Source organism: Suncus etruscus, chromosome 16 (assembly GCF_024139225.1).
Source record: "Suncus etruscus isolate mSunEtr1 chromosome 16, mSunEtr1.pri.cur, whole genome shotgun sequence".
NCBI classification, from domain to species: Eukaryota; Metazoa; Chordata; class Mammalia; order Eulipotyphla; family Soricidae; genus Suncus; species Suncus etruscus.
This window is the reverse complement of record NC_064863.1, coordinates 68,314,262-68,458,440: the sequence shown is the minus strand read 5'-3', so window position 1 is coordinate 68,458,440 and position 144,179 is coordinate 68,314,262. Positions and strand designations below refer to the sequence as shown.

Here is a 144,179-nt window from a genome sequence, read left to right as displayed (position 1 = left end):
TCTCATTGCAATGGTAGTGGAAGGAAGGGGAAGGGGTGAAATATTGTTAAGACCATCATGTTAGAAAATAACTGAACAGGACTTATGAATACAGTGTAACTGTTATTCATTGAAATAGGGATTTAAGTGCACACTAAGAGAGAGGCTAAAGCAATTGAAGATTTAAAGTATAATTGTTTTGTAAAGACATAAGGTTAAAAATCAAAAATCTTAATAAGGTCCCCCGAGCCTGCCAAGAGTGATTTCTGAGCATAGAGCCAGGAATAACTCCTGAGCGCTACCAGGTGTGACACCCCCCCCCAAAAAAAAAGAATCTTGATAAAAACATAAATGTTATACTAACCTACAAATCTTAGTGTTATTAGACTAAAGAAAGTAGTAAATTGAACACATAGGTTAAATATATATATATAGTTTAAATATTAAACTATAGTACTAGTAAACTCATATCAATAAGCTCAAGTTCACAACTTTAAGCTTATCTTTTGTCTTTGCTTGGGAAAAGGAGTAAACCAGCAATTTATGTACAGGAGAAAAATAATAACCCAAAGTCTTTGAGATCTATCACACATTTTCTTCATTATGTAGTAATAGGATAATTGTATTATATTATTATATTACAAGATTAAAGAGAGGGTATAGATATACTTTTAAAATTAATCCAGCCTCTTTTAAGTTAAATGGCTAAGAATCGCACTTATATACATTACATAATAGTCATCAACAGCCTTATATATGTGTGTATACATACGCATGTATATATATTATTAAAAAAGAAAGAAAGTTCTAGATTTTTGGAGGATACACAAGAGTAACATGATAAAGCAATTCTCAACTGTTTGCATCTAGTACAAATTCTAATCAGTAGAGGGCTCCCTCGTCTGTACAAGACCCATATTACAAATGCAATTTGTATATAGTTCTACAGACATACACACACTTACAACATGTAGATTAATAAAATTATCATTTTTCATTGTTTTCAAAACACCTTTAATATCAGCTGATTTTAAAGCTTAGAAAATGTATGCATAGGCAGCACTGTTGACAATATGTTAGAACATTTTCTACCTAAAAATACTGATAGGTGTTTACAAGTTTCCTTCATTTCACTGTGACATTCCTCAGCTCTGATGTGCATTTGGCTGCTTTCCTCAATTCACACATCTCTATGTTTTGCTCAAGTGCTTGTGCATTTTGCAAAAGTGTCACTAACCAAGTTTTGCAAACTAAATCTTCTAAGTGATGCTTTGAAGGCTGCCTTTATTATACCCTTTAGAGTCCAAAAAAATAAATCCAACTAGTGATGGTTGCTTTTGATACAAGTCAGTGAGCCCAGCTGTATTTTTCTGCCACTGAAAAATAGATGAAGACATTCTCATTGGCTTCACTTTTTTTTTTGAGAGAGAGAGCTTTTTCCCTCTTTTGGCTTGTAGGCTACCTGATCCATAACAAAAGTGCCAAAACTATGAAAACCCACTGGTGCAGAAATTTGTAACAAAAAGGCAAACCTGATTGTGCAAAAGTAGGACTGAAATCTTTCTGGCTATTCTCTGAGGCCAATTTTCATGATAGAGTTAAAAATCTACAAGGCTGCCAAAAGAATCCACTCTTTAAAGATCTTTCTGATTGTTCTAGTAACCAAACAGATGCTTCAAAATCATTTTTAATGGACCCTGTTTGGATCCTATATTCAACAGAATCTTTTTATTTATCTATTTAACAACCTGATCCCATAATTTTTGTGGAGACTCAAAAACAACTTTTCTTATGCATTTTTGATTTTAGGTAAAATCAGTTGTTCATCCCTCTATTATGTCACAGCTAATCTCTTTATACACTTATGTCATAATTTTATTTGCTCCTTTTGATATTCTAGGCTTTTATTGGCCACTCTATTGTGTAGATACCCTATCTAGACTTTTGCCAATGTAGAACATTTCAAATGTCTCCTCTAATCGCACACATATTTCTGGTCATTTTCTAGAAGACATCTGGTTTGCACGCAGGAACAAGGGAGTTGACACTCAGATGGTAATTTCCGGTCAGAATAGCCAATTGGATCAGGCTAGGAAGTTCAATAATGACTCTGATCTGAATCTTGGTTGGCAATCCAAAGTTTGCCAATGCTATTAATATTTCTCTCCAAATCTCTAAATTTACAAACTAAAGTGTATAGAAAAAAGTTGATCAAACTTGTCAGTTGTCCTAGTCTCAGAACCTTTGTAATATTATCCTTATGAAAAAAAACTAAGGTCCAAAGAGAATTAACAATAAAAAAAAATCTTGGTTAACTAAATAGTCCCAGATTCTGCACCTAAGGTCCTTCTAACTTCATCCAAATCCTGTGTTTGTTTTGCAGAAGTGAAAAATTAAAGATGAGAAATGTACTTTGTATTGCAAGGACTTAATTTATGATAAACAAAACTACGAAAGATGAGGCTGGAATGCTGCATAAATTGAGTTGAGATCAATCTCAATAATACATAATGCTCAACAAAACCCAACTAGCTAGTTTTGCATTCAAAATCATATTCGCTTTGTGTTTATAAATAGCCCGAGTGCAGATGCCTATTTTTGGATGCATGTTTTTCTGCTGAATAAAGCATATTTAGCCTTTATCTCAGTCTTATATTCACTTATGATTACTTTTCCTTGTCCAAATGATGCACTCGTGCCACAGACTGGGTACTGAAGAACTTTCTCTACTTTCCTCAGGCTATCTCTATTTTCCTTGGACTGTGATTGGTATAGCTTTCTCACTTTGTGTTTCTATATGCCTTCAATTATTTCAGTTTACAAATGCATATGCCATGTTTATTTGACAGAATAGTAATTTATTGAGATCACAGTTGTCTTCACTGCATATGTAGATATTAAGAGAGCTTATTCATATCAGATATATGCCACACAGCCTCATTGTAACAGATGGCTTCCACTGTGCTTACAGGTAAATTATTCTTCCCTATCTCAAAATTACTCAAACTCCTAAAAAAAGTAGTATAAGCCTTCATTTCATGTTTAAATCATAAGTCATAAAAATTTTTTCTAAAAATTTAAAACAATAAAAAACAAAAAAATTTTTCTCTAAAAATTTATCTTAAAACAAATAAATAATGAGACTAAAATAGAACATACTACGGTGGTACCTCAGTGCTCAGTCACACTACTCATACTCATGCTCAGGCACCATACTCAGCTTGAATCATGAATATGGCTGGATAAAACTCTTTAATATATGCTTTATCTCTAGATTATGCCTTCCTTTAGGACCTGAAGCACATGACCAGCCAGATCACTGAAGTAACAACCGTGACCTACAGACTTTTACTACAGGGCCTAAGCATTGAACACGTTCAAGCAAACTAACAGGCCCTTGCTCTTGTACCCTCTATTCTCATTACTTTGTATTTTGTTGTTGTTGTTGTTTGATTGTTGGCTTGTTTTGTTTTGTTTTTCCTTCTCTTACTTCTTGTCTCCCTCTTCTTCCACCTTCTCCTCCTAACTATCATCAATTGAATCTATGTCAAATAAAAACCACACGGTTACCTCCTCTATAGGAAAGAAAAGCTGACTTATAGGGTGCTGTGGACAATACTGCAAAGGGTAACACCTATATAGATAGACCTCACTAACACAATGCTTAGTTACTCGAGACACGAAACCTATACATATCCAAAAGTTGATCTTTTAGTTTCCTTTCCTTACAAGTACTATACTTACTTATCTTTCTGTACTCAGCGTACCTCTTGCCCTCCCAACCTCTCTACATTAATATACACCTAAGCTAACTTCTATATGTTTATATGTGGGCAGGAGCACACAGAGATAGGAATCCTCCTTAAGGGACAAACCTAAGCCACAAACAACCCATACCTATACCCCATATAATCCCTCCTATATATTATTTCCTCCCCCTCCTCCAGAAATCCGACTATCCCTTCACCCCTCAATCCCACGTCCGATATCCCCACCACATTGTAACTCTTCACCCTCAGTTCTTAATCCATTAGGCATCAAGACCGATCTCCTACCCCAACGAACCAGTACCCACTACCCAAGTGAAGAGATACCCACTCAAGCTCTCACCTCATTCCCGGCAAGAAAATACAACCAACACTCTGACTGACTCATGCAGTGTGGCCCTCCTAATCACTTCTCCCTAACGGGGACTGTGGCTTGATACCCAACTAGCTCCAAAGGACCCCCACTGCAAGAACTCTACCCAAGACCTCCCTGCCTGGTCCGCACACCTCACAAGGAAATCTCAAAAGGCAATGGGGAAGCCTATACTTTCATCATAAGTATAAACCTATATAACACTACTTCTTACCCTGTTTCTCCCCAAATGTAAAATAATCTCCTGTTTCACTTCCTCCCTTTTTGTTTTTGTTCTTTCTTTTTTTTTCTTTTTTATTCTTGTCCATTTTTTTTGTTTTGTTTAGTTTTTTTTTATTTATTTTTGTTTCTTTTGGGTAACTCCTGGCAACATTCAGAGGGTGCTCCTGGCTGTTTGGAGATTGCCCCTGGTGGTCACGGGGAACTATGTGGAAAGCCGTGATTTGAGCTACCGTCCTTCTGCAGGAAGGACAGATGCCGTGTCTCCATGCTATCTCTCCTGGACCCACTTTATTCCTTTAATTACATCTTTTATTTAATCTTTTTTTAAAAGAAAAAAGAAACTTCTTTTTTTCTTTAGATATGTGTTTTTGGCATGTGTCTGTTTTCTTCTCTCTCCACCCCCAAAAATCCACCAGCAATATAATGTAGCACCACCTCTTCCTGCAAAGACATATTAAACAAAGGGGAAATTTTACGTGTAAAAACAAGCTCTTGTCTACTAGGGATAAGAACTCGTACTTCTTTACAACACAGAGACATCTCCCACCCTGAACGTATATCATGTGGAACCAACTTAGACTCCAGGGAACTAGACACCTACCTTTCAGCCTTGACTCCTGGATCCTAGACATAGAAATGACAGAGTTCTCCACAACAGCCCCAGGAACCAAATCCCCTCCAGGGCATTCATAATGCTGCTCTGATGCCAACATGCACCAGTTCTAAATTTATAACCTGACAACGAGGAAATAGGAACAACTTGATCTAAGAGCATCATCAGCCAATGATAAGACAAAATCAGAAAACCCTTTGACTTGAGCAAAAGCCAAGATCGCTATATACAGATGACTGGTTGTTACAACCAGGACTCAACAGTACGCATCCCCGGGACCAACAACAACAACAACAACAACAACAACAACAACAACAACGACGACGAAAAGCTCTAGCCTAGCTTTTGGTCTACGATCTGTTCAACAAACATGAACTCCAACTCCAGAGGTCTGACTGAGACAACTGCAACTGAACGAGTCTTCCAGAAACATAACGAAAGACTTTATCCTAAGCTCCATCCTAGGAGCAACATAATGATCAAGACCACCAATTACAGAAGATGGATTAAAACGACTGAAGAAGCAGAACTCCTAGAACCACAAAGAAAAACTCCATCATAAGCTCCATTCCTTGAGCTGCACAGTAACCAAGATCTCTAGATACTGAGGTCTGATTTTACCATCCAAGATGAAGCAGAAGTCTTCTATACACCATAAAAGCACCGAGGGGAGAGTAAATGATCATGCGAGGAGTCTACAGTTAATCCCATGACAGTATACTTCAGGGGTGGAGAAACCCTGTAACTCCTAGGCCAAGGGAATTCCCTCTATAAGATCCCCAATACTTAATGTGCCTATGCAGAGGGGAAAAAGAAAAAAAAACACAAAATAAACATCTTTTTACACATTTATTTATTGGTTGATCGATTTTTTGACATCTTTATTTTGGTGTAGATATTGAAGTTGATATCTCCAATTTTATTTTATTTTATTTTATCTTATCTTTCTCTTTCATTTTGCACTCTGCCATGATTTGATTTCAGAACCACGACTATTGTGTGGTGCTTGTCTTTATTGCTATAGTGCTCACTGGATATTTAATTTGATATTTCTTTCTGTATTGTTGTGGTGTTTCAATTACCCTTTTCATGTACTCTCTCAAACTGAGGTTGAAAGCCCATTTTCAAAGCATTTGACTTCTTTTTTTATTTTTTTATTTTTTCTTATTTTGTACCCCATTCTATTGCTTTTCTTTCCTTCAAACAAAACCACATAACTCAATTTATCTAGCTCCGCCTTTTAAATAGAAGGGGAAACAAGAGAGGGTACCAGGACCAAACAGATATATGACCACTAATAATAAGCTGGACAAAGAGGGGTCTACCTACTCTAGCATCCTGGGGGGTGATGGTGGGGTATATGGGTTGCAGAAAGGGAACTGGGATGGGGGGGAAGACAAATTTGGTGATGGGTATTCCCCTGATTCAATGTTAATATGTACCTAAAATACTACTGTGAAAGATATGTAAGCCATTATGAACACAATAAAAGTTTAAAAAGAAATTTAAATCAATAAAAAAAATTTCTCTAGGGCCGGAGAGATAACATGGAGATAAGATGTTTGCCTTTCATGCAGGAGGTCATCGGTTTGAATCCTGGCATCCCATATGGTCCCCCGTACCTGCCAGGAGCAATTTCTGAGCCTGGAGCCAGGAATTACCCCTGAGCACTGCCAAGTGTGACCTAAACACCACAAAAAATTTTTTTTCTCTAAAAATTTATCTTAAAACAAATGACTAATGAGAATAAAATAGATAGCTTTTGAAATTTTAGATATTTTACAATCTTCAAACAATGCTAAAATGATAAAACTTTGTAAACTCTTGAAATGTAAAATTATTTCATTTTGCTCACAAGAAATAAAACATATTAAGTTTGGGTAAATTTCCAATAGAAAAGATAGCACCCATCTTAATTGACAACCCAAGGAATATTAAAATCATAAACATTATACATAATCTTACTACATATAACATAATCTTAATATTCTTTGATTCTATGTAGTTATATATAGATAAATATTAATTTTTAAAATCATTAGTAAAATCATAAATACTAAAATATATTGCATTGTATGATAATACTAGACAGAATAGCAGCCAGAAAATTAGCCAGAATTTTCAAAACAACTTTAAAAATTTCTCTTGTACAAACCAGAAAAATACTAAAGTGGGCAAGGCACAAACTAATCCATGAGTACAGAACTAAAGATAAGCCCTGAGCACAACTGGAGTCTGGAACCCAAACAACAAAATAAAAGATTCCATTTGAAGTAATCACTTTTTTTTTTTGGTTTTTGCTTTTTGGGCAACACCTGGTATTGCTCAGGGATTACTCCTGGCTATGAGCTCAGAAATTGCTCCTGGCTTGGGGGAACCATATGGGAAGCCAGGGGATCAAACAGCAGTCTGTCCTAGGCTAGCAAGGGCTAGCACCTTACGGCTTGCACCATCTCTCCAGTCCCTGAAGTAATCATTTTTATAGGAGTTTTGCCCACCAGTTCTGGTTTTGTGGGGTAGGGTTACTTATAACCATGAATTCTGGTTTAGTGCTCTACCAGGTGGCACATAGAGACCTCTCTAGCCACACTCTGAGGTGGTGTTATGTGGTGGTAGGATCAAACTTAAGGCCTTACACACGCTAGGTATATGATCTAGCACTGAAGTTATTTTCTAGAGTTATTTTAAATTATTTCAATAACTTAGAGAATATGGATTAAATTATATTAAGTATATATAAGGGAAAATGAAAAAAATGTTATTCTAAGATTGATAGTAAATGACTTCATCTCATATTAAAATATGATTTGTTATCAGTAGCTGTATAGACTCCAGGGCACTATATTGAAAAGGATACTGGGGCTAGGTACTGTTATGTAAAACTATAAGGATAGTTTCTATAATATGTTTATTATATGTTAGAATTATCTTATAGTCCCATTGTTGAGATAGCCCTACTTTTGTTTCTTTTTTGGAGATACAGAAAGAATTCAGCTCATAAATATTAAACTTCATGGTAATATACTATAAAACTATGAAGTAAAGAGATCCAAAAACTCAGTGTTTGTAGGTATGCTTGTAGTGAGACATAAGAATATTAATTTATTATAGGAAATGTGACTAAACAAGTCTGAGAAGGGAAAATGACTTATATTTATGGTTTTCATGTTATAACTAGTTTTACCATGACTTATTTCAAGTTATCAATTTGAACCCCTTAAATTCAGTCTTTTTTGGTAAAATATAAGTATTGTTAAAAGTAAAATTAAGAGATTAAGCATACTAACCTACACAAATATGACACAAAACAAATTTAAAAAAGACACCATGAAATAAAAAAAAAAAAGCTCTTCTGGATTGGGAGGATTACCATCATTAAAGTGACAACACTTTACAAACTATTGTACAAACTTAATGCAATCTCTATATGAATACCCAGGATATTTTTCAAAGAAATATATAAACCACTCCTGATTCATATAGAACAATAAACCTCCACCAATAGCTAAAGCAATCCTTGGGTAAAAGAAGAAGGGAGGTATCGCTTTCCCTAACTGCAAACTGTACTATAAAGTGATAGCCATTAAAACATTATGGTATTGGAATAAAGACAGATCCTTAGATCAATAAAATAAAATTAAATATTCTGAGTCTGACCCTTAGTTATATGATCAATTAATTTTTATAAAGGAGCAAGAAATACTAAGAGAAGCAAAAAAGCCTCTTCAACAATAGATGTTTGGAAAACTGTTCAGCTATATGCAAAAACATGAACTCAGACTTCTCTTTAATGCCATGCACCAAAATTAAATCAAACTGGATTAAAGACCTTGACATTAGACTTTAGACCATGAAGTACATAAAGAAAAATGTAAGCGAAATACTTTATAATTTTGAAGCTAAAGATGTCTTTAAGAATAAAGTACAAATAACCAATCAAGAGTATTCAAAATTAAGAAAATGAAGCTACTTTGAACTAAGAAGCTTCTGTACTACAAAGAAAAAGGGTAAACAAAATACAAACATTGCCCATGGAATAGAAAAAACTATTTACCCAATACTTACTTGATTAATAGTTAATATCTAAATATCTAAAACACTGATGAATCAATGTAAAAATATGTAACCCTATTGTCATCCTGTAAAATTATAAAACCTTATGTAAAAAAAAATCTTTTTTCTTTTTCCTTTTACCTTTTCTGAGTTAATTAAAATAAGTACCCTTAATTACATAGTTCCTTCCCATCACATGACTTATGTTAAATTCTGGCAAATAAAAGGGGCAGAGAAAGCAGCAGAGAGCAGAGAGCTAACAGCTTGGCTGGCTCAATAAGATCCTAGAGACTGCTCAACCCCTCAGGCCAAAATGCAGTTTCTCCCTAAACTCCCATCTGGTTTCTTGTATAATGCCCCTGCTACTGACCTTTCCATTCCAGAATTAGCAAGAACACAAACACAATGAATACTGCAAGCTGAAGGCTGCCGTGAGTCATCCCAAGGAAATCAACCAGTTGAGGAGGTCCCCACAAAAACCCATTCAAAAATGAGAAGAAGCGATGAATAGAAACTTTCTTGAATAAGAAATACAGATGGTCAAAAGGCATATAAGAAAATGCTGCACATCTTTAATCATCAGCGAGATGCATATCAAAAGAAGAATGAGATAGCATCTTACACCACAGAGATCAGCACACATCACAAAGAAAAAGAAAAATCTGCTGGCTCAGATATGTGGAGAAAGGGTTTCTCATTCATTGCTGGTGATCATGTTCATCCTTTTGGGAAAACATATAGACATACTTCAAAACTCTAGAGATTGTGCTCCATATGACCCAGCAATATTATTACAAGGTATATAACAGAGGAGCCTAAATACAATGCCAAAAATCCCCCTGCTCTCCTATGTTCATTACAGCTCTATTCACAATAGCCAGTATCTGGAAACAATCCAAGTTCCCAAGAACAGATAAGTGGTTAAAGAAACTATGGTACAGCTACACAGTGGAATACTATGCAGCTGTTACAAAGATAAAATCATGAAATTTGCTTCTACATAGATGGATTTGGAGAGCATTATGCTAAGCAAAATGAGTCAAAGGGATAGGACTAGACATTAAACAATTGTACTAATTTCTGGGATATATACAAATATAGCAAGGTAATAATTTCCAAAGACATTATTGAATATAAATAATTTATAATAATTATATTTAAACATAATTTTATTTAAATATTATATTTAATATAATGGACCATTTTTTGGTAGGAATCTTGTCATAAGCCAAGAGGAGTTCAGTTAAGTAGAGAAGGGACCGTTATAATAATGATAGTTGGAAATGTTCACTCTGGACAAGAACTAGGTGCTTAAAGAAGATGACATGTTATGAATGATATCCTTAAGTAACAATATTTATTACAAAGCACAATGTCTTAAAGAAAAGAAGGAAAAGAGAGAAGAAAAATGTCTGCCATTGAAGTAGGAAAGGGGAAAGGTACGGGGAAGGGAAGGAGGGAAACTGGGGACACTTATGACTGAAATATGCACTGGTGAAGAATTTTGTAAATCGTTTGACTGAAACTCAATCATGAGATACATTGTAATGTTAAACATACGTAAAACAATTTTTCCAAATAAAGAATCCAACCAAACAAAAAACCCATATATTTACTTTATCAACTGGTATAACTTCCAAATGTTCTAGAGCCCTATGCTAACACAGCACCCTAGTACATAAAAGAACTTTTCTTCTGTAGTCAAATGTTACAAACTTAAGATTAGTTCTGCCATATAAGTTCACAAATCTAGAGTAAGTTACCTAACCTCTTTGTGTCTTGAATAACTTATCTGTAAATACTGGGTATTAAGAGTTTATTTTATGGCGTCATATTTAAGGTTAAATTAGTAACTGTAAAGTGTATAGAATAACTGTTTTTTTATGCCCTACAAGTGTTACATATTTCTAAGTATTTTAGTTGGAAGCATTCATCAAACATCATTAGCAAATATAAATTGCTTTTGAATTGAATGTACAACAACAGGATAGCTGAGATAAAAATATTTTTGGGTAATTGATTAATTTTGCACCTGTAAGCATTTTATATCATTCCAATATTTGGGAAAGATAACTGAAAATAATAGTTATAATAATAAATACACAACATTCAAAGTTCTATTTTATAGTTCTTTCTATGTTATGCAAAATTTAATATTGAAAACAAAATTTATTTTTCAGCCATAAAATATTCACTTAAAATTGTGAGTTGGAATGTCATTTTACATTAGATTATTAATAATCTCTGTAATATCAGAAATACATTTTTAAATCGAAGTATATTATAATTGAAGAAAGAAAAAAACTCCTATTTTCACAGGTAAACTCAAAAAATAAAAATTTGATACCCATAAAATTCATTATGTTACCATGATCCTATTTGCCTAAACCCCTAGTTTTCTAAATTCTAAGTCACTATACATTCCATATTTAGTCAAATTTTAACTAAAACAAGTTAAAACGAAGGAGAAAGAACCTTTCCTGCCAGTTCTATTCAGTAGCTTGTTAATCAGTTTGCAGTAATAAGTATGAAACAATGCATGCAATTAGCAGTGGTTAATTTGAAACTACTTCATGTCAGTTTCTTTCAGAGCAATACGTTAGTAGAGTAATTATTTATTACCCTGAGGACATGATCAATGATATCTCTCCATAATAATGTCTGTAAAAAAAGAGTAGCATCCTCATCTGCATATAAAGGAGGATATAGAGCTGGGTTTTTTTCTAAAGGAGAAAATGGTTCCTAAACTGTACCCAACTATTTCATTAATAATAATAGATAAGCAATTAATTAATTTCATTTCAATATTTTATGGTAGCAATCATGGGAAAGCATCATTAGTAAATTAAATACACAAAACATATATTTATTGAGAAGAAAAAAATACACATTTCTAAATGTCATTACAGTCATCAATGTGTATATGTTAGGTCTTTCCACAGACACAATAATTTACTAGGCCCTAGCTGGATGAAGCTTGGGGATAGAATTTATGAGAAGCCCTGAGTGATAACACATGGTCTACACAGCTGAGCCAGGGTTGTCCAAAGGCAAGGAAGAGATGCCAGGTTAACCAGGTGGTAGCAATTAGATGGTGCATTTGAATAATTGAGAAGGTTGTATTAGCGGCTACCATATTGGCTTTCTGAGTTTACTGCATATTGGACAAGAATCCTTTATTTCTTCATATACAATTAACATGATTTATTATAAAAATATTTGCCATTATGAAGAAAAACAAGAACAAAATGATTTTAAACATAATCTAGAAAGTAGAAGGGAGGGTACTGTAGAATTAGTAGAATGAAAGGACAATGACAGAATTTGGACCAAGCAAAAATGTTTAGGATGAATCATATTCCTGAAGTGGGGTCCTTTACATTATACATTGCAGATGCCTTTGTGCATTGGGACCTTGGCATCTCCAGGTGTTGGGAAGACAACAGCCTCCATAGCACAACCTGAGATGATTTGGGAGGAGTAAAACTTTCTGTAGATGTATCAGGACAGCTGAAGAGGTAGTTAAGTCTATAGAGTAAGAACATTGGCTTATTTTGGAATTCACATTAGAAAGTGTCTATAGAAAATCGTTTGACTTCAGCAGTTAGCCATCTATATAGATTGAGCATGAGTCTCAGAGGGTCAAAGGTATGGCAGACTAATATAATTAATTTTTTTTGTGGTTTTTTGGGTCACACCCGGCAGTGCTCAGGGGTTATTTCTGGCTCCAGGCTCAGAAATTGCTCCTGGCAGGCACAGGGGACCATATGGGACGCCGGGATTCGAACCGATGACCTCCTGCATGAAAGGCAAACGCCTTACCTCCATGCTATCTCTCCGGCCCTAATATAATTAATTTTAAAATTTATTTTCCCTAGTTTTGTGTACCATAATTTCCAATACTGTTACTGATAGCTTCAGCATATATTCTTTTGACAGTCTGCTTCCACCACCAGAATGCCTGCTTCCCTTTATCAGTGTTCAAAGGCCCCCAAAATAAGCCCCTTATCAATATTAACGTTCTTGTAACCAAGTTACATAACTAAAATTAGTGGTAGCATCACAGCTAAGCATACAATCATTGCTATATGATGCTCCAAACTCAACATTCACTACAATCAAATGTATGTACATCACAAAAAAAGTCTCAACAAAGAGAAGACCTAGAAGAAAATAAATCAAAAAGCTATGCATTAAAAAATTTGAAATCATACTAGCTAATCTCTAGAAATGAGCATTGCAATTCTATGCTTTCTATAATGTATAGAAGAAGAGCACAGGAGCTAGAAAGCACCAGAGTTAAGTGAACTGGAGGGTAGGATTGTATGCAGGAGGTCTGGGTTCAATTTCTTGTATTCTCAATCTCCTGAGCAACCCTGAGATCAACCCGAGGCCACTGAGTAAACTGCTGGAGGTGATCTAAAAACAAATAAAATGCACATAGTCCCTTTTCAAATATAAACATCTAAATAGAAGTATTTAATAACAGAAAAATATTTACTTTTAAGATTAAATTTTAGATTTGAATTGAGTAGGTGGTAAACTTCTCAGTACTAATTACCCGGTATTTTTCTTTCTCTGGGAACAACAGGCCCTTCTAAAGAATGGTTCTCTTCATAGTCGAGATTTTATTTTATTTTATTTTTTATTTTTGGTTTTTGGGTCACACCCGGCAGCGCTCAGGGGCTACTCCTGGCTCTATGCTCAGAAATCGCCCCCGGCAAGCTCAGGGAACCATATGGGATGCCGGGATTTGAACCACTGTCCTTCTGCATGCAAGGCAAATGCCTTACCTCCATGCTATCTCTCTGGCTCTATAGTCGAGATTTTAATTCTGCTGTGTATTATTATACTCACATAACTTTGGGCTACTTAATTACACCTGATAGTTATGAGTTTAGAAGCTACTGGATTATTTGGCTATTTTGAGTTACTGTGATATTCTGTATTCAAATAAGAGAGTACAGTAACTTTTAAGTTACTATCCTTGAAACATGGAACTATAAAGCAGTCAGTAGCTTTTTTTTTCCTCACCAGATGGAAGAAGTTAGTCTGTGGTAAGACAGAACACCTAGTGCTTAGGGATGATAGAGAGGGCCAGATGACATTCAGGTCTCTAATTTTATTATTACCTAGACCCAGTTAAATTTTTGCTCTTCCCATGGTCAGCCCTTTCTCAGTGTCAATACACTATTCATATTTCTTCTGATGAATCCCTACTTGTTTTAGTTTTGGTTTTAAGTGGGCCTTTGATTAATCAGAATCTAATATATGTGGTTTATCATAAAATCTTTTTTGGTTTTTGGATCACACCCAGCAGCACTCAGGGGTTACTTTCGACTCTGTGCTCAGAAATCACCCCTGTCAGACTCGAGGGACCATATGGGATACCAGGAATAGAACCAACCATCCTGGATTTGCCACGTGCAAGACAAATGCCCTACCACTACCGCTGTACTACCTCTCCGTTCCCCTATAAAATTTTTGTTTTAATTGCAGGGGAGATGGAGCAAAGACATAGCTGGTTGAGCATTTGCCTTGTATGTGGCCAACACCGGTTCTATCCTGGCAACCCTTATGGGAGGGGACTGTAAAAAAGGCAACTTATGAACACAAAATGCTAGAGTTGATTTTTTTCTGGATAAGTGCTTAATTAACTTTATTTGTTTCAATTATATTATTTTTATCTTTACAGTTTTATTCATTAAAGTAAGGGAATATATGTTATATATGCCACTATTTCTATCAACTTCTATTATAGTTCCATATTAAAAATAGTAATTCACATAATAATGAGATAGTTCTTGTCTAGCATGTAGCTGCTGAAGTAGTGGCCCTAGTTCAGATAACCAGCACTAAATATGATCTCCTGAACATCACTGACACCTTAGTACAAAGCCAGAAGTAGTTTCTGAACACTGACCGTGTGACCCCTCCTCCCAAATTGTAATACAAAAATTTAGTTCAGTGATTAAATAATTTTTTGATCCTGTGCTTCTTTTTTATCTCTTGAGTTACCGTATTTTCCAGCGTGTAAGACGACTTTTGAAACAAAAAATAAGTCAACCGAAAAAGGGGTTGTCTTATATGCTGAGTATATCCCGAAAAATGTTTCAATATGCCGCTAAACGAAAATTGTCTGAATATTGCCACAAAACGAATTTTCCAACTCGATCCTGCAACAATCACCAGGTTGCTGGACCGCCTCTCTAACTCCGCCAATCCAAGCAGGCTTTTGATGCATGCAAATTAGACAACATTTGACCCGAATCTACACTGTAAAAAGCCTGCTCAGAGTCAGAGAGGAAGCCTATTACAGTATAACCTTTGAACCTTTGCTTGTGATTGGCTCACTGTGGTACATGAGCACAGGAACACATGCAGCACATGCAGCACAGGAACGTTCTGTCTGATACAGTGAATATAGGCCTAAACCTATGTTTTAACTGCAAAATTAGGGGGTCGTCTTATACGCCCAGTCGTCTTATACACTGGCATATATACTGTGTATATATATATATATATATACTGTATCTAATTTAAGGCACTAATTTACAACTTCCTAATAATGTTGCAATGAGAAGCAAAATCTACAGTACCTCTAGTGAGTCACTACCATTTTTTTTTCATCATATAGGAGCCAGAACTGAATGATTTTGCTAGAATTGCTTTACTTTAATATAACCTGGAATATAAAGTGGATTGTTTGGCATTTTCATGTTTTTTTATCAGTCAACTGACTTAGTAAAGTTGAGTTAATAATCTAATATCAGACTTCTAAGCAAAGCTGTGCTAAAGGCCAAGTTGAAATCTTTTAGATTTCCTGTCTAGTAATGGAATCTGTATATTTCGTAGCAATAGAGAAATGTTTCCTATTTTATTTTATTAACTGATTGATATGAATTAATGCATTAGGATATTTGATTGTGTCATAAAATGTGTATATGAGCATCATGATTCAATTTAATGTACCTATTACTGGTTGATGTGCCATTATATTAGGCTAAATTAAAAGAATTTTATGGAAAAATTACAATTAAAGACTCGAAATTGATTGCATTCATAACATAAAAGGAGAAATTCTGTTCCATTAATATTTTGAGTAATTACAATAATATCTGAGAAAAAAATGTGTGAAAACCAAGAAGTAGACAAAGTGAAGCATAAATGGATTTAAAGAACCCAAATTCAAATTCACTATCTATGTTAAACTGAACATTTTTTTTCTTTAGTCCAAGTATTTAAAATCTGTCAGAAAAAGAAAAGTCACATAGTTAGCAACTTATTTCAGCAAGTGAGTTTTAGGTCAGATTGTCATAAAAAAGATTAATTGTCCTAATCTCATCTAAATTACAAAATAAATTATTTCCAAATAGAGCATTTTCATTTTTAAATGATGTTTTCATAGATAATAAGGGGCCACTTTGAACAGACCTAGCCAATTCTCATAATTTACTAAGTGAGTAATACTATCCTAAATTATTCTAAGAGGTTTCTGGGGGCATCGGATATTCAGTGATTAAAAGAAGCCAAAATTCTCAGAAAACTATTTTTCTCCAACATGCAAATTGTTAGCCTAAAGAGTAAATTTAAGCATTTGCAGGTTGATTTAGGAGTGGTTATTTACCTCTAAGACTGGGGCAGTTCTTTCTTTTTCTTTGAATAGATTAAGAATGATTCTAAGTACAACTGTCCTCAATCTTTGTTCCAGGTCATTTCATTGTAATATTATGAGCTCCAAAAATGCTTCCTAGGATCGCTTCATTATTTTTCATGTTCACATGCACCAACTTGGGTTTTTTTCCAATTACTCTTGTTTCCTCTGACTTTCCAAAGAGTGTGGGTAAGTGTGGGTATACAAAAGTGTGCTCTGTGTGGACTGGCATCACTTAATACACTGAACTGCAGGGACAGATGCTCAGGATTCTGAAAAGAGTTAAAAGGAGTTGGAAGATGAATGAGTGGATACAAATGACCGTTTAGTATTGAAAGTGTTCCAGGTCTTTATTTATAAATTTGCTGATATTTCTGTGAGTAGAATATGATGTGGAAACAATCATCAACGGTCTTAATTAGCCTACTATCAAAATGAGTTTGTGTACTTATACTTCAACGTCATAGTTCTAAGAACCTAAAACAATATTAAGTTTGGACTTGCCTTAGATTAAGTCTGACCCCTGTAGTAATTTTTAAAGTTTTTTAAAAAGATGTTTTATTTTTCTGACTTGTAAGGAACTGAAACATTTCTTTTTAATTAGAAGAGTTCTGCTTAAAGCCAGAGCTATGTCACACAGAGCGGTAAAGTTTCTGCCTTGCCCACTAGCCTAGAGTGGACTGCAGTTCGATCCCCATGATGTCCCATATGGTCCCCCAAGCCAGAAACGATTTCTGAATGCATAGCCAGGAATAACCCCAGATGGTCACCGGATGTGCCCCCCCTCAATAAAAACAAAAACAAAAACAAAAACAAAAAGAAGAAAGATGTCTGCTCTTCTGACTGTGAGGGTTGCTCAGACACCAACCACAATAGAATTGCCAAGGAACTGGTTTGAAGATTCTTATCACAAAACTGAATTTAGAAACCACTTTATTAAAATAATTTTGTGCTAATTTATATGCAAAAAATTTCTGAAAAGCAATGCCCTGAACTCTTCCAAGAATTGCTTAAATAGGGTATAATTTATTTCTCTGTATTTATCTACTTTATAGAAATTCCTGTGTAGTCAACTACAAAGCTAATACAATAATATTACTTAGCTGCAATTAAAGTGGAATTTGTATTCATTTGACCAGTATTAAATGGATCACTTTACCCTACCAATTCTGCCCCTATTTAAAAAGAATTCTTTAAGAAAGACAGTGAAGATAACAAGTTCATGTAACATTAATTTTTCCATAAAGCAATGGATGGTGACTACAAATTTAAAAGGTCTAGCTAGAGGAGGAACTTTGCTTAGCAGCTTTTTTCCCATAGGCAATTTAAACTAGCAAAAGAAGATGTTACAGGAGATTAATAGTATGTACACAATTTTTCCTATTAGACTGATTTGTTCATTTTGTTAATCATCTTTACAACATCTTGTCTAATATTTCAGGCTTTATTTTTCATTCTTACATATTAAACCACAAAAATTAATATGGCTCTTACAAACCATTTTCCTTTAGGGGATTAGGGAAATATATACATGTAATACTCATGGCTTACTACTCTGCACCCAGGGATAGCTTCTGGAATTTGTATGACCATATGGGATGCCAGGTAATCAACCTCTCATTGGCTGTGTGGGAGACCTAATCACTTTATTATTGTTCCAACCCCTAAACCATGTTCATTTAGGTCTAGAAATTTTTGCTTGGAATTCTTAGAAAACGTATGCTTATCCTTCAAATGTCACTTTAAATACTATGTCTGTAGGTTGTCTCTGTTCTTTGTGCAAATTTCTCCACCAGCTTTAAATAACTCCTGTATAACTCATTTTGTATTTGAACATGGTAGGCTTTGCACATGGACATTGGGTCTTGTAGGGAAGGTTATCATTGAAATTTTACTGTTAAACTCAGATGAGGAATTATTGGATGTCTGTTTAATACATGAATAAAAATTGAATAAATATCATAAGAATAGACATTGGGAATGGACATTTCGAAGTTTCCACTATGCTTATTTCAATGGATTCACCCTCAGGGAAAATCAGATGTAATAAAAGATATAGTTATATGTGACAAAAATATTGAGCTAGCACTATTATTCGGTACATATGACAATAAAAAAGCAGATTCATATTTTTTTATTTTTTTACTGAGACTTTATATTTTATAATACTGTTAATGCTGTAATGATGGCCTCTCACGTACATAATTCCAACACTACATTGTCACCAGTGTACTCACTTTTGTCCTCCATGTACTTCAATGTCCTTTCTTCAAACCTCACAACCACAATTCAATTATGTGGATCAGTTCTTCTGTTGATACATTTTACTTTTGATTCTGGAGTGAAAATAAAGATACTTCTTGAACTTTTAAAAAAATTTATTGTAGAGGCCACTGAGGTGATGCTAGAGGTAAGGTGTCTGCCTTGCAAGCGTTAGCCAAGGAAGTACCGGGGTTCGATCCCCCGGCGTCCCATATGGTTCCCATCAAGCCAGGCGCAATTTCTGAGCATTTAGCCAGGAGTAACCCCTGAGCATCAAACAGGCGTGGCCTGAAAAACCAAAAAAAAAATGATTGTTTAAAGATTCACTCCAGTTCTGTCATTAATCAATGATTTCTTTTAATTTTTTCTAATATGAATGAGTAATAATATGGCACCACTGATTGTCTTTATCATTACATTATAAGATATGCAAATAGTCCTCTAATGTGTTACCATTGAGGTAGTGGAAGACTAGAGCTGAATATTTGTTGACACTAGCAAAAATATTATTTTATATTTATAGTTACAGGGCCCAGAGACATAGAACAATGGGTAGGGTAATAGCCTTGCAGTTGGCCAATCTTAGTTCAAACTCCTTCACTCCATAGTGTCCCCTGAGCCCTATTAGGATTGATTTATGAGTGCAGAGCCAGGAAAGAAACTCTGTGTATTGCCAGATGTGGTTCCCAAAGAAATAAAAAATAGTATAAAATATTCAAGTTATATGTTTCATGGATGAAGAATAAAAATTAGCTCTGTATTATACATTTGAAGAGGATAACTGGTAAATAAAATTTTATTATGTTTTAATTTTTATTTATTTTTTAATTTAGTGGGGATCCTATATTGTTCTCAGGAGCCCCAACCTATGGACACTGCCTATTGAAACAGGAAGGCAGGTATTTAGGGAGACAGAAACCCCCAACTCTCCACTCCCCCTCCTCCAGCAAAGAATTCTTGCTGATGTAATCTTGAGATGTAATAAAACTAAAATTTATTTTGGGATTTGGAGGAGTGACTTTATCACCTAGCTCCACTACAGGCCAAGAGAAGACTGGACCCCCTACAGAAAAGAATCAGCAGGAAAAAAAAGACCAGGAAAAGGAAATATCTAAGAAGGCCATCAACAACCACAACCCTTCCCTCTGGCAACCAACCTAGTAACAAGGTTCTTGTCTAGGCAGCAAGACCCATGTGGGACAGATTGGGAAACCCTATAATAGTCAACTTAGAACAAAGGAGCGGTGTATATGTATTGCCTTGTGCCCAAACAAATGAAGACTGCATTTCACTTTGTGATACGTGGACATTAATACTTTCATGTTGGGTTTTTTACCAGGGTTCTCTCTGCCTTTGGAGAAGTCTGTGCTCACTCTTGAGAGCATTACTCTATACACTCTCTTCACTCTCTTCCTTATCCTCTCTCTTTCCTCAGTACCTCAAAATACAACCTGTTTTTTATTTCACAACTTGTCTTCCCCTGAGATTATTTTCTGTGAGGGAAGACAATAAACCTGAAAGGCCTGTAGGTGTTAGGATTGACTTTGCTTTCCTTGCCAGAGTAAGGCTCTGGGTCTTAGATTGACTTTGCTTTCCTTGCCAGAGTAAGGCTCATGGTCTTAGATCTTTCTAGCCACTTCCCAAAGTTGTAGAGGTGAAGAATGAGAGAGAAAGAGCATATTCATTTCTTGGGGTTGACATTTCTCTTCCCAATTTCACGAAGTCATCTGGAGCCTCCTGGGCATAAATGTGATTCCAGAGATTCAATTAAGGTTGGTTACATTCAAGGCATGCACCATAACTTGTACTGTCTCCCTTCAGTCCTTATTTTGTGTTTAAATAGACAATCTCTTCAGCCACTGTTTCAAGCTTAAATAGATATTATTCCATTGTATCTTTAAATATGAAATAGGAGATGAAGAGAGAAACATTACAAGTGTTTTGGTGCATGTCTTGTTGCATGTAGCCAACACAATGGAATAATACACAGCTGTTAGGGAAAAAAGAGTAATGAAATTGTCTATATGTGGATGCACGTGGAGACTATTATGCTGAGTGAAATGAGTCAAAGGGAGAGAGATAAATATAGAATAGTCTATTATCTGTGAATTTAATATTATCTTTGAATTTAAGAGAATGAAAGACAGTATAGTAATAATACCTAAAAACAATTGTGATGCGGGCCAGAAGGACCAGCCAGTGAATGATATGAAGCTTATTACAAAGAGTGTTGAGTGCAGTTAGAGAAATAACTGCACTAACAACAACCATAGCAATAATAGTGTGAGAGAATCAGAAATAGAATGCCTGTCCTGAAAACAAGCAACAGGTGGGAGAGGTGGGAAATGATGAACATTAGAGGCGGGAAAGTTAAGCTGGTGAAGTGTGGTTTACATTCAATGACTGAAAACCAACTATAAAAATTTTTGTAATGGTAGTAAAATAAAAATTATTTAAATAAATAGACATTATTCTTGGAACTAACACTTCAATAGTTTAATTATTATTATCAAGTAGTTCCAAATTTTTATAACAATACATGAGCTAAAAATAATGTGTACAAAGTAGATATGGTCCATGAATCAACTATTTATAACTTATACTGTAAAGTCATTTTTCTGTTAGACTGAATTTAGACTGTACTGTTTTCGACAATTACAGGTGTTCTTGCCAGATGCAGTGTGAACCTGAACAGGTCCATTTAAGGTGCACTTTTCTAGGACATATGTAAAAATATTATAAAGAGGGGCCAGAGCGGTGATGCAGGCAGTAGGGTGTTGCCTTACACACACTAACCTAGAATGAACCGGGGTTTGATCCCCTGGCGCCCCATATGGTCCCCCTAGCCAGGGGCGATTTCTGAGCTCAGAGCCAGGAGTAACCCCTGAGTGTCACCGGATGTGGTCCAAAAACCAAAATAAAAAATCACAAACATTCTGTAAAGGATCTAGGTAAGACCGTACAAAGAGAACTGGAATGTTAGTATGACACACATGGGAATAGCATGATTCATGTGGTTAGTAGTTATATATATAAATAACACCCCACTTCTTCTCCAGTACAATGTTCCCACCACCAATGTTCTCCATCTAACTCCTTCCCCACACCTTGCCTGTATAAAAGACAAGCATACTATTTCTCTCACTTACTACCATTTCATGGTAGTTGTAAGTATAATTATTTCTCTAACTTACTCACCACTCTTTGTAGAAAGCTTCATGTTGTGAGCCATACCTTCCATCCCTCATCTCTATTGTCTCTGTATTACTACAATGTGTTTTCTTTTTTTAAAAAAACCATAGATGAATGAGACTATTCTGTGTCTATCTCTCTCCCTCTGACATATTTCACTCAGCATAATAGTTTCCATGTCCATGTATAGGAAAATTTCATGACTTTATTTTTCTGACAGCTGCATAATATTCCATTGTGTATAAGTGCCACAGTTTCTTTTGTCACTCATCTGTTGTCGGGCATCTTGGTTGTTTCCAGATTTGGGCTATTGTAAATAGCACTACATTGAATATAGGTATGCAGAAGGCATTTTTGTGTTGTGATTTTGTGTTCCTATGGTATATCCCTAGGAGTGGTATAGCTGGATTATATGGGAGATCAATTTCCACTTTTTTCCATAAAGGCTGAAAAGATGGCATTCTCACCAGCAGGAAATGAGAGTTTCTTTTCCCCCACATCCCTACCAGCACTGATCATGTTCTTTGTGATGTGTGCCAGTCTCTGAGGTGTGATATGGTACCCCATTGTTGTTTTGATTTGCATCTCCTTGATGATTAATTATGTGGAACATTTCTTCATGTGTCTTTTGGACATTTGTAGTTCTTCTTTGAGGAATTATCTGTTCATTTCTACTATCCATTTTTTGATAGGGTTAGATGTTTTTCTTCTTGTTAAGTTTTGTCAGTACTTTTTATATCTTAGGTATTAACCCCATATCTGATGGGTATTGGGTGAATAAATTCTTCCATTCTGTTGGTGGCCTTTGTATCCTAGTCACAATTTTTTTTGAGGTGCAAAATCTTCTGAGCTTACTAAAGTCCCATTTTAATTACCTCTGCTCCCACTTGTTTGGATAATGCTGTTTCCTCCTTAAAAAACCTTTGGTTGAAGGTCATGGAATGTTTTACCTAAGTGTTCTGCTATTTAACTTATGGTTGCAGGTCTAATATCAAAGTCTTTAATCCATTTGGATTTGATCTTTTTGATCTTTATGCACAGTGTTAGTTGGAGGTCTGAGTTTGCTTTTTTGCATGTGGCTGACCAGTTGTACCAACACCACTTGTTGAAAAGGCTTTCCTTGAATACCCCCCCCTTTTCATTTCTAATCTGGTTTATTAAGTTTATCTCTCTCCCTTTCTTTTATAATTTGCTAATAATTTATAAATCTTTATTTTTTGAAAGAACCAACTTTTGCTTTAGTTGATCCTTAGATTATTTTTTGGTTCCTGCTCTAAGTTTGATTTCTGCTTTGTTATTTCATTCTGCTTACATACTTTGGGTTCATTTTGCTGATTTTATAATTTTATAATTAAGAAATTTGTGTAGTCCCCTCTTCCTTCCTGATGTGTTCTTGCAATGCTATAAATTTTTCTATTAGAAACACTTTTTTTGTATCCCATAAATTCTAATAATATGTGTCTTCATTGGCATTTGTTTTCAGGAATCTTTTGATTTCCTCTCTAATTTCAACTCTGACCCAATGGTTGTTCAGTAGTGAGCTGTTTACTTTCCAGGTTTTATATTTTTTCTTCTCTGTCTCTTTGTAGTTCACTTCTAATTTCAGTGGACTGTGATTCGAGAAGGTAGCTGATATAATTTCTATCCTCTTGATTTTATGTAGGTACGTTTTGTGGGACAGCATGTGGTCTATCCTGGAGAATGACCCATATGCATTGGAAAAGAATGTGTATCCAGTTTTCTGGGGATGAAGTGACATATATACATCATGTATGACACACACATATATAATTTATATATATATTAGTCCACTTTCTTCCATTTCTATTTTGATAGCTATTATGTTCTTGTTAGGTTTCATATTGATTCACCTATTAAGTGGTGACAGAGTGATGTTGAGGTCTCCCCCTATTATTGAGTTGCTATTCATGTCTTCTTTCAGATTTGACAATAATTGTATTAAATTTTTGCTGGTCCCTCATTGGATGCATATGTTTATGAGTGTGAATTCTTCCTGTTATACATATACCTTTGATTATTACAAAATGTCCATCTTTGTTGCTTATAACTTCTGAGTCTAAAGTTTGTGTCATCTGATGCTAATTTGGCCATTCTAACTTTTCTAATGAGTTGTTTCCTTGGCTGTTTGTCCTCCAACCTTTGATTTTGAGTCTATATTTGTTTTGACTATTCAAATGTGTTTCTTGTAGGCAGCAAAATGTTGATTAAGCTTTTTGATCCATTTGCCACCCTGTGCCTCTTAACTGGTGCATTTAGTCCATTGATGTTGAGAGAGATAATTGTCATAGGATTTAGTGTCATATTTGTGTAGAAGTTTTGTTTGTTTGTTGCTCTATCTTGTCTCAAAAACAAAGCATTCATTTATTGACTTTTATCATTAGATCCCATAACTGCCTTCTGGCCTTGAGAGTTTCTTGTGACAGGTCTGCTTTAAATATTAAGAATGCTCTTTTGTATGTAATTTCCCTGTTTAATCTTGCTGTTTTTAGTAATCTATCCCTTTCTGTGGGATTTGTCGTTTTGACTAGAATGTGTCTTGGGGTGCTTTTTTTCAAGTCTGTTTTAGCTCGTCCTCTTTGGACATGCAGGACTTGGTTGCATCCAGTTTTCAGCTTTGAGAGTTTCTCTGTAATGATGTCCTTAACAGGGGATTGATTGATTCTTCCTGGGGATTTTCTTCCTAGGTCTTTGGAACTCCAATGATTCTTACGTTGTTTTTGTTGAGTTTATCAAAGAATTCTATTTTTTCTGTTTAATTTCTTTGAGTAATTTTTTGTTGTTGTTGTCTGATAATTTGCTTTTAGGCTCTTTTCTGTTCTCTTCTATTGTACAGATCTGTTATTCATCTCATCTTCCAGCTCACTGATTCTGTCCTCAGCTTCTGTTACTTTGTTGAAGAGGCTTCTATTGAGGTTTTCATTTTATCTATCGAGTTTTTCAGTCCTGTTATTTCAGTTTGGAGTTTTCTGATTTCTATTTTTATATCTTCTTGATTCTTTTTTTTTTTTTTTTTTGGTCTGTTTAGCTTCACCTATGTCTGAGTTCTTTAAACATCCTCCATATTTCTTCTCTAAATTCCTTATCTGAGAGGCTAAAGGGGTGGTTGGCACTTTTCTTGTTAGCAGTGCTGCCATCTTCATTCTCTATGCATGCTGTTAGCTTGTGTTGTTTCCTCATTGTCCTGCTTCTAGTGTGGTTTTTTTCTTCATGTGGTGAGGTTCATTGACTAGAGTACGCAAACTGCCACAAAGTTAAATGGAGTGGCCTTGCTCCTCTAGTTCCACTCTTCCTGGTTGAAGTAGCCTTTCTTGATGACATGCCCTAAGAAGAAATTTTTCACTGGCATCTTTCTCGACTGCCTCACAGAAGAAAGCAGGGAATAGGAAAGCAAGCAGAGAGCAAACATTGGCCATTAAAAATGCCTCCTTTGTGCCAAAGCACACTGTTTCATCGTGTCATCATTATCAGTATGATTGTTTTTTTTCTAAAGAAAAAATGTAGTTTCTTTAAATGTGATCACATGTAATTGGTGAAGTGTTTTTGCATCTCATTTCATATAAGTGGCCTGGTATCTTTGAAAAGTATAACTAGTATACTTTGTGCAATTGGAAGTTAAAAGATACATGCATCAAGCTTTGGAAATTAAACTCAGAGAACAGCATTTTCTCGGAGAGTTTTAGCAATGAAGATATGTGAAAAACTACTGTACTTAGCCATGGGAATTTATAAAAAGTAGCTGCGGCAAAGTCAGCAGCATAATAATATATATCAACAAGGTTAAAGAATCCAAGAGAATGAACTCCTGTGAAAACTCTTCTGGGAGTATTACAACCCATATCATTTGTAGTAAGATGAATAGTCTAATTTATGGGAATTATGTATTCAGAAATTAATTTAGATTTATGTCAAAGTCATGTGTATATAAAAGGAATTTTACCTTATTCTTCTAGGCTTGTAGAGCATATAGTATTATACTATTCAACATAAATATTTAAACTTATAAACATTTAAATTCATAAATAGTACTATACATTTTGTGAAAACTCAATAATTTTATGAAATAGCAAACCTCAGCATTTACTCATAGTATTAGACTAAAAATAGGTAGTAATATTGGGTTCATGAAAAGAGCACAAAGTGGCGGAATATATCCTGGTGTGTGGCACACATTAGACTTTAATCCTTGACACTTAATGCATCCCTGAGAACTGTGCAATAAAGCCCAGGAACCAAATCACTAAGTGACACCGAGTGCAGGTATCATTGAAAGAGAACCCTAATCTCTCAAGAACCATTTAGGGAATACTTAATAAAGAAAAAAATAATTAAAGATTTATTATTCAGAATTTAAGTATAGAAGATAAAATAGAGTATTACCACACCCACCACCAGTGTCTGCTTCCCTCCACTGTTGTCTCAGGATAGACAACCTACCCTGTTGCCTTTGTACATTTGTGATTTTCTTCTGTTTCTTTATATTCCACATATGAGAAAGATGATTTTGTATCTGTCTCTCTTTCTCTGATTAATTTCCCTTAGAACAAGACTTTCTAGATACACCGACATGGTGGCAGATTGCTTTTTTCTATCTTTTCTTACCACCAAGTAATATTCCATTATTGTGTATGTATTAATGTTGTTCTTTCCACTTGTCTATTCTTGAACACTTAGATTGTTTCCAGATTTTGACTATAGTGAATCATGCTGTAATTAACATTGAAACTAAATCTGCATTTTGTGCTCTGTTTTATGAAAATACCAGCAAAATTATTTATAAGTATTTATTCATTTGATAGTTGATTGTTCATTTTCAGAACTTTAAGTGATCTCACTTTGAATGCTACTTTTTCAAAAATTCCTAATTCATTAAATAAATTATAAAAAATATATCTGTGATGCTAGAAGGCAAGCAGAACATTTTGACATTTATTTATCCAACATAGAATTGTTACTTGTTTCTGTTTCTGTTTGATTGATTTAGCTTAGATATTTAAGATAGAGGGAATCAAAAAGTCACCATGTATCACTCAGATTATTCAAATACTGACTGATTCTGCAAGACTCATATTTCCATAATGTGAGTCCAAAATCCAGAGTGCAAATTTTTCACACAACTTAAATATGTATTGTCTAATACAAAAAAAACTGATATTGTGCCACCTATTTTAAAGAACAATAAATCATCACTTAAAATTGCTCTATCTTCAATTTGAGTGGGATATGAAAATGTGTGATGTTCTTTCCATTCTAACAACCAGAAAAGACCAAGGTGACTTTGATGAGAAAAAAAGTGATACTATCATTATCAGTAATTAGCCACAGTTAGTAAGCTTCTATTAATCAAATCCACATCTGGAAAGACTTTAACTAATTCTCTATGATGAACAGTGTTTTTTGAATAATTTCAAGTATGGCAGTTACATCTTACATAACTTGGAGAAGTGACACAAAGGAAAGCAAAAAAGAAAATTTGTCATTAATACTTAGAAAAATGTATTAATAAAAACTGACATCTATAAAATTATACATAGCACCAGTATGCCACAACATAAGAAATTATCAAATTTATTATTTCCAAATTTTAGGATTCTAAAACTTTGGCATTTCTAGACAAAGGAAAATGACTACATATGATGAAAGAGTGGAATAAAAATATCACTCCTCCTTTAGGAAATAATAAATACCTCCTAATCTTCTAATATCTTCTAATGGAGAACAACATCTTCTAATGGAGAACTTCTCTATTCCTATGGCCATAATATTCTGGGGACATAAGCACCTTTGCTGGGACATGTAATTGGCTTGATTGTGTGCAACTTTCCAGTGATAAGGAATTGTTATTGGAAAATTAGAAATCTCACTTCAGGTCTAAAAAAGACTAAGACTGGCAGAAACATATAAGATATTTCAGAGATATTAATGTGTTAATAACAAATCTTGTAAAGAGAATTATCCAACATAATTATTATCCATTGGAATAAAGTAGTTATTTTGACTCGTCTTAATATTAAACTTCTTACACTGTCAATAAACTGAAAGAATTATGTTTATTACCCACACAACGTTTATAATCAACCTACATTAAGTTAATTTCATATTCTTTATATTATATTATCTTTATATTTTCTCCTTTTGGTTAGAAAATATTTTGTGCCATCTTATGGTTAAAACTATTTCTTATAAAGGCATAACTATAAAAATCAATCCTATTTTAATATCCTAAAACTAAGAAAACTATTTGCAAACAACCGTATTTTATTTTATTAAATTAATTTTTTTCAGTCATAAAAGGTACAAGCATGTTTCTAACCATGGTGCTCAAACAAATATATTATGAAAAATAAACTATAGCAATGAATTAATTAATTAACTTTTACTTGTATTTTTTTAAAAGTTCTTTTCTTTTTAGTCACTTAAGTGACAAAACCTGTAATACTTTTGTTTATTTATCCAATTTATATTATTTGTCAAAATCTGCAATAGAAGAGCAAAGCAGTTATTAATAAATTATAAAATTTCATTATGAAATGTTTTTACCAAAATGATGTTTTCACATTCATTTAAAAGACTATGAAGCTAGTAATGTTGTAAAAAGAAAAAAGAGGGGATAAATGTACTGTATTTTTTATCTTTAAACACCATGATTACAAACATGACTGTAGTTGGGTTTTACTCACAAAAAGAACACCCCCCCCCCATTACCAGTGCAACATTCCCACCACCAATTCACTCCATATCACTCAATCCACAACCACTGCCTGTATTCAACACAGGCATTCTACTTCTCTCACTCATTAATATTGTCATGGTAGCTGTTAGTGTTCTAACTGTACTAACTGCTCCTTGAGGTGAGCTTCATATCAAAAGCCAGTCCTTCTGGCCCTCATCTCTGGGCATTATTACAATAATATATTTTATTTTTCTTAAAACCCATAGATAAGTGAGGTTATTCTGTGTGTGTCTCTCTCCCTCTGACTTATTTCACTCAGCATAATAGTTTTCATGTCCATCCATGTGTAGGAAAATTTTATGACTTCATCTCTCCTGATGGCTGCCTAATATTCTATTGTGTATTTGTGTATTCTCTAGCCACTCATCTATTGAAGGGCATCTAGGTTGTTTCCAGAGTCTAGCTATTGTAAATAGTGCTGCGATGAATATAGGTGTGAGGAAGGGATTTTTGTATATTATTTTTGTGTTCCTAGGGTATATCCCTAGAAGTGGTATAGCTAGATCATATGGGAGCTCAATTTCCAGTATTTTGAGGAATCTCTACAATGCTTTCCATAAGGGCTAGACTAGGTGGCATTCCCACCACCAGTGAATGAGAGTTCCTTTCTCCCCACATCCCCACCAGCACTTAATGTTCTTGGTCTTTTTGATATATGCCAGTCTCTGTAGTGTGAATTGGTACCTCATTGTTGTTTTGATTTGCACATCCTTGATCATTAGTGATGTAGAGCAAAGTTTCATGTGCCTTTTGACCATTTATATTTCTTCTTTGAGAAATTGCCTGTTCATTTCCTCTCCCCATTTTTTGATGTGGTTAAATGTTTTCTTCTTGTTAAGTTCTGTCAATAACTTGTATATCTTAGATACTACTAGCCTTTTGTCTGACGGGTATTTGGTGAATAGTTGCTCCCAATCTGTGGGTGGCTTTTGTATCCTACGCACTATTTCCTTTGAGGTGCAGAAGCTTCTCAGCTTAATATAGTCCCATCTGTTTATATCTGTTTCCACTTCCAGGTGAGGAAGATGGAGAAGAAAAGTGAAGAACAGTTGAAAGAAAATGTACAATAAACCCAGAGTTAAGGTCATAATGACAAAATGTAAAACCTTCCCACTGCTATCACCTGATTTTAAGGCGAAATTGTCTACTTTCCTACTTTGATTCATATAATTTTGGGAGTCCTTATCATAGTAATCAGAAAAAAATATAGAAATCAAGAGGATCCTAATTGAAAAAAAGTTAAATTATCCATATCTGAAGCTGATATGAAATACATGACACATTAAAAATCTTAATGGCGTCACTAAAATATTTTTAAAAACAATAACCCTACTGCAAAGTAGCAAGATACAAAAATATATTAAATTTTATATACAAACAATGTATTCAAAGAGAAAGAAATAAAAACAATGCCATTAAAATAGTATCCCAAAACATTAAACACTTAGGAAGTGACTCAACAAGTATAGAAGGAAATCATTTTATTAAATAAAATTTCTATTATACATTGAAAACTGTAACAATTGAAAGAATGAAAGACAATGTCATAAAATAAAAATGCTCAATTTTTATAAATTTTAAGAATCCACATTGTCAAAATTACTTGCAATGATTTTTTCAAACCCATGTTTACCTTTGAATATGTATCTCAGTATTTTGTTTATTTCTCCTATGTAGAAACCTGTTTTATCTCTTGAACATCTATACTTCTTTCTTTTTCTTTCCTCACATGTTTCTAAATAAGAATTATTAAAACCTTTCTTGCTTCACAAAACCAAGACTTATTATACATCTTTTAATGCAAACCTCATCAAAATCATAACAACATTCTTCAAAGACTTAGAACAAATGCTACTAAAATTTATATAAAATTATAAAACTTGTTAAATATTTGAAGCAATTCTGAGAAAAAGTTTAGATGTTTCACGATTTCAAATTATACTATAAAGAAATAGTAATAAAATTTGTGTGTTATTTGATGAAAGATAAACTCAGACAAATGGAACTTAACTGAGAGACTAGAAATAAACCCTGAAATTGTTCTACCGTTAAATTTAGCTACAGTAAATCTATAATGAGACATATTCATAAAATAAAACAAGGGAAACCTCCTCAAGGATTATCACTTGATTGGTTAAGAGATGGATATATAACTTAACTTTTCAACTTTGTGTCTTACAGTGATTCAATTAAAATGATATTAATTAAAAACAACAAATATTTTACCTAGAAAATTGGATACTGTGCAAATACAAAGAAAGAAATTGGAATAATATCACATTATTTAGCAAATATTAAATTAAAGTGGATTAAAGACAGATAAAACATTCTATATTTACATAAAATATTTTTAGAAAAATAAGAGAAGAACTTCCTGAGATATACTGCAGAAGTTTCTTAAATGATTTGACTATATATGGAAAGAAAAAGTAAAAAACTCACAAAGGGACTGCATAAAACTAATCAAAACTAATCAAAAGTTCTGCATAGCAAAATAAACATGACTAAATTAAATTAAATATATAACTGGGAGAAAATATTTGTTTTCACTACATCAGATAAAGAGGTTAAGATCCAAGATATTCATTTATTTTATTTTTAACTTTATTAAAGAAAATGCATCATATAGTTGACATAGTTGACTAATAATTTGTCTCTATATAAATGAGAGAAGAGTTATTAAATATAGAAAGAAAATATAAAAAGAAAGGAAAGAAAAATTTGTAAATAAAAAGTGTAGAGTAGCAAGCATATTTGTAAATATTACTGTATCTCCAATAAAGTCAATAATGGAATGACAGAAAATTTAGGAAGCTGTTGTTGCTAGCTGTACATTCTATCAAATTGTGTGTTCCTATAGGGATGACAACATGAAGCTAATGAAGTTGTTTGGCAGTTCAAAGTACTGTTACTCATACAGTGGCTTTTATGGGGCATATTCTCAGCTGCCGTGTCTCCTGGAAGAAGGATGTAGGGGCGTTCCAGCTCTCGCTCCAAAAAACCGTAGTGACATTAGCCTCAAATTGGCATACCTGAAGCTTGGTCAGATTGGTGTCTTCGAAAGGAATCATTGTGAGGTGGTGAGGCAGAGTCATCATCGACAGTGATTATAGGTGATGGATATAGCTTGGCCTGCCCTCTCCTCCCAAGATTGCCAGCTTTCTGCTGCATGACTAATTGAGTGAGTGTACAAAGCTGGCCCATTGCAAACATGGCGACTACATTGGTAGGAGTGGTCACAGCTGCCATGCTTCCTGGAAGGATGATAAAGGGGGAGGGTGCCCTCTCTTGCTCCAAAACACCCTGGTGATATCAGTCTTCAAACTGGCATACCTGAAGTTTGGTCAGATCAGTGCCTTTGAAAAGAATCATGGAGGGGTGATGAGGTGGGACCATCTGTAAAATGGCGATTCTGAAATACGGATACAGCAGGTGTGGCTTTAGCTAGGGACAGGGGGACTTGGCCGGGCCCTCTCCTCCCAGGATTGCCAGCTTTCTGCTGGGTAGCGAGTGTACCCATAATTTTTCATGTCTTGGTTTACATCTCGCTTGAGAAAAGAGTGAGTCTATAGAGCTGGCCTGGTGCAAGCATCTATCCAGGATATTTAAAACACTCACAAAGCTCAATTTAATAACGACAACAAAATATCAAAAAGAAGGAAAGGAGATAAACAGATAATTTCCTGAAACTATACAGATAGCCAGTAGGCATATGAAAAGATCCTCATCACTTGTTATCAGGGAAATATATATATCGAAAATACAATGAAATAACACCAGTGAAAATGGTGTGTATTGAAATAGCCAGTTTCATCATATCTTCTTGCTTGCAAGCTGTGTTGTGAACCCCTTTGGGTGAGTCATCTAATTCAGCCTCTGTGGAAAGGAGTATTAAGATTTTTTTCCACAAAGTAAGAATAAAATTCTCAGATGATCCATTGATTTCACATTTTGTTATTTATCCTCCAAATATAAAACATTATCTTGAATCTATATATATACACATCTGTACTCATTGCAACATTTATTATAATAGTCAGCATATAGAAACAAGCAAGTACAATGAGAGGTAAATGGATAAAAAGTTGTGGTATATATACAAAATGCACTCTGATGGAAACTTCAAAAAAAGATTAAATCATATTTATGCCCAACAACACTGAACAATACAAAGCAGCCTGCAGATTATAAAGGCCATCTATTAAACAAGAAAAGATATTTATAGACTATGTGTATAATAAGTGACTAATCTGTCAAATATATAAAAATTATATAATTTAATAGCAAAGTGTTCTTTACATTAGGAATTTATTAGAAAAGAAGTAATGATATTAAAGAGGTTCATGAGAGATTGACATATAAGGAGTGGTAGAGGGCCTTGAATTCTGGTGGTGGTAGAATACTGTTATCGATACCATCAACCATAGTACATTGTAATCATGCTTTAATATTTAATTATTATATATAATTAATTATATGTAAATATAATATTTTAATATTAATAATTTTATTAAAATTACCAGAAAGAAAAAATACATTAAATATATTCAACAACCATATTCTCAATAAATGCAAGCCAAAACCACAATGACATATAGCTAAATATCTTTCAGATAATATCAAAATAATTGGTGACGCGAAGGAGAAATTAGGTTTCTTATATATTTTGAAAGGATGTAAAATTATGATGCTTCATTCTTATTCTCAAAATGACTAATTGTCCAAAAAATTAAAGTCAAACTATCAAAGAAGGAGATTTTATTATAAATCTATAATAAAAGCAAGAAAATTTCTAGTTACAAAGAAATAAGAAAAAAACATCAATTACCAATATCAGGAATAAAGTAAGCTTATAACTTCAAGCATGTCAAGCATTAAAGACATGATAAAATATAATAGATATAAACATAATGTATATGGATCAAATTATTTTTGGCATTTTGGGAATTAAGTACATCAATTTGCTCAGGAGCTAGTTTTGGCTCTGCACTCAATAATTACGCCTGGTAGTTCTCAGGTGATCATATGAGATGCCACGGATCAAATCCATCAAACCCAAACCCAGCTGCATGCTGGCTCAGAATGGATCAAAATTTACTGGTGACATATCTCACTTATGCTTTATTGTTACTCTGTAAGATATTGATACTCTATTTTTTCATTTTATTCACTGTATTCTATGTGTTTTTTAATCTATTAATGCCTTGTTATTTGTTCATATGTTTGTGATGTAGGTCTCACCTTTCTGTTTTATTAAATTGTGTTTCTGTGTTTTATAGTAGCTTATTGAATTTCTTTTTTTTTTTTTTTTTTTTTGGTTTTTGGGCCACACCCTGTGACGCTCAGGGGTTACTCCTGGCTATGCGCTCAGAAGTTGCTCCTGGCTTCTTGGGGGACCATATGGGACGCCGGGGGATCGAACCGAGGTCCGTCCTAGGCTAGCGCCGGTAAGGCAGGCACCTTACCTCCAGCGCCACCGCCCGGCCCCAGCTTATTGAATTTCTAAATTATTTCAAATGTGTTTTCTACCTTTTTACCCTGAAACACAACTTTGATTTTCACTCATGGAGAGAGATCTACCTTTGTGAAGATCAGTTCTGTGGAGACGTTCCAGTACAGCACAGTGCTGGAACCAAAATAATTCAAGATTAATTACATTGGGAAGATTAAGGGAAACTGGTTTATTTATATCCCCCAAAGAGGCACTAATCACTGCCAGAGAGACCCACTCATTCTATGATTTCTTGAAAGGAGGAAAATGAGAGCATGTGCATGGCCAGCTTTCAAGCTAAGTAAAATGCTTCCAAAGAGACCCATATTTTTTTCATGCCCAATCCAGAGTACTTAGGATTTGAACATTTTAATTTGCAAAAGTTGGTCAGACTTTCTACACATTATGAAGAAATGAAATGATTGTTCTTACAATCATATAATTGCTTAGTTTTAATAGAGAGATGAATTTACAGAAGCACTACCAAGACTCGTCATACTTGTATATTCTTACATTGCTACACTGTTGGATTCCGTTTTTATAAGTTAGGTAATGTTCACTGCAGATGGTACATCTGTTTTTAGAGCAGGTGTTATAACAGTCCTGGCCCATAGCATTCTGACGCTTATCAGCTGGATAGCTTCCAGTCACAGATTGGACTTTGAGTTGTTGAAGAGATTGTCAGAGAGATTGATAGTGTGAGCCATATTGGAATTATCTATAATAAATGACCCAATTTCCTCCAATCTTCCCCAAAGACAAGCTGAGAACCATAAGACTCTTCAATTCAACTTGATAACTCCTTCCATGCTGAAAATGACTAATATCACATTCACGTCCAGATTGGGTCACCTAAACCAATCAGAGTATCTCAACTCCATTGACTAATCAACAAACTGAGCACACTCCAAGATTTGTAGATCTAAAAGATATTTTGTGGTAAAATTCTTTCTGTGATTCAATTTGGCAACTGTTACCTATGTCATGCTTAACATTGTGCCAGATTTTTATTAGTGTAGGTAAGGCTGCCATAACAAATAATCTGAAACCTCAGCAGCTAAGTATAAGATCATTTCAATTTCTACTTATTTAGGAGTTCAATGAGATTGGTGAAGTGTAAAGCAAAAGCAGGAAATTCTGTTCTGAATAATCATTCAGAAACATGAAATTCTATCTTAATTTCTTTAAGTCTCCAAAATCACTGAGAAGACAGAGAATATATGAGATTTTTTATTGGACACATCTGGAAGTCTTCCATAAAATATTTATTATGATCATCATATTCCATATGCAAACTAAATTATCAGGTAAATATGGATAAAATTATTTCTCAAAATATAGCATAATACAGTAAAATATCCCAAATTTTATAGGACCAACTCAACTATAATAAAGAATAAGAAGTAATTTGCTAACTTAAGACCTTGAACTAGAAAATAAGGAAATCCCATTAAAAGATTTATTAAGAAAAAATAGTACATGATTAAATTCTCAGTATTCAAGACACCAAATTAATTATTTAATACTCATTGAATTATGGATAAATTATAAATAACATGAAGAAATACACAATAAGAAAAAATGTTCTAAATATCTTACCTCATTATACCTTTGCAGCTCAGGCCTCTGAAACTTAGGAGCATCAGTAAGGGTTTTTTGTTTCTTTGTTCGTTTTATTTTTATTTGATAGTAAAAATGACAAGATTGTTAATAACATAGTTCCAGGTATATATTCCTCCAGCACCTATTCCCATTACCAGAATGTCAGTGTACCTCATCAATGTGCCAATATCTCCTCCCACTTCCAAACCCACTCACTTGGCAAACACAGTTCTCTGCAAGCTAGCTCTCAGGATCTGTCACCATTATTATTCTGTTACCCTGTTAGCATTGTTACTAATATCATTTGTTATTCTCTTGTTACGTTTCTTCATATGTATTTCACATTTGAGACAAGTATCATCCTGTACTTGTGCTTCTCCCACCTTACAGAATTTAAACAGATGTATTTTTATGATCAGTGTATTAGGAAGCAAGAAGTACATGCTAATACCTCTGGAAATATTAGAAGAAATATTTGTCAAGGTAAATTGGGGCCCTGATAAGGACAGTAATGGTTGTAACCTTGAGTTTATTCACTGCAATTTTCTTATCTAAGGAACTTAATCTATCCAATAACCACGTTTGAAATTATAGCAAAGTAATTTACCTTGTTATTTTGATGGAGTGAAAGCCTGCTTTTCTTATTTTATCATAACTTAAAATATAATTTTATTGGGAAAAATAGATACTAAATATAAATAACATCAAGAAGTATATAAACCAGTGCTACTGCAGACTTAAATTTCTTATGTAAATTTAATCCTTAACTAGTGAAAGATTATTATGTTTTATTTGTCAATTGCTTTTTATTTACCAGGCAATATTTTAACTGCTTTGCATATGTGTCTCATGGTTTCTTACACCCTTTCCAGTGCTTCCTCTGCTCTTTAGTAGCGAAAGGTAGAAAATATACTTCCAAGCCATTCCTTTATGTAAATTGTCTTGTAGTTTGCAAATGGAAGAAAAAATTTCTGCAACTATATGTCAGGCTTCTTGATGAAATCCTTAACAAGCACACACTCTGTTGTTTGATATGGAGAAAATAGCAAATCTCCAAGTACTTATTTAAGAAGTAAAAGTTTTGGTGCTCTAGCCTTAGAACTGAAGTGGTAGTCCAGAAGTTCAAGACAACGTCCTTGACTTATAATAGCAGTTTAAAAACAAAACATCATACAGTTTCTACTTTGGTAGTAAACCTATTATGTCCAGATAACTATGATAACTAATTTGTTACAGAAAATATATATCCAGATAATACTAGTAATAAAAATTAACCATCAAATCATTCAATAATGCTTATAAAAGTTAACCATCAAAAAAGATATATTATACATCACCTATGGTGCTAGATGAAATAAAAATTTAAGTAGTGTTTGAATTGCATAATCAGATTTCAAACCAAACTATTGATCTCTAACTCTTTTTATTATAATGTTCTAGTCTTAGACAAGTTAGTGTCAAGAATAAAACAACTGGGGCAGAGAGAAAGCATTGAGGTAGGGCGTTTGCCTTTCATGCAGGCTTGGAGTGGTATGATGCCTACCTTGCTATCTCTATACTAGAACAGACCAAGGTTCAATCCCCGAGGTGTCCCATAAGCCCCAAGAGCTTTTTCTGAGTGCATAGCCAGGAGTAATCCCTGAGCTTCAACTGGGTGTGCCTCCCCTAAGAAAACCACCCCCCCCAAAAAAAAAAAAACAAGCAGACAAAAATAAAGTACAAAACAGTCCCCTCTTTCACTGCAGTTCTGCCATTGCCAGAAAGGGCTGGGAACCATGGGACAGGTGGGAGAAATCAGACCTTGCCCAGGGGACTTACAGAAGGGATTTGACCTCAGACTGCATGCAAGTGATGTCATCACTGCACCTCTGTCAATGCAGTTCTGCCATTGCCAGTAAGGGCAGGAAACCAGGAGACCTACAGGAGAGAGACAACCTTGAACTAGACAAGCAGCCCCTTCCACCACCAACACTGCAGCTCAGTCGCTGCAGGGGTAGAATCCCAGTTCTGTCATAGTTGGTAAGATGAACAGGGAGCAAACCCCTTCCCCCTTTGCAGGCTATCGTCATCTCACTTTTTTTTTCTTTTTCCCATCTTTCAGAAAATTCATTATTGAAGCATTTCTTGGACTTCTTAACTCTCTGGGCATTCTACTGCACCACTGTTGGTGTCATCAATGATGCTGTGAGGATGATGGCCATAAATGTTGCAACCTACCAACCTACCAACTCTCCTTAATGGTGCCAGCGAGTTCTCCGGCTAAAGGCCGGTGCCTCATCTGCAAGCTATGTTGACAATCGCATCAAAAGTGATATTGCCACTGTGTTTAATTTTTTTTTGCTTCTTCTTGTCTTAGGGAGGCTCCTTGAGGGCTTTGATGATGAGCGCAGAGGTAGAAGGCATCACTTCGATCTGGGCCTGTCAGTTCTGGATGGTCAGCTTGACTGTGATCCTTAAACTCTTCCAATATCCAGTGGCCTTTGGCGATATCATCACTGACCTTTTTCGAAGGCAAACCCAAGGGCCCAATCTTGGGGGCCAAGGCAGACATGGCCCCAACTTCCCCACTTCCCCACTGGTGCATCTCAAGTAGACGATTTTGACTTCGTTGGAATCAAATTTGGGCGGCACAACGGAAGAGGTTGGTGTTAGATGAACCCAGATTAGGGACTACCGAAGAAAGTTGCACCTTGCCCACCTCTAAGCCGAAAGCTCATTACTCCACCTTTGCAGACTCAGCCATCTACCTTTCAAAGTTCCACGCTTATCCTGATCAGGAGAAATCAGTGGGATCTGTATGTACCTACTCTGGTCATAATCTCGATACCCTAAAAAACTCTCTGATACTTAACTCTATATCAGACAATCCTAGGAAGAGTAGGCTCAACTATTTTGTACCTTAGAAAATATGTGGCCCCAAACCTAACTAACTAGACTCTAACATCTCTACTATACTTGGGTAAACTGGTGTACCTCAAATAAATAATCCCTAAAATAAATCTACCTCCAACCACTTCCTACACAAACATACCATAAAAAAAAACTAAAATTCTAGCACCCCAACCTACCCTATGCAAAGACAATAGGGAAACTAAGGAAGAAACCAGCATCTGGGGATATGGAGAGAAATCCTAATAGATTTTCAAGTTGTCCAAAACTCAAAAATTTCATAGATGAGGACCTAAAATCAGCATTTAATGTCCTAGCAATGGAATTCAAAGAATCACTAACTAAAAAATATTAAAAAAATCTGTAGACAAACAATTTATCCAACTTAAAGAATCTATCAAAAAATGAGAGTCCATAGAAATTAAAATAAGGGAACTAAAAAAACATGCTAGCAAGCCACACTAGCAGAATTACACACATAGAGAATCATATGGATGAAGTTGAGGACAAGATATAAGCCAGCAACAAAAAAAGTTAACAAAGAAATGAGAGACAAAACATTAGATACAAATGAAAGTTAATTAATGAACAAAGACAAAAGAAATAATCTACAACTTATAGAAATATCAGAATGGGAGGAAAATGGGAAAGGGGAAGAACAAGTAATGAGGAAAATAATAGCAGAGAATTTTCCCACCCTCTGGAAAGAGGCACCTGTACAAATCCAAAGGCAAAAGAGTTCTGAATAAAATAGACCCTAATAGATCAACACCAACACATAGTAATCCAAATGGAAAAAAAAAAAGAACTAGAGAGAGAAATGAACTCTTTTAAACATGAAGAAAAACAAATGGAGAAAAAAACCTCAAGTACAAAAGAAGTAACATAAGAATCAAACCAGATCTTCTGATCAAAATAATTCAGGCAAGAAGATTTGCATAAAGTCACAAATATAAGAATTATACCAAGCACCCTATAAGACCACATCACAACAGAGATCAAGATTTACTATAAAAATAAGATGTAAGGAAAATCTTACAGCTGGAGATTAAACAACATGCTGCTCAATAACAGCTAAATCAAAGGAAATAAAGGAAGAAATGAAAATATTTTTTGAGATGAATGACAATGAAGAAACAACTCTCAAAATCAATGGAACACAGCAAACTAAGTAATTAGGGGGAAACTCATAGCAATACATGCTTATGTCAGAAAAAAGAAAATGAAAAAATCAGCACCTTAAATGGACACCTCAAGGATCTGGAAAAACAGCAGCAAAAAATCCAATATGTAGAAGAAAAATAATAAAAATCAGAACAGAAATAAACAGCATAGCAATAAAAAAACAATACAAAGAATCAATGAGATCAGGAGATGTTTTTTGTTGTTGTTTGTTTTGTTTTTGAGGGGATCACACCCTGCAGCGCTCAGGGAACCATATGGGATGCTGAGATTCAAACCACCATCCTTCTGCACGCAAAGCAGATGCCTTACCTCCATGCTTTATCTTCGACCCCAGGAGATGAGTTTTTAAATTAATAAACATGATAGACAAACCACTGGCAAAAAAAAAAATCACAAAGAAAATAAGGGAAAACATCCAAATAAATAAGATAACAAATGAAAGGGGAGAGATTACAACAGAACCCTCAAAATACAAGATATCATGAAGCCTTATTATGAATAATTGTAATCAGTGAAGTGAGAGAACCCAGAAGAAATTGACAGATTCCTGAAAAAATATTATCTCTGGAGACTTAATAAGGAGGAAACAGAAAGCCTAAAGAGGCCAATCACATCTAAGAAAATTGAAGTAGTAATAAAGAAACTCATAAGAAAAAAGTCCAGGACCAGATGGTTTACAGGTGAATTCTAACAATCATTCAGAGGAAGCACTACCATTGATCCTCAAGGTCTTCCAAAACATTGAAAAAACAGGAATCCTCCCTAACTATTTTTATGAGGTTAACATCATGTTCATTCCCAAAGCTGGGCAAAGGTGCCACCAAGCCCAATCTCATTAATAAACATGGATGCAAAAATCCTCAACAACATCTTAGCAAACCGAACTCAACAATACATCAAAAGGATTATACACAATGACCAAATAGTTTCATCCCAGGGATCTAAGGATAGTTCATTATATGCAAATTAGTCAACATCATAGACCACATCAACTCAAAGAAGAAAAAAACCCGCATAATTATATTAATTGACTCAGAGAAGGCATTCGACAAATTCCAAAAACCCATTCATAATGAAAACACTCAGCAAAATGGGGTTGTAAGGAACCTTCCTCAAGATAGTGCCAGCTACCTATTAAAAGCCCACAGCTAATATAATCCTTAATGATAAAAACTGTAACTATTTCCACTAAGGTCAGTTACTAGGCAAGGCTGTCCATTGTCTCCTCTCTTATTCAACATAGAAGTCTTAGTAATAACAACCAGTCAAGAGAAGGGCATCAAAGGAATCCAAATAGGGAAAGAGGAAGTCAAACTATATTTGCAGACAATATGATGATGTACATAGAAAAGCCTAATGAGTCCAGAGAAAAGCTCCTGGAAGAAATAAACCAATACAGCAAAGTGGCTGGCTACAAAGTCAATATACAAAAGCCAGTCACATTATTTTGTACAAATAATGAAGCAGAGGAGAAAGAGATAAAAGAATCCATCCGTTCAAAATAGTATCTAAAAATATCAAGTGCCTAGGAATCAACCTAATGAGAGGTAAAAGACCTATACCACGAAAACTTCAAAACGCTTTAGAAAGACATTGAAAAGGATTGAAGATATTGAAAGAACATCCCTTTGCTCATGGGTAGGAAGAATCAACATCATCAAAATGACCATATTACCTAAACTACTATATGAACTCAATGTAATCTCTATCCAAATTCTGACATCATTTTTTTAGGAATTAGAATAATTAATTATAAAGTTTGTGTGAACCACAAAAGATCTAGGTTAGCCAAATTTATATAGAAAAACAAGAAACTGGGTGGCATTTCTTTACCTTATATGATCTAAGGGCAGGTTCCACAACCTCATCTCCTAATGGTGAGATGAAATCAGAGACACTCCATCTTTTGATCTGTAAAAAAAAACAAGATCATTAATAACAGAAGACTGGCTGCAACAACCATGACTGAGCTGAACTTCTGGAACCACAAAGACTCTATCCTAGACTTTGTCCTAGGACCTGTGCAAAAACCAAGATCTCTAATTACAGAAGATTGACTTTGACGATCAAAACTGAACAGAATATTTCCTGGCACCATAAAAAGACCTTAGGTTTGACAATGAACATGGCCATAGCCTGTACTTTATCCCATGACAGTATGCTTCAAGGGTGGAGAAACCCTGTTTCTCCAAGGAAATTTTCTTTCTAATTTCCCCAATTACAGTCAAGGAAATTTCCTTTCTAATATCCCCAATTACAGTCCTTATGCAAAAAAATAAAAGAATAAAAACAAAAATAAAAACTTGCCACACAAGCTCCCCTTTCTATTTTTTAATTTTTTTCTTTTTATTTTATTTCTTTCTTCTTTTTAAATTTAAATTCATAGCTTTTAAACAGGGGCTTATCCTTACCCAACTTTTTTATTCAACAGAACCATAGAACATAAATTAGCTTTTCATGCCTCATAAATTGAGAAAAAAAGTGGATGGTAGTAGGGGCAAGCAGTCTCATAAAAATTGAGTGAAAATAAAAAAATGATCAGCTCTAAATACCCAACCCAAAGTCAACGACAAGAGAATTAAGAGACCCAAACTACAATAAGCTATTCACAAAAGGGACTTGTTATACTAGCAGTCCAGGTAGCTAAGGGTGAAGACAGGGGAAGCATGATGAGGGGCAAAGGAAGGTCAATACTGTTGGTGGGAATTGTGCTAATTCACTGCCAATATGTACCTTAAATATAATTGTGAAATATTTGTAATTCACAATGGTTTCAATAACAATTATTTAAAAAGTACAAAATAAACACACCCATCTCCATTGATGAAATTAAAACGGTAATCAAATGTCTGCCCAAAAACAAAAGCCCAGGCCCAGAAGGATTCACTAATGAATTCTTTCAAACTTTCCAAGAGGAACTACTACCAATCCTGGCAAGACACTTTCATGAAATTGAACAAACAGAAACACTTCCAAATATCTTTTATGAATCCAACATCACCTTGATACCTAAACCAGACAGAGATGCTATGAAAAAAGAAAATTACAGACCAATATCGCTGATGAATGCAGATGCAAAGATCCTCAACAAAATCCTGGCAAATAGGATTCAATGCCTCATTAAATAGATCATCCACTATGATCAAGTAGGTTTCATCCCAGGAATGCAAGGATGGTTTAACATCCGTAAATCTATCAATATAATACACAACATCAACAACAAGAAAAATAAAAACCACATGATCATATCAATAGATGCAGAGAAAGCATTTGATAAGGTCCAACACCCATTCTTGATCAAAACTCTCAGCAAGATGGGAATGGAAGGAACCTTTCTCAATATAGTTAAGGCCATCTACCACAAGCCAGTGGCAAATATTATCCTCAATGGAGGAAAACTAAAAGCCTTCCCTCTAAATTCTGGCACAAGACAAGGCTGTCCTCTCTCACCACTCCTATTCAACATAGCACTGGAAGTACTTGCTATAGCGATTAGGCAAGAAAAAGATATCAAGGGAATCCAGATAGGAAAGGAAGAAGTCAAGCTCTCACTGTTTGCAGATGACATGATACTCTACTTAGAAAACCCTAAAGACTCTACCAAAAAGCTTCTAGAAATAAGAGATTTGTATAGCAAAGTGGCAGGCTACAAAATTAACACACAAAAATCAATGGCCTTTCTATACACCAATAGTAATAAGGAAGAAATGGACATTAAGAAAACAACCCCATTCACAATAATGCCACAAAAACTCAAATATCTTGGAATCAACTTGACTAAAACTGTGAAGGACCTATACAAAGAAAACTATAAAACTCTGCTCCAAGAAATAAGAGAGGACACACAGAAATGGAAACGCATACCCTGCTCATGGATTGGCAGGATTAACATCATCAAAATGGCAATACTCCCCAAGGCATTATACAGATTTAATGCTATCCCTTTAAAAATACCCATGACATTCTTCAAAGAAGTGGATCAGGCACTTTTGAAATTCGTTTGGAACAATAAACACCCTAGAATAGCTAAAGCAATCATTGGGAAAAAGAATATGGGAGGAATAACTTTCCCCAACTTTAAACTTTACTACAAAGCAATAGTTATCAAAACAGCATGGTATTGGAATAAGGACAGGTCCTCAGATCAGTGGAATAGGCTTGAATATTCAGAAAATGTTCCCCAGACATACAATCACCTAATTTTCAATAAAGGAGCAGGAAATACTAAATGGAGCAGGGAAAGCCTCTTCAACAAGTGGTGTTTGCACAACTGGCTAGCCACTTGCAAAAAATTGAATTTAGACCCCCAGCTAACATCATGTACGAAGGTAAAATCCAAATGGATTAAAGACCTCGATATCAGACCCAAAAACCATAAGATATATTGAACAACACATAGGCAAAACACTCCAGGACATTGAGACTACAGGCATCTTCAAGGAGGAAACTGCACTCTCCAAGCAAGTGAAAGCAGAAATTAACAGATGGGAATATATTAAGCTGAGAAGCTTCTGCACCTCAAAGGAAATAGTGCCCAGGATACAAGAGCCACCCACTGAGTGGGAGAAACTATTCACCCAATACCCATCAGATAAGGGGCTAATCTCCAAATTATACAAGGCACTGACAGAACTTTACAAGAAAAAAACATCTAATCCCATCAAAAAATGGGGAGAAGAAATGAACAGACACTTTGACAAAGAAGAAAGACAAATGGCCAAAAGACACATGAAAAAATGCTCCACATCACTAATCATCAGGGAGATGCAAATCAAAGCAACGATGAGATACCACCTTACACCCCAGAGAATGGCACACATCACAAAGAACGAGAATAAACAGTGTTGGCGGGGATGTGGAGAGAAAGGAACTCTTATCCACTGCTGGTGGGAATGCCGTCTAGTTCAACCTTTATGGAAAGCAATATGGAGATTCCTCCAAAAACTGGAAATCGAGCTCCCATACGATCCAGCTATACCACTCCTAGGAATATACCCTAGGAACATAAAAATACAATACAAAAACCCCTTCCTTACACCTATATTCATTGCAGCACTATTTACCGTAGCAAGACTATAGAAACAACCCAGATGCCCTTCAACAGACGAATGGCTAAAGAAACTGTGGTACATATACACAATGGGATATTATGCAGCTGTCAGGAGAGATGAAGTTATGAAATTTTCCTATACATGGATGTACACGGAATCTATTATGCTGAGTGAAATAAGTCAGAGAGAGAGAAAAATGCAGAATGGTCTCACTCATCTATGGGTTTTAAAAAAATGAAAGACATTCTTGCAATAATAATTTTCAGACACAAAAGAGAAAAGAGCTGGAAGTTCCAGCTCACCTCAGGAAGCTCACCAGAAATAGTGATGAGCTTAGTTAGAGAAATAACTACATTTTGAACTGTCCTAATAATGAGAATGTATGAGGGAAATGGAGAGCCTGTTTAGAGTACAGGCGGGGGTCGGGTGGGGAGGAGGGAAACTTGGGACATTGGTGATGGGAATGTTGCACTGGTGAAGGGGGGTGTTCTTTATGTGACTGAAACTCAAACACAATCATGTATGTAATCAAGGTGTTTAAATAAAAAAAGTACAAAATAGTGATAAAAGTAACCATTTACAAAAAGAAAACAGAAAAATATTTGCTATGAACATAAACAGAAAATATTGATCTTACTTTATCCATATAATTATGTTTTTTCTATCCATCTCTCATTCAAAGTAGTTCCCACGTTTCTTCTTGATATTCCTGATCATTTCACTTTGCATTACAGATGATTGACTTTTATTTACAGCGATAAAATGAATTAAAATGCTTTTTGATTCAATATTTTCCCAAAATTTTTAAGAGAGTTTGGAGTTGGTTCTGTACTAGCATCATTTTATTAAATAAGTCATAAAAAGATTAATGTCCATACTATGCCATATTCATTATAATATCTTAATATATCCCTAGCCTAAAACTGATTTTGCTGGTAGTGTAAAAGTACTATTTCAGAAGTTAAAATTTAGATAGTAAACTAGGATTAAATTTCCTATCCTCATGAATATAGGTTTTTATTGTTCATATTGTGTCTTGTTTTGTTTTTGTTATTGTTTAAGTGTTTGCATTTGTTTTGTTTTATTTGGGATCCATACTCAGCTATGCTCAGGTCTTGGGCTCTGCACTCAAGAGCACACTCCTGACAGGTTCAGGAGATGAATGGGCTGTTGGGATCAATTGAACCCCAATGGACCTTGTGCAAGGCAACCAACCTACTCCCTCTCATATTGTGTCTTTAAACGAAAAAGAAAAATGCCCCCTCACTAGTAAAGGCAGTCGTATCAGACAGGCTCTTTGCTTAGCAAGCAGAACAGGATCTACACTGTAGCCCCTTAGCACTTTGTGTAAGAAAATACAAATCATAATTGTGAGCAGCAGTGTTCTAAATAGCCCTTTAACCTATTATAATACCCAGTCTTTATACATGCACTGTTGAAAGTTATATTTTTAAAGAATAAAATTAATTGCTAAGATTAATTCTTATAAAATAGTTGTACTATTTTCAATATTCAATATTTTATCTTATAAATAGAGCAATTAAATTGTAAATTATTTTTGTCTTCATCTTAGCTTTTGGGTAAGATTCATTTATATATGTATTTGTTTCTTTGTTCACTTATGCACCTCTATTTAGTTTTTTTAATTACTCTAAAGATTATCTACTTTCAATTTACAACCAAATTCAAACTCCTCCATCCTTGCCACTATGAATACCACATTTTTTGTGGAAGAAAACTGTATAATCACAATGAGTGGTAATTTTCTACTAATATTCTTGAGACTACACCACATAAATGTTTTATTCATTTATTTTCTCTATATTTCAGAATTGTTTGAAGTTGATCTTTAAAGAATAACCCTAACAGTATATTCTTAAAACATTGATGTATTTAGTCCCCATATATGCCAATTCCTGTGCTTTGTAATTAGGTACTACTGTTAAAAGATGTCAACACACTTTTTAATGAACATATACAGAGATTGTCAGAGAAATAGATGGATACTATGAAATTAGTGATAATTTAGAGAGAAATTTTCTCCAATAGGGGATATGGAATGTTGTAAAGAAGATCAAAACATATTATTCACATCAAACCTATGAAATCTAGAGAGGTTGCTTTGAGAAAGGACTGAACTTCAAGAAAGGAAAGAAGTTGGTGGGAAAATGGGAACAGAAATAAGAGTAGTTTGGTGAGTTGTAGGGAAGTAAGGAATAGTTGTGTGGAAATAGTGATAGATTATGATTATTTTAGGATATAATTCAACATAGGATTAATAGCTCTAAAGAAAGTTTAGAGTAACTGGAATATGAAATGCTACGAAGAAAGTAATATAAAACAAAACAGAGGTAACAGGGGTATTTTTTTAAAGTTTTGCTTCCTGCATCACACTAGCTTTCACAATTATAGATCCTTACTACAAACTTAGAGCAAATATTTTCCTAATAGCTACAATATACTAGGATCTATGATGCAACATATTTTCAAAATTTATCAATAAAAAGCTTCCACATCTAAGGAGTTGATATTTAAAAAAAAAAAGGGCAAAATGCCTGAGCATATAGTAAAAGCAATCCTTGGCAATAAAAAAAAAATTCAGGGGAATCACTTTCCCCAAATTTAACTGTATTATAAAGTGGTAGTCATTAAAAGAGCTTGATATTCTAATAAAGACAGACCCTAAATCATGGAATAAACTTTTGAATATCCAGAGATAAACTCATAGATTTATGAACAATTAATTTTTATAAAAGAGCAAGAAATGCAAAGTGGACCAAGGAAAGCCTCTTCAACAAGTGACACAACTATAAACATGCTTGTAATCATGGTGCTTAAATAAAGATCTATATTAAAAATATAAATAATAATAAAATAAACAAAAAACTTAAAACTAAGCCAAGGGGAGAGTAAATGAACCTGAAAGGAGTCTATAGTTAATCCCATGACAATACTCTTCAAGGGTGGAGAAACCCTGTTTCTCTTAGGCCAAGGGAATTTCTTTTCGAATGACCCCAATATTCACTGTGCCTGTGCAGGAGGGAAGAAAAAATAAAAGAAAAATGGCAAAAAAGCACAATTTTTTATTTATTTATCTAGTTTTTGCCGATTTATTTGTTTTGGTGTGGTTATTGAAGTTGTTGTCTCCGTTCATATTTATTTTTTTCTTCTTTTCTTTTCTTCCTTTATGTGCTCTGCCATGTTTTTTATCTCAAGACCATGGCCTTTATGTGGTGCTTATCTTTATTGTTGGAGTGTTCACTGGATGTTTTATTTGGCACTTCTTTTTGTACTGTTGTGGTGTTCCACCTCCTTTAACCCCTTCGTCTCTCAAAAATAGTATGAGAGCTTTCAGAAAGACTCTGCCCAAAAAAATAAATAAATAAAAATAAATAAATAAAAAAGAAAGACTCTGCCCATTTTCGCGTATTTGATTTTTCCCAGTTTATTATTTATTTATTTATTATTATTTATTATTATTATTATTATTATTCAAACAAAACCACATAACTTGAACTATCTTGTCCTGACTCCCAAATAGAGCTGGAAATAAGGAAGGTACCAAGACCAAACAGGTGTAGGACCACTAAGTAGTCAGCTAGGCATAGAGGGGACCACTTATTCTGGCAACCCCCGGGGTGAGAGAGGAGGATATGGGAGGTAGGACGGGAACAGAGGTGGAGGGAGGACAATTTGGTGATGGGAATTCCTCTGATTTTATGTTAATATGTACCTAAAATATTATTGTCAATGATATGTAGGCCACTATGATTAAAATAAAAATTATATTAAAAAATTAAAACTAAGAATAAAAAAACGTAGTGCTGGGAAAACTGACCAACTACATGCTAAAAAAAAAATAAAACTCAAACCTCACCTTCACATCGAACACAAAGGTCAATTAAAAATGATTGAAAGGGCGTGATATCAGAACTGAAGCCATAAGGTAGATAGAGGAAAACAGAAGCAGAACACTCCAGGATATTAAAGATAAAAGCATCTTCAAAGTTAAAACACTATTGGCCAAGAAAGTGGAAGCAAAGATAAACAAATGGGAATGCTTTAAACTGAAAATCTTCTGCACTTCAAATAAAAAACTTACTAGAATAAAAAGGCCACCCACTAAATGGGAGACACTATTTACCCAATACCCATCAGATAAAGGATTGTACATCTGAAATATACAAGGTACTGATTGAACTCTGTAAGAAAAAATATTATCTAACCCTAACAAAAATGTGAAGAAGAAATGAACATACATTTACAAAAAGAATTACATATGGCAAAATAATATATGAAAAGTTTTCTATATAATTAAATATCAGGGAGATGCAAATTAAATGATGTGATATCTCACAGCACAGAGACTAGCACACATCACAAAGAACAAGAACAATCAGTGCTGACATGGGTGTGGGGAGAAAAGGACTCTCATTCTATGCTGATGGGAATGAAAAATGGTAAAAATAATATGGACAATTTTCAAAAAGCTAGATATTGAGCTTTCATATGATCCAGACATACCACTCTTAGGGATATATCCTAGGAACTCAAAAATGCAATGCAAAAATGCTCTCTGAACCCTTATATTCATTGCAGCACAATACAATAATCAGAATCTGGAAGAACCCAAGTGCCTGACAATAGATGAGTGGCTAAAGAAACTTTGGTGGTGTATTTACAAAACGGAATACTACATAGCTATTAGGAAAAGTGAAGTCATGAAATTTGCTTATACATGGATTAAACTGGAGATAATCATGCTTAGTAAAATTACCCAGCAGGAAAGAGATAGATATATAAGACATATAAGAAAAACAAGAGACAGCATTGTAACAATATTCAGAGACAATAGAATTAAAGGTCATATTTAGATAATAGAATTAAAAGTTCCTATCCAGACCAGGATAGGAAGTTCTCCAAAAGAAAGGTGATTGCAGTTAAAGTAGAGAAGGATCTACTAAGACAATGATAGTTGGAACTGACTGCTCTAGAAAATAACTCAGTACTGAAAGGCAAGAGAGTGGCATGCAAGGCACTCCTCCATTGACAATAGTGCAGACCACAAAGTGGGGGGGGGAGAGGCAAATTGCCTGCCCTAGAGACAAGTGGTGGTGGAGGGAGTGGGGGATGGAATGGAAACCGGTGTCATTAAAAACAGGAAAGAACATTGGTGAAGGATGTTGTACATTGTATGACTAACTCAATAATGAACAATTTTGTAACCATAATGCTTAAATAAGCAATTAATATCATAAAAATAAATCATTCAGTAAAATAAGATGGAGGAAAAAAAGTAAAACTTAGGGGTTGAATAGATGGATCAGCACTGTCCAGTTTGACACTAAAATCCAGATCTATAGTCTGAAGCTAAATTTTAGAACTCTACCTTATTTTGTTCTCAATACCACTGTTCTAAGCCAGAGCCTTCCCCTTTACCACAAATTATTCAACAAATTATATACATGATACTCCTTTGTTCAAACACTTTGCTATCTCTGTCACATCTGCAAACAAAGAACCAGAACCAAGGATGATGCTTTAAGTTCTCCTGTTGGATGTCTGGATTAGCAGGGGAGTTTCACTGAAATTTTTCAAATTAAGCCAGTGATTTATACCCATAACACTACTAAAGCTCTGAAAAAGAGCACGGCCTTCTTTTCTTTTAGATCTTGTACTATAATGTTTTATGCCTAAATGCCTATGACGTTCTGAAATTGATGAGTCCCTACCTCTACATCGTACATCCTGTTCTAATATATTCCTGAGGTAAACTAAAATTCCAACATGTAGTTAAAGAGTCCTGATTCCTTCATTTATTTCTAATGAGTCATTTTCTACTCTCTGGGGAGACTGCTAAATCCTTTCTCTAGTTTTTTTTTCATTATATTTGTAAATATAATTTTATTTTAGGTTGTTGGATTGAAGGTTCAGTAGTAAGGCAGTTGCCTTGTGTGCTGCTAAGGTTTGAAACCCAGTACTCCACATGGCCCCATCAATAGGGATCTTTTGATGCAGAGGCATGAGTAGGCTCGAAGTACTGTCTACTGGGTGATACTACAAAGTTTTCTATTTTATTTTATGCATAAAACATTCCAGCACCACACCCTCCAGTAGTGTCAAATTCATTTCACCATTGCGAGTCCCTATCCTTTACATCCTTGCCTTTTTGCCCTGTGATAAATTGCTCTATGTTTATGTTGCCATTGGGTATTTGTTAATCCCTTACTATTCTTCTTTATAACCATATAGGAAAGAGGTCATTTTGTATTTGTTTCTCTCCTTTTAGCTAATGTCACTCAGCTTGTTACTCTACAGATCCATCCAAAGAGCAATAAATTGCATTATTTCATCTTTTTTAATAGTCCATAAACACTATGTTGATTACAAGTTTTGGATGTATATATTTTTAAGGAAGTTTTTATTTATATATTCCTCCAGTTTTTTAATGATATAGTTGTGGGGTTTTTTTCATGTTATGTTCTACCATTGCTCCATATTATATTATCTATTAACCTTTTGTCATATGTGTGGTGGACAGATATTGTCTACCTTTTGGTGGAGTGTCCTTTTTTTGCTGAACTTTTGTACTATAGAAGCTTCTTACTTTGATGAAGTTCTTTTTTTTAAATATCTTTGCTTTCAGTTGCTTGACTAGTGGCACTTATCATTAAATAAACTTATAAGTTTATTAACAAAGTATTCTGCCTATATTTTCCTTGATATAATTTTGTACGTGACTGAAAATTGTTCAGTCACATACAAACAATGTATTCAGACTTCTAACAACATGCACAAAGTAATGAAAATAATCAAATACTAGACCTGAATTCAAAATTATATCAAGGAATATTTGTCCACCATGCCGCTGAATTCTGTGTTGAATGAGTATTCATTTCTTAAACTCTAATGAATGATTTCTTTTTTGGGGGTCAATTGTCTTAGTAATCTTATTCACAGAATACACATGATGGATAAAAGCATTTTTAGCAAGCATCTTTTAATAATTATAAATGCCAGATTTCATCAGAAGCCTAGAGCAAGTATTATCACTGTGAGACAAACTAAATGCTACATGTGTCAATATTTACACAAGCAGATTACAACAGTGTGGTCTCATCAGTTCAGCTATTGTGTCTTATGAGCTTAACTAAATTTCAAACTCCATAAGGAACTGCATTTTCCCCTGAAGTTATTAAAGGGTAGATTTCTTTTAATTAAACTCATTTGCATGACTAAATTACATTTAATTACTCTCATTCATTTCACTAATACCTTTCTTTGATTGGAGAAGGAGAACTTTTATCATGGATAAAATAGAATGATTTGGATTCCTATGTCAATACCAGAGTCGCTCTCATTTAAATTTATTAATAACTAGATCAAAATTTCATTCATCTAATATTACCACAAACATGATCCATGAATCCTGGATAAGCCCATCTACACTGTTCCACAGTTTCTTCATCAAGTAAGCATTTATAATACCAAAAGCAATCATGAATATTTTTGACATTCCTTACAAAGGAAATTATCTTTTCAATGCTTAAAACACATATGAAGTCTACAATAAATTAGGATATTATAATTAGAAATTAGGAAGAAGAAGAAGAAGAAGAAGAAGAAGAAGAAGAAGAAGAAGAAGAAGAAGAAGAAGAAGAAGAAGAAGAAGAAGAAGAAGAAGAAGAAGAAGAAGAAGAAGAAGAAGAAAAGAAAAAGAAGAAAAGAAGAAAAGAAGAAGAAGAAGGAGGAGGAGGAGGAGGAGGAGGAGGTTTATTCTGTGTTATTTCTTTTTGTAATCTTGTTGATACTCCCTTATTTTTTGTTTCTGTTTTCTTTTGTTTTACTACCTTTTTCTTCTTTTTTCCCTTCCTTTTTCTAAATGGATATTTATAACGCCTAGACGGACTCCTAGTTTTTCTCATTTTTGTTTGCCTTTTTTTTTTTCATCTTCCCCAAATTTGTACCAAGGACAGACAGTCAAATGTTCATTTGTTGGAAATAAAAAGTGATCAGACGTGAGTACCAAATCCAAAGTCAATGACAACAGAATCTATACTCGATCTACAAAAAGCTGTACAAGGTGGTACAGTTGCACTAGCATTACGGGGGTAAAGGAGGTATATGTGGGATGCATGATAGTAACAGGTGTGGAGGGAGGACAACGCTGGTGGTGGGAATGCTCCTCACTCATTGTCACTGTGGTCCTCAAATAATATTGTGAGAAAATTGTAATTCATTTTGACCACAATAAAAATTTAAAAAAAATAAATCTTTTGAAATATCTTTAAAAAGATGATAAAGAAAGGTTATTCTAGGACAAAGTGATTCTGTGTTCAAAGACACTCAAGCAAATAGGTGACACATTTGTAAAACCCTAGGTTGATTGGTTCAAGTTTTAACTTTAAATATAGTTTTAAAAAAAATAAGGAAATTTGGAGATCAATTTATTCAGTGGATTAGTTGGCTTACAACAGATAAGTAAATTAACTATATTTATAAATAAGAAAAATAATAATACAGAGATATGGAAAATAAAAAAAAGTGATCAGACGTGAGTACCAAATCCAAAGTCAATGACAACAGAATCTATACTCGATCTACAAAAAGCTGTACAAGGTGGTACAGTTGCACTAGCATTACGGGGGTAAAGGAGGTATATGTGGGATGCATGATAGTAACAGGTGTGGAGGGAGGACAAAGCTGGTGGTGGGAATGCTCCTCACTCATTGTCACTGTGGTCCTCAAATAATATTGTGAGAAAATTGTAATTCATTTTGACCACAATAAAAATTTAAAAAAAATAAATCTTTTGAAATATCTTTAAAAAGATGATAAAGAAAGGTTATTCTAGGACAAAGTGATTCTGTGTTCAAAGACACTCAAGCAAATAGGTGACACATTTGTAAAACCCTAGGTTGATTGGTTCAAGTTTTAACTTTAAATATAGTTTTAAAAAAAATAAGGAAATTTGGAGATCAATTTATTCAGTGGATTAGTTGGCTTACAACAGATAAGTAAATTAAACTTTTAAGCCTGATATTTTGAGCCACACCTAGTTGTGTTCAAGACATTCCTGGCTCTGTGCTTAGGGACCTTATTTGATATTGAGGATCAAACCTGAGATTAAATCAAGGTCAGCTGAATGCAAGGTAAGTGCCATATTCATTGTCCTATCTTTCCAATTCCAAATAAGTAGAAGTTTGAGATATGCTTTGGATTATTTTGGGGAGGGGCCACACCCGTTTGATGCTCAGGGGATACTCCTGGTAAGCACTCAGAAATTGCCCCTGGTTTGGGGGAACCATATGGGAGGCCGGGGAATTGAATCGCGGTCCTTCCTTGGCTAGCACTTGCAAGGAAACACCTTACCTCTGGCACCACTCACCGGCCCCAACTTTGGATTATTTTTAAGTGGCATTGTAGTGCAGTAGTATTATTAAAATATGGCAAATAAAATATATTTGTGAATTAAAAAATATAAAGCATCTTGACTTAGACTTGATTTTAAAATATCACTATTCATGAATTGGCCTTGGTTTTAGACCAGGGATAATAAAATAATACTGCATATTTTGAAGTTTTCATAGTTTTACTTATTTATTTGAGATTTGCTTTATTTCCATTTGTGAATCTTCTAAGTGACTGAGTCTTGTTGATTCATAATCAAGGAATTTGCCGTCTCTATTAGGATTAAGAGTATATAACTTTTGACTTAGATTTTTGGGTTATTTGTAGGATTTGGGGGTTATTTGGAAATTTAATACTTAGATTTTAAAAAAGTATTCATATATTTTTACAGGAAGAGTTGAACCCACTTTCATCTCTACCCAAATTTATTCCCAAAAGGCATTTGACATTTGTGTATACTACAATAATACTTACAATAGCCCAAATTCATAAACAAAGTATCCAAAAACATATGACTGTATAAAAAATATACACAATAGCTTTGAACTGAGATGAAGAAATGATGAAATTGTGCAATCTGCCATTATATGGATGGTTTTAGAAATTATCAGGCTGAGTAAAGTCAGCCTAAAGAAGAGGTATAGTTAAGTTATAGAATGATTTCTTTCATATGTGAGGCATTAAAAAATTAATATATATTATATAATATATAATATATGATATAATATATTATATCATATATTATATTATATAATTATTATGATAATTATATATTATATAATTAATTATATTAAATATAATTATATAATAATTAATATATAATATAATATATCTCAACAGAAGATGAGAACTTGTCCATACAAATGAGATTACCACAGATTGAGTTAAAGAATAGCAGAGAGAGAGCATGCTGACATAAAGAGGAAAGAAGTTGACACCATGTTGTTTCCTGTAGAGTATGCTGTTAGAAAGTTGTATGCACAAAATTCAATTATTAGGAGTATTATTGTAAAACATGGTGCCTCAAAAAATTTAAATACATAACTTAAGTCAGATTAATGAAAATATATAGCTATGTGCTGGTGAAAATGCAGTAAGAGAGCAGTTTTTGTTGTTTCCAGTTGGGTCATTAATGTATATTTAGAGTAGTCTAATACAGAGTAAACAAGACTAGGAAATTAAGAAATTCAGAGAAGTTTGCTGGTATTTTCTCCAATCTAATCAAATCTTTTGTAAGATTTTCTTGAATGTTTGAACCAAAACTTTTTAAAATTTATGGTTTTTATATTATATTTCTGTGATTTGAATTTAAAGAGATATTAATTAATTTCAGGTTTTAACCGAATGTGTCATAATCCACTTTGTGATAAAAAAAAAGTGCTGTAATTTTAATAAAACTCAATCAGAAGAGGAAAAGAAAATAAACTAAAACACCAGTAGTAATCATCAAATTACAAGACAGTAGGAAGGAGAAAATACCTGAAAGGAATCTGTAAGATTAGATTAAAGATCTAAAATAGAGTAGTATCACAGAAACCAAGGAAGTAAATAGAGTGCCAAGAATAAAAAAAAAAATAGAGGAATGAGCTCACATTAAATAGAACATGTTTTATTAACAAATCTGAACTAGCAATATGAAAGCCTTGAATCAACAGAATATGAATCATTTCAGTAAGGACACAGCTTATAAAATTAGAAATTGATCTACAAAAGGAACCAAAAGGAAACAGAAGAAAATAAAAAAGCTTAGAGCAAAAATCAATTAAGTGGAAACCCAAAAAATCCAAAAGATCAATGAAAGCAGAAGTTGGTTCTTTGGAAAAATAAACAAGATTGATAGACCATTGGCAAAACTCACAAAAGAGGGAGAGAAAAACTTGATGACTCGTATTAGAAATGAAAAGGGGAAGATCACTACAGATATTGCATAGATTCAAAGGGTAATCAGAGGCTACTTTGAGACACTATGCCACTAAACATGAGAACCTAGAAGTAATGGATACATTCTTGGACAATTATAATATTCCACAGTTGAATAAGGAGGATGTAGCATATCTAAACATCCCCATAACTATTAAGGAAATTAAAACAATAGCTAAATGTCTGCCCCCAAACAAAAACCCAGACCCAAACGGATTCACTAATGAATTCTTTCAAACCTTTCTAGAGGAACTACTTCCAATCCTGGACAGCCTCTTTCATAAAATTGAAAAATGGGGACACTTCCAAATAGCTTTTAATAAACCAACATCACCTTAATACCAAAAACAGCCAAAAAAGAAAATTACAGACCAATATCCCTGATGAACAAAGGTGCAAAGATTCACAACAAAATACTGGCAAATAGGACCCAATGCCTCATCAAGAATATCATCAACTACATCATGTAGGTTTCATCACAGGAATGCAAGGATTATTTAACATCCATAAATCTATCAACATAATACACAACATTAGCACCAAGAAAAAAATCACATGATCATATCAATAGATGCAGAGAAAGCATTTGATAAGGTCCATCACCCATTCTTGATAAAAAACTCTCAGCAAGAGAGGAACCTTGTTCAATAAAGTGAAGGCCATCTACACAAGCCAATGCAAATATTATCCTCAATGGAGAAAAACTAAAAGTCTTTCCTCTAAATTCTGGTACAGGACAAGGCTGTCCTCTCTCACCACTCCTATTCAACATAGTACTAGAAGTACTTGATAGAGGGACCAGCAAAAAAAAAAAAAGATATTAAGGGAATCCAGATAAAAAAGGAAGAAGTTAAGTTCTCACTATTTGCAGATGACATTTTACTATACTTAGAAAACCCCAAAGACTATACCAAAAAGCTTTTAGAAACAATAGATTCATATAGCATGTTGCAGGCTACAAAATTACCACACAGAAATCAATGTCCTTTTTATACATCAATAATGATAGGGAATAAATGAACATTAAGAAAACAACTCCATTCACATTACTGTCACAGAAACTCAAATATCTTGGAAGCAACTTGACCAAAGATGTGAAGGACCTATACAAAGAAAACTCCTGCTCCAAGAAATAGGAGAGGACATGCAAAAATGGAAACACATACCCTGCTTATGAATTGGCAGGATTAACATCATTAAAATAGCAATATTCCCCAAAGCATCATACAGATTTAATGTGATACCTCTAAAGATACCCATGACATTCTTCAAAGAAGTAGATCAAACACTTTTGAAATTCATTTGGAACAATAAACACTCTCGAATAGCTAAAGCAACATTTTGAAAAAGAATATTGGAGGCATTACATTCCCCAACTTTAAACTGTATTACAAAGCAATAGTTAGCAAAAATAATGGTATTAGATTACAGACAAACCTTCAGATCAGTGGAATAGGCTTGAGTACTCAGAAAATGTTCCCCAGACATACAATCACCTAATTTTTGATAAACGAGCAAGAAATCCTAAATGGAGCAAGGAAAGCCTCTTCAATAAGTGGTGTTGGCACAACTGGTTAGCCACTCCCAAAAAAGCAAACTCAGATCACCAGCTAACACCATGTAGTAAGGTAAAATCCAAATGGATTAAAGACCTTGATATCAGAACTGAAACCATATGGTATATAGAACAACATGTAGTTAAAACACTCCATGACACTGAGACTAAAGGCATGTTTAAAGAGGAAACAGCACTCTCCAAACAAATGGAAGCAGAGATCACCAGATGGGAATATATTAAGCTGAGAACCTTTTGCAGCCAAAGGAAATAGTGCCCAGGATACAAGAGTCACACACTGAGTGGGAGAAACAATTCTCCTAATACCTATCAGATAAGAGGCTAATATTTAAAATATACAAGGCACTGATGTTTTTTACAAGAAAAAAAAAACATCTAATCCCATCAAAAATGGGGAGAAGAAATGAACAGCCACTTTGTCAAAAAAGAAATACAAAAAGCCAAAAGCACATGATAAAATGCTCCTCATCACTAATCATCAGGGAGATGCAAATCAAAACAACTATGAGGTACCATCTCACACCACAGAGATTGGCACACAACACAAAATATGAGAACAAACAGTGCTGGCAGGGATGTGGAGAGAAAGGAACTCTTATTCACTGCTGGTAGGAATGCCGTCTAGTTCAACCATTATGGAAAGCGATATGGAGATTCCTCCAAAAATTGGAAATTATGCTCCCATATGATCCAGCTATACCACTTACAAGAATTTACCCTACGAACACAAAAATACAATGCAAAAATCCCTTCCTCACACCTATATTCATTGCAGCGCTATTTACAACAGCCAGATTCTGGAAACAACCAAGATGCTCTTCAACAATTGAATAACTAAAAACTATAAACCAATGGTAACAGATCCTGAGAGTTGACTTGTAAAACTTACTTTACTAAAGGGGTGATGTGGTACTATGATGCATTATTGGAGAGATGCTGACACTTTCGTGATAGGTTTAAGTATATAATATTATGTACCCAAAAGTAAATTGTTAAAAATTATGTAAACCAACATTTAATAAATAGGGGGTGGGGAGAGAAAGAAACCACAGATTCTCCTATGTTTTATTAGTTTAATATAGTAATTGTTGCTGTGCATAGACTAATGGAGATTGAAACTACATAACATGCCAGATAAATAAAAATAATTGATAAATGTGAATTAGAGGTCTATTCTATCTTCTATTTATTATGTGTATTTTCTATGTTTTTATATTTTCCATAGTAATAATTGTAATAGCTATTTTATTAGGTTTTTGGGTCACGCCCAGCAGTGCTCAGGGGTTACTCCAGGCTATCTGCTCAGAAATAGCTCCTGGCAACCACAGGGGACCATATGGGAAGCCGGGATTCAAACTAACCACCTTAGGTCCTGGGTCGGCTGCTTGCAAGGCAAACGCCGCTGTGCTATCTCTCTGGCCCCATAATAGCTATTTTTTAAACAAAATTTACATTAAGTTTTGATGAAGCATTCTAAAAAATGGCTTGCATCCGTAAATAACACATATAGGAACTAGAAGTGGCCTCATTCACATATTTTTTTGAAACAATACAATTTATTTGAAAAATGTCCTATTACTGAAAGAACTGTATTTCAACAAAGGGTTGTCATGATCCATTTAAACATATCTGTGTTAGCTGGAGTTTCAATAATTTGATTTATTTCAATATTCTAAACTTAAGCTTTGCATTAGCAGTTGACAGCTCTACTGATTGTCATCTTTTTAACCCCTCTATTACAATGTACAAGTAAAGTCTAACAAATATGTAAGCCTTGAACTCATTTCTTTTATATTTTTGTTTTGTTTTGTTTTGTTTTGTTTTGGGCCACACCTGATGGCACTCAGACTATTATTCCTGGCTCTTCACTCAGAAATCGCTCCTGGCAGGCTCAGGGGACCATATGGGATGCTGAGAATCAAACCTGGGTCTGTCTCAGGTCCGTCCCATGCAAATACCCTACCCCTACTGTTAGTTTTCACTCAGGCCCCTGTTTTGTCTATTTTTATGGTGATTAATAATAACATAATTGTAAAAGAAATTTTAAGGAAAGCCTAGTATTGCTTCTCAAACAAGATATTAATTCTTAATTAGTGTTGTTAATCCTTAAAAATTAAAAAACCTCAAATATTGAAATAAATATTAATGTTCTAATTATTTTCTGAGTTTTCTAGCCTAAAAATCATATTTAGGGTAAAGTATATTCAAGTAACTCATAATCAAAGATTTTAGATAGTCTTTCTTGCCCTGGAGATTATGATTAAAAATGATATATGATATATGATATATGATTAAAAATGTTTTGGGGCTGAGCACCTTTTTATTCTGTCTGCATTTGGTTTTTTGACTTAGGTTTATAGACTCATAATGGGAATGTGTCATGAAAAGAAATGGAAACAAACAAATCACAATACCAAAAGGAAAGAAAAAAATCCCTCTAACTACACTTTCACAGTCCTCTATTTATACTAGCACATTCTGGGAAAAATCACTCAAAAACCTGTTACTAATCATTTAAACCTTAGGCTGTCGACATTTTCTGCTTTTCTAGCCAAATAGTCATGTGCAGCAGCCAGAGGGTTAAAGAGCCAGATTTCCTGTCCCATACTGTCGCTTTGTGTGAGCAATATGGAGGACCCCATCATCACCGCAGAGGATCCTGTTGAACATGAAGGGTCTATCCAGGCAAAAATATGTGCAATCTTCTGGGCCAGATTTGCTCCGGAAGGGCTTCTAACTTGGCTGTGCAGCAGACTGGGCTCTCCAGACCTGCTGTTCCACAAAGGCCAAGCTTCTCCCTCTGAGTGTTTAGTTTTCTAGCCAGTTTCATTAGTTCCAGCCACCCCCTAGATCTACAAGAAAGTGTGTTGTTCTAGGAAAAGTAATTGTAATCCAACATGAATCAAGTGTTTTTTTTTTTCTTTTTTGACTTATGCAGACCAAAACAAGAAACATTCTATTTTCACGTAGAATCAAATTAAACAAACAAACAAAAGGCATGAGATCGTTTCTAGGCTTTGTAGGTAAGATGACAATATAATTTACTTTCTTAAAAAATAGTTAATGATACAGAAAACTATATCTCAGTGTTCTAAACATGATGTTTTAAATATATTAATCAAATCGTTTGATATGCTGATATTTAGGTATTATTCCTTTATTAACTACATTAGGATGGTTCCAGGTCTGTATCTTTTGAATGATGTGTTACAATTCCTAATTGTAGTTTGTAAAAGAAAAAAACGTTATTGATTTTAGTTTTCTTCAGGCTCAAATTCCTATTCATTCTCTTTTATATGCAATTAACAAAATAGAGATAAAAACGTTGAAAGTAGAAAATATTCTGTGGAGATCAGTAATTGGTGGCTTTATATAAAATCCAAATTCAATTTGACAGTCTCCCTTTACTGCTTCTCAAAAGTTCCCCAATTGAGAGTTCAAACTTTAAAAATATAATATCCGAGAGAATGAAAAACAACAGGAAGGGGAGGGAGAAAAAAAGAAAAGAAAAGAAAAACAACAGGAACCAATAAAAGGAAAATGGGGGAAACTGGAGAGAAAGCTGAAAGCCAGATTCATATAAACTATGGGTAAAGATGCCTCTTGGGTAATACCTAGTCAGATATAATGACTAGAAATTTGAAGAAGCCTTTCAGGTTAAAAAAAAAACATGGTCAAGCATTTGATCTGTGTTTGACATGTGATTCTTACTTGTTCAGAAATTCAGCTGAGCTAGATTCATGTGAGTTGCTGAGTCCCTTACTGTCATAAAGTTCAGTGATCTAATGCAGAATTAAAAACATAGTTCTTTGGATCCAGAATCAAAAACTTAGATTACATCATGCCCTTAATTTTCAAATGTGTCTCCAGTGAAGAAATGAGTACTGTTTAAAATGTTTGATAATCTGACAAGGCCATAAGGCTTAATGGAATCGATCATTACACACAGATGGACGATTAACTCTCGAGGTTTAACATTAAAAAAAAAAAGAAACTGTGTTGGATTGCTACTTAATGGAATTACACTGCCCATATGGAAAAAACTATACCCTAAATATACCCAGAATGATGGAACAGGTGGCAGAATCTGGGCAAGACTGCTTGGAATGCACAAAAAATTTCTGAACTTGTAACTGCCAGAAAAGATTTCTGGGGGAAAAAAAAAAGAGGGAACTCTAAAGCTGTGCTAACATTTCTGCACTTTGAAAATATAAATTGCAAAAAATAATTGGAATACTGAACCTTAAAGTATTTAAGGTAAAACCTTATGTGTATTTTTCACACTATCTAAAAGCCTGCAAACTATTCTTTTGTGACAAGTAAAGGTTTATTTATGTCTTTTAGGGGTTCACATACAGTGATGCTCAGCAGTACTCCTGGCTCTGCATTCAAGAGTCACTCCTGGTGGTATTCAGGCAATCATATATGATGCTGGGGTAATTGACTTCCCCACTGGTGGTCTATTTCTCCAGCCCCTATTTATAATTCTATATCCAATATAAGCTCAAAAAGGCAGATATCTTATCTGCCTTGTAATATGACTAGCCTCTGAAAGGTGTAATTATAAGTATCAATAAGCTATTAGCAATCTTTCAATGAGTATGAAAGAGTAAGGAAAAAATTATAAAAGTTGTTCATCATAAACATAGAAGGTAACCTACATTGAGCATTTATCATGTGTTAAGATGAATGACCTTATTTGCTTCATTTTATTTAATGTATATCATAGCTTTTGAAGATAAATCCCATTTTATAGATAAGGATTCTAATTCAAAGTATTAAGTAATTCTTCCAAGATTATAGATAGCATTCACAGATGATAATGCTAGTATTGACCAAGATATTGATTGGATCTAAGTTCCTTCATATACATCTACTTTGATTAGTGCTTAATTATCATTATCTTTTCCTGCTCCTTATTGTCTTATTTCTGTAGCTTTAAACAATTCTAATCATTCTTACATTCTTCTTTTTGACTGATAAGCTTTAAGAATTACCACTGTTGGCTAGGGGTCGATTTGTACTTTTGCAAAATTGTAAGAAGAGGAAAGAATCAGAATTGGTGTAATTGGTTAAACACAAAATAATTCATTAAAAATAAGACAATAAAAACAGTAAATGTTTAAAAAACTAGAAAATTATGAAATAAAAATGATTGATCTTTATTACATATGACTTTTCTATGGTTCTTATTTTTAAAATATTATATATTATATCTTTACAAAAATTTGTACTTCTGCATTGTTAATGTCATGAGTGCATGCTTAGAAATAAATAAAAAATGTTTATTCAACTTCTTTTCCAGATGTACTATCTGTTTATTGTAGAAAACTTGTTTTGTTAAAATATATTCATGTGGTATTAGCAATAGTACAGAAGCAAAGCATTTGCCTTGCAAGAAGACGCAGAACTGCTTTAATTATAGCCATCCAAAATGGTCCCCTGAGCACAGTGAGGAGTTATCATTGAGTGAAGAGCTAGGAGAAATACCTGAGCATCATTAGATGTGACTCCAAAAACAAAAATAAATCTATTATGAAAAATAAATTTTAATACAAATTAATTTATTAATCTATCTACAGACTACATTATCAGACTAATTATTTGTTTATTCCAAAATATTGTGTTGACCATGGCTTCTAGTTGAAAAAGAGAGAGATGAAGTCATAAAATTTTCCTATACATGGATGTATATGAAATCTATTATGCTGAGTGAAATAAGTCAGAAGGAGAGAGACACAGAATAGTCTCACTTATCTATGGGTTTTAAGAAAAATAAAAGACATTCTTGCAATAATCCTCAGAGACAAAAGAGAGGAGGGTTGGACAGTCCAGCTCACGACATGAAGCTCACCACAAAGAATGATGAATACAATTAGAGAAATAACTACATTGAGAACTATCCTAATAATGTGAATGAATGAGGAAAGTAGAAAGCCTGTCTCAAGTACAGGCGGGAGTGTGGTGGGAGGAGGGAGATTTGGGACATTGGTTGATAGGAATGTTGCACTGGTGAAGAGGGGTGTTATTTACATGACTGAAACCCAACCACAATCATATTTTTAATCAAGGTGTTTAAATAAAAATATTAATAATAAAAAAGTTAAAACAAAGTTTTCTTTTACTTTTCTTTCTTTCTTTTTCTTTTTTAAGCTACACTTGGCAGTGTTTATTTAGTACTGGCTGTGCACTGAGGAATTACTCCTGGCAGTCTACAAGGACCATCTGAGATTTCAGTGATGGAACCCAGGCCAGCTGAGTACAAGGTAAGTTCTCTATCTGCTGTACTATCACTACAGATCCTTTTCAAGAGTTCTCTATATCCTAACAACTATCAGTTTTTTAATAACACACTATACACTATAGAGTAAAGGTTAACTTTTTTATAATATTTTATTTAAACACTTTGGTTACAAACATGATTGTGGTTGGGTTTCAGTCATATAAAAGGACACCCCCACCCCATCACCAGTGCAACATTCCCACCACCAATGTCCCAAATATCCCTCCTTCAAACCCTGCCCCCACCTCTACTCTAGACAGGCTTTCTATTTCTTTCATACATTCTCATTGTTAGGATAGTTCGCAATGTAGTTATTTCTCTAACTAAACTCATCACTCTTTGTGGTGAGGTTCATGGAGTGGGCTGGAACTTCCAGCCCTCCTATCTTTTGTCTCTGAAAATTATTGCAAGAATGTCTCTTATTTCTCTTAAAATCATCATCAATATCATTACAGTATAAGGTACATATGTTAATTGAGATTAGTGTTTAGTTATGCTCTTATTTTAAAGAAGATATATATGATGATTAATATCCTTAGAAATTTATATTTAAACAAATTTAATAAACTATCATATTAGTGATTTTAAGTCTTTGTTTTATTTGTTTATTGTTGATAGAACATATTTTTATCTGATAAATTGGTGATTGTTGTAGAATCTTTAAAAGAGTAATTCCAGAAAAAAATAGTTGCTTAGAAATAGAGATTAAATACAATCACTGCCTTTTATTAAAAAACAGGTTTTACAGGGGTGGGTCAGAGACATAGCATGGAGGTATGGCATTTGCCTTGCATGCAGAAGGACAATAGTTTGGATCCAGGCATCCCATATAATCCCCTGAGACTGCCAGGGGCTATTTCTGAGAGTAGAGCCAAGAGTAATACCTGAGAGCTGCACCAGGTGTGACCAAAAAAAAAAAAAAAAAAACTAAACTAACAAAGAAACAAAAAGAAATTGTATTTTTTTTTTAATTTTAGGAACCTGAAATTACAATGCTGCTAACGTTATGGTTTTGTATATAAAATGTTCTAACACCAAATGCTCCACATGCATTGAGTCTTAATAAGCATAGTATAAATATCATGTATATAGATAGTTCTATTGTGCATTCTCCAGTGTTAAATATACATGTACACATGGACAAAATACAGATATTAAGAACAAAGAACATCAAAATTATGATAAGCAGCTTCCCTTTGAATTGTGGTAGAAGCATATTGGTACATTGGTCATACAGTGTATTACAAATTTTGAGGAGATGAGAAATTTTACCAAAATCTATTATTGTCTTGTAAAGTAATATTTATTCAATAGATATTTTTAATTAAAGAAAAAATTCAAAACTAAAACTCTTTAAGAATGTGCATTATAACTCTGAGGCCTTCAAGGGAAAGCTCTCCTGTGCCTGAGTTTCTGGATACCTGAAGATCTCCTCAGAGGCCTAGAGAGCGCAGCCCCAAAAACTGCATTTTGAAGCTGCCCAGTGAGTAAACTCTGGCTGGGAGGGTCGCCATCCAATAAGCTGAGCTTTCAGGCCTGCAGAGGCTTCTCCCTGCTGTGCCTTTGATCACCCTCACGACTTCAAGGGAAACCTCTTCTGTGCCTGTCTGTGTTTCTGAATACCTGAAGGTCTCCACAGAGGCCTAGGGAGCGCACCCCCAAAAACTGCATTTTGAAGCTGCCCAGTGAGTACACTCTGGCTGTGGTGGTCGGCATTCAATAAGATGAGCTCTCTGGCCTATGGAGGCTCCACCCTGCTGTGCCTTTGATCACTCTCAGGAATTCAAGGAAAACTTCTCCTTTGCCTGTCTGTGTTTCTGAATAACTAAAATTCTCCTCAGAGGCCTAGGGAGTGCACCCCCAAAAAACTGTCAACTTGACCAAAGACATGAAGAACCTATACAAAGAAAACTATAAAGCCATGCTCCAAGAAATAAGAGAGGACACACGGAAATGGAAACACTTACCCTGCTCATGGTTTGGCAGGATTAACATCATTAAAATGGCAATATTCCCCGAAGCATTATACAGATTTAATGTGATCCCCTTAAAAATATCCATGACATTCTTCAAAGAAGTGGATCAAACACTTATGAAGTTCACCTAAAACAATAAACACCCTTGAATAGCTAAAGCACTCCTAGGGAAAAGGAAATAGAAAGCATTACTTTCCCCAACTTTAAACTGTACTACAAAGCAATAGTTATCAAAACAGCATGGTATTGGAATAAAGACAGACCCTCGGATCAGTGGAATAGGCTTGAGTTCTCAGACAAAGTTCCCCTGACATACAATCACCTAATTTTTGACAAAGGAGCAAGGAATCCTAAGTGGAGCAGGGAAAATTACTTCAACAAATGGTGCTGGCAGAACTGGTTAGCCAGTTGCAAAATATCGAATATAGACCCCCAGTTAACATCATGTATGAAGGTAAAATACAAATGGATTAAGGACCTTGATATCAGACCTGATACCATAAGGTATATAAAACAACACATCGGTAAAACACTCCATGACATTGAGAATAAAGGACTCTTCCAGGAGGAAACTGCACTTTCCAAACAAGTGGAAGCAGAGATCAACAGATGGGAATACGTTAAGCTGAGAAGCTTCTGCACCTCAAAAGAAATAGTGCCCAGTGGGAGAAACTATTCACCCAACATCCATCAGATAAGGGGCTAATATCCAAATTATACAGGGCACTGACAGAATTTTACAAGAAAAAAACATCTAATCCCATCAAAACATGGGGAGAAGAAATGAACAGATGCTTTGATAGAAAGAAATACAAATGGCCAAAAGACACATGAAAAAATGCTCCTCATCACTAATCATCAGGGAGATGCAAATCAAAACAACAATGAGATACCACCTCACACCACAGAGATTGGCATACATCACAAAGAATGAGAACAATCAGTGCTGGCTGGGATGTGGAGAGAAAGGAACTCTTATCCACTGCTGGTGGGAATGCCGTCTAGTCCAATCTCTATAAAAAGCGATATGGAGATTCCTCCAAAATCTGGAAATTGAGTTCCTATTTGACCCAGCATTTCCACTCCTAGGGATATAACCTAAGGACACAAGAATACAATACAAAAACCCCTTCCTCACACCTATATTTATTGCAGCACTATTCACAATAGCCAGACTCTGGAAACAACCAAGATGCCCTTCAACAGACGAATGGCTAAAGAAACTGTGGTACGTATACTCAATGGAATATTATGCAGCCGTCAGGAGAGATGAAGTCATGAAATTTTCCTATACATGGATGTGCATAGAATCTATCATGCTGAGTGAAATAAGTCACAGGGAGAGAGAGTTGCAGAATAGTCTCACTCATCTATGGGTTTTAAGAAAAATAAAAGTCATCTTTGCATCAATCCTCAGAGACAATGAGGGGAGGGCTTGAACTTCCAGCTCACTTCATGAAGCTCACCACAAAGAATGGTGAGTGCAGTTATAGAAATAACTACACAGAGAACTACCATAATCATGTGAATGAATGAGGGAACTGGAAAGCCTGTCTGGAGTACAGTTGGGGGGGTGGGATGGAGGGAGATTTAGGACATTGGTGGTGGGAATGTTGCACTGGTGAAGAGGGTGTTCTTTACATGACTGAAACCTAATCACAATAATATATGTAATCAAGATGTTTAAATAAAGGAAAAAAGAACTATGAATACTTCAAAAGAAATAAACAAATTGAAATTAAAAAAAATAAAAGAATGTTCATTATTGGAGCTGGAGAGATAGCATGGAGGCAGGGCATTTGCCTTGCATGCAGAAGGACAGTGGTTTTAATCCTGGCATCCCATATGGTCCCCCTATCCTGCCAGGAGCGATTTCTGAGCGTAGAGCCAGAAGTAACCCCTGATCGTGTGACCCAAAAAACAAAAAGACAAAACAAAACAGAAAGAATGTTCATTATCCTTTACTTATTTCTATGTTGAAAAATACCTTATTACTTTTATAGTTTCTCGGAATAAGTTACATGAAATTCAGAACAATGGGGGCTGGAGCAAAAGCACAATAGTAGGGAGTTTGCCTTGTATGTAGCTGATCCAGGACAGACCTGGGTTCAATTCCTGGCATCTCATATGGTTCCCTCAGCCAGGAACGATTTCTGAGTGCATAGATATGCCTAACCCCTGAGAGTCACAAGGTGTGTTTCAAAAACAAACAAACAAAAATATTCAGTACAATGTTCTTGAATATATTTTTTCTTGTGCTATTATTGTTTATCAGCATATAGTCATGCTGATGTTCTAAATCTTATGCAACATATAAATATCATGATATTATTAAAATATTATGCAAACTGTTAAGTCATTGTAACCTGTTCTCTACAAATATGTCACCAGATAGCTATACAAATGGATGCAAATCAAAAAAACTATGAGGTACTATCTCACACCACAGAGACTGGTGGGGATATGGAGAGAAAGAAACTCTTATCCACTGCTGGTGGGAATGCTATCTAGTCCAACCTTTATGGAAAGAGATATGGAGATTCCTCCAGAAACTGGAAATTGAGCTCCCATTCAACCCAGCTATTCCACTCCTAGGGATATACCCTAGGAACACAAGAATACAATACAAAAACCCCTTCCTCACACCTATATTCATTGCAGCACTATTCACAATAGCCAGGCTCTGGAAACAACCAAGATCCCCTTCAACAGATGAATGGCTTAAAAAATTGTGGTACAAATAGACAATGGAATATTATGCAGCCGACAGGAGATATGAAGTCATGAAATTTTCCTATATATGGATGTACATGGAATCTATTATGCTGAGTGAAATAAGTCAGAGGGAGAGAGATAGATGCAGAATAATGTAACTCATCTATGGGTTTTAAGAAAAATGAAAGACATTTTTGCAACAATCCTCAAAGACAAAGAGAAGAGGGTTGGAACTTCCAGGTCACTTCATGAAGCTCAACACAAAGAGTGGTGAATGCAGTTAGAGAAATAACTACACTGAGAACTATCATAACCATGTGAATGAATGTAGGAACTAGAAAGCCTGTCTAGAGTACAGGTGGGGGCAGGGTGAGAGGGAGGCAGATTTGGGACATTGTTTGTGGGCATGTTGCACTGGTGAAGGGGGTGTTCTTTACATGATTGAAACCTAATCACAATCATGTTTGTAATAAAGGTGTTTAAATAAAGTTATTATTTTAAAAATGCATGGTTATAATAAAGTTCATGTTATGTAAAGAGCAAGGAGGTAAATTTTCTACAAATACACCCATATTTATAATCAAAGCATAAACATAACACTTAAAATTTTTTTGTTTGACACTCAACTGAAAGTATTCTAAATTTAATTCTGTATTTAAAAAAAAGTTAGTTTCTTTAATTACGTTAAAATTTATTTTTCTTTGACAGTTATTGTTTAACTCATATACCTACTTTTTGAATTTTTGCAAGGAAAATATACTACTGAAATAGTGTGAAAAATATATACTGCATAGATATTTGAAAAAGGCAACTGGAGCCAGGAAGGTGGCACTAGAGGTAAAGTGTCTGCCTTGCAAGCGCTAGCCAAGGAAAGATCACGACCACAGTTCGATCCCCCGGCATTCCATATGGTCCCCCCAAGCCTGGGGCGATTTCTGAGCATTTAGCCAGGAGTAGCCCCTGAGCATCAAATGGGTGTGGCCCAAAAAAAGAAAAAAAGAAAAAGGCAACTAATGATAAAATTAGGTACTTTAAATTAAACTATCTTGTTAGAATAAAAATAAAAAAAAACAGGCATGTAAAGCTGACTGTTTCATCAATACAGTTCTTGGTAGAGACCTTAATTCACTCATGTTAGTAAAATTATTTGAAACATTGTCCTTTAGTGCTTCTTAACAGTTGCTACAGTATAGGTATTTAAAAATTAATACCATTGGGACCATAGAGATAGCATGGATGTAGGGCATTTGCCTTGCATGCAGGACAGTGGTTCTAATCCCAGCATTCCATGTGGTCCCCTGAGCAACCAGGAGTGATTTCTGAGCAGTAAAGCCAGAAGTAACCCCTGAGCACTGCCAGGTGTGACCCAAAAAACAAAAAAAAATTAATAGCATTATCTCACATCTCATATTTTTAACATAGACCATCATGTGATGTGAAATTATATTTGGGCCTTCCTAAGTTACATTTCCTATAATTATTACTCATTTACTTGTTTAGGATTTATTAAGCATTTTGTATGACAAAATGTGCTGAGCATGAGAGCTGAGTTGTATATTGGGAATGTTATTTATATACATGACTAAAGATAGATATAGCTTGAATTTAGGAATGTATATACAGATAAATTCAAACTTTATTACATAAATAAAATACTTATTTTAAAATTATTTTATTTTAATATGTTCATTTGTTGTTAAGCAATCATTTATTTATAAGTCTGACAATATAGTTGTAATATGAAATATGAAAACTTCACAGCAGATTATTTTAAAGATTCTATTAAATGCTTAAAATATTTATTGAATTAGGGGCCAGAGTGGTGGTGTGAACAGTAAGGCCTCTGCCTTGCCTGTGTTAGCCTAGGACAGACTGTGATTTGATTTTCTGGGGTCCCATATGGTCCCCCAAGTCAGGAGCGATTTCTGAGCACTTAACCATGAGTAACTCCTGAGCATCACCAGGTGTGGCCCAAAACCAAATATATATATATATATATATATATATATATATATATATATATATTGAATTAAATCCTAATGAATGTCCTCTGCAATGGTTTCACTTTAGGGAACTCAGAAAAACTTTCTACCAATGAATTCCTGAAAAAAAATCAAATAATTCATTATTTCTTTTTCCAAATATGTTCTTTCATTTTTTTTAATTCTTAGTTGTATTTTCTTTTTAATACAAAAAACTTACTGTATGCATACTATTAGATACAAGGCCAACATCTTTATAGTTCTCCCATGAAATTGTCCACCATGTTTACCACATTCTAGTATAAGTAAATGATGCTAATAAATAAAAATTACTAATAGACAGGACAGAATATTAATAAAGAACAAAGAGAGATTAAACATTTTATAAACACTGTGTTAGTTATTTCTAGTTTATTAAAAATTATATTACCTGCTACCATTTAGTTTGAAAATCTTCAACTTCTTTACTATTTAGTGAAGTTCTTATTACAGGTTTATTCTGAAGCCACCAAATAATTTCATGTCTTATCACATTTGTATCAATCCCTAACTTATGCCTTCTGCACACTTTTATTCATTGCAGTGCTATTTACAATAGCCGGAATCTAGAAACAACTAAAATGTCTTTAAGCGATAAGTGGCTAAAGAAACTCTGGTACATATATGCACCGATCAGTAGAGATGAAGTCATGACATTTTCCTATACATGGGTGGACATTGAAAACATTATACTCAGTGAAATAAGTCAGTGGGAGAGGGATAGACACAGAATAGTCTTACTCACTATGTGATTTAAGAAAAATAAAAGACATTATTGTATTAATACCCAGAGACAATAGAGATGAGGGCTGCAAGGACTGGCTCACTATATGAAGCTCACCACAAAGAGTGGTGAATGCAGTTAAAGAAATAACTACACTAACAACTATCATGACAATGGTAATGAGTGAGAAAAGTAGAATGCTTGTCTTGAATACAGATAGGAAGTAGGGGAGGAGGGAGATGAGGGTCATTGGTGATGGAACTGTTGCACTGCTGAAGGTGGATGTTCTTTTTATGACTGAAACCCAACTACAGATATGTTTGTAATCATGGTGCTTAAATAAAGATATCATTTTAAAAAATGAAAATTTATAATGCTTGCAAAGAAAATATGGCACAGTTCCAACAAGGTAGTTGAAAATTAGAAATAATACATCAATTGAATGAAACAGTATATTTTCCATGAAGTTACTAGATTCAATGTGCTTAATAAGCATTATGAATAAATGAGACCTCCATTGTAAATAGAGAAGACTTCAAAATGACAACATAGTATGGATTTTTAATAGAAATAAATAAATGTTATAGTGGATAAATAGGCAGTTTTGATAAAGGAAGGCAGAAAGGCTGATGGTTTGGAAAAAAGGGAATTAAAAACATATATGACATAGGTAACTCATAAGTCTCATTTTCAGTGGAAGATGGGTGATGGAGATTTCAAGCAGCAGGTATGAAATGAGCAAATAAAGTAGACAAGTGCAAATTGCAAATAAATATTTATTGAAAAAAATAGTCCCAGAAACAGTATAAACACACGTTTTTTCATTTTTGGCAATGGGTTGTATTTCCTCACTTTAACCTATCAAGAATAAATGATATTATAAAATCTTCAGGTAAAGTGGATATCTTTACCATCCCTCTGCTAATCAGGCATCATTTTTAAGTTAAGAATAAGGAAAAAAGAAAAACTAGAGACCATGAAGCTGTGTTACATCTTGAAGTGAGTTAAAATATAAAAACAAAAAAAATAAGGACCCACTCCAAATGATTCATTTGTTTTTCAGTATTCCACAACTTAGTGAAAATAACTGGCAGTATAATCATTTCGAAGTGTTATCCTGGTGGAACATAGGGTTCCCATAATAATGCATTTCTCTCTTCCTCAACATCCCTATTAAAATAACTTATTTGTTTCTTATTAATTAGGACCCAGTTTCTTCCTTCTTGGCATTGTGCTTTTCCTCCTGTTCAATCTATCTGGACAGGCTAAATCGGCGTGGGCATGCACCAGTTTTTGAGATTCTGGATCAAAACTCAATGGCTTTGCAACAGTGATAAACTGAACTTCTGGTAACTGTGAATTTATGTTCCCAAGTGCTACAAACCACACGGTAAGATGCTACAAAAAGGAGCAGTAACTAGGTCGTGTTTTTGGCAGCCTTCTTGAAGCACTAGCTTCAATGCTAGCTTGCCAGTGATTAAATAAAACTGAGAAGCATTTTTTCTTTGTAGAAGTAAAAAAATCTCAAGATTGACTTAGGAATAATGGAGAAGAGAAAAGAAAAACTCTGTGGGGGAAGCATTTAAGTGTCAGACACCTAAATCCCAAGTATTTATGTATGATTACAACCAAACCTGAAGAGGAGGGCACATCATGAGTAGTACCAAAACATGTGTTTTAGAAAAGGGTTTTCTGTGTGAATAAGAAACATAAGACTGCTCACTTCTCACAGTCATATCTATGGAAAAAGAAAAAAAACCCTTAGGCCAGCAGAGTTTCCATTTTGAAACCATTATTCCTACTACAAAAATTAGCTCATCATTAGATATTGACAATTTTTTGCTGTTTTGGAAATACAAAAAGAATGTGCTAGAACATTAAACTCTTGAAGAGGCAAACTTTTCTGCAAAAGGTACTTCCTTTTGGAAGCATTATAAGAAATTTCGCTTAGCATACAGCAAACATCAGTGGCATTACTGTTCAAAATCATTATGTGCAAATAATAACCTACTCTCTAATAAAGAATATCTTCTTACCATGAGTTTATGATCGCCAATGATTAAACAGTGAACATGCAAGAAGGCTAAGACAAAATTGAAAAGAATCATTTGGGAGAAATTTTTAAGGAAGCTAACTGCCATGCTCTGCAAACTGTCAGAATTATTACCTTTTGGGTGTTGGGAAAAGAAATGATCTTAAAACATAATGCTTGATTTTCTCTACAATCTAGTAAATCAAGTCAACAGGATTTAGTATTGGGAAAAAGCCCAGAAGGTTTTAAATCCTGTAAGAAAAAAAGTGTATTTTTAGAATTATGGTAACAGCTGCTAAGAAATGTATTTCTATTTTGTAGTTAGTCTAAACTGCCTAACATAAATGTGTTGGTAAAGAAAGATTATATAGATAAGGCACGGGAGAGAATTACAGCAAAATGAACACTATCTTTGGTTGTTGTTGCAAGAAAAACTGAGTACTAAAAATGGAATTTTATCAAAATAGAGCTATATACTGTATATCTAAGTGCTAAAATTAGGTATCTAGAATTTCTTTCTCTCAGTCTTTCTCCGCTTCTCATTCTTCCACCATTTTATTTTATCTATTTAAAATATTTTTCTAATGGAATGTTTAAGATCTTTAACATAGTAGTGGACATCATATTAGAACTTAAATTGCAATGTCCTAAAAATTTTTAACTGTCAAATATAGAACCTGCTAATTTTCACATTAAAAGAAATTAAATATTTCAAAATTGATTGATGAGGAGCTGTGGTGATAGTCAAGAGGGTAGGGTTCTTGACTTACATATATTAAACCAGGGTTCAATCCCTGAAACCTCATTTGGTCTTCTGAAACCTTCCAGGAATGATACATGTCCTCAGACTCAAGAGTAAAAAAAAAACCCTGAGCATTTCTGGGTGTGGCCTAAAACAGAAATATTAGTTGATGTAATTGGAAAGCTGTTTTTCAAGTAACAAATGAATTGACTATTGGGTAAGGATGCAGTTTTATTACTTTTAAAACATATAGTAAAAATAATAGACATTTATTTTTTCCATATTAAATGGATATAATCTTGTTATTTTTACTTGTGGTTAGATTTAAAAGTATAGTTGTACATATTTGAAAATAATATATTATACAACATAATTTTTATCATATTTCTAAATCTTTTTGTTTGTTTGTTTGTTTTGGGGCCACACCTGTTTGACACTCAGGGGTTACTCCTGGTTATGTGCTCAGAAATCACCCCTGGCTTGTGGGGACCATATGGGACGCCGGGGGATCGAACTGCAGTCCATCCTACACTAGCGCTTGCAAGGCAGACACCTTACCTCTAGCGCCACCTTCCCGGCCCCTCATGTTTCTAAATCTTATGTTTCCTTTGACCCTGGTCTTGGTGGAAGGGCCAATTCTCCAAATAAACCATACCAAATAATTTTCTTTGGGAACTTTAATCGCCTATTATGAATAAAATTGGTTTGTTATCAAAAAGGTTCTATGCATGTGACTTATAATCTAGAGATTGTTATATAAAATTGTATGTGGTTAATAAATGTAGTTAATAAGTTCATTACTTTAAAAACATTATATTCGTGATTAATATAAATTGCTATATACATAAAATAAAGCCTTAGAAATTTTAAGTAATCTCAAAGCTATCATAATTATTATTATTTGATCTTCTGGAGTAACACATTTAAGTCCTTAACATTTAATTTTTAGCTTTCCTAAGTGGTCTTGGAAATATTCTATTGTTTTATCTAGAGTTGACACATTTAAATAAAACAACACACCACAATTTCTCTTATTCAGGTCAGAGATGGAATTTATTTGCATCATCAAATATTTCTACTCAAAGCTCTCATTGTCCTTTTTTGGGTAACTGTTTATTTCCTTTTGTTTAGTTTTATCTCTCATTGTCCTTCTTGAGTAACTGTTTATTTTCTTTTGTTGCTAGAGTTCAGCAAATATAAAATGTCATATAAAAAAGAGATGTAGCAGAACATTGTTTAAAAGACCCAAAGGTTTTGTAATATGCTTAATTCACCACCTATTTCTATATTCCAAATACTGTATATCCTGTTGCTTTTAACCCTATATTTGATCAGATTTGGTGTCCCATCAAATGGTTAAAAATTCTGGCAGAGACAGATGGGCTTCCAACTTTCCTTAGTCTCAGCAGATGTTTCTTTTCAATAAATTGCTTACTATCTATCAATCAGATATTAATAGCTGGAATGAAACTTTTTTCCTTGCTTTCTGATGAAAGCAGATTTCATTCTACTGATTCTTGCTCTTGATCTTAGTCTTTCTCTTTGATTTGAACAAAAAACAGTGAAAATGATGCACCAATCCTTATTTGAGTTTCAGTAGTTTCTCATGGTTCTAGTCTTGTTCTTCAAGCTCCATAGCTGCCATATATAAAAGTTCTTGCTAATCCACAGAGATTGAACAATTCAGCTGGGAAACATTATTTCTCATCCAACCACCAGTAAACTCCTCAAAAGAGATAATTTTGCTGCCTGTTAGCTGAGATAGATGCCTGAGCAAACTGGTCAAGATCTACTGACTTGGCTCAGAACAATATAAAACTATCTGACCCATAACATAAAAAGTGATAGATTATTCCTGCTATCCTTGTAAGAGTATTTTTAGATATAGTAATTGTTAACTGATAGAACATATAATTGCTCATATATTACTATAATATATTATTATTATTAAATATACTTAACATTATTTTACATTTTCAGGACTTAATATCATTGATTTTAAGTACTAAATCCTCGCTTTAAAACATCAACATGAAAAGAAAGTTTACTTCTATTTCATCTTTGCTGTTTATGGTGGTGGCATTGTCCATAATGATTTGTCATGCAATTTTATTTTCAAAGCTCAAAATTAATTACAAACATGAAACAAATCATGGTGTTAAGACATACATTAATAACAAATTACATTCTCAAAATGGATAATTTACAGCTTAGAAAATTAATTCATTAAACCTAAAGTACATAAAAATAATTGAAAAAACTGGAGTGAACAAATTAGTGACAAAATTATCCAGCTAAATAAAAAAAGAATATACAATAGACAAAACCACAATAAAAAAACTGAGAGTTGTAATTAAACATAGGAAACATAGGATGCAGGTTAAATATAATCTAAAATCTTAAATCTGAGAACATCATTTTATTTTATTCATGGGATGATTATACCAAAAACCCAGACCTGTTAACTCACCTAAACTGGAAGCAATAATATTCTCATTAAAATGAATCAGAACTTCAAATATCTTCAGTATATATAACCAATACATATTTTAGCAATACTTCACATATGCACAATTTAATTGTGTTCTGTTATCTTATCTTTATATTATATGACTTTATGTCTTTTAGTCTGACTTGTGAAAATAACTATAGAAATAATTATTCAAAATATTGTTTATGACACAAAAATTAAAAAAATCAAACAATGAACAATATATACATATATATATAAATATGAGTACCATAAGGTATTCAAGGCTTTATCCTTTACTTGGGGGTCATTCATGGCAAGGCTCAGAGGACATACATAAGCATCAAACTCAGGTTGTTTACATGCAAGGGAAGTGTCCTACCTATTGTACTATTATTCTATTTTAATGATTTACTGAAACACTGTGGTCAGTGGCTGCATTTGAGGTGTTCATTTAACAGAAGACTGTAAAACTTTAAAAGCTATCTATGTGTCTTCCTGATATACAGTTTTGACTCTCATTTCTTTTTCAGCTAAAGCACTTTCTTCAATTTAATCTTCTTTGGACTCTTTTAGACAGAGTGTTGGATCATATTTTGCTGTTACATCATAAAAAATGATAGAATCTTTAACCTTTTTCAAGAGTCATTGTCAAATTATACCCTCCAATAGGTAATATACTACTTGAGTCACTAATTTCAACTATTTGTATGCATTTCAGGTTTGCCAATTACCCCTCCAAACTGTAAATTGCCTATTTTTAAAGCATAATTTGATTTTTAATGTTTGTCTTAACAGCCTGATTTGTTTTATCTTTTGATTTGTTTCACATTATAGTAATTAATTATAAGTTGACAATGTCCCTCCTAAAAGGAAGGTGGATACTGAAAGTCTTTTAGAGCTACAGCAGTTTGTGTTAAAGTATTTTCTTCCTAGTGCAATAGGCCTTAAGTAAAAGTGTCAGATTTCTTCTCTCTGAAATAAAGTTATCATTTTTTTCCCTAAAAGATACACTAGCTTGGGTTTTAAGTATGCACACTTCATAAACATAAAATTTCAATACACATTAATAAGCAAAATTGCCCATGAAAGAATGTAGGTAAATAAAGATGAAAATGCATGTTGGGATTAGTTAAATGTATTTGGCCTCAGAAGGCTTTTAATATTTATTTTCTATATTTAGCCTACTGATAAGGAACACTGGATGGATAAAATTAATTCTCATTCCCATTCACATCTTTTAAAATTTCTCCTAATAATGTTTACCTTAGATCTGTGGCCCTTAGTTTTTCAGAGGTATATGAATAATTTCTATCAAATAAAACTCATCTTTTCCTCTGACATAATTTTGAAATGAGCAGAGAATGAAGAGAGGCAATTGAAAAATTAAAAAGGTTAAATCAAAAGGCAAGAAGTAAACAGTAAGTGACAGGAAAGGATGGACTATAAAACATATGAAATAGAAGTTGTAAATAAAATTGGATAGTAAAACTTTTCATTTCTCAGAAAATATTTGAGGGAAACCTATAATTTAATAATTCCCTGATATAATTAAATAGATAAACTTCTGAAAAAAGTTGGATCTCTGTTTTTACTTTTGCCAAAATGAAGAACATACTACCTCTGTTATATTTAATTAATTAATTTAGTTTTTGGACAGTGATAGAAAAAAATTTCATTTAATGAAAGGGAAAAACTTCCTAAAAACTTCCAGATTTGGGGGGATCTCCTGAAGATGGATTCTAGCAGACAAATCAGAGATCTTGCTCATTTTATACTTGTTTAACAAAGGTGGGGGGGCATTTATTTATTGACTTTAAAGGAGATGACCAAGTAAAGCAGAGTGAAGACATTGGAATAATTATCTGGTAACTGGTCGGCAAAATTATTCACTTTTTTTAGGCTATCTGGCAGGGCCGAGGTTATCCGAGGTTATTAGGCACTCCTTAGGCCCATCAATTATTCACTTTTTTTAGGCTATCTGGCAGGGCCGAGGTTATCCGAGGTTATTAGGCACTCCTTAGGCCCATCCTTCAGACATTCCATATCAAAAGTTTTTTTCTTAGCACCATATTACTAATCTTTCCCTATCTGGTCCCATTGTATGCTGCCATCACTCACCCCCTCAGTAAAAGGCTCTAAGTGCAGCAGAGAAATAAGAGTGCGGAAATCATCTGACGATTTCTTGCTAAAAGTAGTCAAAGATTTGTCCTATGTGTGGAACACTCCTAAAAATGATCTGTACATAAAGAGTCTGTACATAGGCCTATTATAGCTTATAATGGGCAGGCAAACAATAATTAAATTCTAATCTTAGTTTATTTTTTTAATAATTTAATGTTCATATAATACATGGGTGAAATATTTAATTTTATTTCTTTGCAATATAAAGATATACACAAAAATCATGAAAGAAAATGATCTCTGAATTTAAGTGATTTTAAACTTTTAAATTTTAAATTTCTTTCTTTTGTTTTATTTTTAATATTTTTATTTAAACACCTTGATTATCATTGTAGTTGGGTTTCAGTCATGTAAAGAACACCCCCCCCTTCACCAGTGCACATTCCCATCCAGTGGTTCTCAAACTTTTTAAATAGGGGGCCAGTTCACTGTCCCTCAGACTGTTGAAGGACCGGACTATAGTGAAAATAAAAACTATGAACAAATTCCTATGCACACTGCATATATCTTATTTTGAAGTGAAGAAACAAAACAGAAATAAATACAATATGTGGCCCGCGGGCCGTAGTTTGAAGGACCCCCCCCCCCATCACCAATGTCCCAAATCTCCCTCCTCCCCACCCCACACCCGTCTGTACTCTAGACAGGCTTTACACTTCCCTCATTCATTCACTTTGTTATGATAGTTCTCAATGTAGTTATTTCTCTAACAGCACTCATCACTCTATGGTGAGTTTCATGTTGTGAGCTGGACCTTCCAGCCCTCCTCTCTTTTGTCTCTGAGAATTATTGCAAGAGTGTCTTTTATTTTTCTTAAAATACATAGATGAATAAGACTATTTTGTGTCTATCTCTTTCCCTCTGGATTATTTCACTCATCATAATAGATCCCATGTACATCCATGTATAGAAAAATTTCATGACTTCAACTCTCCTGAAGGCTGCATAATATTCCATTGTGTAGATGTGCCATAGTTTTTTTAGCCATTCATCTGTTGAACGTCTTGGTTGTTTCCAGAGTCTGGCTATTGTAAATAGTGCTGCAATAAATATAGGTGTGAAAAGGGATTTTTGTATTGTATTCTTGTGTTTCTAGTGTAAACCCTTGGGAGTGGTATAGCTGGATCATAAAGGGAGCTCAATTTCCAGTATTTGGCGGAATCTCCATATCGCTTTCCATAAAGGTTTGACTAGAAGATATTCCCACCAGAGTGAATAAGAGTTCCTTTCTTTCCACATCCCTGCCAGTACTGCTTGTTCTTATTCTTTGTGATGTGCTCCAATCTCTGTGGTGTGAGATGGTACCTCATAGTTGCTTTGATTTGCATCTCCCTGATGATTAGTGATGTGGAACATTATTTTTTGATTGTTTGTTTTGTTTTTGGGCCACACCCGGCAGCGCTCAGGGGTTACTCCTGGCTATCTGTTCAGAAATAGCTCTTGGCAGGCGTGGGGGACCATATGAGATGCCGGGATTTGAACCAACCACCTTAAGTCCTGTATTGGCTGTTTGCAAGGCAAACACCACTGTGCTATCTCTCCAGCCCCCAAATCGTTTTGTCCTGGTGAGGCTGGGGGGGGGGGGGAGTGAGCCCCGAGGGGCTCTCGCTTCTGGCAAGCGCCTGGCCACCTACCGGTCAGGCGCGACCGCTCCAAGGACAGTGCCAGGTGGGGAGTTTGACTGGGCGGTACACCTGTCAAACAGTAACGCAGGTGTTCTTAAGGCGAGCTCAGGGAGGACAGAAACCTCCCGTGGAGCAGGAGGGCAAAAGTTCACTTGATCTTGATTTTCAATACGAATACAGAATACAGACCGTGAAAGCAGGGCCTCACTATCCTTCTGACCTTTGGGATTTTAAGCAGGAGGTGTCAGAAAAGTAACCACAGGGATAACTGGCTTGTGGCGGCCAAGCATTCATAGCGACATCGCTTTTTGATCCTTCCTTTTCGGCTCTTCTTATCACTGTGAAGCAGAATTCACCAAGCATTTTTTGATGTGCCTTTTGGCCAGTGTATTTCTTCTTTGACAAAGTGCCTGTTCATTTCTTCTCCCCATATAGGGATGGGATTAGATATTTTTTTCTTATAAAGTTCCATCAGTGCCTTGTCTATTTTGAATATTAGTACCTTATCTGATAGGTATTAGGTGAATAGTTTCTTCCAATCAGTGGGTGGCTTTTGTATCCTGTGGCACTATTTCCTCTGAGGTGTAGAAGCTTCTCAGCTTAATATTTTCCCATCTGGTTATCTCTGCTTCCACTTTTGAAGAGTGCTGTTTCCTCCTTGAAGATGTCTTTAGTCTCAGTGTCATAGAGTATTTCACATACGTGTTGTTCTATACCTTATGTTTTCAGCACTGATGTGAAGGTATTTAATCCATTCAGATTTTATCTTCGGACATGATGTTAGCTAGAGGTTTGAGTTCACTTTTTTGCAAGTGGCTAACTAGTTGTGCCAACACCACTTGTTGAAGAGGCTTTCCTTGCTCTATTCAGGATTTTTGCTCCTTTATCATTTATCCTTTATGATTTATTATTAGGTGATTGTGTGTCTGGGGAACATTCTCTAAGTACTCAAGCCTATTCCACTGATCTGAGGGTTTGTCTTTATTCCAATACCATGTTGTTTTGATAACTATTGCTTTGTAATACAGTTTAAAGTTCAGGAAAGTAATGCCTATTATATTGCTTTTCCCAAGGATTGCTTTAGCTATTCAAGGATGTTTAGTGTTCCAAATGTATTTCAGAATTATTTGATGCACTTCTTTGAAGAATACCATGGGTATCTTTAGAGGAATTGCATTAAATCTATACAATGCTTTGGGAGTATTGCCATTTTAAGGATGTTAATCCTGCCAATCCATGATCAGGGTATGTGCTTCCATTTCCACGTGTCCTCTCTTATTTCTTGGAGCAGGGTTTTATAGTTTTCTATGTATAGGTCCTTCACATCTTTGGTCAAGTTGACTCCAAGATATTTGAGTTTGTATAGCACTAACGTGAATGAGGTTGTTTTATTAATATCCGTTTCTTCCCTATCATTATTGGTGTATAAAAAGGCCATTGATTTTTATATTAATTTTGTACCCTGCCACATTGCTATATGAATCTATTGTTTCTAGAAGATTTTTGGTAGAGTCTTTAGGGTTTTCTAAGTAGAGTACCATGACAGTGAGAGCTTGACTTCTTCCTTTCCTATATGAATTTCCTTGATATCTTTTTCTTGCCTAATCTCTATAGCAAGGACTTCCAGTACTATGTTAAATAGGAGTGGTGAGAGAAGACAGCCTTGTCTTGTACCACAATTTAGATGGAAGGCTTTTAGTTTTTCTCCACTGAGGATAATATTTGCAATTGGTTTGTGGTATATGGCTTTAACTAGACTGAGAAAGTTTCCTTTCATTCTCATCTTGCTGAGAGTTTTTAATCAAGTAGCTTCTGTACCTCCAAAGAAATAGTGCCTAGGATACAAAAACCACCCACAGAATGGGAGAAACTATTCACCCAATACCTGTCAGACAAAGGTATTATCTAACCTATACTGACAGAAGTTGACAAGAAAAAAACATATAACCCCATCAAAAACTGGGGAGACATTGAGGCCAGAGAGGTGGCACTACAGGTAAGGCACCTGCTTTGCAAGCGCTAGCCTAGGACCCATATGGTCCCCCCCAAGCCAGGGATGATTTCTGAGTGCAAAGCCAGGGGTAACCCGTGAGCCCCTGATTGTCAAACGGGTGTGGCTCAAAAAAAAAGTGGGGAGACAAATAGAACAATTTCTCAAAGAAGAAATGTAAATGGCCAAAAGGCACATCAAAATGTTTCACAGGGGCCGGAGAGATAACACAGCCGCATTTGCCTTGCAAGCAGCCGACTCAGGACCTAACGTGGTTGGTTTAAATCCCGGCGTCCCATATGGTCTCCTGTGCCTGCCAGGAGCTATTTCTGAGCAGACAGCCAGAAGTAACCCCAGCACCGTTGGGTGTGGCCCAAAAACCAAAAAAAAAAAAAGTTTCACATCACTTATTATCAGGGAGATGCAAAACAAAACAATGATGAAGTACCATCTCATGCCAGAGAACTGGTACACATCACAAAGAACAAGAACAATCAGTGCTCGTGGGAATGTGGGGAGAAAGGAACTCATTTACTGCTGGCAGGAATGCTGTCTAGTCCAGCCCTTATGAAAAACAAGATGGATATTCCTCAAAAAACTGGACATTGAGCTCCAATATGATCCAGCTATACATACACTTATAGGGATATACCCTAGGGACACAAAAATGCAATTCAAAAGTCCCTTACTCACACCTGTATTCATCCCAGCATTATTTCAGTAGTCAGACTCTGGAAACACCCAAGATGTTCTTCAATAAATGAATGGCTAAAAAAACATATACACAATGAGATATTATGCAGCTGTCAGGAGAGATGAAGTCATGAAATTTCCTATATATGGATGGACATGGAAACTATTATGCTGAGTAAAATAAGTCAGAGGGAGAGAGAGACACACAGAAGTCTCACTTATCTATGGATTTTAAGAAAAATAAAAAACATTATTGTAATAATGTCCAGAGAAGAGGGCCAGAATGACCGGATCACGATATAAAGCTCACTTCAAGAAGGGGTGAGTACAGTTAGAAAAATGATACACTAACAATACCATGACAATGTTAATGAGTGAGAGAAGTAGAATGCTTATTTCAAATATAAGCAAGGGTGTGGGTGGAGAAAGATCAAGTGTGTTGATGGTGGAAATGTTGCACTGGTGAAGGGAGGGGGTTGCTCTTTCTATGATTGAAACCCAACTATAGTCATGTTTGTAATCATGGTGTTTAAATAAAGATATTAAAAAATTAATCCTATAATTTAGGGGGTCATATGAGATGCTGGGGATTGAACCCTGGTCAGCAGCTTGCTAGGTAAATGCCCTCCCAGCTGTGCTATCAGTCCAGCCCCAGGATGCAAGTTATTTTGAAAAATTTTGTGTGAAAATACTTCTCCTGGCTTACTATTTATGTTTTTTTCTGTGAGATTATTTTTACAGAAAAAAATCATAATTTTGATAGGGTTCAATTTCTCTTTACTACCTTTTAGAAACCATAGTTTGGTTTGTTTCTGGGGTCACACCCAGTGGGGTTACTCCTTGCTCTATGCTCAGAAATCACTCCTGGCAGGTTCAGGGGACCATGTGGAATTCTGGGTTTCGAACCACTGTCCTGTATGCAAAGCAAACACCCTACCTCCATGCTCTCTCTCAGGCCCTTAGAAACCATAGTTTTATAGGTCAAATCTAAGTCTCTTTTCCTAGACTGAGATTCTTCCTGTCAATTTATTTCTGAAAATTTTATAGCATCATAATTTTAATTAAAATTCATGATCTACTTTAAGCTGCATGATCGTTTTGGTAAAAGGTAAAGGATAAAGTTTATTTTTTCTCCAATAATTTTTATTTTTTTTTACTATGCATTGAGTCTTTTTTATTGTCCTATAGACTAAATACATTAAAAACTAATCTCTAATGTGCTGGAATTTGGAGATAATACAGTGTTGGAAGGTAATAAATTTATGAGACTGGAACTCTGAAATGGCATTAGTGCACTGAGATCTGAGAGAACTTTGGTAGCCTTTCACTAAGTGAGAACACAGAAAGTCAGCTATATCTAAGTTAGGTAAAGGACTATCAAATGGACTCACAAATACCAAATCTACTTCATTTTAGACTTCCCAGTCTCCGAACCAGGAGAAATAAATGCTTACTATTTGTTTAAGTTAACAATATTTACTATATTTTGATAGCAGTCCGAGTGAACAAAAACAGAAATTGACAGTGGAAGTGTCATTCTACTCTTACCAATGACCAACTGTAGAGCTGTTATGTAGTGACTAAAAACATTTAAAGTGTATGCTAGGAAAAAAAAACATAAAAGGAAACAACCCTACATTCTGTGAATTGACACTTTTTTTAAATTTTGTTTTGTTTTGTTATTGTTGTTTGTTTGAGGACTACACACAGAAAGCGCTCAGGTGTTATTCCTGACTCTGCATTTAGGAATTACTCCTGACTGGCTCAGGGACCATATGGGGTGCCAGGATTGAATCAGGGTTTGCCACATGTAAGGATAGTGGCCTATCTGCCTCACAATCATTCCAGCCCAATGTAAATAGGTTTTTAAAGGCAATTCTTATAATCCTCAGAATGAAAGGGAAAGAGTTGTAGAGAAAGCTCCAATCTTAGAAAAATGATGGTCAGAATAGTACTAGTAATATGGAAGCTAAAGCTTTTCTGAATAGATCTCAGGTGGGAAAGACCATTTTATTAGAAACTGTAGGAAAATAAACTAGCAAAGAACTTGAATAAGTGTGTGTGTGTGTGTGTGTGTGTGTGTGTGTGTGTGTGTTTTAGTGTTTCAGTAAAGAGAGAAGGGAGAAATAAAATTGAATATTTAGCTGAGGCTTTTATGCAAAGCACTAAATGTGTAGCTTGGCTCTTCCTGATAATTTATATGAAAATGTGATAAGAAAAGAATTTAAAGATGAAATTCCTAAAAGAAAAGGAGACTGGTCTGGTAACTTGGAAAATCTAGTTCCAGAGATAGTAAGGAAGTTAAGTGCATGCCTTGCACTACACTAAATATTCATCACTATACAGTCCTTCAAACACCTCCAGATATATTCATGAAGGCCTTCAGCACCATCAAAAATGTTTCACAGAGCCCCCTATCAACATGCAGTGGGCCTTGGTGGTCCCAGAACCATTGAACTGAAGCAGCAACACATCCTTGGGCTCTGGCTTTGAACTCTTTCTCAGTTTTGCATGTTGCAATTAATTTAATTTCATTATGTTACCAAAAATAATGCCTCATGATTCAGTCTCATAACTTGCAGGTGGCACCATGCCCCTTAATTTAGCAGTCAGAGATTGCTCTAAACATATAAAAGATTATATGTATATGACCTTGAAACTTCATTATATGTGCTTAATTTGACCTTTTGTTTTTTTAATTTGTTTTAATCCTGTATTTCTAATGTAGAAAGAAATAATTCATTGGTTTTCCTACAAGTGGTTTCACCATAATTTTCTGTCTATTATTAAAAAAAAGAATTTTGATAGGAAAGTCCATGCTACCTACAAATGTTGTTCTAGTTAATTATATATCTAGAATAAAAAGAGTCACATACCAAGATTCCTCAGAGTTTATACTTATTTCACCACATAGAGAGTGTGGTGGCACTATCTGAGCAGAGTAGGACTACTGTCTATGTGTGAGAGCGCTATGAAGACCACTTCTAGCTGAAATCTGGATTTCTTTGTTGTTTTGGGGTCACACCTGGCTGTGTTCAAGGCTTATTCCTGGCTTGGTGATCAGGGATCACTCCTGCTGGAACACAGGGGGTCAGTTAGAGTGCCAAGGATTGAACCCAGATTGGCCATGTGTAAGATGTCTTACCTATACTATCTCTTTAGTGCAGAATTTTTTGCTTTCCATGCTATTCTCTCCCATAGAAATAGGTTTAATATTGGACCCTCACTCCCAGAATCTCTTCCTACCTCATTCACCTGACAGCCTTCACAACAGACATCTTATCAGACGTGACTGATTGCTGTAATCTGTACTCTGGGCAGCCATTAAGCAAATTACCTGAATCATTGCAAGGATTAGTCTCATTAACACATGATTAGCATCAAATTAAAATAATGAGTGTTTAACTTCTGATGTCTTCCAGTTGTTTGAACAGCTTGATCAGCTACACTAGGCTGGCAGGAAGGTGGGGGTGTCAAAGAGCCAAAGGGAAAAAATGGGGGGAGGCTGCACTATGTAAGACCTAGCACAGCTACTCAGCAGAATGAAGTGAGATAAGATTCATATTGCTACAAAGTTCGCCTTCCATCAACAAAGATTCTGAGCACAAGCAGAAACACTCCCACTCCTGCTCACTGGCACTTCCAGTCATTACTCTGAAGTAAGGCTTTATATAACCCATGATAGTCCGTATCATGAGTTTTATTTCTCCTCAGTTTCTTTATCTTAATAGGCTAGAATTGCAGCCTTTGGTTCATTTTTTTAAACTTTATCAAATTTGAGATCAAAACTCCTAAATTGCTGGGATTGAAAACCAGATAGGAGCATAGATCTTTCCTTGGAAGAAAAGGAAAGATTTTTTCCTTTTATTTTTTTCCTATTTTGATGCCAACGTAAGTCTCAGAAACTTGTGCATGCAAAATATTTGCCTCTGACTCCTAAGTCCTAAAAAATTATTTTTAAGTCAACTAAGAAATAATATAAATAACTCAGAAAATAAAAATTTTGCTTCAAATTTTAAAACAAATATTTCACATGATGAAATTTACAAAGTTAAGCTAATAATTGTCCATGTGTAAAATCTATATTATGCTGATATGTGATGTTATATCAAAAAAACTGAAGGTTAGGAATAAATGTAACTTAGTCATGCTAAATATGTAGCTATGTTATCTGAGATGAGGAGTATGAATGGCAATAGGTACTATTTTACTCTTTGCTGATGATATAAAAATAAATTCAAATAAACTTAAAACATTTAGAATTTAGAAACCTTATTTTTTTCAATAGAAATGGTTTATTATACTTTCAAAGGCTCTAAAAAATGTTCAGTCTATAAAGTAGTCAGGATGTTGAAGGAACGAAAAAAGCAAAATAGAAAGTCTCTCTCTAGCAAAATACAATGGCATAATAACATAACTTATATACAATAAATGTAAAAAGTAACAGCTCATTAAAAATCACTCAAGTGCAAATGCTTTCTTAAGTATTTAAAAAGAAAATATAGTAAATGCTACTAGCAAAATATTTTAAATAATAAATATATATATATCAAATAAGCACAAAGTAAAATATCAATAAGAATTGAAAAAACAATAAAATTCATTGTTTATTCATTCACCTGCTTAATATTTAAGGTAGCTGAATATTATTATTATTATGAATAGTGTTGCTATAAAATATAGAGGTGAATATATACTTTAAAATTAGTGTGCTTATACACTACAGGTGTTTAGAAGTGGTATTGTTAACTCATGTGTTATTTTCCTTTTCCTTTTTCATTCCCTAATAATTTTATATCTTTTTATTTTTTTATATATTTTATTTAAACACCTTGATTACATACATGACTGTGTTTCGGTTTCAGTCATGTAAAGAACACCATCCATCACCAGTGCAACATTACCATCACCAATGTCCCAAATCAAACTCCTCACCACCCAAACCCCGCCTGCACTCTAGACAGGCTTTCTATTTCCCTCATACATTCTCATTATTAGGATAGTTCAAAATGTAGTTATTTCTCTAAATTCATCCCTGTTTGTGGTTAGCTTCATGAGGTGAGCTATAACTTCCATCCCTTATTTCTTCTGTGTCTGAAAATTATTATTGCAAGAATGTCTTTCATTTTTCTTAAAACCTATAGATGAGTGAGACCATTCTGTGATTTTTATCTCTCTCTCTCTCTCTCTCTGACTTCTTTCACTCAACATAATAGATTCCATTTACATCTATGTATAGGAAAATTTCATGACTTCATCTCTCCTGACAGCTGCATAATATTCCATTGTGTATATGTACCACAGTTTCTTTAGCCATTCGTCTGTTGAAGAGCAACTTGGTTGTTTCCAGGGTCTTGCTATGGTAAATAGTGCTGCAATGAACATAGGTGCAAGGAAGGGATTTTTGTATTGTATTTTGTGTTCCTAGGGTATATTCCTAGGAGTGGTACACCTGGATTGTATGGGAGACCGATTTCCAGCTTTTGGAGGAATCTCCATATCGCTTTCCATAAAGGTTCAACTAGACAGCATTCCCACCAGCAGTGGAGAAGAGTTTCTTTCTCTCCACATCCCCGCCAACATTGTTTGTTCTCATTGTTTGGGATGTGTGCCAATCTCTGTGGTGTGAGGTGGTACCTCATAGTTTTTTTATTTGCATCTCCCTGATGATTAGTGATGTGAAGCATTTTTTCATGTGTCTTTTGGCCATTTGTATTTCTTCTTTGTCAGAGTGTCTGTCCATTTTTTCTTCCCAATTTTGATGGGATTAGATGCTTTTTTCTTGTAAAGTTCTGTCATTACCTTGTATATTTTGGAGATTAGCCCCTTATCTGATGGGTATTGGGTGAATAGTTTCTCCCACTCAGTGGGTGGCTCTTGTATCCTGGGCACTATTTCCTTTGAGGTGCAGAAGCTTCTCAGCTAATATATTCCCATCTGTTAATCTCTGCTTTCACTTACTTGGAAAGTGTAGTTTTCTCCTTCAATATGCCTGTAGTCTCAATGTCCTGGAGTGTTTAGCCTACGTGTTGTTCTAATATCTTACAGTTTCTGGTCTGATAATGAGGTCTTTAATCCACTTGGATTTTACCTTTGTACATGATGTTAACTGGGGGTCTAAGTTCAATTTTTTGCAAGCGGCTAGCCAGTTGTTCCAATACCACTTGTTGAAGAGGCTTTCTTTGCTTCATTTAGGATTTCTTCCCCCTCTATCAAAAATTAGGTGATTATATGTCTGGGGAACATTCTCTGAGTATTCAAGCCTATTCCACTGATCTGAGTGCCTATCTTTATTCCAATACCATGCTGTTTTGAAAACTATTGCTTTGTAGTAAAGTTTAAAGTTGGGGAAAGTAATTCTTCCCATATTCTTTTTCACAATGATTGTTTTAGATATTCTAGGGTGTTTATTGTTCCAAATGAATTTCAAAAGTGCCTTATCCACTTCTTTGAAGAATGTCACAGGTATTTTTAAAGGGATCAAATTAAATCAGTTCAATGCTTTGAGGAGTATTGCCATTTTAATGATGTTAATCCTGCCAATCAATGAACAGGGTATGAGTTTCCGCATGTCCTCTCTTATTTCTTGGAGCAGAGTTTTATAGTTTTCTTTGTATAGGTCCTTCACATTTTTAGTCAAGTTGATTCCAAGATATTTGAGTTTGTGTGGCACTATTGTGAATGGGGTTGTTTTCTTAATGTCCATTTCTTTCTTATTACTATTGGTGTATAGAAAGGCCATTGATTTTTTTTGTGTTAATTTTGTAGCCTGTCACCTTGCTATATGAGTCTATTGTTTCTAGAAGGTTTTTGGTAGAGTTTTAGGGTTTTCTAAGTAGAGTATCATGTCATCTGCAAACAGTGAAAGCTTGACTTCTTCCTTTCCTATCTGGATTCGCTTGATATCTTTTTCTTGCCTAATCGCTATAGCAAGTACTTCCAGTGCTATGTTGAATAGGAGTGGTGAGAGAGGACAGCCTTGTCTTGTGCCAGCATTTAGAGAAAAGACGCTTATTTATTCTCCATTGAGGATAATATTTGCCACTGGCTTGTGGTAGATGGCCTTAACTATATTGAGAAAGGTTCCTTTCATTCCCATCTTACTGAAAGTTTTGATCAAGAATGGGTGTTGGACCATATCAAATGCTTTCTTTGCATCTATTGATATGATGATGTGATTTTTATTTTTCTTGTTGTTGATGTTGTGTATTATGTTGATAGATTTATGGATGTTAAACCATCCTTGCATTCCTAGGATGAAACTTACTTGAACATAGTGGATGAAATTCTTAATGAGGCTTTAAATCCTATTTGCCAGGATTTTGTTGAGGATCTTTGCATCTGTGTTCATCAGCGATATTGGTCTGTAATTTTCTTTTTTCGTAGCATCTGTCTGGTTTAGGTATCAAGGTGATGTTGGCTTCATAAAAGCTGTTTGGGAGTGTTTCCGTTTGTTCAATTTCATGAAAGAGTCTTGCCAGGATTGGTAGTAGTTCCCCTTGGAAAGTTTGAAAGATTTCATTAGTGAATCCATCTGAGCCTGGGTTTTTTTGGGGGGGGCAGATAAATGACTACCATTTTAATTTCATCAGTAGTGATGAGGGTGTTTAGATATGCTACATCCTATTCATTCAACCGTTGAAGACAATAAGAGTCCAATATTTTATTTTTTTTTTGGTTTTTGGGCCACACCCGTTTGACGCTCAGGGGTTACTCCTGGCTATGTGCTCAGAAATCGCCCCTGGCTTGGGGGGACCATATGGGATGCCGGGGGATCGAACCGCGGTCCTTCCTTGGCTAGTGCTTGCAAGGCAGACACCTTATCTCCAGCGCCACCTACCGGGCCCCAATAAGAGTCCAATAATTTATCCATATCTTCAGGTTCTCATTTTTAGTGTCATAGAGTTTCTCAAGGTAGTTTCTGATTACCCTTTGAATCTGCCATATCAGTAGTGATCTCTCCTTTTTCATTCCTAATATGAGTTATCAAGTTTCTCTCTTTCTTTCTTTGTAAGTTTTGCCAGTGGTCTATCAATCTTATTTAGTCTTTTGAAGAATCAACTTCTGCTTTCATTGACATTTCGGATTGTTTTTTGGGTTTCCACTTTGTTCATTTCTACTCTCAACTTTGTTATTTCCTTTGGTCTCCCTATTTTTGGGTCCTTTTGTTGAGCACTTCCTAATTCTATGAGCTGCCTCATTAAGCTATTCAGGTAGGCCCCTTCTTCCTTCCTGATGTGTGCTTGCAAAGCTATAAATTTTCCTCTCAGTACTTCTTTTTCTGTGTCCCATAAGTTCTGATAGTTTGTGTATTTATTATCATTTGTTTGCAAGAAAGTATTTCCTCTTTGATTTCATCTTGGACCCACTGGTTATTGAGTATCAGGCAGTTCAAATTCCAGGTGTTAAAGTTTTTATTCTGTATCCCTTTGGAATGCACATATAATTTCAGAGCCTAGTTGTCAGCAAAGGTAGCCTGCAAATTTTCTATCTTATTGATATTATGGAGGTATGTTTTAGTGCCAGCATGTAGTCTATCCTGGAGAATGTTCCATGTACATTGGAGAAAAATGTGTATCTAGGTTTCTGGGGATGGAGTGTCCTATATATATCGACTAGGCCTCTTTCTTTCATTTCTCTTCTCAGGTCTAGTATATTCTTGTTGGGTTTCAGTCTGGTTGACCTATCCAGTGTTGAAAAAGCCATGCTGAGGTCCCCCACAATTACTGTGTTGTTATTGATATTATTTTTCAGATTTGTCAAAAATTGTATTAAATATTTTGCTGGATCCTCATTCGGTGCATATATGTTTAGGAGAGTGATTTCTTCCTGCTGTACATATCCCTTGTTGAATACAAAATATCCATCTTTGTCCCTTACAACTTTCCTAACTATAAATTTTGCATCATCTGATATAAGTATGGCCACTCCAACTTTTTTTATGGGTGTTGTTTGCTTGGATAATTTTTCTCCAGCCTTTTATTTTGAGTCTATGTTTGTTCTGACTATTCAGGTGCATTTCTTGTAGGCAGCAGAAGGTTGGATTGAGTTTTTTGATCCATTTAGCCACTCTGTGTCTCTTAACTGGTGCATTTAGTCTATTGACATTGAGAGAAAGAATTGTCCTGGGATTTAATGTCATCTTTATATCAAATTTTGGTGTGTCTTTTGGTCAGTCTTGTCTTAAATTAGGTCTTTCAGTTTTTCTCTTAAGACTGGTTTTGAGTCCGTAACATTTCTAAGCTATTGTTTGTCTTAAAACCATGTATTTTTCCATCAAACCTGAAAGTGAGTTTTTCTGGGTACAGTATTCTAGGCGAAGCATTTATTTCATTGAGTTTTGTTATTATGTCCCACCACTGCTTTGTGGCCTTGAATGTTTCTTGTGACAGGTCTGCTGTAAATCTCAAGGATATTACCTTGAATGTAATTTTTCTTTTTGATCTTGCTGCTTTCAGAATTCTGTCTCTATCTGTGGGATTCATCATTATGACTAGGATGTGTCTTGGGGTATTTTTTCTGGGGTCTTTTTTTTCTGGTTTCTTTGGTTGGTACTCTTCGGGCATGCAGGATTTAATTGCATATATTCTTTAGCTCTGGAAGTTTCTCTTTAATGATGTTCTTGACTGTTGATTCTTCCTGGAGATTTTCTTCCTGAGTCTCTAGGACTCCAATGATTCTTAAGTTGTTTCTGTTGAGCTTATCATAGACTTCTATTTTCATCTGTTCCCATTCTTCGCATTCTTTGACTAATTTTTCCATTGTCTGTTCATTTGCTTTGTTGTTTTTTTTTTCCATTCTCTGCGGCTGTATGGATTTGTTATTTATCTCATCTTCCACAGCACCAATTCTATTCTCAGCTTCTGTTAGCCTGTTTGAGAGCGTATCCATTTTGCCATTCAATTTGTTTACTGAGTTTTTCAGGCCTGTTATTTGACCTGTTATTTTAGTTTGGAGTTTTGTGATTTCTTTCTTCATATTTTCTTGGTTCTTATTAGTGTTCTGTTCAACTCGAACCATGGTTTCTTTGAGTTCTTTGAGTATTTTCCATATTTCTTGCCTAAACTCCTTATCTGAGAGATTGATTAGTGGTTGTCCGTTTTTTGGTCATCAGAATTGTTATCTTCATTCTCTATGTCTGATGCTGACCTGCGTTGTTTCCCCAATTGTCACACTTGTATTGTGGGTTTTTCTATGTGTTGTGGTGGTATTCATTGGCTAAATTATATGCGTGGCCACGCTCCTCTGGCTCCACCCTTTCTGGGTGGGTCGACTTGCCTCCAAGGAAGGGGAGGCCTCTGTGGATGAAGCCTCACACATGATCAAATCTTAGGCGCCAGCACACAGCAGAGAAGATAGTCCGGGGAGAGATGCTGGGCTTCTGTGATCCAGCTCATTTCTTAGTGTGATTTTTTCTTCTTGTTGCAATGGCATACTTTCCTTAGAAAGAGCGCACGGCCATGTACGAGGTGTGGCCATGCTCTTCTGGAGCCTCTGGGAGAGCAAATTTTCTGGGCCCTTTTCGGCCCACTCCCAAGAGGTTTAGGAGACAGGACAGGAGACAAACACACACAGGCAGCACTCAGTTTCTCCATTCCCTAATAATTTATTACTGCTTTCCAGAGAGACTGAACTAATATAAATTTCCCTCAGAATGTATCAAATTTCCCCCCAAACTCTTGCTCACACTTGATTATTGTTGTTGTTATTGTTTTATTTTGATAAAAGACATCCTCACTAGTGGGAAATAAAGTTTTATTGAGATTTTTATTCATATTTTTCTAATAGAATGATGTTGAACAAATTTTATATGTCTGTGTGTCACCTGTATGCCTTATTTGGAGTCATGTCTATGGTCTTCACCTGTTATTCTATTCTCTTCGTTGTTGTTGAACTGTACAAGACCTTCACATAGTTTAGGCCAACAATTGACATTTGATGTGCATATATACTGTGTCGATTTATTTTAAGTTGCCTTTATATTTTTCTACTAGTTTATTTTCAGAATAACTTTTTTGTTTTGTTTTTGGGCCATACCCAGCCAGACCAGAGATTACTCCTGGCTCTGCACTCAGAAATTGCTCCTGGCAGTTTCGGGGGACCATAAGGGATGTTGGTAATTGAAACTGATCCATCCCAAGTTAGCCACGTGCAAGGCAAATGTCCTGCTGCTGTGCTATCTCTCTGGCTCCTAAATAAAATCTTTTTGTTATGATGTAGGACTATCTGTTTATTTTTAAATTATTTTTCCTTGCCATAACAGTTGTCTCCATAGAAAATTCTGAAGTGAAAGTCTTGGAGGGTATTACCTAAGTTTTGTCTTAGTAATTGCATGAATTCACTTTTAATTTCCAAGTTTTTTACCCATTTTTGAGTTTTTATATCACTAGCTATGGAAAAATTTTCCTTTCTCCATTACATGATTGTAACTTATTATAGGTTAAGTGTTCATTTATTTCTGAAGTCGCTATTCTAGAAAATAAAATTGGTCTGGTACTTGGGACAATACCATGCTATTTAATTTACATTTATTCTACTATATAATTTGAGCAAGATTATGATTCCATTTCTTTTCTTCTTTCTCTCAAAACTTTTGACCATTTATTACTACTGTATTTCAAACAAATTTTAATTTTTTCTAGTTTCTTAAAACTACAATTGGAAGTTTTATTAGGGATTGCATTGAATCTGTAAATTGCTTTAGATAATTATGAGAAATAATATCAATTTTTATAGTAATTTTAATATGATATATATTTTTATTTCTTCATGTCATCTATTTCTTTTAATAAAAAATAAAGTAGAGGTGAGAGTAAATATACTTACCTTGTTCCTAATATTCAGGGGAAGCTTTTAGTGTTTCACCTTTGTGTGTGATATAAGTGTAACTGTCATATAAGACATTTATTATATTTAAATATGATTCTTCTAGTCCCAATTTAAGAGGTATTTTTGGTTTTTGTTTGTTTGTTTGTTTGTTTGTTTTGGTTTTGGGGCCACACCCATTTGACACTCAGGGGTTACTCTTGGCTGTAGGCTCAGAAATCGCTCCTGGCTCGGGGAACCATATAGGATGCCTGGGGATTGAACAGCTGTCCACCTGACGCTAGCGCTTGCCGGCCCCAATTTAAGAGTTTTTAATAAGAGTTTTTAAGGGTGTTGAGTATTGTCAAATAGTTTCTCTACAGTTATTGATATATTTTATATCAATTCTTTTGTTGGTGTGCAGTATTAAATTATTTATCTATGTTTCACTAATTCTTGCACCCATAGCATGCTGTGGAGAGTTATTTTTAAAAAATATACTGTTTGATCTAATTTTTTCCAAGACTTTGTTTAGGATTTTTGTATTTATGTTTACCATAGATATTACTTGTCTATTATTTTCTATTTTGTATGCTATCCTATTGATTTTGGAATTGGACTAATGTTGATACAGTAAAATGTGTTTGGGACTCTGCACCCATCATCTATTTTTAGGAAACATTTAAGAATAGTAATTATATCTTCTTAAAAATTTGGTGAAATTTACTAGTGAAGTCACCTAGTCTTAGCTTTGTTTTGAGAGAGTTTTTTTTTATTATTATTTAGATTTCTAGTGTCTAGGATACAAAGGTCACCCATAGAATGTGAGAAACTATTCACCCAATACTCTTAAGATAAGGGGAAGAAGAAACTGAGAGAACTTAACAAAAAAAAAATCTAACCCCATTTTTTGAGTCTGGGAGAAAAATAAACAAACATTCCTCAAAGAAGAAATGCAGCTAGCTGAAAAGCACATGGAAAAATGCTCCACATCACTAATCATCAGGAAGATGCAAATTAACATAACAAGATATCATCTCATGCCACAGAGACTGGCACACATCGAAAAGAACAAGAAAAATTCATACTGGTAAGGTGTGAGCAAGAGAAAACATTTTTGAACTAAGATTCTTTAATAAATAAATCATTAAAATCATTAAATTATTTATATTTTTATATGTATTATTATTAAATTATTTTTAAAATATTTGAATCATATTTAAACATTTTTTCTTGCTATGGAAAACTCTAGTAAAAGGTTTTTGAGGAGGGAGAAGGCCAGTATGTCAACATCGAATTTGTTCATAGAGGTTTAGCTTAATCTACTTTTTAGGCACTAAAATATTTTGGAATTTTTGTTTGTTTGATTGTTTTTTGCCTTCTTGTTTATTTCCTGAAAGAAAATGATACATTTGAATTTCTATTTTCTCATCTAAAAATTTTTCCTTCTCCCAGTTACTGCTCTCACTTTTTTCTTAAGGTTTAATACATCATATATTGACCAAAAATTACTTTGATCTTTAGAGATATATTTCTGCCAATTAAACGTAAAGAACTTTTGTTTCAACCAGGTGCTCATTGACAAAAATTTTATATAAACAGTGCAATGAACAAAACCATGCTTGAAATATTGAGATCCTGGGTAAACCACGAAACTTGCTCAGTGAGAGGGGAGTTAGAAAAGTAGTCCTTAAAGGTAAGTAAAAAAAAAAAAAAAAAGAAAAATTTGGTTAAAACTAATCAGTTTCTACTATTTGGTGTTTTCATATAATTTGTACTTGATTGAGTCCAGATGTCAAGTTTCAACAGTCTAAGTGTGAAGAGCTAATACAAGTTAGATTGTTTTAAATACACAATTAAAATTTTTACAAAAATCTTTCAAGCTAAATCCAGTGCATACTAATAATAATAATACCTAAAATTCATTTCAATGAGTTATACATATTTACATATATACATATATTTATATATCCATATATATTTAATATAATATTTATATATTATATTTATATATATTTATATATATTTAATATAATATATTTATATATATATATTTAATAAATATATATAAATATAATATATATAATATATAATAAATATATATATTTAATATAATATTTATATATTATATATTATATATATTATTATATATAATATATATAATATATAATATATATATTATATAATATATATAATATATATAATATATAATATATTATATATATTATATATTATATTAAATATATATATTTACATATATACATACATAATTATGAACATAAAGGGCATTTATAAATAATTATGGTAAAAATTTTTTTCTTTTTATACGTAGTCCATTGTTATGGAGGAAGGCAAGTAAAATTCATTTCAATGAGTTATACATATTTACATATATACATATATTTATATATCCATATATATTTAATATAATATTTATATATTATATTTGTATATATATATTTTTATATATATATTTAATATAATATATTTATATATATTTAATAAATATATATAAATATAATATATATATAATATATATAATAAATATATATATAATATTTATATATTATATTAAATATATATTTACATATATACATACATAATTATGAACATAAAGGGCATTTATAAATAATTATGGTAAAAATATTTTTTCTTTTTATACGTAGTCCATTGTTATGGAGGAAGGCAAGTAATGTTTACCTTCCTAAATTTGAGCAAATAAATTTGTTCAACTAAAATTGAGCAACTCAATATTTTCTACTAAGTCAAATTCTGATTCTTTTATAGATTGTTATGATTTTGTTCTTAGCAGCATTATTCTGAATACCAGATACTGATGGATAAAGAGATAACTATAATGTGTAGACTAGAGGAAATGTTTCAGTATTAAAGAGACTTAAAATTGTAACTGATGCTAATAATAAATGCACTTTATTTTAGAAATGTTGAGTAAAATAAAACAATGAAAAACGAAAATCTTTTCTGTAAGTTCAAGCACATAAAGATTTTTTTTACTTTTCCTGCTATTATTCAACATACAGTAAGTAAGCAAGAACAAAAGGAATTCAAATTAAAAAATAAGTTAGATTATTTTTTTTGCAGATAACCATATACAAACAGACAACTATAAGGACTCCACTAGAATGCTCTTTGAATAAGAAATCTATATAGTAAATTTGTTATGTCAAAAATCAATATATAAAAATCTGTTGCATTTTCATATGCAAAACTCTTGTAATGGATATGGTGTTGAAATTATGTATACAAAAATGAATAAAACCGGTAATGTAACTATAAAACCCAGTAATGTGTTAAAATGGCTTTAATAACACGGAAAATATACCTCACTGATTCTAATAAGAGTATATCTATAATTACATGTCATCTTTACCAAAGTAGATGACAAAGTATCTTCATTTCTCCAATAAAGGAAATTGGATACTAGAGGACAATAACCTCTGTAAATGTGAAAACAAAGAAGTTATAGACTCCATGTGATCAGAAAGTGACCATCCAATCCCAAGCCCTAGATCCCAGACATAGAATCGACATAGTTCATTGCAACAGCACCATTAACCAAATGCCCCCTGGGAAATTCCTAATACTGCTCTAGCACCAACTTGCACCAGTTTTGATATAACATCCTGACCATGAGAAAACGGCAACAACTTGATCTAAGAGCAGGTTGTCCTATCTTCATCACGTTAACCGTAAGATAAAATCAGAAGACATGTCATCCTTTGATTTGTGCAAAAATTAGAGCGCGAAATACAGAAGACTGACTTTGACAACCATGACTGGGCAGAGTTATCCTGGGACCAATAAAGGAAGACCCTACCCTACCCTTCACTTTGGCCTAGGATTTGACAAATAACCAAGATCTCTAATTCAGAGAGGTCTGCCTTTTACAACTGTGATGAGCAGACCTTCTGGAAACATAATGAAAGGCTCTATCTTAGGCTTTGTCATAGGATCTGTGCAAAAACCAAGACCACCAATTATAGAAGACTGATTACAATAACAGTGATAGAACAAAACTTCAGAACCGTAAAGAAAGACTATCCTACTTTATCCTATGACCTATAACTTGTCTATTATACATATATATATATATATTTATGTAAATATATATAGATAAAAATATAAAGATCTCTATCTACAGAGGCCTGATTGTATCATCCACAACTGAGCACAGTTTTCTGGCACTATAAAAACACCTTGGGGTTTGATAATGAACATGTACTGAGCCTGTACTTGTTCCCATGACAGTATGAGAGTATAGCAGTATGCTTCAAGGGAAGAGAAACCCTGTATCTCTTAGGACAAGGGAATTCCCTTTCTAATTCCCCAATATATACAATATATACTTTGTTGCTGTGGAGCTTTTTTGTAGTTGCTGGTTTGGGGTTTTTTGTTTGTTTTTGTTTTTGTAGGTTTTTTTGTTTTTTAGCTATATTTTTTCTTTTTTCCCTTTTAAATTGATATTTAGACGGACTCCTCCCAGTTTGGGTTTTTTTTTCTCTTTTCTTTTTTTCTTTTCTTTTTTTTAAATAGAACCACATGGGGCCGGGCGGTGGCGCTCGAGGTAAGGTGCCTGCCTTACCTGCGCTAGCCTAGGAGACGGACCGTGGTTCGATCCCCCGGCGTCCCATATGGTCCCCCAAGCCAGGAGCGACTTCTGAGCGCATAGCCAGGAGTAACCCCTGAGCGTCACCGGGTGTGGCCCAAAAACCAAAAAAAAAAAAAAAAAAAAAAAAGGGAGAACCACATAACTTGAATCATCTTGTTCTACCGCATAAACTGAGGGGGGAGAGAGAAAGAAAAGGATAGTACCAGGACCAAACAGGCATATGAACATTGAGTAGAAATAAAAAATTATCAGACTTAAACTCCAAACCTAGATTAATGACAACAGAATAGATACCCAATCTACAATAAGCTATGCAAATAGGGGACCAGTTATACTAGCAGTCTGGGGGCAAAGGAGGGGGATATGGGATGCATGCTGGAAACGGGGTGGAGAGAAGACAACACAGGTGGTGGGAATGCCCCTGATTCAATGTCACTATGTACTTTAAATATTACTGTGAAAGACTTGTAATTTACTTTGGTCAATAAAAATTATTTAAAAATAAATAATAAAAACAATAAATAATCAACATGCATTTATTATTATCAATGTATTATTATTAAATAATAATTTATTGATATTAAATAAGTATTTATAAATTAATAAACAAAGACAATAAAATTATTTACGAAATAAGAAATTAGAAGTTAAAAAAATCTAAACTAACAAAAGCGATTTAGTTTTTCTTTTGTCCTTGCTTTATTCTTTATCCAAAATCCTTAAAAAGATAAGGGCAATTGTTTTTATCTTGTCCTTCCTCCAAAGCTTACTTACTTTTGTTAAATTTGTAGATAAGACAATGTGTGTCTCCAGAGATCAGCCTGAAGGAGAATTTATAGATCATTCTGACACCCACTGTTCAGTAATTTACCCTTCAAAAGAAATTGTTTCCCTTTTCTCTTTCTTTATAAAACTTCTTGTGACCATAGGCAAGAAGGCTAATCTGAGAATAGGAATCTTCCATTTTCACACTGCTGGCTTGTTGCCAACTTAGAAAGTTCTTTCTAAATCTGTCACTGAGTTTCTCGATTGATTGTTCATCCAGCAATAGTGGAGCCTTTCTGGTTGCAAAATTTCAGATGATAGCCTCAAAAAGATTAGAACTTAGTTCTCTGATCCTCATTTATTTTCTTAGTGTAAAAACTATGTTCAAACCCCAAATAGAAGTCTATTTCTTTGTAAAACTGACATTTAGGCTGTTCATCACTTAGCCTTCCCTTTGGGCTACTTTATTTATACTCCTTATTCTTTTTATTCTTCTCCTTATACTCCTTCTAAGTAAGGAACCTTTCCTTACTTATCTTCCCCCATATAATCTTGTGTGTTAAAAATTCACTTGGGCACTGTCTCGGATAAAAAAATAAACTTTTTTTTTTTTGGTTTGTTATTTTGTTACTTATTTCAGAAAATGTAACATACTGTTGGCTTCCAATATGCTTATCTAAAGGATCAATTCATTTATGTGTTCATCATGTTGAAATGATTCCATGTTGTTGAAATTTTGAGTGGTCTTTTCAAGAACAGACATAGAGATAGATATCTTAGACCACTTCCAGAAGTATTTGAACAAGTAAGTGAGATCCTTCAGTGCTTAGGCTCAACAATGTAATTCTGCTTGACCCAGGAATCCTAGAAGTCATAGCTATGCCAAATGATGTTTGGATAGTTCTATGATACGAAGCATTGAATTTAGGCCTTCCTTCCTATAAGGCGAAAGTCTACCCTTTGAAATTTCTCCCAAATGACTCTTGTTAAAATTTGTAGGGACATAAAAAAAATAGTTAGCAAGATCAGAGAAAAAAGCAGAGGAAGTAAAATGTGTGCATTTCATGCAGCTGAGTCTGGTTCAATCACTTTTACCACACTTCATTCATTGGCACTACCAGGAGTAACTCCTGAATAGACAGAAATAGCTTCAAAGCACTGTCCATGCTCAAAAACTTTCACCACATAGTTGAAAGATGGTGTTAAGATGAGGTTGCTGTGTTGAGGGCAAAAGAACTCTCTGAGGTCTGTAGTTATATGAGCAGAAATCCCATTGTTGAGGTCTGAGGTCTCTATCCTCATGATATCATCACTTCTCAAATTATACTACCTAATTCCAACATATTAAGTATTGGTTTTCAATGTACTGTGAAATAGTCAAAAACTTAGGTCAAAGATATTGTTTTTTAAATCACTCCTTCCTTTTACATAAATTTACTTTTAAAATAAGGGTATATTAAACAATTCTTAAAATAAAATATTTTCTTTGTAAAGTTCCAGCTGTCATTTCAATAAAACATTTTATATTGAGAAGTGCATATGACCATTAAAATTAAAGCTGTAATCATGCAACTTTTGTTATTATTTACCTTTGTACCTATACACTTGGAAAAATAGAGAACATGCATTATAATGAATAGATGAACACATATCTATGTAGTTATATTTACTAAGTAAGCTTATTGTACTGAGTTCTAAATTGTATTTTATTTTTAACCTAACAATGTATCTTAGATATAAATTATATGGGTCATGTAATTTCATCATTGTTTTAGTTCTATATAGAATTGTACTACTACATGAAGTTTGTATAAACGGATCAATTTTATTCAAGTTTCATTTTATTTTTAAATCAATGAAAGAAATCTATGCATACTTTCCATGTGTGCCATATTAAAGCTTAATTTTCAAAAATAGAAATCTTGTTAAAAAGATGCATCTATTTAAAATTTTCTTAAACTATGAACAAATAATTCTACAGAGACAGAAAAAATTTATATTCTCATTAACATATGAGTGTGGCTTCCCCAAAACTGGTTAATCCTTTTTTTCTCAAATTTATGGTCTTGTTCATCAGGTATAAAATGGCATTCCATTAATCATTTTGTCTTAATTTAGTACCAAGTGACATGAGGCATCTTTTCATATCTTAAAAAACAATTTGTGCTTTCTTTTCAGTGAGTTACCCATAAAAGTCCTTTTTATATATTTTCCAAAGAGAAAAGAAACTAAAAGAAAAGACTCAATGGAAAACTCAAAAAATAAACAATAAAAAACACTCAATATCTTTAGTGAATACTCCTTTTAAGGATACATATCAAAACATTTAAAAAAGGGGCCGGGCGATGGCGCAAGACGTAAGGTGCCTGTTTTGGCTGCGCTAGCCTTGGACGAACCGCGGTTCGATCCCCCGGCGTCCCATATGGTCCCCCAAGCCAGGAGCAACTTCTGAGCGCATAGCCAGGAGAAACCCCTGAGCGTTACCGGGTGTGGCCCAAAAACCAAAAAAAAAAAAAAAAAAAAAAAAAAAAAACATTTAAAAAAATATATGATTAAGTAATTTCAAAAAAACTAACAAAGAAAGAAAAATACTATAATTAAACATAACACATATGAAAGAAAGAAATAAAAAGACAAAAGATATAAAGATAGAAATCAGAAAACTCCAGACTAAAAAATGTGGTAGGGGAAATGAAAATCTGATTGAAATGCTTCTCCAACAGAGTAATAGCAGCTAAGGACTGAATCAGTGAGCTGGAAGATGAGTTGCATAAGAATTACATACAAATAAAAGGAAAGAAAAAGAGCCTTAAGACAAATGATCAGACAGTGGGGGAAAATCCTCAAACTATGTGAACAGATGAAAATAGAAGGCTTTGGAAAACTCAACAGAAACAACATAAGAATCATTGGAGTCCTGGAGACTCAGGAAGAAAATGCCCAGAAAACAGTCAATAAAATCATTGCAGAGAAACTGCCATAGCTAAAGATTGCATGCTACCAAATCCTGCATACCCTAAAAGACACCTGAAGAAAAGCACCGAAGACACATCCTAGTCACAATGATGAACCTCACAGATAGGGATAGAATACTGAAAACAACAGGACCAAAAAGAGAAATTACATTCAAAGGAGTGTCATTAAAATTTACAGCAGACCTGTCACCAAAAAACCTCAAGGCTGGGTATATAGTGACAAAACTCAATTAAATAAATGCTTTGCCTACAATATTGCACCAAGCCAGACTCACTTTCATAAGAAACAACTCTCTGAAAAAAGCTGGAGTGCTCACTTCACGAAGCTCACCACAAAGAGTGGTGAGTGCAGTTATAGAAATAACTACACGGAGAACTACCATAACCATGTGAATGAATGAGGAAACTGAAAAGCCTGTCTAGAGTACAGGTAGGGGTGGGGTGGGATGGAGGGAGATTTGGGACATTGGTGGTGGGAATGTTGCACTGGTGAAGGGGGATGTTCTTTACATGACTGAAACCTAATCACAATCATATTTGTAATCAGACGTTTAAATAAAGATATTATATAAAAATAAAAGCTGGAGTGGCCATATTAATATCAGATAACACAAACTTTAGACTCAGAAAAGTTAAAAGGGACAAATATGAATATTTTATAAAAATCAAGAGATATGTATAACAGGAAGAAATCTCACTCATAGACATATATGCACCCAATGAGGGACCAGCAAAATATGTATTACAAATATGAAAGAAGATATCAATACTAACATAATAATAGTGGGAAACCAAAACATTGCTCTGTCACTCCTTGCTAGGTCAACCAGTCTGAGGAATTTTATACATTTTCAAAAAATCAATGAATGTCTTACTTTTGTTGGTTAAAATCATTAGGCAATAAATCATCACAAATTGACTTGTATTAATTTATTTTTGGATGATTCTATTTGCCATTGCTTTATGTGTTCTTAGAACAAGTGATATTAAACAAATTGGTTTTAGGCTTGCCAAGAGGTCAGGCTTATTGGTGGAAAGGAACATGCGAATATTGTTGAAGGGAGGTGGAACTGAAGGGTGGTGGAATTGGTGTTAGAACGTTGTATGCCTGCAACAACTCTATTATGAACAACTTTGTAAATCAATATATCCAAATTAAAATGTAAAAATAATTAAAAAATAATAAATAATATCAGAAAAACCTTTGCATTAGTGCCACACAAACTCAAATTTCTTGGGGTATCCCCTGAGCATCACTGGGTGTGCCAAAACTCCCACATCACCCCCAAAGAGAAATAAAAAAGAATACAAGAAAATTGAGGTGCATACCATATCTATGGATTGTGAGGATTAACATAATTAAAATGGCAATATTCCCCAAGGCTTTGTACAGATTTGATGCAATACCTCTAAGAATACCCAAGATATTCTTCAAAGAAGTAGATCAAACGCTCCAGAAATTTATTTGGTACATTAGACACCCGCAAATAGCTAGAGCAATCTTTGGGAAAAGGAGTATTGGAAGCAACACTTTTCCCAATTTGAATCATATTACAAAGCTATAGACATTAAAACAGCATGTTATTGTAATAAATACAGAACCTCAGAACAGTGAAATAGACTTTAGTATTCAGAAAATTTTCCTCAGACATACAATCAATTTATCTTTAATAAGGTGTCAAGAAATGCAAATGAAGCAAGGAAAGCCTCTTAAACAAGTGGTTTTGGGGCAACTGGTCAGCCACTTGCAAAAAAGCAAAATCAGACCTCTATCTAACACCATTCACAGAGGTCAAATTCAAATGGATTAAGGACCTGGATATTATACCTAAAGTCATAAGGTATATTGAACAACACGTAGGTAAAACACTCCATGACATTGAGAACAAAGGCATCTTCACAGCAGAAACAGCACTCTCCATACAAGTGGAAACAAAGATAAACAGATGGGACTATATTAAGCTGAGAAGCTTTTGCACCTCAAAAGAAATAGTGCCTAAAACACAGAAGCCACCCACAGAATGGTAGAAACTATTCACTTAATACCCGTCAGACAAGAGGCATTATATAATACATACAAGTTACTGACAGAACTTAACAAGAAAAATACATCTAACCCCATTAAGAAATGGGGTGAAGAACTGAATAGACAATTTATCAAAGAAGAAATACAAGTGGCCAAAAGGCACATGAAAAAATGTTCCACATCACTAATTATCAGGGAGATGCAAATCTGAAAAACAATGAGGTACCTTTTCATGCCACAGAGACTGGCACACATTACAAAGAACAAGAACAATCAGTGCTGGGGCGGGGATGTGGGGAGAAAGGAACTCTCATTCACTGCTGGTGGGAATAATTTCTAGTCCAGCCCTTAAGGAAAACAATATGGAGATTCCTCAAAAACTGGACATTGAGCTCCCATATGATCCAGCTATGCCACTCTTAGGGATATACCCTAGGAATACAAAAATTCAAATCAAATATCCCTTCCTCACTTCTATAGTCATCGCAGCACTATTTACAATATCCAAACTCTGGAAACAAACAAGATGCCCTTAAACAGATGAATGGCTAAAGAAACTGTGGTACATGCACCAATGAGATATTATGAAGCTGTCAGGAGAGATGAAGTCATGAAATTTTTCTATCCATGGATGGTCATGAAATCTATTATGCTGAGTGAAATAAGTCAGAGGGAGACAGACACACACAGAATAGTTTCACTTACCTATGGGTTTTAGGAAAAATAAAAGACATTATTATAATAATGGCCAAAGATAAAGGCCAGAAGGACCGGATCACAATATGAAGCTCACCTCAAAGAGGAGTGAGTGCAGTTAGAGAAATGATATACTAACAATACCATGCAATGTTATTTAGTGAAAGAAGTAGAATGCCTGTCGAGAATACAGGCAGGGTGCGGGTGGAGGAAAATCTTAAGAGATTTTCCTTCATTGCTTATTACTGGATTTCTTTAATCTATTTTGCATTTATTCTGTAAAGATCTGGCTAAAGGACAACTTTTAAAATTTGTTTCTAGGACTCTAGGATCTAGGTAAATAGTCCAAGGACCAAGGACATGCCTCTGTTGCATCTTCTTCTTCTTCTTCTTCTTCTTCTTCTTCTTCTTCTTCTTCTTCTTCTTCTTCTTCTTCTTCTTCTTCTTCTTCTTCTTCTTCTTCTTCATCTTCTTCTTCATCTTCTCTTCTTTTAGTTTCTCTTCTCTTCTTTTCTCTTTTCTTCTTTTCTTCTTTCTTCTTCCTCTTCTTTCTCTTCCTTGTCTTCCTCTTCTTCTTCTTCTTCTTCTTCTTCTTCTTCTTCTTCTTCTTCTTCTTCTTCTTCTTCTTCTTCTTCTTCTTCTTCTTCTTCTTCTTCTTCTTCTTCTCCTTCTTCTTCTAATAACAGGTTTTATTTGCAAGTACATCCAGAGATGCGTTGAATGCATAAACGCAAGCTTATGATGACCCAACCAATCATTGAGTCCAACATCACAGACGTGAACACTGTACTTTATGAATCTCACACTGAATTGTTTCCCCCAGATGTAGTTTCCCCAGGCTCCCTTAATATATGCTGTAGTTCAAAAAAGATTATACTCTGGTACAAGGCAGTGAGATGATTTTTAATAATGCATATCTAAAACCTATTTAATATTATCAAACAATTATGCTTCAAGTTTTTTCATTGAATCAAGAATGTGTTAGGGCAAGTTATTTTTATTTTTGTGCATATGCTTTGAATTAAATAGGAATTTAGTCACTTTTATGTAACTTTGATAGCTTACCAAAATATCCTAATTTCTGGTAATTTTAATTATTCATACTTCATTTGATGAGTGCTTTATTTTTCTTTATTGCTGCCTTTAGTGTTCTTATTTTGCTAAGTATCCCGACAGAAATAACAATATCGTGAAGCCAATACTTTATTCATGTTTACTTGGCAAAACTCATGACTTGAAAGAAGAAAATCCACAGATTATTGTGCCATATTGTAAAATAAAAAATATTTAGTAACCTTGAGAAATAAAATTAAATTCACCATTTAAATGAAAAATAAATTAGTTAGCAAAAGAGAAGTTTAAAATAATTTCAATTAATTTTTTGGTGAGGAAATATCTAAGGAATTAAATTATAAACATTTGAAAAACTAATGCAAAATAGTGACTTATTTTTTATTGTTGCTGATAAGATCTAGGTAACTATTGAGTACTTTGAGAGTTTGACTAAAAATTAAGAAATCATAATTATATAAAAGATGACATTGACAAGTTATCTGTATAGTAAAATAAATATTTTAGAATAATTTCAATTTTCTATAGTACTATATCAATAAAAAGATTAAAAAATTATCTGGCAAATAGATAAATAATTATTTTAATTGATTTTTTAAATAAAATTTCTTTTGAAATGTAAAATTTTTTTGCAATAAGTTGAAACAAATAGTGAACTGCCTTTACTTTTACATTTTAGCTAAATCTATCTATTGGATGATTTGCAGCATATGGTGTTCTTTAGAAGGTCATAAACCTATGAACATACACCATAAATGTGTTTCTATACATGGAGATATATGATGAAAAGAGATGGCCATTTGAGAATATGTCAACATTTATACCGTAACATAATTCTACTGTCACAATATAAATTAAAAAATAAAGTGAACAAATTAAAAGAAATAGCAGCAGGGATTTTTTATTTATTTAATGTTAATGGTGTAGAGGTTTTCCTAGTCGTGCTTATTGGGCCACAGCATAATTGGACTTGGCTGAGTAATTCTGTAATCTTATGGGAAGAGGATTCTATGTTGGGGCTCTGGCCTTTGAACTTTCTTCCTGACCCTTCACAGGCATTTTAAAATGTATTAGCATGTTCTCTCCTTTACCTTTACAAAAACACTTACATACATTTTTATTGTAAAGCAAACCTTCACAAATAATCTTATATAAATTAAAAGGCCCCATAATAAATAATTTATTTCATCACTATAAGCTGCTTATTTAAGCTATGCTCTGTTATAAAATTTATTTGAAAAGTCTTATTAAAAACCCTGACTTAATACTAATTTTTAATTACCTAGAGTTTCATTATCATTATGTATCATTATTATGGTTTTGCATTTGTCACTAATCATAAATGGCCTTGGTAGAACATTTTATCCATCCATTGCTTCTGTTACTTTATATAAAAACAATAATTTTGAATTTTCCTCATTTTGTAGGATTCAGGAAACTAATATAGAAATGATGTTAAAGTCAGCAAAACTTCTATTTTGAGGCAAATTAAAAAGCAAATAAAGTGGCATTGCAACACTTGACAGATACCTTGTTTTCAGGTAGCATTTCCCTCACTGGTAGTGAGGATGCAGACTATATATCCCAATGCTAATTTGCACAAATGATAGCAAGTAATTGCTGTTTAGAATTTGAACTAGCACTAAGCAGTCTAGGCAACTTACTGGAAATAAAGGTACAATGGGTAATCATGAAATTTAAACTAAGGTAAATTTGATTTGGTCTACAGTTATTAATTTATTCCTACATTTTCACCTTAAACCATATAATGTTTCTAACTTTTCTTCAGAGACTATAATAAGCTAAAACCACTCTATACTTCATCCTTTCTTATTCTAGCCAAAAGACTCAACTGCTACAGTGTTAGTGGACAAAGACTTTCATAATGAGGCAACTACAATAAATACTTATGACATATATAGTATGGCATATTATTTAGCTTTCTTTGAATATTTCTTAGGAAATAATTTATTTTCTCAAAACCCTGAGAGAGATTTCCCTTTAAGGAAATTTAGGTTCTTCATTTTTATAGCAGCACATTCAAAGGATCCATTACAAGCAGGGGTCCTCAAACTTTTTAAACAGGGGGCCAGTTCACTGTCCCTCAGACCTTTGGAGGGTCTGACTATAGTAAAAACAAAACTTATGAACGAATTCTTATGCACACTTCATATATCTTGTTTTGCAATGAAGAAACAAAACAGATACAAATACAGTATGTGGCCCGCGGACCATAGTTTGAGGACCACTGCATCTGTGAGATTATTCAATGGGCTGAACACACATGCTTTGTGTTTAAGAACTTGGGCCCTGATAGTGTGTGGGCTCCTGAGCTACACAAGGAGGGACACATGAGCCAAATAGGGGAGTACCCCTGTCCAGTTTGTTGATGAAAATATATCTTGAATTAATGTTATTTCATGCATTTTTTGTTTGTTTTTATTCTCTTCAATCAAATGAAGTCTCTACCTCACTTAAGTAGTTTTTCTACCTTCAGGATCTTGTTTTTGTGCTGCTATTCCACTAAAATTCTTCTACTGGAAAAGTAGTCATGGTGGACATAACCTTTTCAATAGCTTTTTGTTGTTGCTCCCATGACTTGATGAAACAAACATCATGGAAAAGGCCTACATGATATAGAAATGAAAGCAGCCTTTGAAAAACAAAAAACTGGTTATCATCCCAGCAGCTCATGAATAGCTAATCATGATTAATAATTAGTGATCATAGAAGTAAATTCTTCAACATTTTTATATGAAACTCAGATCTGACTGATATATTGTTGGCAATTTTCTGAAGTCCTATACAAATACAGAAAATCAAGTTCATATTTCCAACTCACACAAAATTGAGAAAATATATTATTGTTTTGCATATAATTTTATTGCCAATATATGCAACTTAAGTTGAATATATTTTCAAATGCCTTTCTGAATCTTTAAAAATCCTGAAGTATTTTTTCACTAGATTTATTAGTACCATATTTTCTGGCACATAAGATGACTTTTTAATTCATGAAAGACTTCTTGAAAGTCTGGGGTCATCTTATACGCCAGTATACAGCATGCTGAAACTTACTTCAGGGATGAGTGATCCGCCCCCCCGCCCCATTTGCCGCATCCCATCCAGCTGTCAGGTGTCATCACTCAGTTCTCTGCTTATCTTGATTAATATTTCAGGGAAAACAGAGGAGCTGAGTTACTGAGAGTCACATCTCATCCATCCACCAGGTATGGAGCTTTCCTGTGCTCAGTCCTCTGTTCTTTTATGGGACACAGCAGAGGTGCTCTGTCTCCCTCTAGCTGTTCTATTAGTCACTGCACCCCAGCCAGCTGTTCATGGAGGAGCCCCCTCTCCCTGCTGTCAATGTAGATCACAATTAAAAAATCACAGTCACTCACTATAAAGGACAAATGTAAAATAATTGTTGGCACTCCAAAGTCTTTATTAAACTTTATAAGCTTTATTAAACATATACTGTTAATCTTTGAGGGTTCTACTCTTTTTTCTCTTACGTTTTTTAATTTCCATTTGGTGAGCTTTAAAAGAGAGGTAATCTTATATGGCAAATATAGCCCAAACCCTATATTTTAACAGGAAAAGGAGGGGTCATCTTATATGCCCAGTCATCTTATATTCCAGAAAGTATGATATATATATATATATATATATATATATATATATATATAAATACTAAACTGAAAAAAGGTTTATAGTTTGTTTGGTTTTCTCTCTCTTTGTTTTTTAATAAAATCTTTAAGCACCATTATTACAAGCATGATTGTAGTAGGGTTTAACTCATAAGCAGAACACCCCTCTTCACTTTCACCAGTTGTTTGGTTTTTGCTTATGCTTTGTATTCTCTCCTTAGAATTTCAAATACTTTCATATAAGTCTCATTTCTCTAATGGTTTCTTATGTAGCTCCATAAACAATTCTTTTTCAAATTCACTAGAAAGAAATTTAGTATCTCTTATTTCCCTTTCTTAGTAATTCTAACTGATGATTAAATGTCTAATAATTCCCTCTTAAATCCACACTTCGTTTATTATTCTTTTTTGGTGGAGTTCACACCCGGTTTTGCTTTGGGTTACTCTTGGCTATCAGCCCAGAAATCGCTTCTGGCTTGGGGGACCATATAGGATGCTGGGAATCAAACCACTTTCCATCCTGGACTGGCTGTGTGCAAGGCAGACCCCTACTGCTGTGCTATAGCTCTAGCCCAACTTTGTTGATTATTCTTATTGACTCTTGTCTTAGTTTTAGCCCACATTACTTTCTGTCTAAATTATTCCAATATTTTCTCATGAAATTTCTGCTTCCATAATTATGTAACTATTGTTATTCCATAGAATAGTAAAGTAATTCAAATAAGTTTAAATTCTACAAAGTCATATAAATATACCTATTCTATTTACTATGTATATCTCCAATAAATGTTTGGTTATTCTTGAAAAATAAAAATATCTGATCAAATTACAGTCACACCTACAATTTTTCAATGATTACTACCACCTGTAGATAAAAGTAAATCTCCCTAACAAGAATAAAGCTTTCTTACTTAGTCTATATATTTTTTTCTTCCAATACCTTTTCCTTTATATCGTTCTTCATACTCTTCATACCACTAAGCTAAATACATATTTGTCTTAACAGTTTGTTTTAGGACGATTATTTTTCAATATCACAAACTTCTTTCTCCCATCATGCAATTATGTGAAAACTTCCCTGATAACAAAACTCTACTATCAGTTTAGTTTAGTTTTGTTCTTTTAGTTTAGTTCTATGCTACTAAATTTGGATTAGTTACTACAGACTAGGCATGGTCCTTAATCTGGAGGAATTGATACTCTAATAGAAAACCATACAGTTTAAAAATCTATGACTGCTTCATACCCATAATCAAGATAGGGGATTAAAGTCCTTGTGCAAATGTTTGATCTTAAGTCAAATAAGACGTGAATAAGTGCAAACATCTACCAATAAATGGAATCATTTATACAATACAAAAAAATTAGTGTTTAAATTGTTCTGCATTTTTCCCCTGAAGAGTCATTCAATATGCACCACAGTATCCTTTAATGTGCTTTCATTATTGTCTTTTATACTGTGAAGTAGTCACTTTTTTGTTTTAATTACTGTGTTCTTTATTTGATTGTGAACTTTAGAAAGTGGGAGAAATAGCTCAATTAGTTACCACTAATTGAACTACCACTCAAAGGTATACTTTGGGTGGAGGAGACCTGGGTTTGAATTCTAATATTGTATGGTCCTGTGAGATCTAAGAAATGTGACCTCTGAGCACAGAGACAAGAGCAGCCCTTGGGCACTTCTGAGAGGCAAAATAATAAACAGACATATAAACAAATTTAAGTTATTCATGTGGCCCAGTTATCATTATGATTTTGGTAACTTTATGATGCTCAATAATTACTGCTCTTTTAAAAGTCAGGCTATTGAGGCATAATTTATATAGTAAAAGAGAAAAATAGTATAGTAAAATGCATGTAATTTAACTTTACAATCCAATGAGTTTAGTAGTTGATTCTTGATTAAATTAATTTTGTGATCTTTTGTTGGCTGTGATTTCATAAATAATTTTTATGCATCAAAAATCAAGCCACAATTGTTCTCCTAGCTTTTATTTAATAGATGAGCTAATAAACAGATTTTTAACAAATATGAAAGCCTGGAAAAGTGTTTTTGTTTTATCACCTCAGTGCTCACAAACATAAAGAAAGAAAAAAAAAACATGAATATAAAGTAAAAGAAGAATCACTATTACAAGACACTTAGAAACTTACTCCTAAATAATAAAAATAAATTTCATATATCCAAAATTTAGTTTGGTCAAAGTATTTTTATTACACTTTATTAAAACAAGTTTATGTAGCAATTTGTTTCCAACTGCTTCAGAATTAAAATATCATTTAGTTTCTGCTCACCAAAACTTTAGAAATTATTCACAAGTAGACAATTACCTGTGCCAAAATTCAAAAATTTGGTCTGGGTTTTTGCCAGTCAGTATGCCAATTAATTACCCCACAAGGACTAGGTTGGCCCTGGATCAAGTAGGAACTCATTGATATGCAGTGCAATTCATACCAGGCAGTGGGCAGGAGATGGAAAACAATAAGACACTTACATCATGGAAAGCTGTGAGAAGAGATTAGCCATTTATTTAAAGTTTTTTAGATTCTTACAAATTTCTAAAGAGCCTAGTCCCACCTGAATAATCAGAATTGGCACACAGACTCTTCCTGCAGATGGATCAGGCTAACATCATTTGAAAAGAAAGCAGAGACCGTAGCTGCCAGGCAGGTGTTTGGTACTGAGTTTGCCCTCAAACAGAAGGCAGTCTTGGGTGATGATAGTGGAGGAGAAGAAATGAACTAGTGACATAAATCATAATTTTTCAAAGTGATATTTCTGTCAATTTTCTGTTCAAGATAAACGAACACTGGGAATCATTTTACTCTGAGTTTGATCTTCTCAGATTGCAATCTTTTTTCCTTACAATGAATTTTTTGAGGAAATAGATCTAATACTTGGCTTTTATCTTCTAGTTTTATGGGAAGGTGGGGCAGGTAGTGCTTCAATGAGCCTCTCTCCCTTGATAAATTATCAAGTTGTCTCTTTTTTGAACTTGCATTGTGTTCTAATACTTGTTTGTGCTAGAGTTTCTCAATTGAAATATTCCTATGAGATTTTGAAAATCATTTCATTTAGATAGGCACTCAAAATCAACAATAATATCATTATTAATGTTTGAATTTTTAATTTTATTTCTTAAATTAGTTATGGAAATTACAAAGTTATGTATGATTAGTTTTTAGGAATACCTCTCCTCATTTGCCTCCCACTTACCAGTCTGCTTTATATCATAAGTGCTTTTTAATAAATAAATTTTTGCACTGGACAAAATGGGCACTGTTGATTTCAAGTTTCATACTTAGCACTTTACCACTACTCAGCAGCATCCCCTCCTCTTAGTTGAATGCTTTCTCCTACATAGGAGTTTTTCACCTCTCCTCTCTCCCCTTCCTTTCCCCAAAACCCCTCAAGAGAACTAAACACCAGTTTTCATATCCTTTGTTTCCACTGTCTTTGAGTTTTTGGAATTTGCTATTTAGCTATTATGTTTCTTTATATTCCACATGTGAGAGAGATTTTTTTTTTTTTGGTTTTTCTCCCTCTGATTAACTTCACTGAGCATGATAATCTTTAGGTACTTTAATTTGTCAGCAAAGTGCATGATTTTATCTTTTCTTATGATTGAATAGTATTGCATAGTGTATATGTACTGTAGTTTCTTTTTTTTTTTTTTTGGTTTTTGGGCCACACCCTGTGACGCTCAGGGGTTACTCCTGGCTATGCGCTCAGAAGTTGCTCCTGGCTTCTTGGGGGACCATATGGGACACCGGGGGATCGAACCGCGGTCCGTCCTAGGCTAGCGCAGGCAAGACAGGCACCTTACCTCCAGCGCCACCGCCCGGCCCCGTAGTTTCTTTTTTTAATCAATTAATTATTTGTTTTTTTTGTTCACTTGTTTTTGGGCTGCAGACGGCTGCATTTAGGGATTACTCCTTGTTCTTAAGGGTTACTCCTTACTTTGTGTTCAGAAATCACTCCTGGCAAGCTCAGGGGAGCATATGGGATGCTGAAGATAGAACCTGGATCCCACCCAGGTTGTTTACGTGCAAGGCAAACACCCTACTGCTGTCTTGCATTAAATAATTAATGATGGGGCTGGATGGCGATGGATGGTCAAAGATTTCTAACTGCCACCCAAGGCCACGTGGCTCTGCAACCCCCATTCAGCCGGTGGGTCCCAGGTTAGGTGAACGGCGAAATCAAACTCACAGGCAGGCATCAGAAAGGATCAGCTTTATTCATGCCCTATTCACCACATGTGTGTGGCCTATCTTATAACCTTTCAAGCACAGCCATACTTCGCTAGCCCTGCGTCTTATCTCCTGTTAGCCATCTTCCTTTGGCCTCCATCCTGGTCCAAGACCAAAAGAGGCAAAGCCCAAAAGCCAGAGAGCTCAGCAGGCTAGACCCCCTAATCCCCAGGCTCCAGGGTTTATCTACCTATTCCAGGACCACTCCCCGAAATGGGAGGGGTCTTGCAGGTAAGGTTACACCAAATATCTGGTTCCCAAGACCCCTCCCAGAAATGGGTGGGTCTCAGGTAGCTACACCTAGATCCAGGGTCCCAGATAGGTACGCTACACTGCTGTACTATTGCTCCTTCCCTTACTATAGTTTCTTTATCTATTCATCTCTTATTGGAAGAGATGGAAGAGATTGGGTTGGTTCCAGATTTAGGCTGCTATAGATAGTGCTGCAAGGACCATAGGATAGCAAATACATCTTTCCATGTTGATTTTAGATCATTGGGCTATATTCCAAGAAATAGAGTTGCTAGGTCAGTTCCTGGGTCTTTTAGTAATGTTTATAATTGTTTTCCAAAAATCTAGACTAGTTAGTATTTCCACTAGCAGTGAACGAGATTCCCTTTCTCATGCATCCACTCCAGCATTGTTATTTTAATGTGCCAATCTCTGTAATGTGAGATATCTCATTGTTGCTTTTATTTGTGTCTTCCTAATATCAGTGATACAGAAACATTTTTTCATATGCCTTTTGGTCATTTGTATTTCTTCGATAAGTTAAATTCTGTTCAGCTCTTCTCCCCACTTTTTGATTGAGTTGGATGTTTTGTCTTATAAAGTTCTATTTAATTCTTAAAAATTCTTATAAAGAATTATATAATTCTTATATTCTTTAAATACTTATAAAGTCTTTACCTTCAATATTAACTCCTTATCAGATGATTGGTAGGTAAATATTTATTTTCTTAATTTGGTGGACTCTCTGTATCCATGTCATCATTTCCTTTGAGCTTCGGAAATGTATACATTTTTTATTGTAATTTTTATTTTGACCAAACTGGCTTACATATCTTTCACAGTAATATTTTAGGTACATATTAACATTGAATCAGGGAATTTCCATCACCAAAATTGTCCTTCTTCCACACCTGTTCCCATCTTGCATCCTATATCCTGCACCCTCACCCCCCGGACTGCTAGTATAAGTGGTCCCCTCTGTGTCTAGCTTCCTACTTAGTGATCATACAACTGTTTGGTCTTGGTAGCCTCCAATATTTCCCCCTCTATTTGAGAAGTGGAACTAGATAGTTCTAGATATGTGTTTTGATTGAAGAAAAACAAGCAATAAAATGGGGTAAAAATCAAATAAGCCGGAAGTGGGCGGAGTCCTTATACAGACTCTAAGTCTCAGTTTGAGAAGGAAGTTTATAAATTTAATGCAGTTCTATTTGTTGATCTTTATTTTAACTTGTTTGGTCAGTGGTGTCAATCCTAGCAAAAATTTAATAATTCTATCAAAGTTACAGTATGATCAAATACTTTACAATATTTACACTAGTACAATTCTCTGGGAAAATTTTATATCTATACATTACAATCACAAAGAAATAATCATAAGGTTGGTTCATCTATATGTGTTGAAAATTATTTTAATTAAAAATATAAATATATAGGGGCCGGGCGGTGGCGCTAAAGGTAAGGTGCCTGCCTTGCCTGCGCTAGCCTAGGACGGACCGCGGTTCGATCCCCCGGCGTCCCATATGGTCCCCCAAGCCAGGAGCGACTTCTGAGCGCATAGCCAGGAGTAACCCCTGAGCATCAAATGGGTGTGGCCCAAAAACCAATATATATATATATATATAAATATATATATATATAAATATATAAATTTGAAGAGATTTGGGGCCACATGTGACAATGCACAGGATACCAATGACTCATTGCTCTGGGTTGCAACTAGAAATGCACAGTGGATCATAGAGTGCGTAAAACACAGGGCTAATGCATGAAAACACAAGAAATAGTCTTTTGAGCTAGCTCCTGACTCAGGGAATAATTTTTAGTGTAATTAATATACTCCAAAAAAGAACTTTATAAAACATTATAGACTCATTTATTAGACTTAAATTTCTAAAAATATGTGAACTCTATTCTCAGTAATTTCACAGTGATCACTCCACAATTTATGATAAATAAATATAAAAATTGAATTCAAGAAATTTATAGTAAAACAAAAACAATTTGTCTCCTTTTTTACAATGAGAAGCTTAAGAGTGTGATATAGGAATCCAAAGGAAATTAAGATTAATGTACTTTTCTGACAATTATATCAAACTATGTCCCTTACTATATGTTTGCATAAGTAAAGCCCCTCTACATACACTATTTACCTAAACTCTCATCCCTCATTTGTTTTCAGTTTTAGAAAAGATACATCTCTTATTCTAGTGTGTTTTAAATTTTCAAGGAATTTTGGGTCAAATTTCATCATGTTGTGAGTTCACATTTCCAGATTTCTTCAGATTCCTGTTGCCTATAGAAAGGAAACTTCTCTCAGATTAGGAGTCAAAGTGGCAATCTAGTGAGACCGCACAAGTGAAATAAAGCAAATCAAGAGTTGATTCTGGGGCCCACAGCGATAACACAGCAGTAGGGCATTTGACTTGCACAAGGCCAACCTGAGAGGGACCCAGGTTTGATTCCCCAGAGCCTGCCAGGAGCGATTTTTGAGTGCAAAGCTAGGAGTAACACCAATTTTTTTTATTATTATTTACTTATCTATTTTTTTTGTTGATTTCATTGTTGTGGTTTGGCTTTTGAAGTGGATGTCTCCATTTATATTTATTTATTTATTTTCTTCTTTTCTTTTCTTATGTGCTCTGCCACATTTTTTTATCTTAATACCATGGCTTTTATATGGTGCTTACCCTTTTGTTTTGTTTTGCTTGTTTGTTTTGGAATGTTCACTGGCTATTTTATTTGACAGTTCTTTATGTACTGTTGTGGTGTTTGACCTTCTTTTTCCCCTTCGTCTCTCAAACCAAGGATGAAAGCCTCTAGAAGGACTCTGCCCATTTCCGGAGTATCTTATTCTTTTTTCTTTTTTTTTCTCCATGTTATTACTTTTCTCTTCTTCAAACAAAACTGCATAACTTGAACTATCTAGTCCCGCCTCCCAATTGGGGGGGGGAATAAGGGAGGTACCAAGACCAAATAGGTGTAAGACCACTAAGTAGTAAGCTAGGCACAGAGGGGACCACTTATTCTAGCAGCTCCGGGGGTAAGGGAAGCGGTTATGGGAAGAAGGATGGGAACAGAGGTGGAGGGAGGACAATTCGGTGATGGAAATTCCCCTGATTTTATGTATGTACCTAAAATATTATTGTCAATGATATGTAAGCCACTATGATTAAAATAAAAATTATATTTAATAAAAAAGGCTTTATTTCTTCTACCAACAAGCCCCAAGCTGGCCTCTGGCAGGAGTAGAACCCCCAGGGTCACAAGCCAATTTATGTTGGCAGGGGCTGAGGAGGCACTAGCTTCTGTTGATTTTTAAAACAACTGGCTGCTTTCTAGGGTACCTTCCTATGGCTTCCGCATGTCCTTTCCAAATAGGCTATTTGGTATGGCCCGAGGTCTTGGGACAGTGTTAAATGGAACCTTAGGCTTGAGAAAGAGATACCTAAGAGGATTACAAAATGGAGTCCTTTACAAAATGGCATCCCACCATTGCAGAACCGAAAGCCCCACAATATGACCTAATTATTAGCTCTTAATACTTCACTGAGTTATATATCTTTTCTCTTTGTATAATATTATGCGAATGTAATTGAAAACAAGATATTAGACTCTAAATGAATCGTGTAGTAAGGTATTTTGTGAAAATTCGTGAAAACATATGCCTAATATGCAATGACATTCAAATTAGTCAGTGTCATATAAAGGTAGATCTGTCAGACAATTGGAGAAGAAAGAACGCTAGGGATTAATTTTTGCACAGAGCTCAAACAAACAAGACCCAAAAATCACACCACCTGTTAAAAACAAGGTGGGTGAGTCAGAGTCCAAAGACATGGAAGAGTGAGAATTAGATAAATTAGAAGCTCTTAAAGTTAGACACACACAGAGAAACTAGAAGGCTCTTAATATCCTCTGGCAGAACAAAGAAGAAGATCACAGATACAAATACATTAGAACAGAGCAAAGCAAGTCCATTTTTAGGCACTGAAAGAAATACATTGAATGTTCAGTCCAAATGCTCTAAGGGAACTTTAAAGCAGGTACTAAGAGGCTTGAGAAGTGAACACTGACTCCTAGATAAAGAAGGGTTTACAAAATACCATACCCAAGATAATACAGCAGATCAAAGTTCTGAGGAAGCCCTTCAGCATTCCGAGGGATCACATTTTCTTTTTTTTTTTTTTTTACTTAAGTAGGCTTTTCTGGTAGAGATGTGTTACTTTGGAAAAGTTGAAAGTCAGATTCCAATGAGAATTTCTTCATGACTAAGGACAACTACCCTCCTCTGTCATAATAGAAATGTGCATTTAGGTGAAATGGGACTGAGGATTTATTTGATGGCAGTTTTAAGTACTAAAACTTATACTGTCTTCTGATGCAGTCTTGAAATTGTTACTGTCTTCTAATATAGTATGAGAAAGATATATTAGAGCTATAAGCTCTGACACTTGGGTGATTAGCAGTCATTACAGGCTGTTTTGGAACATTCATAGGGGAATCTTCTTTCACACAAAACAATCTGCAAAGAAAATCACTAATAAGGATGATATATTGCTGAATACTTTATCACCTAAACTCCCTGCACAAAAGAATGAAAAAAAATGGATTTATGTTGTCATTTCTATTTAATGACTTATCCCAAATTTTGAATCATCTAAACCTAATTTTTAAAAATTCCAAATATCTTTAGAAGACACACAATGCTAACTTTAGAATTACATTATTCTTTTTGAAATTTTCACTCTTCCACAAAACTAAGTCAATTAAATTTAATAAAATTTGCCAAGTTTTTCTGGAGTAACACTCAAGTGCTATTGGGTGTACCCCCCCAAAGAAAAAGACTAATGAAAGTGAATATATTTCTCTTAGATTTCATTCTTGCATTATCTGACAATGCAAGAAAATATACTATTTAAAATATAAGCCAGTCCTGTAAAATAATTGAAGAGGGCTATAGGGTAAGCTATAATAATAATAATAATAATTATTATTATTATTATTTTATTTTAAAAATAAAAGTTTAAACATATTGATATTTATTCCTATAGTTGCACTATTGATAAGATAGAAAAGCCTCCCTAAAGAGACCATTTTACCATATACCTGTAACTAGCCCTTTTTTCTTTATCATCTATATTCCAGAAATTTTCCTTCAATGAATGTTTTAGCACAAAAATAGATTTATTCCTCAGTTCCCAGGTTTTTCAGAACTGTATGAACATTGTTCATATAAAGCTAGATACTTAAGAAGTCAGTTTATTGTACAGCTTAATAAATGGGTCCTGGTCCCTATACAATGTTCAATTTCATCTTTTAGCCAAGTATCACACCATTTAGAGCTCCTATAAATTTCTATCACTTGTGACCAGTCCAGATTACAATGTCCTAGTCCTGTCCTTGTAATCTGTTCACCACTAATGTACAGTGACTTGGTTTTTTTCCTTCTGCCATTCCCAGAATATTCAGTGCATTCCTGGTCTGAAAGCTGCAGTTGGAACTCTCTTATCTGTGTTCCCAGTCTGGAGCTTGTGTGTGTATATATATATATATATATATACATATATACATATATATACATATATACATATATATAAACACCTTGATTACAACATGATTGTATTTGGGTTTCAGTCATGTAAAGAACACCCCTTCAGCAGTGCGACATTTCTATTACCAATGTCCCAAATCTCCCTCCTCCCCACCACACCCCCGCCTGTACTCTAGACAGGCTTTATACTTCCCTTATTCATTCACATTGTTATGGTCGTTTTCAGTGTAGTTATTTCTCTAACTGCACTCATCATTCTTGTGGTGAGCCTCACGTCTTGAGCTGGACCTTCCAGCCCTCCTCTCTTTGTCTCTGAGGATGATTGCAAAAATGTCTTTTACTTTTCTTAAAACCCATAGATGAGTGAGACTATCTGTATCTATCTCTCTCCCTCTGAATTATTTCACTCGGCATAATAGATTCCATGTACATTCATGTATAGGAAAATTTCATGACTTCATATCTCTTAATGGCTGCATAATATTCCATTGTGTATATGTACCAGTTTCTTTAGCCATTCATCTGTTGAAGAGCATCTTGGTTGTTTCCAGAATCTGGCTATTGTAAATAGTGCTGCAATGAATATAGGTGTGAGGAAGGGATTTTTGTATTGTATTTTTGTGTTCCTAGAGTTTATCCCTAGGAGTGGTATAGCTGGATCGTATGGGAGCTCATTTTCCAAGTTTTGAAGGATTCTCTATATCACTTTCCATATAGGTTGGACTAGACGGCATTCCCACCAGCAGTGGATAAGAGTTCCTTTCTCTCCACATCCCCACCAGCACTGCTTGTTCTCATTCTTTGGGATGTGGGCCAATCTCTGTGGTGTGAGATGGTACCACATAGTTGTTTTGATTTGCATTTCCCTGATGATTAGTGATGTGGAGCATTTTTTCATGTCCCTTTTGGCCATTTGTATTTCTTTTTTGTCAAAGTGTCTGTTTCTTTTCCCCAGTTTTTGATGGGATTAGATGTTTTTTTTCCTTCTAAAATTCTTGTCGGAGCTTGTTGTTCTGTAATTGGTCAGTGGGTTGATCTATAGCTATAACAACATCTCCTCTTGGCCTTCCTTACTCTCTGGCCATGAGCATGTAGAACAGAACATAATCTTTCCTGTAATCTGGATGGGTATAGTTGACGTGGCATAAAGAGCATTGCTTGATTGTGGATTTCCCTGTGTCTTTTGCTATCTCCTACCCTCAGCCATTCTTTTACCTGTTTTGACTGGATATTTCTGCAGAAGACAAGATTGAAAATGATCAACTAAATGGCACTCTCCCTTCCACTTCCACTTTATAGAATTAAATTTACACAGAAGAAAAAAGTTTCATCTGGGTCAAACCTCCTAAATTCAAAACACAGTCACCAGTTAACTTGGGAACATAAAACAAGTTATGCTGTTGTGGTGAATGAGAAGTTACAGATGGAGGAAGCAACCACAACAAAGAGAACTAATCTGCTTGTTCCATAACTCTGTTGTAGATAAAGTTCCCAAGGAGATCAGGATTTACATAAGTCAACACAAAATCCAACTAAAACGGAGTTCAAACTACACCTGAACCCTGTACCCCCATCTGAGCTCACCCTATGAGCTGTTTCTGACCACCCAAATGCTTAGGAAATTATGATTCTCGGGTAAAAATAAGCTTATAATGCAGGAAAAAAATACTTAATACTTACTCCCCAATCTCCTTCAGGTTATAGTCTCATAGTCTATTCTTGCAGAAAAGAATTTCAGGAAAGGATAAATAATAAAGTAAAGACAATTTTTTAAGAGAAACAGGAGTACATGTTCTGGAGAGAATTCAACCTTTCCCAAAATAGGAGAGATTCTTAGTGGCTTCTAAAAAGGGAAAACATATGGATTTTCTCCAAGTTGTCTTGGCTTTCTTTCTGCAGATAAGTTATTGGTAAGGCTTTGTCAAGTTATATTTTTGTACTTTCTACAGAGTTGCCGCCTTTTCTAAGGGAGTGGAAGCCTTCATTTGTGGGTTAACTTTATTCAGAGTCAAATCTGGCCTTTGATCCTGAAGAATCATTCTGAAAGGGAGTATAGTCTATGGGTTTTGGAGTACAACAGAATAACTTTTTCATACTATATTTTGGTTTTATATCTTGAAACATGGTGCCAACTGTGCCCTCTTGGCCCACCAAACATACTCCTTCCTGCTCACCTGCCTAAATAAAAACTATAACTCATCACTCATTGTTGATTGGATAAAACTAAAACTGACTGCACCTATTTGGATTTTGTCCTGTACAAATAAAAAAATACAGAGTTAATAACCAGCAGCACTGACTGGAATAGGTCATGGAATAGGTAGATCTAGTTTTTCTCTCCCCTCTTTAAATACGGATACAAGACTTCATAAAATTTCTTGAATAGATTCTTTAAGACTGATTAGTCAGGTTCTCAGAGTTATGGCAATATTAATAGTACATTTATATTTATTCTTTTCTCTTTATCTTTCATTTCCATTTCTTCTTCACCTGTGTACTTTGGATTTCATTAGCAAATAAAGTATTAGCAAAGAGCTTTTTATTATATTTTTCTAAGAAAACTAATAATAAGATGGTAGAAAATAAGAATGTCCCTTAAAAATATATAGATATTTCATATTTAAATTAGTGTACCTGTCTGAAGAATTTCTAGATCATATTGCTAGAAGTAAGGTAATAAGAATTAATATAAGAAAAAATTTGTGATGTGAGCTTCTGCTAGTTTGTATTTGATATAAGGATCCAAATATATCCTGAAACCTCCCTAACCCTCATGTTTCCAGTATACTCTGCTGCATTCGAGGTGGCAATATTTACACCTAGCAGCCTACTTGTTTGTTGGTTGTTTTTTTTTAGAAGATAGGAAACTGATTACTATGTGAAAGCAGATTAAAAATCTCAAGAAATTAGCACTTCTACCTGTATTTCAATTATACCCTTTTTTTTTTTGCCCCACCTCTCTATTTTTTTTCTTTTGAGCTGGCACATATTTGTATTCAATTCTTTATCCTGTGTGCTCTAATTTTTGCAAATTTCTTAGAAGATACTTATGGAATTAAACTCAAAATGTAGGGCTGAAGAGATAAAATAGTCTAAAACTCTGGTCATGCATGTTATAATGCTCCACTCGCCATAGTCCAATGCTGGGAGAAATGGGTCTGAAGCAGGGTTGCTGCAAGAATTAACAAAACAAGATCATTGTAGAGGAGAGAAAAAGCATAGATGTCAAGGGGCTTCCAGCCTCATGGACTGAGAGTGCCAACCAACCTGCCCTTGCAATCTTTTATATATATATATATATATATATATATATATATATATATATATATATATATATATACATACATACACGTGGGGGGGGCAGACTTAATAAAGAAAGGTACCTATCTCATCTAATCAAGTGTAGGTGGGTCTTTTACATCTCAAAAGGTATGGGTAAAGGAATAAGAAACTAGGACAAAGCCTCTCTGTTAGGAGAAGCTACCTATGTAAGTCAACACAAGTGATTGGCTCTATTCAAATTCCCAGGATCTCATATGCTCCCCAAGGACTCCACCAGGCTTTATTCCTAAGGATAGAGCACCTCAACTCCAATGGATGTGGCCTCAGGGCCTCCTTCCAAAATACAAACTATATACAATTAAACTAATTTAATAATGTATACTTTATTTTACATATTTTGTTTACTACTGGCATACCATCTACTTTCTAAATAGAACCCTTGCATTACATTCTGCTCTATATGCTTATCTTGAGCAACAAAGATAAAACTATCAGTTTTGAGAAAATAATAATATAAGAAATGTAGTATGGGTTGACCTCATTTGATGTCATCTACTGCTGGCACAATGAAACTCTACAATAATTATCCACCCATTCAATCATGTTGAGAAATACTGGGCATCTTTGGCAGCTCATATTTTTCAGGTTGGATTATATAATCATGTTGCCTTTGAACTAAATTTTCTAATAGTTAAACTCGGTTTTATTTTGGGCACTTATTTGACAGTGCTCAGTGCTTAAATGTGGCTCTGTGTTCAGATATGTGTGAGGTCTGAGATCAATATCTTACACACCAAAGAGAAAACTCAATAGACTTATGATGCAGTATCCAGCGTCAAAGGGTCTTACTTGCAGCATATCGTTCTCGAAGTATCACCTAAATCAGGGGTCTCAAACTCAATTTACCTGGTGCTGCAGGAGGCAAAGTCGGGGTGAGCCTTGAGTGCAAAGTCAGTAGTAAGCCTTGAACATAGGGGGGTATGACCCAAAAAACTAAAACAAAACAAAACAAAAAAAGAATCCTCTAGGGCAGGGCCACAAAATGTTGTACGGAGGGCCACAAATGGCCCGCGGGCTGCGAGTTTGAGACCCCTGAAAATTAACAAACTAAAATTTTCACTTAAAGTTAACAAACAATTGGAAATATTCCTTGAGCACTAGTAATCTGACCCAATCTCTACAAGCAAGAGGTACTAAGAGGAAGAGAAGGAAGAACAAAAAGAATAGGAAAAACAGTGAGGGGAAATATGTGGTAAATATTAATAAGAAAATTGCAGTTGATATAAAGTTTTAGGGGAAGAGCATAGCTTCCATAGATTTCATGGTAAAAAAAATTCTCCATTTTACAAACAGTTTATAGTTTATTAATGGATCAAGAACCTGGATATCTAGTTGCCTAACAGTTGAACACTAAAGACTATGAAAATAGAAAGCACTCATTCTGAACTGAGTATTATACTCAACAAATTATAACAAAAATGCATTTTATAGGGGCCAGAGAAATAGTGCAAGGAGTTGGGCACATGCCTTGTATAGTAGATGAGTATTTTATCCCTGGAACTACATATGATTTCCCCCAAGCTAATCAGTATTGATCACTAAGTGCTGTCCATCAGTTAAGAACAGTGTTTTTTAACTGAGACCACATGGCACCCTAGGAGCCCTCAGGATAAAAATAATAGGGCCATAGGCAAATAAAAACATGTAATTAGAGCTACATTTTATTCCATGGGGCCATCTGGTAAGACTGGGAACAACATAAAGGAAATAAGGTCAGAAAGGAGTCACAATTGGTAAAGGATGAGAAACTCTGATCCAGAAGATGTTGAATAATATAATGATTGAATATCTAATTCTAGGCTCAGATAAAGTATTGCTGGATAGCATGATGTCTATAGAATTGTTTTATGTGCTTTTCTAAATACTACAGGCATGTTGAACACTAAAATACCAAACTATGTGAATCCATTATAAAAGTGGAAGTAGGGAAGTAGGATTGGTTCTAGCTTATTATTCTTTAATTATCTCACAAAACAAGTTTTCCCTATTCCATAAATTTTGGCACTGTTTCCTTAGAACTTTTGGTCCCCAGAACAAGCCTTCATCTAGAATCAGATGTTGTAGTAAGGGTTTCATTGAATGGAAACATCAAATTTCTTTTGACTATTCCGAGTTTCTATTTTCTGGTAGTAGACCAGAAGGCAAAACAAAGAATTCCTACAGTGGTGGAGTACACCGCTAATTAACCTTGTTTTTAATTAAAAAAAGCTACAATTGTTGCTTCACATAGGGATAGAGTGTGAATAAGGCTGAAATGGTTTGGAAATTTATATTGGCTCATTTCTCAATGGAAACACTAAATGAGTTCTTGTAGCAATTATATCTAAACACAATCATGAAGTCATACCTCTGAAAATTAACATTTGTTTTATACCAATAATCAAGGTTTTTTGACCCATTCATGCACACACTTCCTGGCCTAAGAAATCTTTTCATGGTTACTTAAGAAAGAAAAAAAAGTATTAAGTATTCAGGGTCAAAATCAAAGCGGAAATTATAAATTGGGTTATTAAATTCCTTTTTTAAAGAGCAAACAAAAAACAGACATCAGGACTGTCACCTTTGAGGGAATATTGGAAAACAAAGACCAAAGACATCTCTTTCTATTTCAAGGTCATTTTACGTTCCTCACCATTGCCTTGTAACATGACAGCGCTCCTGTTCCTTGGTGCTTTTTTAAGTTTAAATTGGTTTTTGATGACGGTGCTCTTGCCCCTTGAATGGGGAAAGCATTGTTTTTAATACACTTGTAACTAATGTTGTTGGTCCTGGGGGAGTTTCAGTAGACCTCAAAGGCGATAGTTCTCTACCCCGGAGCAAAGAAGCCATTACAGCTCGTACTGGAAGATTTAATAGGTGTCATAATTTATCATGTAAACCGAAAAGTGTTTCTTAATTAAGTGCGTACGTTAATGAATTTTTTAATTTGATCCCTGTAAGTACCTTGCTATACTAATTGCAATATTCTACACATTAGTCATCCGCTGTTGCCCTTGGCTATTTTCTACCCTGAGAGGAAGAGAGAAGAGCTTTTCAGTTAAAGTTCATTTAACTCTTTCCACCCAACAAATTAGATTTAGTCCTATTCACAGTGGAGTGACAGCTGTGATTCAATTTTAGTGAGGTTTTATAATGTTTGTTAATAGAAAACATCTTAAATTTCTGGTGTTTTTTAATTGATAGGCATCTAGGGCAACTACTCATCAACTGAGCTCCTGCCCTTTCTCCAGGGGCAGTTTATTTGGTTCTTCTGAGATTAAAAAAGTTTAAATAAAGACTAAGAGCGAGAGGAGGGCCTTATTTTCTTCTATTCTGCTGAGAGGTTTAAACATTGTGATTGATAGCTAAAATTTGCGTGGTACTCCCTATACGCAGAAGGATTAAGGAAAAAGCATTGGCTGTATCTACTTGACTGGCTATTATATCAGTGATGAATTAAGCATAATTTGTAATGACAAGGAAACTGTTTATAATCTAATGTGAAGAACAAAAGACAGTGAAACATTATGGTAAAAAAATCATTACAACCAGCAAAAACAACAAGAAAGGATTTGACAAATAATCTGTTTAATCACCGTAATGATTGTATCCTGATTATATGATTTAAATAATTAAATATTTTTCTAATTTTGTAGCATCCAAATATATAATAATGCCAGTGTTGTCTATTAGGGAAATATTTATATTTTCAAAGATATGATATGATAGCATAATATAAGATTTTAGTCTTTAGATTTTATTTTATTAAAGTTTATGTGCTTAAGTTTATCTACAACTAAGTAAGCAAAATTTTTTGAGTTACAGGTATATTTAAGTAAAGGTTAAATAAAAGAAACAAAACAAGCAAATCTAATTCTTGACTTTCTGTTTAAGTTGGATTATTCTGAAGGAAATCACCATATTATAAAAATTTGTATCTAATTCTCCTGCATTTAGATGCATGCAATTTTTTCTTATGAGTAATATACTATAGGTAATTTTCAAAATAAATAAAAAATAAAATCAACTCACTAGAAAAAAAAACAATACCTTTAGTTACTCCTGACACACTTAGATTTTATAGAGAAGTCATGTTCTGAGGAAGCTTCAACTTGGGTACAAACTCTAATACATTTAATTATAAAATATTTCGGAGGCAATTTAACTAAATGAATTTCACTACATAATCATTATAAATTTTGACAATTACTTTGGAGAAAAATGGGGTTTGACCATTATGTGAGGCTTTTTAAAGTGTTATTATGTTAAATTATTAGTAAATTGTGTATGCTCACACAATTAAATATTATAAGCCAATTTTTTAAATGAAAACATAGGTTGTCACAATTATGTTGTGAAATAAATGTAGAACTCTGTTGAAACATCAAATGAATAGAACAGCCAGATGAAACACAGGACACCTAAGTAAATTTTCAATTCAGAAAACCAGAAAATATTTTTAGTGTACATTTACTTATTTTCTATATCGGGCAGCCCTATTTATATAAAGAAATTAAGATGTATCAGTGATCTAATCAATTTCTAAAAACTATTTGCTTAATATACATTTCTTCTTACATATACCGGACCATTCATTTACAAACAAGAAATCTTACTCTCAGTGATTCCTCACTAGGACTCAAAAATCTAGTATCTGTTTCAAAATCACTATTCAAGAGCATTTCTATATACACTCTTAAATCACCTGAGGATCTTGTTCAAATGTACAATATCATTTGTAAGATAGCTTTGAAAGTTGAGATTCGGTACTTCTACCAAGATTCCAACCTGTTGTTTCTGGTTCCCAGACAAATCTAAAGTGGAAAGAGTGTAGATAATTTTTGATATCTATTAGGATTAAGTTTTTTGTTTTGTTTTGTTTTGTTTTTGTTTTGTTTTGTTTTGTTTTGTTTTACTCCCGGCTATGTTTCCGAAATCGCTTCTGGCATTGGGGGACCATATAGTTCTGTCCTGGGTCAGCCACGTGCAAGGCAAATGCTCTAACACTGCACCATCTCATTCTGGCCCCGGATTAAGATTCTTTTAAAAATGCATTTAAAAAGATAGTAAAGTGATTGAAGAGATAGTATAGCAGGTAAGGCACATTCTCTTGCACACTGAAGCATAGGTTTGATTTCTGGCACCAAGAAAGCCTGTCAGGAGTGATCCCAGATTCTAGAATCAAGAGAAAACCCTGAGTAATGCCATTTGTGGCCCAAAAAAACACCACCAACAACACCAACAACAAAGAAATACATTTAAATTCATTATGATTTTATGCTAATAACCAACAAAAGCTAATAAAATAACAAAATAATTCAAATTCTGTTAAAGAAATTGTGATTAACAGAGAAGAAGGAAAATAGGGTTAGAAAGGATAGTAAGATCAAATTGAGAGTCTAATGGTGGAAGAACTTTGGTGGTAGATATAGTGTGGCATGCACATATTTTTGGAAAATAGATTAGTAAATTTATTTACTAATCTAGTCTGTAATGCACACTGTATATAATATCAATGACAAGTCAGTAAAATATTAACAAAATCTTTTAGGGGCCACAGAGATAGTACAGTGGGATAATGTTTTTGCCTGGGTTCAATTCAGGCACAATTCATTTTTTAAAAGAAGACAGACTTTATTGATTGATTGATTTGATTAATTGATTGATTGATTGATCTGGGGCCACACCCAGCAATGCTCAGGGGTTATTCCTGGCTCTGCACTCAGAAATCACCCCTGGCAGACTGGAGGACCATATGAGAATCGAACTGGGTCCTCGAATGCAAGGCAACCCCCTATTGCTGTGCTATCTCTCCAGCCCCAGCAGGCACAATTCTTAAACACAGAGCCAGAAATAAACTTTGAACACAGTTGGGAATAGCCCACAAACAAAACAAAATTAAGGGTTATTTTAAAGCAAATAATAATACATTTCTAGTAATGTGTTAGTAAATTAAAGCTTAAATAATTTAGAATGGTCTTTTGATATCAGACCTTCATTGTAATTTTTTTCTTTACCAAGTGAAAATAATATAATTGGATCAAGATGATCTGAATTATATGGGGCTTGAACAGTGGGTAAAGTGTTTACCTTGCAATTGCCCATCTTGGGTTTGATTCCTTGCATTCTACATGGTGCCCTGAGTCCCACCAGAAGTTAATCCCTGAACACAGTTGAATGTGAGCCCATACCCTCTCTAAAAAAACAAACAAACCTCCTATAAAATTATTTTCACTTCGTTGAGATTTGTTTCTTGCGTATTCTTATAAATATTCATTTAATGAATATTATTGAGTACTTACTGCATCCAAACAATAGCACTGTGTAGTTCAACAAGAGAAATTCCTTATAGATTCTATACACTTATTAATAATAAAAAGTTTGTCTATCTTTTTACATGCTTTTGTTTTGCCTTCTATTTTTGTTTTGTGGTCATACCAGATGGTTTTGGGGGATAATTTCTGGCTCTGCATTCAGAGATTACTCCTGTTGAAGCTCAGGGGAACATAGGGGTACTAGGGATCAAATCAATTCAGCATCAAACAAGGCAACCACCCTACCCATTGTAAACATGCTTTGGTCCCATATAGTTCAGATAATTCTAATTAAATTATATTGTTTCTCTTGGTAAAATATAATTGCTCCACATAAGGGACTCTATATACTGTTGGGGATCAAAATCAAGTCAGACACCACCATTCTTCCCTATCATCATTATGCAAAGTATGTTCATTCAGAGTCCTTGTTTTTGAGGCTCCTTTTCCTCCACATCAATTCATGCTTTTTTTTTACTCCTTATTGAAACCTCAAGTTAAAAATAGATGCTTTTCAGAAAGATTTTCTCTGGTGTTTTGTCAAAAGAAGTAGCCCATAACCTTCAACCACTTTTATACTAACATTCTTTGTTATATTATTATTTATACAATGAAATATATGAATATATAGAAATGTATGTCATATGAACATTTTCTATACCCAATCAAACTAACATATGACAGAAAAGTAAAAATCATGTACATTTTGTTCAATGTGATATTCTATAAATACTTGTTAATTAGATCCATTTCTTTTTGAGAGGAAGGCAGGCTGGGTGCATCCAGGGGTTCTCAGGGTTTACTCCTGATTGTGTACCTAGGAATCATTTCTGGTGTTAGATGGAGTATATGTGGTGTTGGGGTTTAGATGAGTTGGCCACATGTAAGGCAAACATTTTAACTCCCCTACTAACTGGACTCTAGGCCCATTTTTTTTCTTAATATAAACCCTAGTCAATTCAAATGGCTAAGTTTATAAATATCAAAATGTCAATAACAATAATAAGGCCATTTGAGAGGAAATTCTCTTTCCACAAGCACATTTGAAATATCCAGTAATTAATTGTCTCACCTTGGGAATTTAGAGATACATTAGAGGCAAATACAAGCATTACTTATATTAAATTGATCTTATATATTCCTAAGACAATGAAAATTATTTTCTAAATATTTCTAGAAAACATTAGTCAATTTCTATATAAATTAACAATGTAACTAAAAATTCTTTTATAACACAACAGAATTAAATGTGTAGAATAAAGCAATACATGTGGAAATAATTGTAGTGAACAAACTAGAGGGCAACAAGAGGGCACCAATCCAGCATTGTTGAGAATTCATAGTTTTAAAATAAAGAAAGAAGAATGAAGAGTTTTAAGGCCTTAGTGACAGTACAGCAGGTAGGGCAACCTGCCTTTTCAGGACCAATTTAAGTTTGATCTCTAGGACCATATATAGTGTCCCAAGTCCACCTGGAGGAATTCCTTAGCACAGAGACAAGAGTAAGCCCTGAGCACTGCAGAGTGTGACCCCCCCAAAAAAAAAGATTAGGACAGTCTCTATAAATATATCAAATTACTGCTTATCTCTAATTATTATTTATTGATGTACATAATTGTTGTAAATGAATATAAAAAGTTATTATTTGATTTTTAGGCTATGTTTTTAGACAGTGGTAATTTTTCTGGAATTAAGACGTGGATTTCATAATTAAGAAAGTAGACTAGATGATCCCTCCGTTACAGTGTGTGTAGACTAATATATGAGAGCCAGACTCCTAATTCAGTCACACTGTTAGTTAATCAAAGATACATCCTGTTTGTGCAACTACAGAGGCTCATTGGTCTCATTATTGACCAAGCTACCGGGACTCAGAAATGAATCAGCAGGAATACTCTCTAGACAGCTACAAACTCCATTATCAAGTGTCTTACAGCTGTGTTCTGAATACTTTATTGATTCGTGTGAGGTGAAAGTTCCTTCAACAAGCTTATGCATGCAATTAAGTAGAGAACATGGAAATGTTAAATACTTTAAGAACTTCTTAGACTAGAAATAAAGTCCTAGAACTTTGGCACTAATTTGGTTATTCGATTCATTCAGAGGCAGACACAGGAAACTAACAAAAACCTTAGAATAACCATCTGATTTTTGTTTTCATTCTCAAAAGTTTGAACATTTTTGGTACTTTATATTTAACACTTACCCTCAAAATTATTTTTCTCCCTGTTTCCTCTATATTTTAAGAAATACATCTGCTCATTTTTTATATAATACTACAAAGGAATTATCAATAAGCTAATATATTATGGAAGTGTTTACATTAGAAATGAAGTTCTTAATGGGTTTTATTTATTAGTCCCTTTTATCAATACCAAATATCAATAAGTTAGACAAGTAACATTCTTCCTTGAATTGTTAAATTAAGCTGCAGTAGTTATAGGTCCTCAAGATATCTAATAAAATATAATCAAATAAAAGAATTATAGAAAGCAAGTCTCACTGATACAAATATACAATTTTAATAGGGTCTATATAAAATAAAATATCTTTTGGCAGTTTCAGAAATAATATAGAAATAGAAGTCTGATGTGTGACTTAATTTTGCTTGTTATTATTAAGTGTACAAATCAGACCAAAAATAAAATATAATGAAAACAATTATTATTGTTTATAAAAATGTTCAGCTTGTGATATATTCAAGAAAGTCGTATTGGGCTTGCCAGTGCTAGCCTAGGACAGACTGCAGTTCGATCCCCTGGCATTCCTTATGGTCCCCAGCCAGGAGCAACTTCTGAGCACATATCCAGGAGTAACCCCTGAGCATCACCAGGTGTGGCTCAAAAACCAAACAAAAAAGAAAAGAAAAGAAAAAAAGTTGCACAATGTAATACTACACAGCTGACTGGAAAAATTAAGTCATGAAGTTTTTCTATACTGGATGGACATGAGATTATTCTGTTGAATAAGTCAGAGGGAGAAAGATAGACATAGAATAGTCTCACTCATCTGTGGTATTTAAGAAAAGTAAAAGACAGTATGGTAATAGAGACACAATAGAGATGAGGGCCGGAAGCACCAGTCCACAATATGAAGCTTACCACAAAGAGTGGTGAGTTCAGTTAGAGAAACAACTATATTAACAACTATCATGACAATGGTAGTGTGAGAGAGAAATAGTATTTCTGTCTCAAATATAGGCAGGGGTTGGGGGAGAAGGAAAATGGGGAACATTGGTGGCGGGAAAGTTGCAATATTGAAAGGGGTGTACATTTTATGACTGAAACCCAACTACGAAAATGGTAAGTGCTAGCCTAGAAAAGACAGTGGTTCAATTCCCCCTTGCATCCCATATGCTCCCAAGCCAGGAGCAATTTCTGAGCGCATAGCCAGGTATAACCCCTGAGTATCAATGGATATGATCACCCCAAAATAAAATGAAGCCCCTATAACTAAAATATTCTAAATTTCTCAATACTTCATTTAATACTTTTAATATGTCTTTCACCTAAAATGTTTCCAATGTTCAGCACAAATTGAGTCATATTTTTGTTCTTTTCTTTTTGGGGGTCAAACATCACTGTGTTCAGGTCTTACTCCTAGCTCTATGCCCAATGATAACTCTTCAAGTGCTCTGTGAATGCTCAATTGAATGTTCAGAGATCGAACCAAGGACAAACTCTTGCAAGACAAGTGCCAAACCTGTTATATCATCTCTCTGGCCCTAGAATATTTTCCTTTTTGATGATCCATCAAAAGTTCATGGTAGAAGTTATTATGCATAGATGAATATTATTACATTCCAGATAATTTGAAATGGTTATTTTTCCAGGTGAAATTGAATGCTTCTCTTCACTTGCCATCAGGTAACCACATTTATTTCATATTCATGGGTATCCATGATGCTTCTTTCTATTTCTCAACTAACTTTTCTGTTTTGAGCCCAAGGAAGCAATCTTTACTTTCTTCCACAGGCAAGATTCCAGATTCTGAGCTTGGGATGATAACACAGTAGTTAGGATGATTTTGCCTTACACATGGCTGACCTGGGTTTGATCCCTGGCATCCTATATGGTCCCACCCAAACCTGCAGAGCCAGGGATAACCCCTAAGCACCGCTAGGTGTGCCCAAAAACAAAACAAGGGGCCCGAGAGATAGCACCATGGTAGGACATTTGCATTGCACGCAGTCGATCCGGGACAGATGGGGGTTTGAATCCCAGCATCCCATATGGTCCGTTGAGCCTTTCAGGAGCAATTTCTAAGCGCAGAGCCAAGAGTTACCCCTGAGAACTGGTGGGTTTGACCCAAAAATCATCCCCCAAATTAAAAACAAAACAAAACAAACAAACAAAAAAAATCAAGATTCTTATCAAGTTCCAACTTACCTTCAGCAACCATATTTAGAATTTTTATTTTCCTTTTTCTCTCTAGCCCTATGGTTATTATGAATCAGGGTTGAGTTATTAATTCTAAGCCCATTAAATTCTGATTCTCAAAGGTTCCCTACTGGGGAGACCTAAAGTATATCTATTTGGGGAGACCTAAAGTATACCTATTTCAGATATAGATCCAGTCACATTCATAATGCAAAGCCACAGCTAAGGAGCCTTCACATTAGTCTCCCACCTCAATATACTTTCTTTCTCCATTGTCAAATTATTACTGACCTGGTCATTGGAGGAGAAAGAGGAAAGCTACACAAACATTAAGAAAGTCGTTCAGATGACATGATTGTTATTAACTATAAAACAGACTAAAAAAATCCCAATATACTACAAATATATAAATATTAAACAGATTTCCCTGAACCTAGTGTCTCATTTTACTTATAAAAGCTCATTGCCTCCTGTGACTTCAGAGCACACGGAGCCACTTGTGATTAGTCTATTCCGTGAAGCTCCCAGCCTGACTCCAATCATTTCCTCCTTCAAAATTGCTTAACCCTCATGCAGTAGCACAGCAGAGGGTAGGTCTTGTCACTGGGGTTTGGTCTTCATTACTACCCAGAGACTCCAGGAGGTTGTTTGCATGGCTGGAACTTCTTTCTTTCGGGTGGCTAATTAGTGTTTCCCCAGGGCTTCTGCTCTGAGAATACTTAAGGGTAATCATCACCAGCTAACTGCATGGGGAGTGTATTTAAGCAATTTTACCAAGTCAACTGACAACAGCTTGAAGTAATATTAGCCCTGTTACATGAAGACAAGTGCTCTCCACCCAACGAAGACAGAGACTGACACCACTCAATAAATCATTGTAGCATCTTTGAATTGAAAGCTTAGCTTCAGTTCCAAGCCATTAATTACATTGAGGTCTTTTGACTGGATGTTTTGAGAACATAAGAGCATACACTAAATGCCTGCTCTTTCTTGGACTAAAGAATAAGGAGTAAATTTTCCTAGTTACCATCCTGGCAACCCATTTTAAGTTCTAAGATAATCAAATAAACGTCTTGACATTCTTTCCTTTAGCCTAATCACAGGATATAAAGGGCAACTTCTCTTTATAAAAAAAAAAATATATCATAAAAGCCTAGCTAGGTCTCCCTTTTCAGAGAATTTACTGAAGTTTCAGAAGCAGGTATCTTCATACTTAGAACTAAATATGTACAAATCTTACTTCTAATTGGTAAAATACTATATAATAGTACCACAAATGCCACTTGATGAGAAGATAAATTCAACTAGTAAAATGAAGTGAAATGCGGGAGAATAAGAGCATCAAAAAATGATAAGGATAAAAATAATACCCATTGGAGGTTTGTCTTGGAGTAGTAACTTTTGCTGTACAAATAGTGGATATTCTTACTATCAATACAAACTCTGCTAGGTACTGGGATATAAAATAGATTAAAAAACATTCTAGAAAAAAATATGTCATACTAGGAAATCCCATAACATTAATTTAATACCTTGCTTTCCAAAATAGTCAAATTATAACTTAAGTAATTTTTTTATTAATTTTAGAAGCTCTATCTATTTAGTGGTTTTAGGCACCATGATGTTAAAACACAGTTGCTATCAATTTTTCAGAAATAAAATTTTGCTATACAACACCTCCCACTGGAGTGTCAGCATTCCTCTCACTACCCAGACTCTCCCTTAACTCAATTCTAATAGAATACACTCAAAGTATGTTTTCATTGGCCATGTTTCATTCTCTGTTGAGTTTTCTATATACTTTTTCAGCTGAATGAGATCATCCTGTTTTTATCCTTCTCCCTTTGTTTCACTTCACTCAGTATGATAGGCTCTAGTTCCATATAAGTTACAGAAAGAACCGCATGATTTTATCCTTTTTTTTTATAAGAGAATAGTATTTCATTGTATATATACAACAACTTCTTTATCTGTTCATCTGCTTGAGCTCTTGTATTGTTTTTAGATCTTGGCTACTGTGAAGAATGCTGAAATGAACATAGGAGCAGAAAAAAAATTTTAAGACTAATGTTTATGTGCTCTTCAGAAAAATTCCAAGAAGTAAAATCTCTTAAATTTTTTTTACTTATTTTCTTTAGAAATCTTCAGTCTGTTTTTAGGCACTTGGCTGCAACATTGATGAAATTGGAGGCTTAATAGGGTGAGTGAAATAAGTTAGAGGGAGAACAATTAACAGATGGCCTTTTTTATCTATAGAACATAGAAAGGAAATAGGTAGTATTGAATAATGACAACTTCTTTGTCCCTGGAATTAAGAAACTGAATTACAAATTAGGTAGTGACACAGGGATAGTCATAGGAAGCTGTGGGCACTAATTTGTTCTGTATTCCAATGCCAAGGTTTGTCATTATTCAATACTGTCAATTATTTTACTTCTTCTATTTGAAAGGTCTATATACATACTTTTCCCCACAGAGTTAGTACTGATATTCACATCAACAGTGAATGAGAATTCCTTTTTCACTGCATCCTCAGAAAAATGGTTATTTCTAGTTTTATAGATATAATCTGTTTTTACTGGTGTGAGTTAGTATTTCATTGTCATTTGGATTTGCATTTATTTAAAAACAAGTGATGATAAATATTTTTGGTGTGGCTTCTAGTTATAATAAGTTCTCTCTGAGGAAGCAGCTATTCAGCTTCTCTCTTCATTTTTAATGAGATAATAATTTTGTATTGTTCAAATTTATACATCTTGGATATTAACTCTATATAAGATATATAATGGGAAAATATTTTTCCATTTATTAGAATATCTTTTTATGTTAGCCTGAGTTCTGTTTTTATTTGATGTAGACTATTTTAAAATTTATCTTTTTGTTGTTGTTGTTTTTTTTTTTTTTTTTTTTTTTTTTTTTGTGGTTTTTGGGTCACACCCGGCAGTGCTCAGGGGTTATTCCTGGCTCCAGGCTCAGAAATTGCTCCTGGCAGGCACAGGGGACCATATGGGATGCCGGGATTTGAACCGATGACCTCCTGCATGAAAGGCAAATGCCTTACCTCCATGCTATCTCTCCGGCCCCTTTGTTGTTGTTGTTAATAGAGACAAATTACTAGAGTTAACTGTGAGTTCAATGTTTTATAGAGCTCTCACAACTTAATGTGATGCTTTTTGCCTAGTATTTAGAATGCAAACATCTGCATATTTTTGTTTAAAATTTAAAAGGAGGGCATTTTAGTTTTATTTTAGAATCTTATTTTTAAAGAAAAGGTTTATTTTATTTTGTTATTTAGGTCATACTAGCTATACTGTGGGAGAAGGTTCCAGGTGAAGAGCAAGAGCTTCACACCTACTAAGACTGCGTTCTACCATTATCTAAATAAGTTGGTAACTTTTTTTTTTTTTTTTTTTTTTGGTTTTTGGGCCACACCTGGCTATGCTCAGGGGTTACTCCTAGCTATCTGCTCAGAAATAGCTCCTGGCAGGCACGGGGGACCATATGGGACGCCGGGATTTGAACCAACCACCTTAGGTCCTGGAAAGGCTGCTTGCAAGGCAAACGCAGCTGTGCTATCTCTCTGGCCCCAGTTGGTAACATTTTTAAATGTTGAGTTCTCCCAAGAAGCAATCAGATTATTTAATATATAAAAGTTGTCAAGTCAGGAAATAGACCAAGGTTGGGAACATATGCTTAGAACGTGGTACATTCTAAGTTTGATCACACTACCACATGCTTCTTTCTCTTTCCTTGCTGCTTGGTATAGTCTGGTGACACCTAAACACTATAGAAAGTGGTTCTGATAACTCCAGAGCCAGCAGACTTGAGCACTGAACAATTAGATCTGCACATCTGGGCAAAGTATTGTTAGTAGTGTCTCCAGATATACCTGATTGAATAAACTTTTGTGGTTGATGTGAAGTGTAATAACTGGATGACTAAATGTTTTTACAGGTTAATTTTTTCACCTTTGAGATTAATATCAGATGTTGGTTTATTATATATTGCTATTATTATCTTGATACATATTTTATACCTATATATGCTAAATATTTCAAATTGTGAATAGATATTGAACCTTTCAAAGTTTTCTCTGCATCTATTAATTAATATGATCTTATAATTTTTAATGATCCTTTTGGGTTTTGCCTGCTAGGATTTTGTTTAGAATATTTTCATCAATATTAATCATAGATTTTGACAAAAAAAAATCATAGAATTTGACTTGAACATTTCTTTCTTCCTTTTATTCTAAAGAGTTAAAACCCTTATTTAGTCAGTGTTTGTAATAATACAATATTAATTTAATATTAATTCAATGAAGTAACTTGGAAAAAGAAGAAGCAACCAACTGACCTTATCCAAACAATAAGCAATAATTTAGTGTGAAAGAGGTATAACTTTGAATGCTTTGTGGTGTTAACTATAAAAGTGCAGAATACACATGGTATGATAAGATTTAAGATATGAACACTTTTTATAATTTATTGTATTTTTTATTTCTTATATTTTAAATTGGAGCTCCTGCTTTTTTCATAGAACTTTGGGACATGGATTACTTTATTTTACCACATATTTACCCATTTTTCTATAAAATTAAGAGGAAAGGAATAAAGAAAGGCTGGGAACAGGAGCCAAGTCGTCACAGATGCATTGGAGGGAAATAAATAAGAACAGAACTAAATATCCAAGTCAAAGTCAATGATAATAGAATCAATGTACCTACACTTGAACAATTTAAAATCATAGGGGCCTGTTACACTGGCAAGCCAGGGGGCAAAGGGTGGTGGGATAGGATGCAGTCTGGGTGGAGGGAAGTTGATCTGGTAGTGGGAGGACCCTGACTCACTGTATATCTGAAATTCAACTATGAAGGACTTGGAAGATCACAATTGTTTTAATAAAATAAAATTTTAAAAAATGAAGAGTACAAAGTAAAATAAAGTATAGTGAAGGTATGATAAAATTAAGTTTATAATATCATGTTGGATCTTAAGATTAAAATTATTATGCACAGTTACCCAAAAGTTATATACAAATATTAAAAATAAAATTGTAGGGTCCAGAGATATACCACAAGTAGAAACTTACATTGAACTTTGGCAACTTAGGTTTAATCCCTGAAACCGCAAAACCATACTAAGTGAAAGCACTGAACATCATGGGCTGTTTCTCCAAAAAGCAAAAAATTTAAATGGTAGCTCTAAAATACATGTTTACTATAATAATTTTATATAAATTTAACTATAAAAACAGCTTTGCTAGTCTACTTAAATTTAAATAAATTATTACTTTCTCTATTTTATCAGCTTTTTCTTTTCATAAAAAAGTTTTGAATTTGTCATTTATTCTTCCACATAATTAAGGGAAGGTATGTTGTTTTACTTATATGTTTGTAAAGACCTCTATAGTACTGGTTTACTCTTATGGCAACTTACACATGCTTTCATTTAGAAAAACACTTCCTTTAGAAAAACATATATTCAAATTTGAAAATAAGTATCTTGGAGCCGGAGTAGTGGGTCAAGTGGTAAGATGTCTTGCCTTGCCTGCACTAGCCTAGGACAAACCATGGTTTGTTCCACCCAGGTCCCATATGGTCCCCCAAACCAGGAGTGATTTCTGAGCGCATAGCCAGGAGTAACTCCTGAGTGACACTGGGTGTGGCCCTAAAAAAAAAAAAGAAAAGAAAAGAAGTATCCACATAAATACCTTAATTTTCTGGTCAGTTGAATAAATGTAGGACTTTTGATACAAGTGCTCATCTATTGATACCTCTGAGAGCTCATCCATCTCCAATATTACATTTTAATATGTACAACATGCTTTGGATAAGAAAAGATATTTTAATTAAATGTTTCTCCTCCATTTACACATTTTATAAACTATAATTTTCAAGTAAATTATGCATATATAGTGACAGCAATAAAAACTTTTTCAAGTTGGGACTGAATAAATAACAGAAATAGCTGGAGCAATGCACTGAATGCAGGAGCTCTGTATCAACTCCTAAACACTGTCAGGATTGACATTCCCAGCTCTAAGCCAGGAGTATCTCTATGCATCACCAGGTGTGTCCACATAACACAACAGAAAGATTTTAAATTAAGCCCAAATATGTATATAATGAATATATAATCTCAGTGTATTTTTTGAATTTTTGCTTTAATTTTCTAGATTTTCCCACTCATTTGTTGATGTCATGATAAATGAGAGAATTTACTTTAGACCATGAATTTATGCAGATAAACATACTGGAAATTAAAAATAATCACTTATTTAATTAACTAAATAACATGTTAAACTAAGATCTATGATAAAAATCAATAAAAGTAAAACTATTTTAAATGATAATTTTATATGATATTTATTACTTATTTCATATTGCTTGTTTCTTTATTCATTAATAAACAAGACAAAAATGTTCTGATCTCATTAAAAACTTAATGTCAGTGGGAAATTGACATTGGTAGTGAGACTGGTGTTGAAACATAGTATGACTAAAACTCAACTGGAAATGATTTTATAAATGATGGTGAGTTAATAAAAATAAAAATCAAACAAACAAGATTTATGTTTTAAAATAATTTACTTTTATTATTCAAAATATTTAATTTAGATATTGCACACTTTTCAGGAATAAAATATGAATTTATAAGTAGAAATATTTCTTATCCTTTCTGCTTTGCTGATTTCCAGAAATTAAAAAAATTGCCTTTAATAACAGATGAAATAGACTTGGCTGCACTTTTAATAGAAACTGTTGTCTTACAAGAAATAAACTATTTTCAACTGTGAATTTCACATAAATTTAATTTTCACTTTGTTTTGAATGAACAGATGATAATTTAGCAGCATATTTCTCCCCCACATGCAATGATTTAAGCATTTCACCTCTGTAGTGCTTTTAACATTTTTTCTAGAGTTTTTAATGTAAATCTTTCCCCCCCCCACTTCTTTTCCACAACTGATATTTTTATTTAGAGCAAGATAATATCTCATGCTTTCTACAGCCAAATGCCTCAATTTCCTTGGGACTGTTCTGGAGAGCATCCAATGTCCAGTCATTTATCTGGATTAGCTTTTTACTCTTCAACTTTATGTTTAACAATACTTCTTTGTTAATAACAGATAGATAAAGTAAAAGAAAGTAACTTAAACCTTTACTTATTTTTAAGGTTTATCCCCCATTTCTTTATCTAGTAATTTGTAGTGCAGCATCACAAATAAAACCGAAAAATTATCAATGGAAATCAAAATTGCCATTATTTTTTGCATTCAGCATAGCAAGAATAGCATAATGAACACTCATAGAACGATAAAGTTTAAGGTGAAATTTCAATAACTAGAGACAACTAACATTTTCTAGTATTGAATGGTAACATGGAAAGTAAAATGGTTGTATCAAACATGTACTTACTGTTCTATCCAAATGCTTTGTTGCCCATTAACTTTAAGGAGATGATCATGCATTAGGTGAGCCTTGAATGGTACAGATTAGAGCCTATCACTGGCTTGTAACTCAGTGAGTTTATAAAACAAAGGATAAGTAATCCTGTTGCTATAGACATAGAAATATGCTTTACAAAGGTAGTCACCAGCCATAATTATTTAAATTTAAGTTAATTTAAATAAACTCAACATCACTTTTTCATTTACTCTGGTCACATTTTACGTAAACAACAGTCACTTTTGGCAACGACAACAGTATTGGGCAGTGTGAATAGTGTGAATATCAAACATTTCAATCATTCCCCAAACTTGTAGTGAAAAGGATTAATACACTTATTTTTGGGGGGAGGAGCTGGGTCACACCAGGCAGCACTCAGGGGTTACTCCTGGCTCCATGCTCAGAAATCACTCCTGGCAGGCTTGGGGCACCATATGGGATGCCAGAATTCGAACCACTGACCTTCTGCATGAAAGGCATTTGCCTTACCTCCATGCTCTCTCTCCGGCCCCAGGGTTAATACACTTTTATTGTATTGTATTGTTCTGATATTATTTTTATTTTAATTTTTAGCAACCACTTGCATTTTGCAAAATATTCTGTCAAGCCACTATAGTGAAAAGTAAGCACCACTTTTTCTTCCATGAAAAGTAAATGCAGAACATTTTTTTTGGTTTCTAGACCACCTAAGTGGCATTTTCAATTTGTATAAACAAAAAATATTATTATTTGGGGCCAGAGTTATAGCACAGCAAGGTAGGGCACCTTGCACATAACCAAGTACACAATGAAGTGTGCAATCTTTCATACAACACAGTATGAAAAATACAATGGAATTGACAAGTACAAGTAGAAGGGCCATAACCAAATATGTGTGTCTTTTGTCATATCAACAACATAAAAGAAGGGAAATAAATAAATCCTAGTAAATATGTAGAAGAATCTATAGTGATATGAATTTTCTTAATGAATAATAATTTAGGTGATTTGCATATATTTATTGACTATTGGTTATTTTTATGGTAAGATGCATCTTTTAAGTCTTCTGCTCATTATTTATTTGTATATTTCAAAATTTTATGTATGCACAGAAAAATGAAGATTGTAAATATAAAGCCATTTATCTTTTAATGCTATATTTTGAATATCATTTATATAATTTTGACAAAAGTTCAATTTAATGATATTTTTCTTCCATGCTTTGTGTTTTTTATCTTACCAACACATTTGTCTACTTGAGGGTTAGGAATATGTCTTACTCTAAAAATTATGATTCTGGTTGTTACTTTTAAGACTATAAATCAATTCAGATACTTTGGGGTGTGTGTGTGTATGTGTGTGTGTGTGTGTGTGTGTGTGTTTTGAGAATGACAGAATTTTCTGTTTAAACTTTCAACTGCTTCAAAAAAAGTACTTTTTTCTCATAAAAATATCATTTGCATTTTCAACAAGTGCACATCTATTTTGAAATTTCTTACATATTGTTTGTCTACACTTCAAATATACACTATAATATTTCTTCTAGTTTCTTATTAAATCTTGAATTCAGACAGCAAAGCCTTCCTTATTTTTAGTCAGTCATGGTGAAATTACAAAGTTAATCATGATTGGG

General features: G+C 34.3%; 1 pseudogene; it reads right to left on the bottom strand.

Annotated features, from left to right (window-relative positions):
* Positions 1–38,033: 38,033 nt before the first annotated feature.
* LOC126032197 (60S ribosomal protein L12-like) lies at positions 38,034–135,139 on the bottom strand (annotated as a pseudogene).
* Positions 135,140–144,179: the final 9,040 nt, after the last annotated feature.